Genomic DNA, 144179 nt, shown 5'->3' with positions numbered 1-144179 from the left:
TTTGTATCTGCGTTCTAGGTGCACGCATGAGCAAAGCTTCTTTTATATGTGAATCATTTCATAGTCACAACTACTTGCAAATCGGGCATCAGTGGTGTTGTCTACACCCCTATTGCGCATGCTCGCGTCTCGTGCCAACTGTCGCTCTCCCCACTTTCTTGCCTCGCAAGGCCGACACAGGCAGCGCCTAGTGGTAAAAACCGACTGCTCACACTGCACAGCAGTTCACTGACCACCCCGTACATGTAGGCACTGGATCGGGCATTGGGATTTCAGTCAAGGGAGTTTTTATTTGGCTTTCACTTGACTTGATGCTTTTGTTGACTCAAGTTTATGCAATGAAAGCAACCAGTAGCGAGGAAGCAGTAGTGGGGTACAATTAGTAGTGGGGCTTCTTCCTTTTCTTTTTTTTCTTTATTAGCTTATTAAGAACAATCACAAAATTGTCCAAGAAGACACGGCTACAGGCAAACAGTGCCTGACTGGGCCGTGCCACCTACACGGCAACAGCAGGAAAAGATAATTACAAATATCAAACCATACATAAAATTCAAATACTACACCTCAGATCAATATTACACAATCGTACAGCACTAAAAAAGAAAAAAAAACGTAAGTACAGTTTCAAAAAAAAATATGAACAATTCATACTTAAGTCGCGACTGAACCGACGCCACTTGGGGCACGTCACCGCATCAAACATGGTCATGCCAACACCGCTCTTTGTGCAGGCTGCTCTGATATGGACAGTCTCGGCGCTGCTGAATTGCTTCGACGACATCCAGCTGTCCGAGGAATACCGCCCCTTCAAGCCGCTTCGCCACCTGCCCGAGATTCGGGCTGCCAGAAAAAAACGCCGAATTTCCACTGCTTACTGTGTGGAACGAGCCAGTCATCTGGCAACCTGGTGCTACAGTCAACCCGGGATCTTCGTCACTCATACTTAAGCCACTTTAGGCACGACAGTGCATCAAACATGCTCATGCCAACACCGCTCTTTGCGCAGGTTAGTTATTCACTGTGCGCTTGTTCTACTCGTACAAGCGAAACATTTAAACTTGCGATATCGTGCGCACTTGAATTCATTGATTCTTGCCGTAAATTTGCTAGACTTGCTAATAGCGTGTCAATACCTATGCTGTGCACCTACTGCTTGTCCATTCCGGTGACATTGAAATTAACCCCGGTCCCGGTAGTAAAGAGCGACAGCGACACTGCAATCAATTGCTGCAGCAACAGCGTGTCTTGAGCATTCTTAAAAAAAACTGTACTAGCTGAGCTTTCAAACATGTGTAGTGCACAAAGCAGCATTGAAAACCACATTATCACTCCTTCTGTGCTTGTTGATGCTTTAGAAAAAGTGGTACAAGCACATTCAACCAACGAGCAGGCTGTATCGCTTACCACAAACGACGAAATTTCCAGGCTTTCTTCTCAAATAAAAATAGTAACGGAAAAGTCCGAAAATGCCAAAAATCGCTTGCGCAGGTCGAACTTAATCTTCTTCGGTATCACGGATGCAAACGGTGAAACATAGGAGCAATCTGAGGTGCACGTTATCTCTATCTGTTAAGACTATTTTGAACTTTCTATACATAACGACGATATAGAACGTGCCCATCGCATGGCCCATTTTTAGGAACCTAAAAACCGTCCCATAATCGTAAAACTAGGGCACTTTAAAATTAGGTCAAAGATTCTTGCAACACTTCCGAACCTGAAGGGAAGAAAACATTCTATTCGAAAAGATTACTCAAAGTGTGTACGCTTGACCTGAAAAACAGCTGTACTTTTTAGCTAAAGAAAAGGACACCGCATGCAAAATAGCTTACGACAAGTTACTGATCGACAAAAAGCAGGCCACATATATTGCTGCCACAGATTTCTTATTCGAACTGCTTTCATCATAGCGATCACCGACCTCTTCCAGGCCTCACCATATACCTGCTCAGCCTCCGAAAATTTCACCTAGCACACCATTTTTTCAAAATATGGCTGTCACGTTAACGAACATTCACCGCTATTTACTAAAAAAAGATACTACAGATGCCATACATAAACATAAAAGCTCTGAAATTTTAATTTTCATCGAAAAATGGAGTACCGCAGATATCCAGGACAACAAACTCATCAAGAATACTGATTTTTATAGCGTCTATAGGTTTAGCAGAGTTAGCCGGAGATGCAGCGGTGTTCTCGTTTAGTCAAAGCAGTTATAGTCTAGCAATTATTACGCGTGAATTTTAACCTCGAACAAGTGTGCATTATTCTGTGCTTTCTTTTTGCAAAACCGTACTTGTCGCCTGCTATCATCTACCAGATGCCGACTGTTCTTTTGGTGATGAACAGCATTCCGTCCTGTTACACGTAGAGTCCCGCTATAGCCATGGTACGTTTAAGCTTTGGGGAGATTTTAATTATCCGGACATTAATTGGGAAGAGCTGACAGCATCTTCTAGTCAGTCACAAGAATTTATTTCATTATTTTTATATTTATTTCGATTCAGTGAGCTAAAACTCCAATGCTTGGTACCAATATTCTCGATCTTGTATTTGTCTAGGAACCAGAGTCGTGTCCGTCTTTATTGTGCACTACTGGCCTTAGAGATCACATTTTGTTTTTCTTCAATCTGGCTATTACAATTCCTACTCCTGCCATCATCAAAATATGTTTGTGATTACAACAAAGCAGACAATGAAAAAATTAACCTCGACCTCGAAGAATTTCTCCTTCAATTCCGACTAAGTGCTCATGCTTGAAAAGTTAACACTAAGTGGTTGCTTTACAAGGGAAAAATACTGTCACCCATAGATTCATATGTACAACTTATCTGCATGCATGGTGGTACTGATAAGCACTGATTTTCGAATGCCCTATGACGGCTAATAAATAAGAATAAGCGTCTTTTCTATGCCACGAGAAACTCAGATTGTCAATTCAAATGGATTATGTACTCTGGATTCCTAGACAAATCTTCTAAGGCACTCTAAGAAGCCATTCTTCCATATATACATGCAAAATACTATTAGAAATAACCCCCAAAAATTCTGAAAGATCATGTTACCGAGCAATAACTCTTAACAAAACATCAGTTCGCATTGACCAACATGGCCCAAACATTCCTCGTGATCGTTGTGCTGATGTCATGATTGACTTCTTATCTCTGTCTTTACTCGCAAGCCGGCGCATTACATACCCCATTTTCCCAACCTTAAGGTAAATCAGATGCCATCTATTGTCATATGAACTGAAGGCATAGCTATACTTATCAATGACTTGAAGCCATTTACTGCTCCCAGGTGTGACGACGTAACTACAAAGATTCTTAAAGGTACTAGGGAATTCTCAAGTCGAGTAATACAAATTATTTTAGTCATTTAGTATGTACTTCTTCAATTCCAGATCATTAGAAATTAAGCAAGGTTGTGCCAGTTTTTAAAGCCGGCGATTGTTCTGATCCATTGAACTACCGGCCAATCCTATTAACATGTATTGCCTGTAAAATCCTAGAACATATCAGTTGTTCTCGAGTCGCTTTTAAGCTGGACAAAAATGTTTTTATTCTTTTATAAGCAACATGGTTTCCGCTCTGAATTTTCTTGTGAGACGCAGCTTTATAACTTCATCACTGACCTTCGATATTATCTACTCAGGTTTTTCTAAAGCCTTTGACCATGTCCGCCATCAACGTATGATGACTACGCTTTCCTCTCTCTCCGTAGATCCTTTAATACTCTCCTGGATTTCTTCGTTCTTTTCAGACTGCCCTCAGTTTACTGTTATTAGCAGCCACCGCTCCTATTTATCTCAAGTTTTTAGAGGCGTCCTTTAAGGCTTTATTCTCAGACCACTTTCACTTTTAGCCTTCTATAACGACATTCCTATTGATATTTCATCCACGATTCGCCTATTTCCAGACAATTGTGTTCTTTATCGCAACAAAACCCTCGATTACTGACCAGAAGTTGCTGCAAAGAGACCTAGATAGACTAGAATCTTGGTGCATTCATTGGATTATGAAACTGAATGTATCAAAATACAAAAGCTTAAAGGTGGTGCGAAAGCATTCCACCCTAGATTTTTCATACACTTTATATTCTACTGCCCTTTCATGCACCAATTCGTACCGTTATTTAGCTGTCGTGATCACTGAGAAACTCAACTGATCCAAACACATCACGAAATTAGTAGCAGATACATCGAAAACACTACGTTTCATTACACGCTCTCTATCTTTATCTCCGAGTTTCATTAGAAAACTTGCTTATGAGGTATATGTTAGACCTAAACCTAAATATGCCAGCGCTAGATGGAGCCCACATCAAAATTACTTGATTCAATAATTATAAACCATACAGAATGGGGCTGCCTGCTTCATCAGTTCTGAATGTAGTAGCTGGGTCCGCGTTAGCGCCATCAAATCATCCTCTAGTCTCGATTCCTTAGCCCAACCAAGAAAAATGCTGCGTCTACCTCTGTTTCATAACCTCTGTCATAATCATCCAGACATTCGAACATTGATTTTGATAACACCTATGCGAACATCAATCACGTCGACTTTTTAATTCCATGAGTGTGCTGCGTATAACTGGCTCTACAACCGCATGAATTAAGTATTTCTTATACTTTGTCAAAGAAGAGTGCAACGCGCTTCTCGAATCAATAGTCCATCAGCATGACAGATCAAAATTTAGGCAGTTGGCATTAGCCTACTTGTCAAGATAACGCAGATGACTTCTTCACTAACTCAAACATGAAACTGGAACCTCTCTACGAGCTGATCCTCTTTCCTAGTGTACAACAACTTTGCCCTGTGCCTCTTCAATTTATTTTTTTTCTTTATGATTTGCCTGCAAAGTATTACGATTTCATGGTCTGAGGCTCCGTAAGAATGTATCAGGACTTTTCTTTCAAAACCAGTTCACGAATTATATTGTAAAAACCTAATATGATGTTCCTAAATTTTCAGTTGCTTTGTGCTTGTGAAACAACACTGCAAATACTTTTTGAACACATGCAACAACACTTAGCATGTATCTTTTTGTTTGTTTCAACTTCAGGTTTTGTAGCAGTGTACAAAGCTAACCTGCCTTATTTTTCATTGTAATTGTGACCTTGTATTTATAATTCGGTACTTTTCTCCCCTTATGTAACGCTCCATCAGGGGCCCTAAGAAATAATAATTAATGATGATGATAACTCTTGAGCAAAAAAATCGCACTTTACTTAAACACACAAAAGAAACTAGGAACAACATTTAGGTCTCGAAATCAACATGTGGAAAAAAAAAAGAAAATCAGAACAATAATTAAGATTGATATAGAGCCAAGTTATTCCTCTATTTGCTTTAGTCCTCTGAAACTGATAATTATTTTACTATTTATTGATAGGCTTGCTTTCTAAAGCCAGAATCAACCAGTAGTGGTGCACAACAGTATTCCACCACTCATTGAAAGCAAAGCTCCTCCTTCGTTCATTAACTATGAATAACAAAGACAAAATAACAATTAAGCATTGCGAAACCTTACCCGATTACCCAGCATGCACACAATACCCCCACCACTCTGCCGCGTTTACTCGAGTCGCCCTTCCCCTCCGTCCTCCTAAGATAAGGGGCACTTTTTTTTGTCCAAAACACGCGAGTTTTACAGATCCATTTGGTGGTCGGCAGATTTGGCCTATTTAGCGAGGGCAGTCGAAGCCACGCTTCATTTTTGGCGTCATATTTCTGTTGTTTAACTCCTTTCTTGAAGTCACCAGTTTTAACCGTGTACTGGTTGTCAAATTGTAGAAGCATCAACGACATTTGAGAGATTTGCGCTCAAGCGTTCTTTAGCTTCAATGTTAGTACATGCACTATATAGATGTTAGTTGCTTCTACATATCACATGGCACATTTGACTTCTAAACCGCTTTACCCACGTTTGTAAATTTAGGCATGTTTGTCTTCGCTATGACTCTGACTCGACTTGAAGGCTCTCTGGATTGTCTTGGCTAGAACTGCCATCAGAAGAAGTTGGTTTTGTGGGCTACTCATGTCTTTTAGTAGTAATGAAAATATTGTAATAACAATATTATTAATAATATTATTATTGGTGATACAACAGCAAACGTCCTCAGCTGCACATTTATTGCTGGTAGCTCGTGTTTCAAAGGTAGCTCTTGGGTAACCTCAGCTCTAATATTTTTATTTCAGTTTCGTGCGATTGTGTGAATAAATCTGCATTTATTTTTTACCGTCATGTTCACAGCAAAGTACGTAATTAAAGGTAACGTGCTGACATTCATGATTATATTTGAAATCAAAGAAGCTGTTGCACCTTGACAAATTCTTTCTTGCCCCCACATATTAAAACGTCGGCACTTTAAGCGCTATTTCCGGCTTTCATTGCAGCCGTCCCAGGACATTATTTGCACTTCAAATATCAGAGCCCCGAGACATAAAATAGAAACATGCATGTGCTCGTCGGAAAAAGAAAAAAAAGAGAATTTCGCAGTAGGTATGCCTCTGTTTTGCAGCGTTGTCGTTACTCGTTGTCAAGGCAAGGTACACAGAATACACGAGTAGTAGCGTTTTGTTGTTTTGTCTTTTTTGCGGAAAAGTATAGACTGAAGGTGTGAAATTTAGGTGGGGATCAAAATCACTAGTAATTTAAGCAATCCAGGTTGCATCAAATCCAATCAAATCTACAGTTTATACTGTAAATTCTGTAAATACAGGTCAATGTAATCTAATCCGCATCCTAAGCAGCCAGGGCTGTAACCATTACAGTGAACTACAATATATTCCATTGGTTAAAGCGGTCGCGCTCCGACATCCTACTTTTACACAGATGCTGCGAGCTGGTGCGACTTCTACAATTTCTTCTAGCTTCGGCTGCATTGTAAGACAGTCGTTGGCCCCTTCCAACTTTCATCTGTGCTTAAGGGGATATGCGGGTCGAAAAACGCGAGTTTTTTTTCTCTCAAAATTACCAATTTTACATGCGGAGCATGTTATACTAGGGGCTAGTCATGCGCCGTGGCCGTCCGCAGCCTTCTCTCCTTCTGTGCCAGGCATCTGTGCATTCCTTCCTCCTCTCAACACAGCGCGTGCTGCGCTCGCTTCTCCACTCCGCGCGCCGCGCGACCTTCAGTTTTACGTGCGCCAGCTGTATGCTAACGCGTGCATGCGCAGGCCGGGGCCGGCACTCACTATAAATAACCGAGTGTCGGGGCGCCCCGCCCTTCGTCGGTTGAATTGTGCGGTCGCTTGACGTCCGATGTCGCTGGTGCAAATGTATGCTAACGAATTCGCCAACACACTTACTGAAGTCCCTTCCAATAGTGTCAGTCAATGTGCTGGCGGAATTGGAAGCAATTCTGAAGACACTTCGTCTGTGGACAAGGCCACGCTGAGAAGAGTTAGCAATGCGGAATGCAAACGTCGGCGTTTGCGTTCCGTGAGCAAGGCTACGTACTCATACTCGTATACTCATAAACGGGAGTCGTCAGCGTTGAGCCCGGCGCTCAACAACGCGCCAACGGTGAGCACTGCGTCGCTAGCGTCTGCGGATTCGACGTCATGACGATGGACCTCGCGCCCAACCTATCGCGTGCCACCGTGGAGAAGTACGTCGAAGAAGTCCCGGAAGAATACCTGAAACAATGACCGCAACGACGACCCTTCGTGATAGTTGGCGACTTCAACGTCGACGTCATCAAAGACGGTTGGGTGGTCGAATACATGGAGTCGCGGCACTCGCTGAAACGAGCAACGCACGACGGCAAACATCATCCGACCACAGTACGCGGGACGTGCATCGACCCCGTCTTTGCAAATTTCGATCTTCGACCGCTGCATCCAGAACAACTCACCCTTCACTTTACGTACCAGAAAGCCATCTTGCTCAAATTACCCAAAGCGTCTCATCAATAAACATTGTCTCTCTATGCATACACGCGTGCGTGTTCACTCGTGTTCACTCATAACACACACGCATGTCGAAAATTACAAACCACATTAATCGCAGTTCAACATATATGCTCCACATGCTAACCAGTGTTCCCCCTCGGGAAACTGCGGTCATTTTATTTAATTTTCACCTCGTTTCATAATATTAGTACCTCTACTGTTGAGAAAAAAAACAATACAGGTCGAGACTTAACTGGAAATGGTTTAAAATTGCATCTAAAGAGCACATGGTGCCTGTTAAAAAGTCGAAAGTGTGGAGTATTTGAGCACCTTGCCGCTGATAATGCGCCGCCACTCGCCATTGTTGATCGCATGAGTCGAAGAGTCGAGCCTCACTCTTCATAAAACAATAAAAACAGTTTCTCTCGCTGATGCAGCGAAAGAAATTATAAACAGAAGCACTCTTCTGCGCGTTTTTTGAGCGCCGCGACTGGCTTATCACATGGTACGAATCAGGAACCGCCATTGGCCGCTGCGCGCCTGTATGTGCTGTGAAACCTTTTTGCGGGGTCCATGTCTTGTCGAGCAGTAAAGCTGAACAATGCTTTTTTCGAGTAATTGTCTCTGTTATGAATTAAAGAAAGGCAATGCTCGCAAGTCAAAGCCGTAGTGCGGCGTGCTCTGTATGAATAGGCTACGAGCAGCTGGTGCGATTTGCGCAGTTAATTTGTTGGCTTGCTAAAGCCAACAAATTATAAACTATTAATGGTAAAAAATTACAAAAGTTTAGGGACGAAAAGAGGGGGGGCAAAAGGGCTAAGGTATTTACTTTGTCATGTTGCAAAGCTAAAAGTGTGTAAGTTGCAAGAAAACTTATTATATATTTGAAATAAGCATAAATCGTTTCATAAACAGATCAAGTTTCATTGCTCTAGGGTGAATCATATAAAAAGTGTCTTCGAGTAGCATCTCCCCTTATTTTAACTCATGTGTTTGCCTTCTGGTTCTTCCAAGCAATTAACAGCCAACATGCTTAATCTCTGACTCAGAGGTTGCATTTCGGCCAGATATACATATTTTTTATATGTACTGCACACGTTTATAACATTCCGAGCACTTACATTTATTTACATAATTTATCGCAGCACCTGATTTTTCTTACCACTCGAGGCCCAGGGTCTCGAGAAAGCAGACGTAACGGTCATTGAAATTGCTTTCAGTCATCATAAAAAACCTAGAAACGTTACGGTATGTTGAAAAAGTGAATTGGTGGATACCCAGCTTAAGCTTCTGTCAATTCAACAATGTTTAGGTATATTGTCTAGTGCGTAAGTTTTATTTGTATCTTTGTATTCTCAGGTCTACGTTGGCTCTCGCTATTGGGTTAGCCAAGATGTCTGAGGTACTTTGTTTCGCGCTATGTCTAAATCAATGATTTGCCGTCTGGCTTCCACAATGTTTTGGACGCCAGACGAGCTGAACAATTGAGTTGTCACTCAACTTTGTAGAACAAGTTCAAGTCCAAAGGGGCAGACTGGGGCCAAAGAAGCCCCAGAAACTGTTGTCTCTAAAAGGTGTGCAAAGCTAAATATAATGCAATCTTCTAATGAAAAGTTCATTTTTGAAATATAGCAATACTCTACTTCATTTTATAGCCCCGGCCGCTCAATAAAAAAACTAGGTGGAGTCTGTTGCGCATACCCATCATGCTGAAACACGTGGGCACAAGTGCGAGTGCTGCTTTGACAGTTTCATCCTACTTTGAGATAATACACATACATCCATGACCATTTAGCTTGTTTTTTTTTCATTTTCCAAAGATTTCTCAACATTTTTTTTAAAACTGTCATAGTCAAATTGTATGCATATGAATAGGTACTATCAGTGTCCAACCCGAACAACGACCAGCATTCGCGATTTAATAGTGTGCACCGTCCAGTTATCATCATTGCTGGCGCGCATTGTGTTCGGCATCTCTGCGCATACATGTGGTCTTATCCATGGTGATATGTAAATGGCGTGCACTACACCATCGCTAAGGCCTGCTCCTGTTCGGGTCTCATTTGACACTGGTAGTAAACACTGTTGAGGCACCTAAAGGTAATTTCGTTACCGTCCATTTCAGCACTGTTTTTCCTCCTTATCTCATCAAATGAACAACTAAAACGTAGTCGGTGACAGCGGCACACTTGATGGGTTTGGCTGTCCTTCCCAGTGTGTGGCCTCTGAAATCTGCTCGAGCATATAACATGCTGACAGCGCATTGCCGAAGCAAACTGGACTGCATAGCCCCATACAAGTGCATGGTCAAGACCTGCTGTGCTAGCAACGACAGTCACACCAGCCATTACCTTAATCTCGAGTACCGCAATTACCAAGGTGTAGATTGATAAGCAAGACGGTGGGAGATGGAGTGGTGATTCGGTTACAGCTGCAGTCGTGCTGGATCCTGGTGTTGATTTATTAGAATGTTATGTTCACTGTGCCAGTGATGTGACAGTTCAGTGTCATGTCTGCTGTGTGTACTAGTAATAGGTCAGTGGTACTAGTAATGTACCAATCACCAGTTACTCTACATAATTTCCTACTGTGAAGTTGTATTAAAGTGCCTTGGCTAGATAAATTGTGTTTAACCTTGTACATAATATGAGAACTTACAGTAATATTAATGCCTTTAGTGGCTTTATTCTTCTGATTGTATTTTTTTTTCTTTTTAAGTGCAGGCCTTATTCACATATACATGCAGTATGCAGTGAACGATAGAAACAAGGAATCAAGGATGTTTGGTGGTCCAAAAATGGCAAATTGCCAGCGAAAGTAACTTCTCTGAACAAATAAATACCTGAAACACTGTGAAGATGCTCGTTTGTGTTAGGTGTCCACAGCATTGGTTTCATCATCAGCTCCTCGGCTATCACAATTTGTTCGTGGCCGGCATTTTCCACTTGCAATTCTATGACAGCTGTGATTGGCCGCACTCATCTTCTCGGGCAACAGCGAAACAGTGGATGTAGGTACAGACTGCTGAAACCTTGCTTTGCAGAAGAATTACTCAATATTAGCTAAGTGTTGCTTTGGAGCCTGCGACAACTTTTCCTAGGCTGACATGTACATGTAATCTGCTTGGGAACCTGCGTTTTCTTGCGAGTAGTAGGGAGTCCTTGAGCAAAGTGTCGGAGTTTCTGGTGTGCCGCGAAGTGTTTTTTAAACTTGCTGAGTAGTAAAACTCTGCCCATCGGAGGTTCTAATCCTACACATTCAGTCAATGGCTATGGTAAAATAAATGTGGCTCTTGGAGCTGACGAGTCATGGCAAGGTCTGATCAGTTTTTGATTGGAAACTCAACAAGCCCATTTCTCCAGCCGTTGCATTCAGGAATTGATTTCAGCTTCTACCGTAAATATTCTGGTGGTATATACTGCTGTACCACAGAGCATGCGTGCTTGCCCAATTCAATTTCTGGTGGTCGCAAAGCGGCAGCATAGGCTGTGAACTTGATACAATAACATATTAAGTGCACTTGAAAGCTATACATATATTTTGCCAAATAAGAGAGACTATAGGTTTATGTAGCCATATATGTAAAAAATTCAAGGTGAATTCTTGTAGTGGAACATTGCATGTGGTTTACTGCTTGCACATGCATATACTATACAGGGTGTTTTTAAGCAACACAAATTTTTACTTAAAAGCTACACAGCCTGTTTACAAACACACGTCATTGTTGACATCTGGTTTCGTTTAGCAATGTGCGATAATGGCATCGGTGGAGAGAAGAGCTTTAGAAAATAGCCTGCTGAATTTCTACACTTTTCTTTCTCTATTCAATACAATATACTCGAATAAATGTTTTTGAGCTACTTGAAAAATAAAAGAGGTTCCCCTAAAATTTATGCACATTCTTTTTTCTGAAAAACTAGAGAGAAATTGTTTTTAGTCTTGAAAAAAAAACCTAAAAACGTACTTTCTCTTTCGACGTTAGGAGGTGGTAAAGGTGCCCGGAAGTTTTTTGGGTGGCGCCCAACCGTCTCTGCCCTAATATTTTCATAATAAACTATCGCGGGTCTCTGTGCTCGATGAGCCTCCGGGACACCTATGTGCTACCTGAAGCGGACAATTTTATTTTTATCAATTGGCTTTTCTCCAGCTTTTGCGCTATGAGTATCCATTCGCAACCCCTTGTCATTTATTTCGATTGCCTTATTACCTTGTATGTGTTAGCATGCAGGAACAGGTTTTCCCTCAACTTTATTTTTTGGCTCTCTTTTTCTTAAGTTCGGGGGAATAAAGTTTCACAGGAGTACAATGCTTGTAATATTTAAATTGTCTGTTATAGGTAGCCACTTGTCTTTGGAGACCATTTTAAGACGAGGCGGATTTTGCCACTAATTAGATCATTCAAAAATCATAAGCAAACATAATTGAACTAACTTTTTTTATAAATTTTGGAGTGGTTGTTTATATGGTGAAGTTGTTCAGCGTCCCAAATTATGGAGAGCGTAGTTCTTAAAAATTGTAAATACCACGAGTGGTTTCAAAAATTTGTCGAATTTCCACACCGAGGTGTCAGAGAAACCAAAACTAAGACGCCGAGTGCGTTAGTTTCGGTTTTTCTGGTGCTTCAGTCAAAATTCGACGATAAATCTCTGCCAATTTTTAAAAAATCCTCCTTATGTGGACGCGTTCCAGGGGGAGGAGGAGGCCCTCCTCCTTGCAGGTGTCCACAGACCATCAGCGGTGACGAAAGACCGACAGTGATGCCGACAGACCGACAGTAATGTCGGCAGACCGAGAAACGTAATGATAGCAGACAGACTTGACGATGGCCGACAGGCAAAAATAGTATATAGCGACAGGCTAACAACCTGTAGGATTTTTTGACTGGGTATTGCGAGAAGGATTCAATTCACAATGTAAGCACAAACTGCCCAAGTATTTTTATATCACAATTTTAAAGCGGCTTCTAGGAGCCTAAGCGAAAACACTGCATGGTAAATTGTCCAGCGTGCTTGCATATGATAGCAACACTTCCTAGAATTTAACTATAGAATACAGTGCATCGACAGTTCCATAGTGCCACGGACTACCATTGTTTTTGTGGACATCAATCTTTCGCAAAAGTCTTATTTTTTGTTGCAATTTTTTGTCTGATTTTGTTTGCAGAGTGCAGTACCTTGCTAAGTGTGCGCTTTGCACAGCGCCGATCAATCTGATAAGTGCCATGTCTCACAATATCTCATTGGACAGAGGCACAGTTTCTCGTCTAACGAAATATATTTGTTTGTGCCATTGCGATTCGCATTGCCTGGTTGATATGTGGGGTTCCACGTCTCAAAAGCACGATATGATTATGAGAGACGCCATAGTGGAGAGCTCCAGGAACTTCGACAAACGGGTGTTCTTTAGCGTTATCCCCACGACGAACATATCCGCGCGAATCTCATCCGCGGATGATTGTTCCGCTGCCTATCCGGCTGCGAAGCTCATTCAGACGATGAACGAAGTGAGCACACGGAAGCACTGGCGAAAAAAAAAATAGCAGAACTCTCTGAAGTGAGAGTTGCCCCCTTTCGAATATTTAGGTTATTCGTCGTGCATTGCGTGGGCTGTTATTCCCAAGCTTATGGTTTTGTCAGCTTTAGGTTTGTGCGCCTTAGCTTCGGCGGCAACGTATACATGACAATCTGACACCGTTTCCGAGCTTCGCGGGTGCTCGTTTTCCACGAGGTGTAGCTGGCTGTAGGCTTAGAAAGTGGCGCTATTGTCCGAACACGATTTCAGTGATCAGCGATTGCGCGAGTGCTACCAAATCTCAAATTCATGATAATGTGCGAATACTTCCTTGTTCCTATTTTCTCTAGATGGCATGACCAGTCTTACAGCCGAAAACTCATAGCTCACCAGGAAATGTTTTGAAGCTTTATGTTTCCGTCTTGGGCTAAATTCCCGAAATCAAACGAGAAAAAATCTGCGCTTGTTGCCAGACCTGTAATGGCGCCCTCAGCTGAATCATTTGTGTCACTCCCCGCGAATGGAATTCGTTTGTGAAAAAGAGCTTGCCATTTTCCGTCCGCGACGTCCACGGACCCGGTACAGATGGCAAGAGTCCAGGGTATGGCGTCCGTCGCGGAAAATCCGTCCGTCGCGGAAAAGACGGATTTGGTTCGTCGTGTGGATACAAGCTTAACGTTTACCCAAGTCTGAACACCCGGGTGTACAGCATTTCAGCCTTCATCGGAAACGCAGCCGCCGCTGCCCAGTATCTTAGCTACTATACCACCTTGGCGGGGCCAATTCGTCTTGCAGTGTTTTGTCCACTCCGCGCCTATTTTTTTCTTTTCAGTGCGCATAGAGTCTGATTGCAATGTACTGCCATCGTTTACATCTTCCAACCTCAACAGGGTGTTTCAGCTAAAGCCACCAATTATCGAAAAATTATTATACATGAGCACTGCACGTCCTAGTTATTGCAGTGTGCTTCTGCTCCATATGAATCATGTCCGAATATTTTTTTCCAGTCTGTCAAGCTTGGCAATTCACAAAAATAGTTTGATAAACGTTGTATTATTGACTTTACAGAAAAACCTTCAATGCGCAATTTTTAGCGCTTAAACAGAAATAATGAAGTTTTCATTCTGTGGTATGAAAATTCCCTGCTCAACTTTCGCTAGTCTCGCTCGAAAATTTGTGAAATTGAAACATCATTACACCACTGCCCCACGCACTGCGTTCTTAGTGTCCTCAAGTTTAGGTTCAAGCAATTCTCAAATACTGTTCACGAAAGAAGGTCGCTTGAACAGGCTATTGGTGACTAAGATGGACGTGAATCGATGCCAGAATGGCACTGATATATAAAAGAAAAAAAAACATCGCAGAGAAAGCAGCCGCCACGTGCGAATGTGTTACGACACTACTGGCAAAGTTCGACGCAGCGCCAGCATTTGTTTTTCCTTTCCAGCGCTTAGCGAGAAGGGGAACGTTGTTTGCAAACTTGAGGCAAACAAGCAATGTGTCCTTGACATGTTCTTTAGTTCATGAATTATTATTGGGTTTAGCTCATGAACACTGTGCGCAGGGCAGTCTACACTGTAAGCAAAAACTATCCAAGTTTGAGGCTTTTGCGGTTCATGACCTCTGAAAACTCTCTCGCATTTAAAATACTACCTCGTGTAGGAATAAAAGGTGATACATAGCACAGTTTTACAACCACCTCTAGGGCACCTTGTAAAACGATGTCAAAATCCAGTTTTACCTTGTGGGTAGTTTCATGACACGTGGCTTTGAGATTTTATTGCAACGTGAATGCAAGCTGCAGCTGCTTCGGTGGCATTTGCCCCGCGCTCTTAGAAAAGAGAGGTTGGTATATTCATTAACTACTAGCCCGTTACTTGTCACAGAATCCCCTAACCAGCTAGTAAATGCAGTTGTAAAAGTAACTCAAGTGAAAGAGACTACCTCGCTGGGCTCGTAACTTACACTAGCCCAAATACCAGCAGGCTGGCTGAAAACAATACATTGTTGGGTAGTTAAAATTACTACCCCGTTAGTAAGTGAATAGTGTAGACTCGAGTGGTTAGTTCATTACTAAATTATTAGTAACCCCCACAAATTGAAGTTTACGCCTATTTTGTTAAATGTTCGTGTGCGTGGCCATATCGTTGTGGTTGTATCACAAAATTATAGGATAAAAAACGACTTGACATTAATCCGACTTGAATCGCTTCTCATAGGAGTACTATCGACATCAAATTAAACCCGAACAGCGGAGCGCGTGTTTGAAGCATTAAAAACAGTATAGTGTTGGCCGTCTAGTCATCACTATTGACAGGCGTGCACATTCGGTTGGCAGCACTGTGCGATCCACCTAGAGTGCGTTATCTCCGTTTCTGCTCTAGTTTTTGTATGGTGACAATGATAGAAATCGTGGGCGTGCCGAGCGCTTTTGATGGTATCACTCGCAATACCTTGCTTTTACTGCAGCGTAGCAGTGCAATCGGTGTCTTGACACGTTAAACAAAAAGATAAATATAAGTGGTCAGTGGTTCATTTTTCAAACGAGTGTCGTATCTCGTTCGCCAGCGCGGCTTCATTTGTACCCTTCTTTCAGACGACCCGAAAAGGCTTCATTTTAACTGGAAATGCCGAGTGTCTCGTCGGAAGAGAGCGCACAAATTATTTCGCTTTACCGGTACGAAGTGAAACAGAGTGAAATTGCCAGAAATGTGAACCGAGTTTTATCTACTATAAATATAATTTGCCAGGCATTCCGTGAGTATGGACTCCTAATGACCAACAGTGCTACAGTACTCGCCTTGAACTGCAGTAGTTTAACCTCTGTATTTGAAAGATTTTGTTCCTTTCTAATACCATACCTGGAACACAAGCAGAAATATTGCACTATAGAGGGGTTGTGCAGTGCTGCCACACCGGATGTGCGGGCCTGTCTGTGTCAATGACTGGTGGACGGCGCGCACTATGCCACTGATAAGGTTTGTGCCCCGTGCTCCACTGTTCGCGTTTGATTTGATGCCGATAGTACATATGTGATGTTCATAAAAGTGAATGGCCAACAACGCAACCACAGTTGCCGTTTCGCCAGCAATAGGGTGCTTTTCCAAAGCACTTTCGAGACCTAACGCGACACTGTGGTACTGTACTCTAGGGCCAGGCAGAATGCTTGGCTTCAATTCGTGCTGGGACCTTAATACTAATGCGAAGCATTTCTTAGCGATCTTCGGCGATGTTCAGCGTATCTATCTATCTATTCAGCGTATCTGTCTATCTTTCTACTTGAGTAGAAAAAACCATCGCCTAGTAGCTGGAAAATAGCTAACAGGTGGGCAGGAAGTATGAGGCTTCATAGGCGACAAACATAAATATTGAATGCGTGGTGCTGTCAAAGGTAATATTTTATTACACGCACTTTTAGTGAACTTTGGCAATTTGAGTCTATCTATCTATCTATCTATCTATCTATCTATCTATCTATCTATCTATCTATCTATCTATCTATCTATCTATCTATCTATCTATCTATCTACCTATCTGTCTATCTAGCCTCTTACGTTTGGGTGCTCTCGTGGTCACCCCCTTAACTTAGCGTGGACCAAATTTAGCATGAGACAGTAAGATAGTTTGACGAATATGACGCGCTGGGAAACAAGATAATGTGACAATGCCGTCGCGTACGTCGTAAAACACTTCCCAACAGACAGTGGCACATTCGCATGGGCGGGTATGTGCCGCTGTTGTGCGGGTATGTGACGCTGTTGTGGGGGTATGTGCCACAGGTAATTGACACAGTAACTAACCAGGAACGACCAGAATACACATGGGCAATTTTAACGCATGAGCGTTGAGCAATACTTGACACTGGTAGTGTCTATCCAACGAAGGCATAGAATAAAGTCAGTGTTAAGAAAAACCTCACAAGGGCAGGGCTGACCCCGGACAAATGCAAATAATGAATTTCAGGGTAACAGCAGAAATCATACCAAAGCATTTTTTGTGGCAGTCAAGTAATATACCACAGAGGATCGCCAGGTCTCTAAACTACTTTTCAAATAGACGCTAGTCTTCGTGAAACGTGAATAATGTTTGCTGCGCTACCTACCCAGTTTTATTAACATTGCATATGTACTCCTTCGATAAAGCTGGCACATCGGGTTAATGTCAATTGTGGTTAGTTGCCATGCACTGTAGTTCAAATATGTACCAGTATCCTGGGCCAGCACCTTCGCGAGCATCAGCGCTTCATATCAGCTTCTGGTGTTGCTAATACGCATGTTCCAGTTGTCATCATTCGGCAAGTGAAAACAACTGGTTATATGAAAGTCTGCAGCTATTCTACATATGTCTGTGTGTTCAACACTTGCACATATATTTAGCGTCATTTCATGCCATGTCGCTCAATAAAAAATTGCAATACGGTCACCACCTCTCCCCTTGCTTCGCATAACCTCGGTTCACCGGTACGTAGATTCTGCTGATTGTTTCAACTATTGTAATCATCGAGTCAACGCTGCCGGTTTCAGTTTATCTTGGCGCTCTCGCAATTAAATTAAAAATATCTGTTCTCACCGCTCGAAGGTCAACAAACTGTCATACACCTATGTCGTATACCAGCATACCACCGCACGAGGTATGTGGGTATGTGCCACAATTGTGTAGAAAATCACAGCATACTTGCGGAGTGAATGATGATGAGTGGGCCGAAGCGTCCATGAGTCCATCCGCGCTTCCGTCCATACATTCGTTCTTGCTTCTGTATATTCATCAGTCCGCCCGTGCGTTCATCCGTACGCTCATTCGCCCGTCTGTGCATCCATTCATCCGTCCATGCATCCGTCCATGCATTTGTACGCGCGTTCGGCTAATTATCCATCCGTCCATGGGCTTGGCTGTGAGTCCGTCCATCCAACCGCGTATCCTTTCATCTGCCAGCGCCACCTCTACTTTTTAAGTGCCCAAGAGAAGGAGCAGATTGCAATGGGAAGCGGCCGTTATTGCTAGTGCGGCGTTGCGCTGCCAGGCGCCGAAACTAGAGCGGAGATGCCGCCTATTCATCTCTCGCGCAAACGAATGCCGCGACTGCATTCGAAGCTGCTATGCGGCTCAGTTTTTAGTTGTATACGCAGTGTTTAGGATGCAATAAAAACTCAGAAACGAGAATTGTGAGGCGTTTGCTGTTATGGACACCCAGCTCATTTCAAAGGGATGTGTCCTTCGTGACTACTTAATCGAGGCACTCGCGTGTCGTCTGCTAGGCCGATGCTTGATAGCTGATGCCAGTAATTCGAGGAAGATGGTTGTTTTGTCAACGGGGCGTTCACTTGACTAAGAGTTGCTTTTCTGACAAACTTAAAGTAGATTTTCTAAAGAAACCTTTACCAAAACCTAATAACACAAGCCTGGGTGCCTAATGTTCCCCGATGCTTGCTGCTCTCTATCGGCGTAGCACATTGTGCTCAAGCCTGGAGTCCATGCACTAAATAGCACAAAATGCCACTAGACTGCTTTTAGGGATATAGGTCATCACTTGTTCTTTTCGTAAAGCAATACATGTGTTGCCACCTAGGAAAAAAAGTGCCAGAAAATCAGGAACTATGGCAGGTGTTTTTCTCGGGAAATGAACAAGGTCAGCCTCCTATGCGGCGCGATTTCTGCAATCATTGCCTTTGTTTCGAACATGCACTGCTAAAGTCTGAAGTCTAATGCCGACTCTCAACTTAAGCCAATCTGACAGGGATAAAAAATTCGGCATGTGGTCAGCTGTTTAAACTTGTCTGTGTATTCGCGGATGGATTGGTTGTAGCCTTAATATCCGGCTGCTCAGCTCTACTTCTTTTTTCTTCCCTCTGGCATCTTGATTCGGTAGCTAGCAGAGTAGAGGCCGAATGACTGTGTCGTGCCCATGGGCTACCATTCAGCTTTGGGGCGTAGTGTTAGCATGGCACACGGCAGTGATCGGGAGGCAGCGTCGTTACTGATATACTCATTTCTTGACTCTTCAGATGCAGCGTGCTCCCGTTTAGTGATACGAATTGCCATGTTGCTAAACGTGGCGCGCAGTCTTCAGCCACCACTACATATAATCTATAAATACTCCGGTTGTAAATGACAGCTACTTATTAGAGTGTAGCACGAAGATTTATTAGGAGACCGGTTGTTTCGCCTGAAATGCAAGCACGCTCCCCACGAACACCAGAAGCAGCTGCAATTTCAGGGAGCTAAATCCATACAGTGCATTAAAACGGTAGCTTTGAATATTGCATCAAAAGGTAAACTTGATCCTGGGCGGCGTCCAGCGTCTTCTCACGTCGGTGGCTTGAACATGAGTGATGCGAGGAATCACTATTACGTCAAGACTTGATCACACTACGTCACATATCATAAATGTTTGCAACGTATTGAAAGGTCACATAATTTGAAGGCATAATGTAACGTCTTTACTTGGTTAAAATAGGTCGATCATGAGGGCAGTGCATAACCAGCAAAGGGGCAGAAAGCTAGCTTTTTCTCCAATCCTCAAGGCAGTACAAAAACCATGTTGGGTGCAGAAATATCCTGAAGGAAAGTAAAAGAAAACATTCAGTGCATTGAATTAGAAGAAAACAATGATAGTTTTTGCCTTTCAGTCGTCTCAGGTTAATTCATAACGGGAGCGCCGAAGTAGTGAGAAATGAAAAAAAGACAATATGATTTTTTGTCAGATATGCAGAGTAGAGCATGCAGTATTTTATACTAAGGCATGTAAATAATGAGGGTGCAATACCTTGAAACTAAGAAAATAAAACGGGAACGTTATAAAACTCGGATGCATATATAAAACCGGTAGCACAGCCGAACCGGTAGCACGAACAGAGCCCGGTGAGAACAGCGCGCCACTATCTTCGTGTTCATCTTACCTGCATTCGTGAATGTCGTCAAGAACCACGACTGCGAATTAACTCGCCTGAAAAGACGAATTCGCGAGCTTCCCAATACGCGCGGGCAGTTCAGCGCCAGCATCCCGTAGTCTACTCGCGCACCACTACCCTGCGGCTGCGGCGAGCGGAGGAGGAGCGCGCGCTCGACAGCATGAAGCGAGCGTTTGCCCGGTCACTGAAAAGAATAGATGAGGTACTGCGTTTGTGCATTCGTCCATTTGTCCACCTGCTTATCTGTCTGTCCATTCGTGTGTCCATCCGTACGTACATCTAGTGAGCACTCGCATTACCGTCATATCGCATCTTATCAACGTGGTCGTAGCCGCACGCTCGTCTCTTTCCTTCCCTTGTGGCGCATACCCGTCTATCCCCTGGGCCGCATACCCGCTCTCTCGAGTATGTGCCACCGGTGGTTGCGCATAACGACAACGGGGGACGCACAAGTTACACCATAAGAAGCTTCGCCCCTAGAAGAGCCAGCCCTGCATATGGGCATTCTCGCTGTCTTTCTGCAGTAAAGTGCCGCCTTGCGACACCTGAAAATTTGCAGCCTTGTGGAGCTGTCAGTCGAAAAACGCCTCCTTCGCTTGCTATGGTATGGAAACTTCAAACCTCCCGCTGGAGGCACTGCTTTGCAGGGACAGCGTCCAAGGCAGTCTGTCATCCGCTACTTACTGGCGCTACCAGAACCATCCGAGGAGGGCGTTTATGCCTGCACGTAACATCTCAACCTCCCTCCCGGTACTGTGAGCGCCGTGTGGAGGAGCCATACAAGCCTCCTCCACGGCTCGATTTCCTTAAGCGGTGCCACAATACCACTAGAAGCGTTCACATGGTGAACGCTGCCGGAGGTATCGGCCGTGCCGCGGGACCAGGACATCAGTCGTCACAGCAGCCTCCCACAAAAGCCATCTACGCATTCTTGGCTATGAGTTTTGCCACCGCGAGTATTAAAACCTTCGCTATCTATGCAGATGCCGGTCCTCGTGTTTCCGTATTCGTGTCTCCCACTTCATGTCTCCCAAGAGATGTACGAGGAAAATACAGCGCCGCTTTTAGCTGATAGCAATCACAATATCTAAGCGCACTTCCGGTATTTTTGTTTAGTTTGTTTCTTTTTACGCAAGATTGCGGCGCCCATAGACGCTAGCATAACGCTAGATTTGCAATACGCTGGTGAAGCTTGTTGTAGCCGTACGCCATGGGAATTGCACCGAAACGTGTGGGATTTTCGCTGACGGTGTCGCTAAAACAAGTTGTTATGTTACGCAGCTGGTGTGCTCCAATTATTTGTTTATTACGCGTTCGCGTGGGCGGCTGGCCGGCGAAGAAGACGCGCCGCTTGAACTATCCGGACATCAGCAGTTTTAAGTTAGTGGTTGTATATGCTGCAGAATTGGCGCTGTGGTCTTCTGTGTTCCGCGCGTAAATTAAGACGAGACGAACTTGTTTCAATGTTAGTTTTTTTGACAGTGCGCTGTGCGCGATGGACCTCCCAAGGTCCTCCGAGCTCTGGTACAGTGGGCGCGGCTCGTCGCTGCAGTCTTCCTAGGGACACCGGACTAGGGGTTCCTCCCATGCCCTCCTTCTTCATGCTTTTGTGAATAAAGACGTTTCTCTCTCTCTCTCTCTCCTTATATCAAATGACACATTGTCAGCTTGTGCGCTGTTAACGTGCACAGTGCACATGAAGCTCATGCAGTAGAGTAGAGTAGTTGGAGCCTAGTTGTTTCCCAGATGCAACTCCGCATTTAAGAAGGACACTGAACGCATAACGTGGGCCTTACCACATTAAAAAAGTAGGTAGCGCAGTTGTCCCTACCAGACTGATGAGTAATCTAACGTTCAAACATTTTTGGCATTGTTTCGAAAAAAAGTTGAAAATATCAAAAAGGAAATGTTACATGTCACCTAATGCATATCTCTGTCATAATGAATAAAACATGCAGTGCATGTAGCAGCGTCCTTGCACTGTAGTCCATGCAAGCTGAATACTTTAAAAATGTATTGCAAAACAAAACATTTGCAGATCCCACGTACTGTGGGAATCGATGATATGCGAAGCACGAATGAGAAAGTTGATATGTCACTTTAAAATCAGTACAACGTTACGAGCTGGGGGTGAATGATGCCGTACATGACATCCATGTCATAATTATCATGCTTGTATGTGTCGTTTACCTTCATCATTTATTCACGTTGCGTGATACCAAATTTAGTATATGTGGAGCTATCGAAACGGCCGCGAGCACGCTATGAGCGTGGTATTGTTGTCATGTGCCTACATGACACGCGTGTCAGGATTACCATGTTTGCACCAGTCATATTTTTCGTCATTCATTGGGGTCACGTAACAGCGAATTTGTTATAAATGGAGCTAGCAAACCAGCCGCAAGCGCATCATGAAGGGCTCAATATACTCCATTGTAGCGTTGACGTGCGCGCACGCTGGACACAAGGATGCTACGTTACCAAAACGTGAGCACTTATAGTCTGACGCCCACCACGGCCAGCGTCCATCGGTGTGCCCCGAAGGCGACCGGCACGTAATGCGACATGCTGCTTTTTGCGCCGATGCGTTATGCAGACAACACTACGTCTCTCTGTTTTTGTGACCGAGGGACTGTGGATGCGCTGAAATGCGCATACGGCAAAGCAACGCAGAGCAGCGTGTGCCTGCGAGTATATGGCAGGACCGGCGCCTGGCCTAGCAACGCCGTCGTGACGCGAAGAAATGAACGCCGGCGAGTACGCGCACCGCGTCACGTCGAAATGTATTGGCGTCTCAACTGTGGCATGTAGTCATGTTCTCACAGTACGCGCATCGCATAATTATCGTGTCTGAACCAGTCACATACTTTCGCCATCCATTGGCATCGCGTAAGACCGAGTTTAGTACATGGGAAGCTAGCGAAACGGCCTCGAGCGCATCATTAGCCTCACATGTACTCTTGTTCCATGACACGCATATCATGTTTATCATGTTAGCACCAGTATCATAGCTTCGTCATCCGTTCACATCTTGTATTTCCCAATTTCGTATAAGTGAAGCCAGTGAAATGGCCGCTAGTGCATCGTTACCGTGGCATGCACTGATGCTATTACATGACACGCATCTCATGACTGTCATGTTTGCACCAGTCACATACCATTGTCATTCATTCACGTACCATAATACCAAATTCGGTATATGTGACGCCAGCGAAACGGCCGCGAGCGCATCATGAGTGTGAAGCATAGTCATGCTGTTACAGGGTACGCATGTCTTAATTTTCATGTTAGGGTTGGTCGCTTCTCTTCGGCATGCAATCATGTTGTACTACACCAGTTTTGCAACGTGCCATGTGAACGAAACTACCCCAAGGACTGCAGAACCATGAAATGTAAATCATGACATTCATGACATACATGTCAGGATTTTCAGGTAACGGCTAGTCAAGTATGTACTTCATACAGTCATGCTGTGCCATACCAAGTTTAGTATTATTACCGTTATGAAAACGGCCAGGAGACCTGAAAGTCGTAGGTGGCAAGGTAGATAGCTAGATAGATAGATAGATAGATAGATAGATAGATAGATAGATAGATAGATAGATAGATAGATAGATAGATAGATAGATAGATAGATAGATAGATAGATAGATAGACAGATAGATAGATAGATAGATAGACAGACAGATAGATGGATAGATAGATAGATAGATAGATAGATAGATAGATAGATAGATAGATAGATAGATAGATAGATAGATAGATACGAAACATATTTGTACAGTACGCACAGACGTGGTATTTGCAGACACACCTATTGAAAACAGTGTACCCATTTTTTATAACTTTCGCTGAACATACAATACACAAACGTGTTGTTGATACAAATATTGACAAATGAACTGCAAAAATTTTCTTTGTAAAGAAAAAGAACTAGCAGGAACTTATTGAAATGATACACAGTATGACAGTACAGAACAAACAAAAGGAGACAGATGTGTTCACTCGTTAAAAATAAGCTGCTTTATATTTTTTGCACTTCTGAAAATGAAATATTTTGTGAGTCACTGCGTGGGTGCGTCTTCTTTTGTGTATGTCTTTTCGTGCCATTCGTCACTGCACTGTGTTTTAAATCCTATTAGTTGATGATAATGATCGATTTTAGTGGCGCAAGGACAACTCAGGCCAAAGAGCGCCAAAAATCCAATTATTCCACAAACACATTAACTGCAAATAGGTTTCCTAGACTGTGACATGTTTTGAGTGAAATGATCTTGTAAACTATCCGTACTTCACATCGCATGTTATCTAAGGGAGACATAACGTCAAGATCCGAATAAAATGACACTACTGCTCTTAATTTCTCTTATTTGTCGAGGCGCCGTTGTGTCTTCTTTTGGTTGCGCTGGGCTGCTGAAAGATTGTATGTGGAGTTGGTTCGTCGGTATCTTCTTTCGGCACGACGGCGGATCACACGAAGTCTGTCAAGCTCGAGGTCATATTCAGAGTACCTTCGAGAGCTTATTAGTATGCGCATAGCCACATGTGCAGTTATCTTATCAGCTTGCTGAAGACCATGGGAGAGGCCTTCCTCACAAGCATCCTTAAGTTGAGTTTTGAGCATTGTCAAATTTATCCTTCGTATCTTGGTAGATGAGTACGTGTTCGAAATGCCTCTGATTTTCAGCTAAGTGGAGATGTGGTCGCTTCCGTGTGTTTTATTGCCCAAAAACCACTTTAGCAGTGTGGCGAATCGGCGTGATACAAAAGACAAATAAAGACAGCTGCTATGTGTGCTGCTTCGCAAAAACGTAGGACTTGCGTCATTTAGAAGGATGCGACTTTGGTTGGAAAAAAACGTCCTCTTGAGATAATCCTTGAGCTTCGCAGATGAAATAATGCGCATTGAAGTCCCCAGTGATAATCCACGAACGAGGATGTGCCCTTATTATGCCATCAAGTTTTTTGGCATCGAAGCAACTTGATGGGGTTATATACACACGCAGGAGTGCGAATCTCCCCTTACTATTTTCAACAGTCAAGTACACATGCTGATTGTGGTCGTGATGTGGCACTGCCGAGGCTACGTAGGTAAGCTTCCGGTGAATTATTACAACAAACGCGCTACTTTTGATGTCACTTGGTGAGAAAAAAGTCTCGAAGCTGGTAGTCTGTTCAGGTGCTACGATTTCGGTTCACATATAACCATAATAGGAAATTGATATATATGAACAAACTGACGGAAATCAGAGATGCGAGATTCAAGACCTCTTGCGTTCCAATGAAAAATCAAGTATTCTCTGACCTCTTGTTGAAATGACTTGTGATTTTCGGCCATAGTTTTACTGGAAGCTTGCAGGGATCGGGCTCAACACGTCCAGCACTTGTAGGACATTCCTAGCTATTGGCGTATCAATGCTTGTCAGAAGACCTCTGATGACACTCACAATAGATCCCTGTATAAGAATGATTTGACGATCTGCTGGCGGAGCCTCGTCAACGGTAGCATTAGCTATCACTGAGAGCATAGAGTGGTGAGGCTGCTTAGAAGGCCGTGCGTTCGCAAGTGCCAGACGTCGTCAGGGGAGAGAGCTTTCGCCTGTGGAGGTATTGTGCTCTCCGGCTTTCTGCTAGATGTTGATGGTGGTGCCGATTTAGGTGGTGCATGAACATCACCATGACTGGAGCGCTTCCGTCGGTGGCAACGTCGACGCCGGATTTCCTGTGAAGCTTCTCTATGAGTGGAGTTATTCAGGACCATTTGTTTTAAGATACCGAATTCTTTCTTGAGTCTTGGGCATTCCTTAAACGTGGCTTCATGGGTGCCTCGACAAGTGCCACACCTATAGGTTGTTCTACAAAGTGGGTCTACAATATGCGACTCTTCGCACCGGGGGCATATGGTAGTGTTCGCACAGATGTCCTTGACATGGCCAATCTTGTAACACTTAAGGTACCTAAGCGGCTTTGGGACAAAATGCCACACTACATGTCGGAAATGTCCCAACTTGACGTGCGTAGGGATCGAGTCACTCTTAAAGACTATCTTTCTACAGCGGCTGTTCCCGAGGCAGCTTCCATGCCTAATGACCACTCCTTCATAGGCCGGTTTTGTCAGGATGGGCAGATCCATGTTTGGGATTGCGAAGTCAATGTTGTAAATCACGCCATAAGTGCAGGTACCAGCCATCAGTACGACCACTCGTACTTTGACAACTTCAAACTCTGATAATTCGAAGATTTTCCAGCGTGTCTGCCTGCGTTGTGTCAAAGACTAAAACGTTCTTACGTGCGTTTGGCCGGACCTTTTTTATTTCATTCTGTTCTATTCCTTCAGAAAGAGTGGATATAGCTTGCCTGCTTAATATCCGAAGGCTAGCAGAAGGATCCACGGGCATGAAGTGGTTAATATGCGGCAAGCGTTCACTCCTTGCCTTCACGGTTGACGCGCTTGCGGGTGATGACGCTTTGATGAGCCTTCTTTTGGCCTTCCGACTCTTCACAGACACGAAGCTGTCATTCGATGAGTCGTGGCCGTCGGCTGAGTAAATGCCTGTGTCTTCGCTGGCGCTGCATCAAGAGTCTCGTTTCCTTGAGTAGCTTACAAATGTTGAGTTGTAGTCAGATGGGCCAGCAGTCGGCTCTCCGTCCACGGGACGAAAGAAGGAGTTTCTTTCAAGTAATCGCTGGTGTTCGACCTTGAGCTTTGGGCCACAGAAGAGCTTGAGGGCGCCGACATTTCACCACGTGGGCCTGTAGAAGTCGCCTCACGAAGTTTTTGAAACTGCAAGTTAAAAAGTGTGCCACTTTGCATGGAGGTTTTTACTTGTTAATAAAAATAGTTCAGAAAAACTTGTTTGCTTTGGCTTGGTAAGTGTGGAAGGTACTGCCAGCAATGACCATGATAAAGGAAATTTTCTTTTCTATAAAGATGCTCGAAGGGGAATATTTTACAAAGTTTTTGGTGTTTTAAAATCATGGAAAGATCCTGCGGTCTGCTGTTTTCTTTTAATTGCCTTTGTCTTTCTCCTGTTTTCATTTTCAGAAGAGAGCCAGGACACTCCGCTGGACATTTCAGTGAACATTAGATTGGAGAGCATACTATGATGTAACACGAAGCTCCCCCTTTCCCTGCCTCGACAATCTTTAGACGTTTTTCCCCTATTTCAATAAATGATGACCTCACACATAACAGTTTTCATTATATTAAAATAAATGTATTTTTATATACTTACTGCAAATTAATTAGTTCAAAATTTAGTTTGTTTCGGGACCTTACAGCCACCTTTATTTACAACAAGGATGCTACCAGATGGATCGGTCCTACACATAAAATTGTCTAAGGTATTTAGCAACCACATCCGATAAACTTTTGTTTTAAGAGCATTGGGTTTACAAAAAGACAAAGTACACAATTCTGCACGTGAAAATACGCTGGCTGACCTTAGATTCGCTGAAAAGAAAGTTTTGCTTTTGGAGACATAGTACAACTATTGACAATATCTAGTAAGACATAGCACAACTTAGAGACAGAATTTCTTCAGTGCATTTTTGTATTTATGTGAATTAGGCAGTATAAACGAGATCGATGAAATCTTTGTTTCTTCTTTAAAATGCGCTTAGCTTTACGCTTAACATTTTTACTTGGTAAGGGCTCTCAGGAAAGGTAGGAAGTCATGAATTACTTGCAGTTTATCTTTACACGTTTCATATTAAAAGTTTTTATACCTTATAGTTCTTAGGAAGAAAAGATTTGAGCAGCATTTTAGCAGTGAAGCAATAGAGATATGACTAAGTGCTTCAACTGAAATGATAATGCGTAGGTTAAAAGTTTTACCATTGGTTTACAGTCATCACATGCGCAAAGTTAAAATATGCTACATACAAACACGCACACATGAGATATGCGCAGGCAAGTTAAAATGTCTGCTTTCTTTACTGCTGCTGTGCATCTTTTCAGTTGTTAGTCGGCATTTGCGCACCTTTGTTTCTGGCTGGTGTCCATGTTTGCATACCCTTTCTTTTAACAGGAAGACAAACCAGCTAGCTCTGCTCTGTAATTGCACTGCTCATGTCTACTTGGCTCTCCTGAAATAATGTGGTGCAATTCATTACAGAGAACATAAATACATGAAATATAGAAGCATTCTTAATGCATACTGTTTTGATCATGCAATGATAATTATAGAGCACTTTGTTAACTGTGTGAGGTACAAATGCCTTTTAAAAAGCATGATATGAGTATTGCATAATTCGACCTCCACTTTTCATATACATAAGTCTCCTAAGACACTGGTTAGTGAAATGTAATGCCAAATATATCGTAAGGTAATAAATGGAGAGCTTACCTGACCCATCAATAATCCTGGCTCATTTTGTTCAAAAATTCTCAACATTTCTAGAAAAATACTATAGCATCTGTATAACTTATTACCTACTTTGAAAATGGGTGCCTATTTTGTAAAAAGAGATGTCAATAGCTTACTGAAGCAATTTCAATAATCTTTTGGCCTGCATCAAGATGCTGTTATACATTATACGTTAAACAGCACATCTTTATTAAGTATTGAGTTTTAAGTAACCAATATTGTACTAGATATTTACTTAGCGGTATATTAAGCTAGCCTGATGAAAAACTAGAAATAGTATGCAGTTGAATAGGAAATCTAGTATGAAGGAAAATAGCCGAAAGTTCACATCTCAAAGACGCTCTAGGTGCTTTTCGCTTCGCGTTAACGAATGCATGTGCTGCCATTGGTTTCTAGTTAAAAAATATGTCCTTTTGAGCAAGTAAGTAATTACATCTGAATAAACAGTGTACTTTTCTGTTAGAGGAGTGTAAAGAAAAAACAAACGCTTTTTATGAGGACATAAAATTTTGCATAGTTATAATATTATCATTAGTGAACCTTGCACATTGCAAATATTTAGAAGAGCATGTGCTCAAAAACTTGATATATGTCATTCCGTCGGCACTGTGAATCAACGTGGTTTGTGCATCATTCGTCTGGGTAATTCCTGGAGCATTGAGGGTAGTTGTGAAAGAGGTGCATATAAAGATATTTGTTACGGCAAACATGTTCCCACTATTGTGTATCACAATCGACATGGCAGGACTTCACAAAATATGGGCACCTTACCAGGCACATTTCGTGTATCGTCGTCTGCTAATTGTTTTCCAGGCACTAATGTTTTCTTTTATATTTTTCCTCCCAATGTTGCTAAGCTTGTTAGGTGTCCTTCGTTGCCCATTAAGCCCTCATTTGGTTTTGTAATATTATGTGAAGAAAGAGAATGGGATCAAAGGATAACTTGCCGTGGGCAGGGACCAAATTCGAAACCTTCGAAGAAGACGTCCGATACTCTACAAACTGAGCTACCACGGCGGCCATCTCCCCATCCACTTCATGGGGTATATGTAAATAAAATGTGGGAGCATTGTCAGTAGCCATGGCGATGAGTGTGGAACACTTTTTTGTATCTGTTTGGCGTCGTGTATTCTGTGAGCCTATTATGAGTTGGCAGCACACCAATATTTCCTGTACACTACCTGAAGGCACCAAGTTTATCAAAATGAGTTCCTCGCTATGAATGAAGGAAGGAAGTACATTTATGGGCTTGTTTTCTTTGTTAGACACAATAATATAGAGATCTAACCGACCACCATGCCGTTTGGCCTGATTGTCCATTATATCTCAATATATTCTGTCTAACAAAGAAAACAAGCCCTTAATTGTACTTTTTTCTTTGGCATGATTACCTGTTAATCTCATTATTATTCTGTGTAACAAAGAAAACAAGCTCGACATCTACTTTTCTTTTTTTTGGTTTCGACACTACAGTCCTGATAAGCAATCTATTGATGCTACTACACCGTTATGAATGCCTCATTTACTGTGACGAATGTATTGCACACGCACATGTAAGGTGTTTTCTAACACTCTAACTGTATAGCACTGACTAACATTAGATTAGCTCGCATCAAAGGCTGAGAGATGAGTGCTTCCTGCCTTTTGCGAAACGATGTACACTTACCAGAAGCAGCTTAGATGTTTATGTTGACGCTATTCCTGAAACATATTTCTTTTTTTACTTTTCTATAGTGTCAAGTTTAAATGAAATGACATTGAGCCGAGTTGTGACAAATGAACAAATATTCACAAATCACCTCAAGTCATTTTTTACACCATAGTCGAATAAGCTTGTGCCCCGCCGCGGTAGTCTAGTGGCTAAGGTACTCGGCTGCTGACCCGCAGGTCGCGGGATCGACTCCCGGCTGTGACGGCTGCATTTCCGATGGAGACGGAAATGTTGTAGGCCCGTATGCTCATATTTGGGTGCACGTTAAAGAACCCCAGGCGGTCGAAATTTCCGGAGCCCTCTACTCTGGCGTCTCTTATATTCATATGGTGGTTTTGGGACGTTAAACCGCACAAATCAAACAATTGAACAAGCTCGCACACATACGCGAGTAAAATCAAGCCCTACGGCTTCTTGCGTCATGTCAAACACACGATTTCAAGATAGATATTACCTCAAAAGGGCATGCACATGCTCCCGGGTTTCCGTTGTGCACCAATTCGCCCATCGTGACCCAATTCATGCATACACTATGTTTTCCATCGTACAACGATCCGCGTATACATTGCCAACAGTCGCGAAAACATTTGGCAAAAAAGCTCGAACATTTTGGCGTTTGTTGTGCCTGTGGCGCACGGGCAGCTCAATCAGTTTTGGAGCGGGGCTTCAGCGCGGCCGCGCCAACGAAAGTTTCTTGCGTCGTGTCAAACACGTGATCGCACGCTAAAGAGGCATGCACTACACACTCGCGGATAAATGTTAAACACCACTGTGTCCACCGTAAAACAATCTGCACTGCCGTACGTAACCCATGTCAGCGAAAAACCCAAATTTCTACGGCGCACGGCTTCAACCAGCTTCGCAAAAAGCACTCTATGAGCGCTGCCATCTTGCATAAAAAGAAACAAAAATAAAGACAATAAAATGAAATCTCGTGTAAATCACCTGACCTCCTTCAGCCGATTGCGGCGCCGCATTTTCCCCATACATCTCTTGCGATATGGTACGGAAACGTGCTGCCGAGCCTTGCTCGCCATGCGACTAACACTAGAACACTGTGGATCTTTCGCATGGAATTACGCAACTTTAGCAAAACCTTCACCATTTTCAGTCATTTCGTGGTGGGTCACAGCCGGCTTCATTAGAATATCTCACACCACCTGAAGTACTGGTTTTCCGCGGCTTCATAGATGACACTCTTGTATTAGGAACGACGATAAATTTTGCTCGGCTTGCTCCATGACATGCCCGAAAGTACAAAATAGATGGTAGTAATCAACCACCTGCGTGGTGCTGCAGAAACAAGGTACTGTTACGAAGCACACCATCAACGAGTTTACGAAGGGCACCATGAAACTTGCCGCTGACAAAACACCACCTGCGCCGACAGCGAAAGGGCTCGAAGCAACCACGACTGGGGCTCTTTGATTTTCCAATTCTGGCTACCCGCGGGCTGCCAGAGCCAGCCAGAGCGCGCTCGTTTTTCTCGGGCTGCTCTGTCCCCCCCCCCGCAGCGCACTTCTGGTTGGCGTTCATTTTTCTCGGGTTGGACGTTCTGGTGACCCGCGGGGAGCCAGACGCTTCCAGGACAATTTAGTCGTGGAAGCTTTCTGGAAGGTTTTGGGCAGGTTTCGGGCTGGCGGACGCAGAAAAGGTACTATGCGTGCCCGGGGCCATCTTTGTGAGGACTCGATGGATTGTAATGTGGGCGCTTGAGCAGTGCGCCTTCCATTGTCATTACGCATGGCATTATCTTCTAAAGCCTCTTCCGCCTTGCGAGATGAGGCGATTACAAGTGGCGGCGACTGTTTGAAGCTACTGTTAATTGCATTTGCTACGTTTCCCGTGAAGCTTCCTTCTGTGAACAACGTGGTGAACTATTGCTTGTTGACTGCGTCGTGCACATTCCTCAAAAGTTATGTACGTAGTACACGTTCGCACGCACGTATGGAGACAACTTTGAAGGTAAATTTTTTCGTAGTAGTCATTTGTGAAGCTGTGCCTGCTTTCTGTGCACTTAGCGAAGACGATTGTGATCGAACTAGCTCGCTCCGTCGTATGTTTGCGTACGTGAACCTCTCAGAACCTCTGTCCTGACTACTCGATTGATCTTGGATGGTGTTAGAAGGTCCTAGATCGCGACTGTTGATGATGCTCGCTGGTCGCGAACGGCGTGTGAACCCATTTCAATCTATGAGCCAACATATGTGGTATTATAATATACAATACGGCGCGAGAAAAAAAACGGAGAATGGATTCAGAAATGTATACATTCTTTCGTGGCTGATTCCATCGTTGGCTTTGTCTTTTTTCACCTCTTCGTAATAATGCTGTGCAGTACGTACTATGACCTAGTTAGTCGAATCAAAGCTGATATAGTGTCATTTAGCTCCGGAAAACAGGCCAAGGCAAGTTCTAAAAATGGATTGAGAACATGTCATGCAAATGTTTCTTTTATATACGACGCGCACTCGTCGTACCGATACCGTCGTGTATCATACACTTTAGACAAAAACGTAAGTTGGTCAACGTGTGTTTGCGACATATGATACGCGATAGCTGAGCAAGTATATATCTTCAAGCTCTTTTGGGGACACGATCACTTCCGTGTGACTTCGCGTCGTGTTTTGCAGTGACTGATACATGTACTAAACAGGCGTGAGCTTGTCAAGCCGTCACCGTCACGGCAGCTCACCTGGCATCGTTCTCAAGGCAGCGTGCGCCAGCTGGCTGTTTCGTTCGCTGACGCGGCGAGTGATTGTGAGAGCCCACGAAGTCGTACCCCAAATGCGTACGCTCTAGGATGTTATTTCAGCTTTTTGGCGAGCTTAGCTACGTATTTTCAAGCGGACAATGCAGAAAAAAAAACCAACATACACGCGGCGCATTGTTTTGTTTGCTGCCATGACGGTAGAGTTTGTTTACGTTTACGCTGGGTGTCCTGCGTTTGATTTTGTGACCTTTGGGCTGTCACTGGGCGTGCGCGTAGCCAGCCTACGGCAGTTCCCAACAGAACCGGATGCAGCGGTAGCTTTCGGGGAGTGAGCGGGCAGCCCGTGGGCCTCCAAAACCAACCAAAGAATCCGAAAATCGAAGAGCTCCACTTTTACGAAGGCGCGAGGCAAACATAGTCCCGAAGGCGCCACTGCTCTGAACTCCACCACCAAGGTAACCAGCCGTTTGATAGCATGTGTTACTGAGCTCGCGACTGCTTTTGCGCAGAGCTGATAGAGGAGCGGACAAGACGACGGTGAGTTAAGGCAAGGTTTATGTAGAGGCGTTACATATTCGTTACATATGAATATAGAGGTGTTAGATACTCGGCACTGGGGCCGACACCTTAGGGACTCGAAGAGCCAAGATGTCTTCTCTCACATGCATACGTCGGCTTCTCACTGACGCCTAGGTGAACGAGTGGTGACACGCCTCTTGGCTTTCTTATAGGCACCAGGCGGATCTTTGCGTCATCAATGTCCAACCAGAAGCGCCGCTGGCTGTGATGTCAGAATCCTCCAACGGGGACCCGCCGCTGCGCGTGGTTGCACCCAAACACGAGGAATGTTGCCACACCTTGCGTAAGACGCGGCAGACTGGAAGGCGCCGATTGCTTCTTCGGGCTCTTTGGGTGAGGCAGCTCGCTGTGAAAGACCGGCGCCGCCGATTGATGACGTCGTTGAGTTGATCGCGTCAGGTGGGCTAGGTCGTTGGCCTTCACACAGATTGCCTTTGCAGAGGCATGGACGTTCAGTGTGGACTCTCAGGCGTAACAGTACAAATATGAAGGTGTCGAACAACGTTCCTGCATGGCATGAAGTCACCAGCTCACTGCTGTTTTTGTCATATTAGCCAGAACACGTGCGTTTCAAACGAGACATACCAAGGATGGAGTTCAGAAGAACCTCTTCGAGGATGCAACTGCACAATACCGCTGGTCGACCAGCAACTTGGCTGATTTATCTTGAGCGAACAGCAGAAACAATCTGGATTTTTAGCTGTTGCGGAGGGGGACCTGCCCGTCGAGTTTCGGTGGTCGGGTCGGCTTTACACTACCATATTCCCGACGTTACGTTGCGTACCACCAAACGCAGTCACGTCTAACTTTCAGGTGAGTGCCGTCAGCCTTTGTGCGCTTACTGCTTCTGTGCAAATCAGAGCTGTGCACAACGCGCTGCATCGAAGCCAAGCCACAATCAATCTGCACCGGTGGTCTGAGGTACTCCTGCATGTCCTTGGTAGCTGCGTGTTGCCTGCCAATGTGATTGACTTGTACCTCCAAACGGTAGCTGGAAAAAAGTTTCTGGCTGGTGTTCTCGTCTTTGAGGGCCTACCGGCTGCTATAATCATAGGGGATGATTATCTGTTCTCGGGTGAAGTTCACCTAGTTGGATATTCTGCTGGAGTACACCTCAGCTGCTTTATGCCCAGTAAAACATCAGACCAAACATTCCAACTATATAGACCACAACCTTTATAATGTACTAATACCACGAGCACGTTCTGTGACCAAATAGACATAGACCAAGTTTACGCACCCAAGTGTTTAGTAGGCGAATGAGGTAGACAAAGAACTTCAAGCCACAGCCCCCAGTTGAAAAATCTACCAGGCCTCGTCTGGTGCGTTTTTCCCGTTCACACCAGAGTGGGAATTCAGGCACTGTTTCTGCGTATACGACCAGTCTGGTATACGGCGGTTTTCTGGTGTGACATGGGCTGGTGTGCTTTGAGAAAACCCGGACTGGTGTGGTTTGGTAAGAACCGGGCTGGTACGTTTCTGCATGGCGGGTCGTCATGTATTTCTTCTTTTTACGTGAATAAATACACTGTGGAATAAAACATGCACTTTTACGTGCAAATGGGCAAAAACAGCAGGCTTGCACAGTAGTGTAGAACTGAAAAAAACTTCTGTTTATTTTTTTCTTTTCTCGTCTCAGTTTAATTTTTAGGTTGACCCGCATTGCTTCCTTTTCTACGAGCATTCACGCAGCACTGCAGGGCATAGAAAAAACAATAAATTCATTACATTATTGCCCAATTCGTTACTTGAGGGTAAATATGTTTGTCGCAGATTCGTGCTCTGACTAAAAGAAATCAACAGTGTGAAAATACTCGAACATCCAAATATTTTCTAGCAGGGCTCGCTGTTCGAATACTTCCCACAGAAAATTTTATTATTAGAACTTGCCGAAAAACAAAGTAAATGCCCAATTAATGGCGGCCCCTTCAGATTATATTGCTTTACTAAGTGGAAAAGCTGCCTTTGAAGCTATGGTAGCAATTGAATTGACACGATAAAATGCTGGTCCGAACATGAAGAGGCATTGTGCCGTTCCAGTCACCCGTTCATTTTCTTTATTATGTTTCACCGCTTCATGGGCTACGTTAAGGGCATAATCCCAATGACTCACAAAAGTGCTGGTTCAAACCTGCTTGGTAGAGGTGGAAGCTTTATTTATAGTTTCAGAGAAAAAGATCGAAAAAAATTGAACGAGCCTTCTCACTATCTGAAAATTCAGGTGTTTCATACACAAACATCTGCAAGGCAGATAACCAACTCCAAATTCGAAAGGAGCACGCCCTGGTCCACTAAATCAGAAGAGCCTTCACAGAAAGTGATGGGGAGGGGAAGGAACTTTCACGTGTGATTGTGAATATATAATAAATAAACACAGTTTGGTCTGCCATGCCATATCCTTGATAAAACAAAAAAGCATCTTCCCCGCAGATCTTCACGAACCCAGCCAAAATAACACCATATTTCTATCCCGTCATAATGTGCTAAGAACCTTTTGCAACTTTCCTTCTGTAACTTCACTTGGAAGTATTTGGAAAATATTCAACAAATGTTCAAAATATTCGATTCAAACTCACATTAAATATTGGAATTCGTTTTGCACACACTTTTCTTTTTGCGCAGCTTTAAAAAACAAAGAAGACAGATTCATTTGTGTTCATTAAGAAATTATCATCGCTTAACTATGGCAGTTAATTATAGGCTCACTAAGGAAGCACTAGTAGTAAGTATACATTTGCAAAACATATTCTGTGCTTCTCATTAGGCCTGACTAACTGATGAACTTCTTTTTAAAAGTAGGGGTATTGTTCGAATAAACCATGCCCATGGGAAGGCTCGCACATCAAGAAACAGCAATGGCTAGAATGTCAGTACAATAATGAATCACAGTTTTGGTTTTACTTCCGCAGATCACTAGAGACAATAAAGAACATATAACAGGTAGATGCCACCTAAGATCCAAAAATACCAAATTATTTCTGCATTCAAACAGAGAAAAGCAAAGTAGCAATGCCTTTGAGCATTTCCCCCATCAGGCATGTCCAGCATCAGCTTTACTCCACTACAAAAGACCTGCTTCGACTGATGCTAAAGCAGCCAAGTGTTGGACACGAATTATTTGCTGCGAAATTTATTAGACAAAGCGCGGGTCAGTTTCTCCAGTAAATTTTCAGTTCACTTCTGCCTATTAGGCGGATCGAAAACACGCTGACAGGTCTGTTTTTGCAACAGTTTGCTCGTAGATAATTTTACGCAAGCCCATGAAATTTGCTGCTAACGACTATCTCAGCAATTAACCATTGTGTGAGGCAACTCAGGCACCTTTCTAGTTTTACACTGCACCTGCTGTCCAAAAATAAAGCATCGAAAAAAACAAAGAAACGCACAATTATAGTGCGTTTAAATATTCAGCAATTATTAAATCTGAAACGTGGTGAGCAATGAGTTGATTTTCTATACGAATGAATTGGTTAGTTCAAGAAGCAACTGCAATTTTAAAAATGAGTGGTGAGTTAGCTGTCACACACAGTGGTTAATTGCAGAAACAAGCATTCGGCAACGAATTTGATGAGGGTGCGTGGAACATAGCCAAGAGCGAAGCATGGAAAAAACGAACTTGCCAAGAGAGTGCATTAAACCCACCAGATATGAAACCAAAATTTACCACTAATATAAACCCCTCTCCATATATATTATAAGGTGCAGCAAACATGCAGAGCGCCACACTTGCAGCACTGCCATCAGTCAAAGCAAGTAAAGGCACTGCGCCGAAGCATTCATGTTAAGTGTGCCGATGGCTGGCAACTCTGTGGTGGAAATATCACTTGCAGCCGTGCTCATAGACAGGGCACTATAGTCGCCACACTGGAAGCAGGTTATAAAACGCATGCATGACAAAACATACTCACCACTGAAAGGGCCAAGCTTCGTCACTAAACTCTCTGTACTTCATCTTCTTGCGGAGGCAATTGCTGTTGTTCAGGCTTCTGGCCACCTTCTGCCACAAACCCATTCCAACAGTTTCAATGAAGCTCCAGTGCATGCAGTACCAGCCTCTGTCTACTTCATTGTGATGGTAGGCCCTTTGACCAAATGGAAGTCCTTGGAATGCCCATCAGTCAGCTTTAGGCGGCCCTTGAGGTCATTCCACCACTAGCTAGGTGAACCTGCGCTCACACAAAAAAAATATTTCATAATTAAACAGCGAACTGCCGGTGATTACATCAGCCCGATGCTGAAGCGATGTGCTCAGATTAATTCACTCTGAATTACACATTGAACTGGAACACGTGCAGTAAAACCGCAATGAATTATTCTTGAGGGGACATTAAAAAACGAACTCAACAGCTGTAAAATAGGCCAAGCAAAAAAATGCTGTGCTTAACCCCACAAAAGCGTGAAAAGTTTCCTTGAGAATTTATTTAGTTGAAATGAGCAGCAAAAACCTTTCGAGCACCTGTAGTGACACATCCACAAAATAAACATAGTGCTACTATGGCCAAGACTTGGCAAAAAAAGCCTCACTTATAGCAATAACTGTCCCCAGGTCCGCCAGTGTAGACGAGCGATAACACAGGCCGGTAAGCAAGCAGGACGAGTTTCGAACTTCAAGAAAGTTGTACAATTTTTTCAGCCATATTCGTGATGATCGAAAAAACGCTCGTTCATTTGGCATGGAATGCCATTATAAACGTGGCTGTGACCTCCATCAGTTATGTCTGAATGTGTGTAGCGAGAGGTACAGGTATTCTTATTGAAGAAATTTAGCTGGCATCCGCAGCAGCTTCACGGACAGAAGCTGCGGTAGGAAATGGCTCGCAGGCTGCAACCACAGAGCTGCTGCGTAAGCCCGCTAAATATGCTAGTGTTTTTAGATTGGTTCCCTGCATGGCTACGCTTTTCGAGGCATGTGGTTCATTCTTCCTCTGCGTCCTTAGCTTGCTGCCTCTTTTTGGTTTTGTTCTGACATCCATGGCTTCTTTAAGCCACGGCTCTGACACACTTTCTATATTTGCCAACTATTCCGACCAAGCCGCCATTTCTTTATTTACGATGCAATGCCAGGCCCTTTTTTGTTAAGTCTTAACAGCACAATAGAGTTGAACACGCACACAAAAAGTTGACATCCAATTGTAAATGCAGTTGCAATGGGTTTTGCTTCTCCTCTGTCGCTTGCCAGATGACGTGGTGAATAGTGCAATCACCAAATTCTGCAAAATGGCGATAATGTAGCCAACGTAGCTCCCACTACAAAACTCTGCAATTATTTTTCATAGTCAAATAGAAGTACTTTACGGTCTCACTAAGCATGGCATTAATCATAGCCTGTAAGTGGCATTGCAGTGACGGTGAGAGTCCTGATATCTTTTTTCTTTGCTGGCATGCATTGATCATATAATATAGGAAGATTAGGTAATGGTGGTAGCATCTAAAGATGAGGCGTCCACGATAAATGACACAAGGAGCATATATACCGGGGTGCTGTCGACACACAGGGTAGCTTGTGCATTCGAGCTGGAACAATTCACTAGCAGACAATAACTGCTAATGAACGAAAAATCCTGGTTTTTTCAAGTTTTCACCAATTTGCACACAGCGCAAAGCAAAGCATTCACTGACATGCCTCTCTCGCGTCGACGGCAGCTCGGCGTAAGCACATACTGCTGCATGTGGAGTTTTATAACAGCGCACGCAAAGCTTCGCGTTTGTGTTGCGCGTGCGTTTTCAGCCAGCCTCTTGTGGTCTCTCTTTACAAGACGCTCGCAAATATATACCTGCAGGCTTTGCTTACGGTATTCTATACACAGGTTACAATTAGCTAGCGGTCAGCAAGTGCTCTGGGACATGACATAGTTGGTTAAACACGGCGTCTTTGAGCACATCGCAAATACGGGGGGGGGGGATTTTTTCGCGGACAAGGCTAGCGAGAAAAGACGTTAAACATACGCAAACACTACGCATACCATGCAATAAGAAATTAGGAGTTTTACTTCACCTGTCGGGTGAAGAAGTACGGTGTCGTAGCGGCAGCCTTTGGTGTTCGCATCGGTTCTTCCTGTCAGCACTGTTTGCGTCCTCGGCGGTGAAGTCGTCAACGTTCTTGCGGCTCAGTTATCACCGCACCAAGGTGGCCACTACAACCACACGTTCTTTGCACTTATATTCTTATTGATCTTGTCAAACTCGTATAATATGTATAAGAACTGCGTCTAAGCAACAATTGTTATTTGAGCAATCGTTTAAGCGCACAAGATTTCTTGTGGAAGTCATTAAAAAAAGGTACGTTGGTGTTGCTAAGAGAGCTGTAAAAGTGAACGTTTCACCACTAAAAACAGGCATATTAGCAGTAAATATTCTTGGTCTATCAAATTTGCTGTTTTAATTAAAATAACCGGAACACTAAACCATAAATATAGTAGAAGAACGCATAAAAGCACTATCACTATTTTATAGTGTTGTCGCAAATTCTTGTATAATCACTTTCGGTTTCAAACAACACCATAGCTGGTTAGGTTTTTTATCAGAGCGCCAAGGATTGCCACTATTTTTTTGTTGGCCCAAGACTATTTCTCCTAGCAATAAGTTAAGCCGGTATGATCACGCTGGTGCCTCATTCAAGTGAGACACCAGCAGAAAAACAATAACAAAGTACGTGTCGGGTCTTTCAAATACAGTTTTCGCCTTTCTTCTAATTTTCTTCCAAGAAACAACAAATTATTCGAAGCAGTCAGTGTAATTCTCCCACAATGTGACATAATAAAACTTTAGAAAACTTACCACACCTGGGATTTAAACTTGCGACATGCGGAGTCGCGTACTTCGTTAGAGTGCACCATTAGACTGAGCTACTGCTGCGAGAAAGAGACCACGTGCAATAAGAGCATATGTGCGATCGTACGACAAAAAAAATGACCGCAGTTTTCCGAGTGTGAACACTGGTTAACATGTAGAGCAGATATGTTGAACTGCGATAAATGTGGTTTGTAATTTGCGACATGCTGGTGTGTTATGAGTGAACACGAGTGAACACGAGTGAACACGCACGCTCGTACGCTTTGGGGATTTCGAGCAAGATGGCTCTATGGTTCGTAAAGTGAAGGGTGAGTGGGTCAGGTTGCAACGGTCGAAGGTCGAAATCTGTAAAGACGTGGTCGATGCACGTGCCGCGAACCGGGTCGGATGATGTTTGCCGTAGCGCATTGCTCGTTTCAGCAAGTGCCACGACTCCATGTAGTCGAACACCAAATCATCCTTGTTGACGTCGACGTTGAAGTCGCCAATTATCATAAAGGGTCGTCGTTGCGTACGTTGTTTCAGGTCTTCTTCCACCGCTTCGTTGACGTACTTCTCCACGGCGCCACGTGATAGATTGGGCGCGCAGTACATCGTCATGACGTTGACTCCGCAACGCTAGCGACGCAGTGCTCACCATTGGTGCATTGTTTAGCGCCGGGCCGCAGTTGGAGGTCTTCGACGGATTCGACGTCGTCACGCTTGGCGTAAATTCCCACGCCACTCGCAGGTCGTTGGAACCAGTGCGCGCACGTGGCCGGAGCATATCCCGCAACGTCGACGTCATCGATGGCGTTCAACGTCTCGGTGAAGCAAGTGACATCGGGCATGAAGCGACCGCACAAATTAACCGAAGAAGGGCAGCGCGCCCCGACGCTTTGTTATTTATAGCAAGGTCCGGCCCCGGCCTGCGCATGCGCGCGTTAGCATACAGCTGGCGCACGTAAAACTGAAGGTCGCGCGGCGCGCGGAGGGGAGAAGCGAGCGCAGCACGCGCTGTGTTGAGAGAAGGAAGGAATGCACAGATGTCTGGCAAAGGAGGAGAGGAGGCTGTGGACGGCCACGGCGCATGACTAGCCCCTAGTATAACATGCTCCACATGTAAAACTGATATTTGACTGATATACCATGGCGTGCTAGCGTGCGCGCGTGCGTTCATATGTGCGTGCGCAGGTGTTATTTGTTGTTGTGTCAGTACCGTGCACTTGTTCAAATGATGGGCGCGAGGAGGTGTTGGCCAGTCACAACAGTCGGCGCTAGCGACTGATCGAAATTCCGCGGCGGAGAGAGTGGATTCAGAAAAAGGATCTTCAGCTACCTGAGATGCCGCTTCGGTAAGTTGTAGTTTGAAATAACTATTGTCTTCTGTCAATGTCGATTCGCACATAGAGCTGTTACGTTCACGCTCATGTGAAGCAATTGCTTTTTTTGCTTTGACAACTTTCATCCGAGGGCCGATGCGGTCAGCTGTTTAACATTTATGCATCAGCTGGGCACCCAGCTCGAGGAGCAGAGGGCGGAGGAGGAGGTGTTGTAGTAGTGTAATAATGAGAATAACCCGTAATTCTTGAGCCCATTCCTATTGAAAAACGTCCACCATAAGAATAGAGGATTCTACTATCCACCATTTCGGTGGATTATGGTGCTCAAAAGGTTGGTGGCACATGGTGCACGGGGGCGTATGGTGGAGCGGATGGTGGATGGGTTGCTGGAGCCAGCATTGCTGGAGTGCGAATCAGCGTCAGAACCACCGTGACGAGCTGCCACTGAAGAAATACTAAAATATTTGTATAAAACGATGTAGAAGGCACCAGTAAAAGAAAAAAAATATGCAAAAGCGCGGAATAGAGTCTGCCACCGTGGGATTCTCAACTGAGCACACTAACCACTGTGCCACGCTAACAGATGGCAACTTTGGTGTTAGAGAAGTAGTCAACTGACAAACTCAATGTTTAACTCCAGTTCTGTTGGTCGTTTCTTCGAGATGGACGGGATCTGCACCTTGATTGATTGATTGATTGTTTTGTGGGTTTTAACGTCGGAAAACCACTATATGTATATGAATGGCGCTGTAGTGGACCCCTCTAGACGTTTCGACCAGCTGGGATTCTTTAACGTGCGCTCAAATCTGAACACACGTGCCTACAACATTTCCGCCGCCATCGAAAATGCTGCCGCTGCCGCCAGAATTTGATCCCACGATCTGCGGCTCAGCAGCCTAGTACCTTAGCCACTAGATCACCATATCTGCCCCTGCTTTTCTAATTTGCACATTTGATAAACACGAACAATTGCTGCCTGTAACGACTGCCACTGCGATAATGGCAACAGTTCTTGCTAGTATTGGCAACCTTAATAAAAAAAATTAACTCAGTAAACTGAAGAGGTGGTAGAGTTTATCGGTGATAACTGCCAAGTTTATTATCCGTTTCTCGCTCCTTCCAAAGGGCAATATCTGTTCCGGCTTTATGACGCTTCCATGCTCATTCGATAGATAGGCCCACACAATTGATTGTGATGTGTTTCGCGCAACGCACAGTGCAGTCGTGCCAGCACACCACTCTTGCTCTCTCGTTATGAAGAGCTACATAACGGCTTGACCAAAACCAATGCAGTGTGTCAGAAACATTATGCTATCATAATAGTTTGATAAGCATACGAATTAACGAGTGTATGTTCTCGCACAAGAGCCAATGAAGTGCCGGCGAGTGCGACCAGCGGCTTACGATGTAGGTCGGCGTACATTTAGTGGAAGTGCTGCAAGCGCGTCGCATCGGTGTTGGTCGCTACTTGCGAGGACACTGTACGCAATAAAAAGGCTTCTTAAAGTTGAATGATGCTACAGATGTGCTGTATTGCTTTTTTTTACTCGTCAAAATTGTGTATTTTTAAACGCGGAAGCACGGATAACACTTTTACTGGATCGGTCGGTAGGACTAACCTTTGGTGGAAATCATGGTGATAGAACAAAAGGGGAAAGTAAAATTCGCTGGGGCACGTCGGAACGCATGATGAAACTGAGAGTTTGTGCATATTCGCGCGCACTTTCTTAATTTGAAAGTATGGCTCAAGCAATAGAGTATGCAAGATTTGCCACAGTTGCGTTTCTAGCGCGGTGACATCAAGTGACCGCTGTGTTCTGATCTAGCAATAAAAGGAGAAATTGCGAAATGGAGCTCACTTATGTCTCGACAACTGCGCACCGATGTAAGGCATTTATTGTAACTGTTCACAGTGACAATACTAGTCTTATAAACATCACAAAAAGAAACACATCGCGGTTGTCAAACTGATGTATGTACGTGCGCGAAATGTAAACATATTTACGGCGGCATATTCTACGCTTCACAAAAATTGAAGCATTTTTGACACCACAGGAATAAAAAAATAATTGTGCTAGAAAGCGTAAGGAGCAGCGTTGGTTGCTTTTGACTGTCAACATATATCTCTGCGCATACAAGAATGAAAGGAGGAGGTTTTCAGAAACCTAGAATGGGAACAGTTAGGGACAAGAGTTAATGGAGAATATCTTAGTAACCTGCGCTTCGCCGATGACATTGCATTGCTGAGTAACTCAGGGGACGAATTGCAACTCATGATTACGGAGTTGGACAGGGAGAGCAGGAAGGTGGGTCTTAAAATTATTCTGCAGAAAACGAAAGTAATGTACAACGACCTCGGAAAGGAGCAGCACTTCGAGATAGGTAATAGTGCACTTGAAGTTGTAAAAGACAATGTCTACTTAGGGCAGGTAATAACCGCAGAGCCTGACCACGAGAATGAAGTAACTAGAAGAATAAGAATGGGGTGGAGTACATTCGGCAAGCACTCTCAAATTATGACAGGTAGATTGCCACTATCCCTCAAGAGGAACGTATATAACAGCTGTATCTTGTCGGTACTTAGCTACGGAGCAGAAACCTGGAGACTTACAAAGAGGGTTCAGCTTAAATTGAGGACGACGCAGCGAACAATGGAAAGAAAAATGGTAGGTGTAACCTTAAGAGACAAGAAGAGAGCAGAGTGGATTAGGGGACAAATGGGGGTTAAGGATATCATAGTTGAAATAAAGAAGAAGAAATGGACATGGGCCGGGCATGTAGCGCGTAGACAGGATAACCGCTGGTCATTAAGGGTAACTAACTGGATTCCCAGAGAAGGGAAGCGGGTTAGGGGGAGACAGAAGTTTAGGTGGGCAGACGAGATTAAGAAGTTTGCGGGTATAAATTGGCAGCAGCAAGCACAGGACCGGGTTAACTGGCGGAACATGGGAGAGGCCTTTGTCCTGCAGCGGACGTTGTCAGGCTGATGATGATGATGATGATGATGATAAGAATGAAACTACAAATAAGTGATTTCACATACTTCAATGTTCTTTTTCATCATGCTACCATCATCGATCGAGCTTTAATTGCGCCACCGTCCTCCACCTTGCTCACCAAGCCTTGCACCAAACACGCTTTGCCTCACCACACCAGCTGGCAATTTTCACCGCCACCACCTTTGGCTCGCCATCACCACCATCTGCCACCAATTATCACACTCTAGCCGTTGTCAGCCGGCAGTTTCACTGTCACCACAATTGGCTAGCAGCCACCATCACCATCTGTCATCATTTTTTCCACTCTCGCCATTATCAACTATTATGCCCACTACACTTCCCAGCATATCCACTAATTTTGACCATATTCACCATTATTTTCAGCATATCTGCCAACAATTGCAGCATCCACCAACCCAGAATTTTCAAAAGTGATATATGGAGCTTTTATTAAAATTTTATTTTATGAAATGAATGAAGTGACTAATGCTCAGTAGTGAAAGCTGACATAAGAAGAATTTCTGTCATGAAATATTACTGTTTGAGCTACTTTGTACTTTTCATAAAAAAACTAACCTAATAAAAATCCTTTTGAAGAACAATAAATCGGATGGGCTGTGGTGTTATCCTTTCATTCGGTGTTGCTAGTCATTGAAAATGCTTAGCAATTTGCGAAAAGACAGGGATAGAGTAAATTGTGTCAATAAGACTTATGAATACTCTTGCCTGAACCATGAATAGTAAGTATGTTGTCATGACTTTTCCGGTATCACAGTTGCTGTTATCTCTTTATGATCGCATCAATTTGCTGTCCTTATTTTTAGTTTCACATCTGCTGTCATGTTGTGAGTGCAATTGAAGCACATATATCATTAGAGCTGTTGTGCAAGCAACAGTGACATGCAACGAAATGGACTGTTACATGACCAGATCCCTACCTCGTTCCCCTTGCTATATTGCTTAGTTGCAGAAATCAAGAGAACTTACCTGTTGTCTAGGATTGCAATAAGGAACCAGTTAGTAGCACGAAGCTTGTACAGTGTGTACCTAATAACAACATGCTTTACTGGTTGTCACATGGAAGGAGCAAAAAAAAAAACAAACATATGGATAACTTGTTAGAGCATGTATCATGCAATCCTCAGGGTGAACTGCTGCCTTCATACCAACACCATTCGAAAGCTGCCGTTGTCGTGGGTTTCAGCTTCTATAGGCGACAGCTAATTGTGTCATGTCTTTTTCACGTCATTTGTTGATTCGTCTACAAATTCGCCAATATGCTTATACTTCATGATCAAACATTTGAATGAAAAAACCCTAATATTGTCGTACTGCTGCTTTGTTTCTTTTTTCTATGCAGGTAAGTTCAAATGTGCTAGCTGAGGACAACGTTAGGCTTGAAGATAAACTAAGTCTATGGGATGATTTTTTAAAGGCAGGCGAAGCTTACGGTGATTCAGAAAGTTGTCGAAACTCTCCTGAAGATGCTCAAGTCATAAACAGTGATAGTGATCTTTGATTTCATATGAGGAAATTCAGCAGTAATCCCTGCTGGCCTCTCTGTAAGGAGATTGGAAGCTATTTACTAGTTGTTTATTTTGATTTAGCAACAAGGCTGAAATAAACACAGGGGGATAGCTTACTGAAGCTGCATATAGCAGTGTCTTGAAAAAAACTCTTCTGCGCTTATTGAAATGGGTACGAACACCAATTTTAAAAGCTCACTCAACTCTGCCTTACAAATATCCTGTATATGGATTCGACTATGAGAAATTGTAAAACATGAGGAAGGCAGGGAATATAAACTTCGATTAGTGCACCTTTTGATGTTTACCCGATAGTGTGCTTCTGGTGGACCTGTGCACCAGTATGGGCAGTGTTGATGATGTCGAAGACGAAACAAACAAAATGACTGCTTGTACAACACCAACAGAGCCAACCGTGAAAATGTGTCAATAGCTTGAGCTTGGGTAAGGTTGTGATGACAGGCTTGTATTATGTCGTGGTGTCAGGAAACAGGTGGATCTTATATTAACGTGTACGTATTTTTCAAGCTGCACTGATACTTACTAGTGTACTATCTAGAGCCCTTAAAAGCATGGCCTTGCATCTCATGCTAAAAAAACAACTGGTAATTTTTTTATTGGTATAACTTTGAATACGAATTTCACAAAGTCTGAGTCACCTCATTTTGCAACATTTAGAGTTTTGGCAAGCCTTCAAAGCCCCGTATAGGTAAATAAAATAAAAAAAAATCGGCAGATTCCACTTACAGTCGGAATCGATGATCTGCGAAGCACGAATAAAAAATATTGATATGTCACTTTAAACTCAGCACAACGTAGCAAAGTAAAGGTAAATGATGCCGTACATGACTTCTGTGTCATTATTACTACGTTTGGAGGTGACGTTTACCTTGTTCATCTATTCACGTCATGTGATACCAAATTTAGTATATGTGAAGCTAGCGAAACGGCCACGAGCACGCTATGAGTGTGGTATGTTGTCATGTTCTTACTTGACACGCGTTTCAGGAATAACATGATTGCACCATTTATAAATTTCGTCATCTCTTGACGTCACGTAACACCAAATTTGGTATATGTGGAGCTAGCAAAACAGCCGCAAGCGCATCATGAAAGGCCCAATATATTCTAATGTAGCATTGACGCGCGCACACGCTGGGCACAGCCACGCTACGTAAGCAAAGCGCGAGCACTCTAATCTGACGCCAGGCGCGACCAGCGTCCATCGGCGCGGCCCGACGGCAACCGGCCCCAAACTTGAAATGCTGCATTTCACGTCGATGCGTTATCCAGACAACATTCCGTCTCCCTCTTTTCGTGACGGAGAGATGCTGGACACGCTGCAACGCGCATTCGTCAAAGGAACGCAGCGCAGCGCCCCAGCGAGTATATGGCAGGGCCGGCGCCCATGGCGGGGCAACGCCGGCGCGACGCAGCGAAATGAACGCCGGTGAGCACGTGCACCGCGTCACGTCGAAATGTATTCGCGCCTTGACTGTGACATGTAGTCATGTTCTCACATGACACGCATCTCATGACTATTATGTTTGGCCACTCATATACATTCTTCATCCATTAGCGTGACGTAATACCAAATTTGGCATATATCAGTGAAACGGCCACAAGCGCATCATGAGTGTGGCATGTAGTCATATTGTTACATGACACGCATGTCGTGATTATCATGTTTGGATGTGTTATTTACCTATGTCGTCCGTTCGTGTCACGTAATACCGAGTTTGGTACATGTTAAGCTAGCGAAACGGCCACGAGCGCATCATAGAGATAGCATGTAGTCATGTTACATTACACGCATTTTATGTTTATCATGTTTGCACCAGTATCATACCTTCGTCCTCCATGCACGTTCCGTAATACAAATATTGTATAGGTGAAGCTAGTGAAACGGCCGCCGGGGCATCAAGATCGTGGCATGTAGTCATGTTGTTACATGACAAGCAACTAATAGTTGTCATGTTTGCACCACTCACACACCTTTGTCGTTCACTCACGTACCGTAATACCAAATTTGGTATATGTCACACTAGTAAAACAGCAGCGAGCACATCATGAGTGCGGAACGCAGTGATGTTACATGACACACTTGTCATGATTTTTATGTTAGGGTCTGTCGCTTGTAATCGCCATGCAATCATGCCATACCATACCAGTTTAGCAACATGCCATGTGAACGATACCACCACAAGAGCTGCAGGACCGTGACATGTATATCATAACATTTGTGGCATACATGTCAAGATTTTCATGCCTTAACTAGTCAAATGTGTTCCTCATACAGTCATGATATGCCATACCAAGTTTGTTATTGATATCATTATCGAAACAACTAGGAGAGTTAAAAGTCCTAGAGAGCTAGATAGATAGATAGATAGATAGATAGATAGATAGATAGATAGATAGATACCAAGTTTGTTATTGATATCATTATCGAAACAACTAGGAGAGTTAAAAGTTCTAGGCGTTTAGATAGATAGATAGATAGATAGATAGATAGATAGATAGATAGATAGATAGATAGATAGATAGATAGATAGATAGATACGTTAAAAGTCGCTGTAGTTCGCTAAGAAATTTTTCACATTTCCAATAATTCAATGTGTTATCTGTATCACCACTCAAGTATGCAGTCAGTAGGACCTTGTGCTAACGGACGTCAAATTTTCACGTACAGAAATAAACTAATGGATCTTTACAATAATTGTGTGGCTCTTCGCTTTATGGAACGTGCTGCAGTTATGAACATCGTATAAAATGCAGTCATTGGACGTAGGATGCTATGTCAAATTGTCGCCCACCCTTATATGCAGATATGTGATTGTTGTGCACCAGACATACACACGAGCTTGGTACTAAAGACCACTTTAACTGTAGCTTTGTATTTATTGGTATGTGAAGGCTACGAAAGAATACAATACAGAATTGGGGGGCTCCCTTATTCAAGTACGCAATGCGCACAGTTTTCTGTTGAATGTTTGAATTATTTTATTACTATTATTATCTGTTAGGCAAGTGTAATACGGCATAATATGTATTATCTTGTACATATCAAAGGCCATACAAAAGCTTTCTCCTGGTGTAATTAAAATTGTATGCTGAAATAAAGTATGCACAGTGCTACGTGGCTTCAGTTTCTGTGCCTTTTGTCGGTCATAAGTTCCACAATGTGTAAGGATTTCGTTTTCCCAGTAAATTGTAGGACTGCCTTGTGTTCTTTCATAATCTGGAAATCCCCTGGCTAGGCTAGCTGTGTTGTGCCTCATGAAAATGTGCATTGTTCAAAAGAATATGACATACCAGAGAGGGGTATACATAGGTCAGCAAACTTACGCATAAATCTACCAACTCTTATTCAGATCAAGCAGCAAGTCTGACTTGAAGTAAGTTTGGGTGAGTAACATTTTGGAAAGCTTTAGTGCAAGAGTCTGGTTCAGAAAACTTTAAATTTGGAAGATGAGTTCTAGTCAGTCATAAGCACAAAACTTATTTCTCGAGTGAGCATGCATGAGCTTCACTTTTCTGCCAACTCATGGTCCTTTCTACTCAACTTCATTACATTCAGTTTCATATCGGCCTATGTTGATGCTTATGCCTACCCACATGCTTCAGTGCATGGCGGTTTATACTTTATCTAAATAGTTGTTGATAAGAAACAAGGTAGGGTAGCGGGCCTTTGGCCTTAGCCCACAATCTCTTTCAAAAAAAATGTCCTTCAAAAAATATCTCTTGTGAGTTGCCTTTCAAGAAAAATGTGCTTCCCGAATTGCCTCTGATTACTCATATTCGAAAAAACGAGGTCAAAATGAACTGTCGAGGGCACCAATTATGGTAAATATTAGCGTTGCAGGAGTACTACCAATTTCAACAGTTCTTGCATTGTTCCTTCTAAAAAAGTTGAGGTGCCGAAAATTTATAGTTCTTTATAGTGCAGGGTAATAATTTTAATACCACTTCCTAAAAAATTGTTTAGTCTTTATATTGAGGAGGCGTTATTATAGATATACGTAAACAGTATGACATATGTATAAGTCACAATTGGATAGTAACAAGCACTGAGTATATTGCTGTAGCTTGCACGTGTTGCATGTAAACAGTGAAAGGTGAATGGGCATGCAGGTGCGCCGAGAGCAATTCTGGTTGCACACGGACATAGAGTTTGTTAACGAAGTAAGCTGTTCTATCTCGGCGTGATAAACTCTATTACGGGGGTTATATTACGGATTCGGGCAATTTGACAAAGCTTGGCAAACAATGCAGGTATGTCAAAGTTCATTGTGGTAGTACTGCAAGAAGCATGACGATTGGTTTTCAAACCGCGATGGTGCTTCAATAAGCTGCATGGGCAAAGATGACTTTGGTATTTGTTTGTCGAGGGCCTAGCGTACTCTAGGGCCTAGCCTATCTTAGCAAGGGCCTAGCGTACCTTAGCCACTAGACTACCACGACGGGGCGAAAGTAGTGAAGATGCCATGCCCTACTCTCAAAGGACCTCAGATATATAGTATGCCAAATTTGATAATATTGCATGAAACTAATGTCACCAAGTTATAATTAAAAATAGGTTAAAATCCCAGACCATCACATTCTGAGGTTTCAGCACCAAAACTAAAACTGAGTCATTCACTCTAATTTTCTCGTACAATAACTAAATTAGTCGTGGTGAAAGAGACGCTAATTTAGTTTGCAAAGCATAATTTATTGCTCAGAACATTCCGATCGGTTATTTTTTTGTACCTTTATTATGTGTCAATCGGTAACCAGAGCCTATATGATTGGAAACAATGGTGTGCAGCCAGATGACTGCCACTAGGCAACCTAGCGTGGGCACTCTGGATTCCAGAAAGCGAAGTCGTGCGATTTATGCCTGTAGTTGACGCAACGTCAAGACGGCCCAGTGTAAAGTCAGGCATTTAAAAGTAAGCTACTACACAGCTACTAGTTTTCACGATTGGTAACTTTACCTGTGCTTTATCTAGTACCTATATCCGCAGGGCGTACTAGAGGTTTCCTCTGTCTTTCCAATACTGATCACCATTAGGCAAGCTAATTAGATGCTCATAATCTACCAGAGACAGCACACCTTGAGACTACGATGAGCCATCGGATAGATTCTAAACCTACAAAATAAGTTTGGGCCTTTCTTCCCTGCGTTTCACCACAGGAATGATTTAACTGCTAGCAGCCGCAAATGCGTTTTTAACAGTTTCTCGATTTTCAAAGCTCGTAGGGGGCTTTTTGTTTCTTTACTAATTTATTATAGAAACATTACTGACGGTACAGAAATTTAGTTCGCGTGAAGTGGTGATTCCCATTTACAATGCTTGAGTTTATTGTAAAATACGTATAACAAAAAAATACCCTGAACTCAGTTCGTTGTTATTGGCGTTTTGTTTTTGTACCTGTTACACATTCACGTGCGATATTCATTGATTTGATAGTTACTTCGAACGAATATATGTGGTAGTGCCATATAAGAAGAAGCAGTAGGCTTTTCATTCTGTTCCCAGTAGCCCACCCAACAACTTGCGTATATTAAAATCTTGAAGTTTTAGCCGAGAATACATGTGAGCTGCTCCATAACGCAGCATCAAAAAAGCGCTCGTTTTCGCAGAAATCTTGATTGTACACATAATGCTCATGATTACTTGTGGTACTATGATTATTGTGGCATTTTTTGGGGTATATAGATAGCTTCCGTTCACATTTACGTCTACTTTATGAATTAGTGCTTGTCAGTGACGCTCAGTTTGGTTCATATGCGTATGAAGTTGACCATATTGACATATAAGGGGCAGGACAGCATCGTGATACAAGAAAATTTTGTAGTACGTTTGAGATGCCTTTCTGATGTGTCTGTGTTTTTGTATCGAGATACAGTTGATTAATGTTTCTGTATCTCAGTAGTGAAAGAACTTTGCAATGTATTACTGTATCGCGATGCTGCCCATGACATGGTTATTTTGTTATTTCAGTGTCAGGATTGAGGTGACGTGTTTTGGCGATGAAAAGGAAGATAATAATGCAAAAAAGCTGGAGATGCCCAGATTACATGTGGCGAAAAAGCATCAGATACCACGTACCCATAAATCGACGTTATGCGAAGCATGCGGGTGGAATATTACCGGGTTACGTTTTTTTATTGAGCGACAAGTCATTAAACGACGCTAAATAATAGTACGATTGTTGCCCGCACAGACATATGTTGAATAGTTGCAAATGTTTATATAACCAGTTGTTTTCACTTGCGCAACGTTGTTAACTGGAACATGCGTATTTGCAACAGCAGAAGCATAAGAAGCGCTAATGCTCGCAAGAATACTAGCCCTGGACACTGCTACAATATTCACCTTCGTCGCGAGGCAACTAACGACAATTGACGTTAACCCGAGATGATGGCTGTATCAAAGAAGTACATATGTAATGTTTTTAAAATTGGGTAGGCAGCACTGCAACCACTCTGCCCCACCGCGGTTGACTAGTGGCTAAGGTACACTGCTACCGACCCGCAGGTCGCGGCATCGAACTCCGGCTGCTGCAGCTGCATTTCCGTTGGAGGCGGAAATATTGTAGGCCCGTGTGCTCAAATTTGGGTGCACGTTAAAGAACCCCAGTTAGTTGAATTTTCCAGAGCCCTCCACTACGAGGTTTCTGATAATCTGGCGTCACTGTGCAAGTACGCGTCGGCGCTTTCGTCGAAATTTTTCAGTACACGCGGAACCTGGAGTAGGTTTCAGAGGGTGTCCAACGCGTGGCACTGATCCAAACAAATGAGACGCCGTCTTTTGTAAGCGTGTTGAGGCGCTCAGCAATCTTCGAAAAGTTTTTGACAAAGCGCCTGTAATACGCACAGAGCTCCAGAAATTTGTGTAGGTCACGCTTATTTGTGCGCATGGGAAAGGCGGCCATTGCACGGGTTTTCTACGGATCTGGATAGATGCCAGCATGGCTCACAACATGACCAAGAAACTTCAGTTTTCCGTATTCAAAATGACTTTTCTCGGGATTGAGAGAAAGCCCCGCTGTTCTGATTGCCTGAAGAACTGCCTGAAAGCGCTGGACGTGTTGTTCAAATGCGTCTGCAAAGACCACGACGTCATCGAGGTAAACAAGACATGATTGCCATTTGAGCCCCATGAGAACTGTATCCATCATTCGTTGTAAAGTAACTGGCGCTTGGTAGAGACCGAAAGGCAACACTTTAAACTCGTACAGATCGTAGGGAGTAACACAAGCCGTCTTTTCGCGATCTTGCTCATCTACTGCGATTTGCCAGTAGCCGCTACACAAATCCATGAAGGAAAATATTTAGCGTTGCGTATACGGTCCGACAAGTCATCTATCCGGGGTAGAGAGTAAACGTCCTTTTTGGCGACCTTGTTCAGTTTACGGTAATCAACACAAAAGCGCAACGTACCATTCTCCTTCTCTACTAGCACAACTGGCGAAGCCAAAGGGCTGGTCAATGGCTGGTTGACGTCATCCTTAAGCATCTGCTGAACTTGGTTACGTATAGCGTCTTGCTCCTTTTGAGGCCTCTATAGGCATGTTTTCGGATGGGTCTCTCGGTGGGTTCCGTGATGATACGATGCTGAGCAAGCGGTGTCTGTTTAACCTTTGACGTAGTCGCAAAGCAGTCTTGAAATGAGCCGAATACACGCGAAAAACTCTCTCGTTGAGTCGAAGGTAGTCTCTCGTTTACGCCGAGAGTGCTCGTGAAGGCCTCATCAGGGTGGCAATTTGATGAAAATGAAGCTAATGTGGACGAATATTTCGTATCGGCAAGTTCTTCAAAACATGCAATGGCAGTGTATCTCGCTAGGTGGTGATATTCGTCATCGAAGTTCATAACCAGCAGGTGAACATGCCTGGTTCTAGGCTAAATGAATTCCTCTGGTAACACAGATTTGTCACGAAATAAGCAGAGACAAATTGGCCTCTGCAGTTACCGCGTCAGACATGCCCTGTCCCAATTCTACTTTCACAAAGAGGCTGCTTCGCGGTGGGAGAGTCAGAGAATCATCGGTAACCCGGAGCGCTCTTTTTCGGAATTGCGTACTGTCAGTTGCAGCGCAAAAAGGATCCTCGAACAACACAAGTAAGTCGCGAAGGTCGATGATGGCGCCACATTAACGAAGAAAGTCTATTTCTAGAATGAGCGGCCGAAAGCACACGTTCAATACAAGGAAAGAGGCCGCAAATGTCGACGTACGTATTCGAATGCATGCCGTGCACATACCAGTAGGCATCACCGGATGACCACATGCCGTGTGCAACTGGGGTGCTTGCCACGGTGTGGTAACCTTCCTCAGTTCAGATGCCAGTGTGGCGCTCATTACCGAATAGTCGGCGCCGGTGTCGACGATGGCGTTGACAGCGTGATTGTCGACAAAGACGGCGATTCTGGCAAAAACGATCTTTCTACTGTCGGAGAACACTGTAAAACCGGAATGGTCCTCGTCAGGTCGTTGCGTCGAAGAAGGGTCTTTTACAGTTCGCCGGATCGTGACTTCACCCCCAGAAGTCGCTGTTTTTAGTTTAATCTGCGGAGACTTGGTAACCGGCTCCGGAAAAGAGTAGAAGCCGACGAGGGCCAACTGGGTGACGTAGACCGGCGAGGCGATGTTGATCTCGACTTGTGGTGCTGAATAGTTGGAGTTTGCTGGCCCGTGAGATAGGCTTCGATTTAGCGGGGGCGCTCCCCGTAGCGTGGGCATCGAGCATCAGGATGGAAGCCGCGGAGACCTAGTTGCCGGTATTGACAGTTCCGGTATACATGACACGCTTTGCCGCAGTGATATCAGAGCGTGCGGTTATGCGAGGTGCGCCACGTGCTTGCTTTGCTGCCACTTTATATTGAGGCAGATGGCAGATAGGAAGGTGTGCTCGGAAACCTTGAACCGAGAAGCGGGCTTCCTTAAAGCAGGGTCCTGGATTGGTTCCATAGCCTGGTACCTTGGCCGCTTAGAAGGATCTGTAGCCGGTGGCGCAGGCGATCACAATGCCGCTGCATATGTCAGGACGGGGACCTCAAGAATTGGTGGTGCGAATTGGTGGTGCGAAACGCCGCACCTTCTTTTCCTCCGGCATGGCAGGGTTCGCGTGCCTGAAGAGCCGAAGCATGTCCTCGACAAACATAGATACTCGTTCGTTGGGCCGCTGGTTTCTGCAGAATATGGCTCCTTCTTCTCGGTGTTGCGATAGGCGTAACGGAGCTGTCGGGTAAACTCTTGCCAGGTTGTAAAGGAGCCCTAGTGGTTCTCGTATCACGTCTTTGCAGAATCTTTCAAGTAGAAGTAAACTCGGCGCAGCTTGCGAACATCGTCCCATTCGTTGATACCGGCCACCCGATCAAAGTGGTCGAGGCAGTCATACATCCTTGAAGATGTCTCAATGGAACGGCTTTGGCGTATGTGGTGCATGAAAAATATGCGCGAGAAGAGAACTACGGGAATCGCTGGTTCGGACCGCTTGCCTTGTCATCGGAGTCGCCATCATTCTGGTTGTCGATGCCAAGGTACCAAATTCAGGGGGTAACCAACGCAGGCGGCGGATGCTTCTTGCTCTGGGAGATGTTGCTGTCTCCGAGATGGCCAGCACAGCCGAAGTACACGTACGCAGCACCTTCACCAGTAATGTCATGAGCAAAACAAGACCTACAGTCACAAGTTCACCTGAACCAGAGCAGCGATAATATTCTCTTCTACTTCTCGGACCAAAACGAGTATGAGCCGCAGTGGCTCATTCATCAATGGTGGAATTATGGTGGTCTTGGAACGGTAAACCTTTACATATCAATCAATCAATCAATCGAACACTGCAACCATAATAGACGTTTCAAGAAGATTAGCGTCTATTTGAAAAGTTGTTCCAAGATCTGGCGTAGCTCTGCTGTAGAATGCTTCATTGCCACGCATAATGGTTGGGTTCGATTCCAGATAGAACCTTGACATTTCTTTTTAGCGTTTGTTGGGCCGAGGCAGCCGATGTCGGGTAATTCTTAACGTTCGCGCGTTGAAATTGCCCATGTGTGTTCTTGTCGTTCTGGGTAGATACTAAATGTCCATCACCTGCGGCTTGTACCCGCATACTACCGGTACATAACCGCACATGGGTATGTGCCACTCTGGCGTGAAATGTTTGACGACGTACGCGAAGGGATTGTAGCATTATTAATGTCTCGAGAAGCGCGTCATATTCCTCCAAACATCTTAGTCTCCCATGCTAATTTTGATCACGCTAAGTTGACGGGGTGACCACGAAAGCACCAAAACGCAATCAGCTGATAGATAGATAGATAGATAGATAGATAGATAGATAGATAGATAGATAGATAGATACGCTCAAAGTCGCCGAAGTTTGGTAAGAAATGCATCGCATTTAAAACCAACACCGTCAACGGCAAAATTGAGAAGACAGCGTTGTTGGCGACGCTCTGGCACTCTGTCTCTCACGGCTCGTTTACTATAATATTTCATCACAAAAGTGTTTTATGTCGGTCTCTACTACGGCTCCCCTGGCGTATGTCTGTCACGGATATGATGCATTAAATGTCACACGCTAAGAATTGCAAAAAAGCTGTAAGAAAAAGCTGCGTCACCTGAAGTCGAAGCTACGACCCTCTGCTGAACAGCACGTAGTGCAAACTGGCTCCGCCATAAAGCGTATGTTCTTTTGCTTGCTGAAGGTGAGCTATGGTGAGATGTGGTGAAGGCTCGAGGGTGTTCTTTAAAACACAGCACCTGGTAGGTTGTGATGTGCGTGCGGCTCCACAGGGCGTGATCAATCGCGCACGTAAGTTTATCTACAGATCAGGGTGTTTTTACGTCCAGTGCCTCCTCTCTTGGGCTCTCGAAGAAAGTGTGTGTTGAAGCTACAGTGCGCACGATGCCCACTTCACTCTTTATTGTTTATTCTTGAATATCTCCGCTTTTCCTCGCGGCATTACAGCAGGGGGGTTACAGAGTGACACTGAACACTTGAACAGATGTCAAACTATTCTATCGGTTGATAGTTTTTACAAAAAAAAACGAATTTGCATACAGGTTCATCCTGGCCTGGCATGACCTTATTTTGTGTTCATGGTGTGTGCGTTGAGAAATATAATCTGTTTTTTTTTAAGTAAATGTAGCCGTCGATTCCCGTTTTTATGAAATAGCTGGTATAAAAGCTTCAGACGCAATGTTTACGACGGGACGGCAGCAATTCCCAGTTTAACTCCTTTTTCAATTTGGTGCAACTGTGCTTTTTTGCATACCGACCCAAGACAAACCGCTTCAGCGGCTGCGCTTGCAAGAGAGCGCGCGGCTCCTACATAAGTAATCATTCTGATATACATTTGTTTGCGCTCATCCTGCACGTACCAGCGTGTGTTTCGTGCCTTCTTCCTAATGTTTCATCAGTACGCTTTAACTACCCAGCTGGCAGGTCTGTTAGTTTGTGCTCGTCATTTTTAGGTTCTTTTCATGTGTTGTTTCAGGAACGTGCTGCGAGTTTAGAACCGCTTCTCATTCTTTGCAGCGCCTTACTATTTGTTGCTATAGCATTCATTCATTTTACTTTCTGGTGAATCAATGCGCTCTAAACTCTTAACTCTTTCTACAAAAACACGCAAAAACTTTTGTGCTATGCCTATTTGTATGACAGAGATTAGTGTGGTCTTTCGCTACCTAGTTAAACGTAAGAAAATATGCTGAAGGTCATTCCCCCATGAAGATGTTATTTATTCTTTTCAACGAGAAGTTGTGCTCTTTACCGTAGAGAGGCTTTTCTTTTGCTTGCCCTGGACTCACTCTGAAGTAACGCAGTCAAGAAAATTGCCCATTTGAGAAACTGCTAGCTGCAACTTTCTTCCCAAAACACTTCTCACGCTAACTCATTTGTTTATTAGTGGTGAAAAGATTTGAACGATATGCATTATGTGCAAGTACCAATGCGCCTAAAATTTTTAGGAATATCAGGCTTTAATTATTTACCTCCTTTACGCAGCATCAAATTCACCAAAAAATATAGTTTCCAAACCTTTATACGGAATATCAATGGGGATTTCTTAAAAATATCATCGGATATTCCGTAACACCGGGAAGAAATGTACGTACTATCTGTATTTTATACTTTCAGCAAGCGTATTTTAATATACCTGTTCGGAATACTTTTATGAGTATTTCTGCCCAGCGTTGTAACATATACCTAAACCACAAGGCCAAATAATTACATTACTAAATATGTACATGCATAGAGTGAAATCACAATGCATTTTGCCATAAATAAGTTTTTCTCTTATACCTCTGAACATTGGACAGTGATAGAATATCTCACCTTCCTTGGCTCTTTAGACAACACAACATCCCTCATGAAGGCTTCACCGTATGTCATCGGTGTAATGGCCGTCAACATTCGGAACGTTGTCGTCTTCCCGGCTCCATTAACACCGAGCAGGCCGAAGCATTCAGCTGGTCGTAAAGCGAGAGAGAGTTCTTTGACGGCTTGTAGCGTGCCGTAGCTTTTGTGCAGCCTTTGTGCTACCAAGGTTTTGTTCGCAAAGTTTATTTCCATGCGATTGCACATTTTCTCCACGGCTTTCCATTCGGCGGCCACGTCTTCGTCCTTGGGTATCGCAGTTTTCATTCTAAAAAAATCACTTTTCCCTGAACGGCTTGGGGACAGGCGGTAGAGCAGATAGAGAAATATGAGGAGGCCGTAAAGGAGCATTAAAGACATGTCGTAAAATATTCCGTCTTTAAAAGGGACGATAATATGACCGTCGTGCCAATATTCCGTTGTTTTGCTTCGGAGTGCTGCAAATGCAAGAGTGAAGAACAGAATTACTGGCCTTTCATAATCGTTAGTGACAGTGTTACTTCAGGAGCAAAAAACTCACAGAACAGTGCGACATTCATTTAAACTGATGCGTTTTATATCACATCTTAAGAAACACATAAAGCGAACTTGCCCTGAAATGAACATTATCTTCATTTCATCACAATGAACACACTGTTAAGAAGTTATATTGTAAAAAAAGTTAGTACAGTTATCCAATAAGCTAGCACTGTTATATATTTATTGAACAAGCAGAAAAACACGAAGTAGCATGCAGGCGAAAGAAGTAAAATACACGAAAGCACCATTTATTTGCCAATTGTTTATTATTTGCTTAGTTCTTCATTTATTTGTCTACATCTTGCGTGGATATAGTTTTGAAAACTCATTACTCTCTTTCTCGTAAATATTAAGTATTTTACTTTTTTCAAGCTTTCGTAAGCGTTGTGATGCCAGAATAGTTTGTTATTTGTAATGATTGCAATCACCGAACATACAACTTTGGTAACGCTATGCCTGAATACATTTACGAGTTTGTTAGTTTTTAAGTGTAGGCTTGGAGTTTCGGATGTTTTCGCTCATGGAGTAATAAAGAATAAATTTCTGGTGTTCACCATTGCTTCTTTTGGAAGGGATTACACGATGCGCCTACAACGCTAGAGGTGCGCTAAGTTAAGCAGTTGCGCCGTCGAAGTGCGCGTGTTGAAACATCGGCACCAGTGACACGCTGCGTTCGAAGAAAATTTTATTGCTGTTAGTAACATATATCCACTTCAAATTTTGCTATGCCTGAATTTGTTTCCGCAAAGGTGCCTGGCTTTTCTGGTGAATGTTGTTAGGAATTTTCTTTTTTGTCGACCTATTTCACAGGAATGAGGGTAAATAGATAAACAACATGGGGTACATGGTGCAGCTGTCAACATGGAAATATGTCAATTTGAAGCCTCACGTTAAAAAGGCCGCACTTTCGATTACCACGCATGCGCACATGGAATGTCATTAATAAAGTCCGAAGAAGATATACTGATATTTCAAATGAACATGTCACATATTTGTTAGGGATGCTGAATATACCTTGTAGTAACCATGCAGTCCCATCATCACCATTATTTGAGACGGTATGTTATTCCACATAGCAAAGACGTAATCGCAACAATAGAGAACTTTCTTGCTAAAATATATCAGTGTAATAAAGAGTGGTGACAGACATTAGCCAAATATCAGTGCATCAGTCACAATTATCAGAATGACTACGCCGATTACGGCAGAACGGCATTTCCCACGTTTCCATGAACCGAGTGCTGGGCTAGCCATGGAATCGTTTACCTGTGGACTTCTGAATGTGACCTGCCAGATTAACTATCTGCTTTCACCGAGCACGCCACCCATATCATGGATTGCCGTCGTTACTGTAAATGGTGAGTATCTATACCCCATTCTCCATACACGGTCTGCGCATGCTCGTTTAACTAAATTTATTTCAGCTTAGATAATGTCACAGGGCCGTAATCTCAACAAAAAGATCTACGGCAGCCCCGAGGCATTTTCATCACCGTAGGCCCGGTTTTCGCAGAGAGTTGCGTAAAGCGTAACGGGTGATAAGAAAATCTGAGGAATCACCACCATGTCCTTGCCCCTTTCTGAAAAAGACATTGTCCTAATGCCTTGACAGCAGATGAAAGTGCAATAATAATGTAGGAAATTACGATAATAAAGTAGAGTACAACACTTATAACAACCACAAAATACACTTTTTCAGCTCGTTAACGTTCATTAGGCGGCTTCAGGCGGGTGACGTGGACGACTTCAGGTCGTGATCGGCGCCGTTGGGAGATCGTAAAGGTGTCGGGGACGACCTTGTAGTCGAATGGGCCGAGACATTGCACTACCCTGTATGGTCCGAATTACCATCGCAGAAGTTTTTCACTGAGTCCACGTCTGCGTATCGGTGTCTATACCCGAACGCGTTCAGCGGCCTGGTATTCCACGAAGCGTCGCCAAAGATTGCAACAGCGGCGGGCGATCGTCTGCGGATTCGTGATACGCAGGTGGGTGAGTTGACGACATTCTTCACCACGCTGAAGATACAGGGTGACGTTGACGTTCTCTTTGTCAGTGACGTTAGGCAGCACTGCGTCGACAATCGTTGCCAGGTTGAATCCGTAGACCAACTTGTACGGTTGCATCTGAGTTGTCTCCTGCAAGGCCATGTTGTATGCGAAGGTCACGTACGGTAGGATGGTGTCCCGCGTCTTGTGTTCGACGTCGACGTGCATGGGCAGCATGAGGCCGATTGTCTTGCTTAGCTGCTAGGAGAGACCATGTGTCTCGTGGGTGGTAGGCGGTGGTGCGGCGGTAGCTTATCTGGCTATGTCTCGGGATCGCTTGAGTGAAATAAGCAGTAAAGGCCGTACCTCTATCGGTGCTGACAAACTTTGGGGCGCCATGACGAAGGACGATGTTCTCAACGAAGAACTTGACTACCTCTTCGGCCTTACTTTTGGGTAGGGCCTTTGTTTCGGCGTAGCGGGTGAGGTAGTAAGTAGCTACAATGATCCATTTGTTTCGCGAATTCGACGTCGAAAACGGCTCTGGTAGGCCGATCCCAATTTGTTGGAATGGTCGGCGCGATAGTTCAATAGGCTGAAGAAAGCCTGTTGGCTTTATCGGCGGTGTCTTGCGGCGCTGACAGTCTCGACATGTCCTTACGTAACGAGCGGCGTCTGTGCTAAGGAGCAACCAGTAGTACCTTTATTGTATCCTCGCGAGCGCGTGGGATACACCAAAGTGTCCTGCCGTTGGATCAATATGCAGGGCCTGGAGGGGTTCTGGTCCCAGAGCAGAAGGCACCACAACAAGGTACTTGACTCGCAAGGTGAGAAATTCTTTTGAAAAAAAACCGTTTCGCAGTAAAAACGACGTAAGTGCCCGGTTGAATCCTTCGGAACCATGGAGGTTCTGCCCTCGAGGTATTCAATCAGGCTCCTAAGTTGCGGGTCAGCCCACTGGTGTTCAGCGAAGTTATTGGCATTTATCGTTCCGAAGATAGAAAGAGAGAGAGAGAAATAACATTTATTGAACCCGTATAGAATGACGGGGGAGCAGGCTTCGGCTTTAGCCCATAATCATCCCCCTGGCCATCGGCCGGAATCCCTTGGGACTCGGCGGCGGTCAGGGCGAAACTGATGACTTGACACTGTTCTTCGGCGTCACGGCTGTGTAATAAGGCCTCCCAGGATTCTACGTTTCTACCTGGATTATTGTAATATGGGCCGGTTCATACCTTGTGCACTAAATCCGCAGTGCTGTTGCAGTGCGCACATCTGGAGTTGAACACTTCCGGGTGCCATTTACTGTACAGGTGACAGTTTTGAGACACCCCGGTTTGCAATTTTCGCCACAAAATTTCCTCGTTTTTCTCAGCTGTTTAGCTGCCTCTGGATAAATCTTGCGATGGAGTTTATAGTGTGCGGTAATTTCCTGAAACGTTCGTCGTTTGTCTCTTGTGGAGAGGGGCTGCTCGCGTGAAGGCGGCGGGTCAGCGTCGATCAACCGGAAAGTGAGCCCTCGGGCGATCGCGTGCGCCTTCTCATTCCTCTTCAGACCTTGATGGGCCGGGCACCCTACTAGTGAGATTAGCTCTGCAGGTACTGGTCCTTGTCTTAGAATTTTGGCGGCTGTAGCAGAGATCCTGCCCATATCGTAGTTTTTAATGGCTGACTTAGAGTCGCTAACAATCACTCGTGTGCCTTTTTGAGCTATTGCCAAAGCAATAGCAAGTTCTTCTGGCCCTGTGGTGGTTGTGTTCTTAGAGGAGCAGCACGAGACCAGGCAGGTCCCCGTTCACGCGAACCACAACCGCTGTGTGTGCTCCCTTTTTTTCGTATTCTGCAGCGTCCGTGTAAAGCACGCCAAATCGACCTTCAAGTTTCGCCTGCAGGGCTACAGCTCTAGCTTTGCGTCTGCCTTTATGAAACGCCGGATGCATGTTTTGCGGCAGCGGTATAATTTTCAGTCTTGCCCTAAATGATTTAGGTATGCAAGCGGTCTGCGTGGAACACTCCGTGGGCTCGAACCCCAAGCGCTCCATGATTTTCCTCCTGGTTCTAATTCTCAGATGTCTTTGGTGCGGTGACTTCATGGCGGCTTCTATTAGTTTATCTAAAGTGTTCGAGACACCCAGCCCAAGAGGTTTAACCGTAGAGGTGTTCGGGGGAAGCCCTAGCGCAGTCTTGATGCCTTTCCTTATAATGGCTTCAATTTTATCTTTTTCTGCTCTACTTAAATTAAGATAAAAGGCAACGTATAGTACACGGCTTATCACGAAAGCTTGAACTAATCTTAAAAGATTGGCTTTCTTCATCGCCGCATTCTTGTTAGAAATGCGCTTAAGCATGCGGAAAGTCTGGTTCACACTAGCTTCGAGTATCCGGATAGTTTCAGTGTTTTTTCCATTTGCTTGTATGCACATTCCTGGAATTCCAATACTGTCTACGGTTGTAATAGCGTTACCATTCAATCGCAAAGCGATGTCACAACCCTTTCCGAGGAGATTGTTTGTTTTCCTTTTTTGCGATGGTACAAAAAGAGCCTCTGATTTTTCTACCAAGCATTTTAACCCTGGTGGTTCGAGATATTTTTTGATGGTATCTATAGCCGCCTGAAGTGCGCTTTCAATATGTCCCTCACTACCCCTGTTTATCCACAGCGTCACATCATCTGCGTATATTGTGTGATGCAGATTTTCGATTCCTTCCAACTTCTCAGGAAGTCCAATCGTTGCTATATTAAAAAGAGTCGGAGAGAGTACAGACCCTTGTCGCGTGCTTTTATTCCCCAATTTAATGTTTTCGAGCGACTGCCCTCCCATGCTGATAGTGGCTGTACGATTTGAGAGAAAGCGCCTCACGTAGTTGTATGTATTGACGCCTACGTTTAGCGCACTTAGGTTCTTAAGTAAGGCTTCATGTTTGACATTGTCAAACACCTTGGAGACGTAAAGACCCATGATTACTTTGGTGTCAACAGTCGTTTTGTCTATTATCTCCTTCTTTAGCTGTAGCATATTATCACACGCCGATAGGTGGGATCTGAAGCCTATCATAGTATCAGGGTACAGGTTTTCATCTTCCATGAACCTAGTCAGTGTTGTTTGGATGACGTGCTCCATCAATTTTCCTACGCAATTTTCCTAACTTGGAAAACGGCCAATGTAGTCTTCATTCCTAAGTTGAACATCTCAGACCGAATTCTATCGTTCCAAAGAAACAGTCGTCAATCAGGTCATTGGGATGGGGTGGATCGACGGGGGCTCCCGACAGGTAGATTGATGATTGATGTGTGGGATTTAACGTACCAAAACCACCATATAATTATGAGAGACGCCGTAGTGGAGGGCTCCGGAAATTTAGACCACCTGGGGTTCATTAACGTGCACCCAAATCTGAGCACACGGGCCTACATCCCGACAGGTATTCTGCGTCAGAGTATCTTCTGCCGGACTCCCAAATGACGGTAATGCCGTATACTTGATGTTTCAGGCTCTATCGTGCAAGGTGATCTGGAGGGTCCTTCAAGTTAGCTAGCCAACACAAGGCATGGTGGTCATGGACGACTTTGAAGGGCCTGCCGCAGAGGAAAAGACGAAACTTTGACGTCACTCAGATGATGGTAAGGCACTTCTTTATGTTGCGGAATAATTGCTTTTTGCCTTGGATAGCAACCGGCTAGCATAACTAATAACCCTTTCTAGTTCATCAGTTCTCTGCATAAGGATGGCACCGAGTGCTACGCTGCTTTCGTCAGTGTCTACTTCTGTTTCGGCGTTTTTGTCGAAATGCGCGAATATAGAAGGCTTCTTCAGGTGTCATTTTAGTTGTCCAAATGATTTTTCCTGTAGTGGTGCCCACTTGAACTTGACATCAGTTCTCGTAAGGTTACTCAAATTTTTTGTGCGTGAAGCAGCACTTTTCTGGCTTCAGGGTGAGTCCGGAAGTCATGATGACCTAAGCTACACCTTTAAGTTGCTGAAGATGCTTGTGGAAGCTTGAGGAAAACACGACAACATCGTCCAAATAAACGAGACAATTCTGCCACTTTGAACCTGCCATAACTGTGTATAAAACACGTTGAAAAGGCGCAGGTGCCGAGCAAAGACCGAAGCGCAAGAAATTGCACTTGATAAGGCCGTCTGGTGTTATAAACGCAGTCTTTTTTTGGTCATGTTTGTCTAATATGATCTGCCAATAGCAATAGGTCTATCGATGAAAAGCATTTGGTACTGTGGAGTCACTCAAGGGCGTCATCTATGCGGATAAGAGGGTATACGTCCTTCTTCTTTGTGTTGAGTCGTCGTAGAGCCGGCGATAGTCAGCGCAGAAGCGTAGTGTTTCATCCTTTTTCTTCATTAACACCTCCGGTAACGCCCTTGGACTCTTTGAAGGTTGAATAATGTCATCACGGAGCATTTCGTCAACATGTTTGTTCATGGCCTCGCTTTCTGGCGTCGAAACTCTGTACGAACTGTGTCGAACTGGCCTGTAATTTTCTTCAATTACGATTCGATGTTTCCCGACAGGGGTCTGTCAAATTCTCGATGACGACGAAAAGCAGTTCTTGTATTTCAAGAGCAGCTTTTTGAGCTGCTCTTCTTTATGCGTCGGAAGGCCCGAATTAACGTCGAATGCTGGTTGAAGGATTTCAGTCGTCGGAATAGGTTCGGTGGAACCGGTGAGGACTAAAGTGTTGCTGGCTCTTCAAAGTAGGCAACCGTCGTGCCTTAGCTCACGTGCTTGTACTCGTTGCTGAAGTTTGTGAACATCATTCTTGCGTTCCCTCCTCACAGCTCGGCTATTTCTCTGGCGACGCAAATTTTGCAGTTGATCAAGAAGTGTCGGTTGCCTTCAACTACGCCTCGCATGCCTCTTGATTCTTCAGTGCCGATAAAAATACGGACTCTGGAGCAAGGAAGAATGCTGACTTGGTCTTCCAGAACATTTAGGGTGTGCCATTCTGATGACGTGTGCGGTGGCAGTATATTTCTGCGAATAGTGTTACGTACTCAGTTAACCTTCTAAATGCCGCACTATGAAGCAATAGGAAAAAAACTAATATTTATGTTGATAATTTGCATTGGCCTTCTAAATTACCTATGATCAAAAATACAGCCACATTCACAATGACTAAGCATGTTTTTTTGCATGTTCCATTTTTGGAACATTGGCATTTCTCATATGCAAAACACACAGTTTCTCTGGAACAACTTTTATTGACTTTTCAGCCGGGTTTCCTTATTCAGCATAACTGAAGAATAATATTTAGCATCATACAATGTCTCTGAAAAGTATATATATTTATAACAAGACTTTATGAAAATTTCTTCTTTCATACTAGTAGCTGTACTACAGTGAGCAAATCACAAACCATGGTAAGTGGCAAAGCATTTCTTGTGCAGCCGCTTTTTGCACTGCTGGCACTGATTCGTTGTATTCTTTTTGCATTCCGCGCACCTTCCCTGAGTCGTTGAGATGATGTAGTGGCCATCAGTTTTTCTGTCCTCATGTCTCAAATGAACCCGGGGTCCAGGTCTTACAGTGAGTTTCTGCTTGAGCTGCAGCAAGGACATGGTGACGTCCCGCCGAAAGGCGATGTGCGTCATGGCGGCATCACTACTCTTGTGAAGCTCGCAGTAGAGGAGCCATCCTGTGAAGACAGCCATGTTCAAACCATTTCTGGCTCCTCAGTCTCGGTCGATAGCTTCCGAGGAGGCGGTCCATCACATCTACTCCGCCCCTGCCCTCATTGTATTTTCTGATCAATTATGGTTGAGGAATGTCCATCTTTTTGTTTGAGCGTCGTGAGGAGTGTTTCGCACTTCCAACAGGCTCGTGGCTGAGGTGGTTAGAAGAAACTGTGACGACTGCATTGTCATTCCACCTGCATGCGCAGACTGCCCCGTCACACTTCTAGTGAAAAGATGCTCTTTCTTCCTTTTCGATGTTTTTCAAGCTCTTCAGTGGACAACCACCGGTTCTTGTATCTCGCACAGTCCCTGTCGCTTGAATCCCCTGGTCAGCCAGTTTCGTCAAGAGGCCGTGCGAAGTGAAAAAGTTGTCAAAGTAGACTTCGTGATGTTCAGGCGCTCCCAGGACAGATACTATATTGCTAAAAACCCTGATCCCGAGAGGTGTCTTGTCGTCCTTCTCGTTCCTCCCAAAATATATTTCCATCGCATAGGGGTACCCATTCGAAGAGCACATCATCCATATGTTGTACCCAAATCGAATTGGTTTACCGCAAATAAACATTTTGCACGAGTGGTGCTCATAATAGGGCACCATTGACTCGTCGATGCTGAGGCTTTCATTGAACACTCCCAACTGGCGGAAACATTTGGAGATTTCGTTGTAAAACGGCTGAAGTTTGCCCATTTTTTCGCCTGCTTTCAACTGAGTGTTGTCAAGAACATGAAAGAACCTTTTCAGCTGCCGGAACCTATTGCGGGCCATCACTGTCGCGACTGTAGGCACACAAAGATCTTCTGCAGTGCTCCAATACGAGTCCTCAGACGGAACGGAGTGGTACCCGCTGAAAAGTAAGAGGCCTAAAAACTGACCTATGTCCGCTCCTGTGACGTCCACCTCCTCCCCCTTTTGGAGTGCGTATCTTGCAGTTAGTTCAGCCAGTGAACCAAGATACTCTGGAGAAATAAATTTGCTGAACAACATAAATGGGTTCATGTTTGCAAGATCAGAAAATGCCTCTAGCAACAACAGAGGACTCTCGCTGGAACTGTTTTGTCAAACGTGGCATGTCCACCCCATACTGGTGTATGGGAACGCTTCGGAGCATTTGTTTTCCGAGCGTTCGTTGAAGCTTTGCGTCCTTTTTCCAGCAGCGAATTGCCGCCCCGATGGTTTCTTTCGTCGTGGCTCAGGACTCGAACATGCAGAAAGCGAATCAACGTCTTCATCGCTGCACTGCATAACTTCAACGTGGCCACAAACATCATCGGGAACAACTTCAGAAAAGTCGTTTTCGTTCACGTGCTCCTCGTCAGTTATATTGCCATCTCCAACCAACGGCAATTGGCATACAGACGCACCTTCGCGTTCGTCATCAGGAAGGCTGAACAAAAGGTCAATTGCTGCCTCTAAAGTGAGGAAGCGTTGTGCCATGACCCACAACGAAAGTTATTGCGGTGTATAGCACAGTACTACAAAAATAAAACCAGCTGCAAGGTAGGTTTCTACTTACATTCACAGGGATTGATGCAGCTAGGCACTGTAGTTCAATGCTGCTATTTCCACGTGTCTGGCAAACTCAAAATGACGACCAGGAAAGCTTATGTTCATGTGTCTGCCAAGCGCCGTACAGCGGGCGCCATCGAAAAGGCAAAAAAAGGAAAAGAAGGAGGCGAAACACTCGTGCGCGTCTACGTGCGTTCGACACTGTGAAACGCCAATGTTCCAAAAAAGGAACATCCGCACAAAACTTTCAAGCTGAAAGCTAGTTTGTCTTTGTTATTATTTTTATTGTATTGCCGCGTAACCCCGAGCTATTTGCCGATATTTTAGTTCTATTTTGCTCACTGCAACGTTACGTTTTCCTGCGGAATAATGCAACAAACATCTGGTGGTCAAGGAGCGCAAAATATGCCTGTTTTTAAAAATTTATCTAATGATTCTTCATAGGTTCATAATAGAAATTAAAACTGCTACGTTTTTCACAAGCATCAATGAGTATGCGTAAACATAAAATTTTCATATGCAATATATTGGAGAGGAAATAAAAAATTAGGTTTCGTATGTTCCAATTTTGGAACATTGGCAAGTAAAAGGTTAAGAAGTACATACTGAGGATTACATCTCTCGAGAAATGCTGCAGTACGATGGAGCTTGCAGGATAAATCTTACAGTTAATGGTGGCTCTGACTGTGCTAGTTCCTACCAGCGTAACTCGGTGGCTTCTCGACGTGGGCGTGAAATGGGAGTGTAGCGGCGGGTTGCAGTCGCGTAGATCATCGCTTCTGACTGAGGCGGCGGAGCTTCAGCCAATTTATGCATTTGCCGAGCTTGTTCACGGACGGTGTGGGCAATCGAGGCCACTTGGGGCTGCGATGAAGGCGACAGGTTACGTAGCTCCTCCCGCACGAATTCTGGGAAGGCGTCATGCAGATCTTCCGTGCTTGGGGCATGAGCATCGGCATAGTTGGCAGTTGAACAGCGACGGTCATATTGCCTTGTTCGCATATCAAATGCCTTCTCGATTGTACAGGCCTCGGAGAGAAATTCTTCAACCGTCTTGAGTAAGCTGCGAACAATTCTCGCAAGGAACTTTCGCTTCACGCCCCACGTGAAGATGCGGAGCTTTTTGTCCTTTGCCATGTTAGTGTCGGTGTGCTGAAACAGTTTCGTGATCTCTTCTGCGAAGATGGTGAGGCTTTCGTTCGGTAGCTGCACCTGGGTCTCAAGAAAGCAGCGGTTCTTTCTTTGCAAGTGACGCTCGTGAACGTTTTGAGGAATGTGCCACAAAAATTAGAAAAATCCCAGCACTACAGTGCAGGCTCCCGATTCTCATACCAGGTCCTCGCCCCGTCTTCCAGACAGAAGTAAACGCAGCGCCATATTTCCTCGGAGTCCCACTGATTCAAGGCGGCCACTTGGTCACACGTTTTCAGCCAGGTGTCTGGTTCTTCAAATAAGGATCCCTGGAAGATTCGTGGCTATTTTGGCTTCTGCATTGTGACCCTGGTGTGCGTCAATACAGGGGCAATCATAGTGATTGTAGTAATGGTGGTGGCCTTCGGCTTGGGAGTAGTATCGAGTAGAGCTCCATACTCCGGAGGTAGCTGCCGTTGTCGGCGGGTTGCTCGCAGGTCCAGGTTGGCGGGGATGTTTGCTTTACGGTTGGGCTTGGCTCTCTACTCGAGGGGGGGGGGGTCCACTATATAGGCGGGAAGCACCTCCACCAGAAGTCACGGGGTCGTAACGTGGACGAAGGGAGCAGACTGCGGGCGGAATAATAAACTGTTTATTTGGGCTGACCTTGTGGCCACGTAAAAAGGAAGTCAGCTTGCACCCGAGACACTGGCACTGAAAGCGGGGAGCAGAGTGTCAGCCATCGATCAACTGACAAGTAGCGGAGCATGTCGGTATTCGTCCACTCGCCATCGAACATTCTAGTGTTGTCGCTAGTGGCGACGTAGATCCAGAATAATCTGAAATGCTGACGACGTGGGCATAATCCCAACGAAGTTATCTACGGCAGCCGTGGAGCTTCTTGAATACTGGAGGCGCGGTTTGCGTTCAAAATCACGTACAAAGTATCGGGGTGACAAGGCAACTTGATGAAGAATTGTCGCAATATCTTAGCCCAGCGCTTGTGCCCTAAACCAACACACTCCTCTCTTGAATTATAAGGGGCTCTCGAAGGATTTTTAGGGGCTAGCTTATTATGCTCGAGTCTTGTGCATTCATAATGCCGTAGTAGCCACGCTCTCTCAAAATCAAATGACAAGGCCAGAATGAAACAAGATGCATGCGTCTCTCTTTTTGCATGAGATGGCACATGGGCAAGCGAGGCTACGCTAACAAAACGCCAGTTTCCACGCGAGGTGCAACCGATGCGACCGGCGTCCATGGGTGCGTCCGTAGTCGGCACCGTTTCAAGGCATGGGCGCTTGCGACTTCCGGTTGAATTCACGAATTTTTGCACGCAAGTAGTGGGGGGAGGGGAGCGTCAAACACCCGACAGTAGACCAGAAGGCACGACGAAGCGCTTTGGGCCGCCTCAGCATTGTTGGTACCGACCGCAAAGAGTACTAAGAAAATGGAACGCTTGCTGAACACAGTGACACGCTGAAGTATCAGGGCCCTTTTTGGCACGTTTTCAAAGAACGCGTCCTAGGCGCTTACATAATCAGCCGTGACCCCCTTGCTCACAACTAAAAAAGAAAATGATATGCACGTGCAAGTTCGGTTTTGATGCGTGTAATCGCTAGGCTACGCATGAGAAGACTCGGTTTTGATGCGCCTACTCGCTAGGCTGTTTGTTCTGGCGCTACCATCAGATCTCGTAAACTGCACTGCCGGGTTCCTATATTAATAATAATAATGAATTATCATAGTTGGGGTCATTCTCGTAAAGTGTTCATTGCCCTCAATCGGCCACGTCTTCGTATGATGGTGTAGTGGGTGAACTAAGGCTTCACAGTTTGCCAACATCCGGAACAAGCTTTTTCATCATCATTCACTTCATATATATGGCATTATTATGACATCATTTTTGTCAGCTTTCTGCGGCACTGAAATGTGAGTTTTGTTGAATAATGAGATGTACAGAAAATAATTATTGAATTTGGTGCATGCGAAAAGAAGTTATCAAAACCGACAGGAGGGAACAGAACAAAAGACACATAGCGTGAAACTTCCCGCAATTTTCTTCTGCTGAACGCTTTCGAATTTGTACTGTCAGACACTGTTACAACTGCCATGCATGGGGGACAAATATGTAACAGTAATTCATAACGAGGAAGAATCTGAGAGTTGCAAGGTAGCTCTCTGTGTCCTGTTTTCTGCACCCTCCTGTCAGTTGCGCTGATTGGCACTCGTGATGTACCAACCAGCCCAATCGTTCTCAGAAATTCCTAATTTTAAAACATCAAAGACCCAGATGAGGACGAGAGAAAAATTTATTTTTGCATTTTATGCTACCAGTACCTGTCACAGTGTTTTAGCAGCTTTGGTGTTCGACTGCCGAACTGAAGGTTTCGAGGTTCGAATGTTAATTGTGGAGACCACAATTTTGATGCAGGCGTAGATGCTTCACGCTGGTGTACTTAGATTTGGGTTCACGTTATTAAAACCTCATTATGTCGTTGGTAGTGGCCAAGCACTGCACCAGAGTGGCCAGTTCTGATTAGTTGAGGAAGCGATTTGCCGGCCTTGATCGTTAGAAAGGTCACACTCAAGGCGATGTTACGCAACTCCATCATCACGCAGATTTTTAAAGAACCAGGTCGGGAATTGTCCGGCATCGTAATTCGAATCTTCGATCTCTTGCATGCGAGTTTGATGCTGTATGCCTGTACGCCGCCTCTGTAAAAAAATAACTCGTAATAGAAATACCACGACATTTTAATTCAATCAAACATTAGACTATATAGGACAAGGTACAGGCTACACACATATGCACTCTCTTTAAGCTCTCAATAGTGATAGATAAGTGCGCGGAATGCAGGCAACGCCTCTAAATGGCCTACACGCATTCTAAGACAGTATTTGATTCGGCGATGATATCAGCAGGCGTGTAGGCACTAGGAACCAGGCATCGATGAAGCCTCTGTAAACATACTGGAAGAAATATACAGTTAATCCACAGACCCCATAACGCTGCACAAAAAAGTCAAATAATCCCATTAAAAAGGCGTAAGGCTGGTAGTCTGCCTAACGGTATTCTCCGCGTGTTTACAGGGCGTTTTCAGGACTCTATAGCTGGAACTGCTAAAAATATGAGGTAATGCATAATGTGAATAAGCCTTGGTAACTTTTCATTCGCTAACGACATTGAATGGAATAGTAACTGAGGCGATGAACTACCACCACGATTACTGAACTGGACATGAAAATTAGAAGGGTAGGTTTGAAGCCACTTAGGCAGAGAACACCATTTTGTGGTTGGTGGCGGCCCACTCACAAATGTAAAAAAATAACTCTACTTGGAACGCGTAAAAACCGTGTTGCTGAAGCATGAGAGCAAAGTAACTAGAAAGTAATTGTGGGGTGGAGCGCATTCGTGAAGTATTTTAAAACTATAGATGACACTCTAGCGAAATTTCTCAAGAAGGAAATATAAACAGCTCCATGTTACCGGTACATGCATGTACAGCAGATTCTGCAAAAAACAGGGAGAGTTCAGCTTATATTGACGACGACGCATAAAGCGATGGAAAAGAAATTGTTAGGCGTAATTTTAAAGCACAGAAGAGCAAATGAGAGCAGTGTGGGTCAGAAAACACGCGGGAGGTAACGACATGATTGTTGAAAACAAGAACTGATGGGCAGGGGCCGCACATGTAGTACGTAGGCAGCCCAACCGAAGGTCAATAAAAATAACTGAATGAATTCCAAAAGAAAGCAGACGTGAGAGGGAGAGACAGAACAATAGGTGGGCAGATAAGACCGAATGTAAAAAGTGGCAGTAGAAAGCGCAGGGTCAGGTTGATTGGCAGGAAATGGAAGAGTCATTTGCTCTGCAGTGGGCGTAGTCAGGCCTGTGATGACGTTTAGGTTGATGATGAATAAACTCCTGCTGGTCAAAGTTTGTGGAGCTATTCTCTACGGCAACTCTCATAATATTATTGTGGTTATGAGACGTCACATACAAGCAATCTTCATTACACTCAGCACTGAAGCCTGAGGCAGGCTCTAATTATGTTGCGCTACCTATAGAGACATACGAGAAGTCTTAACTCAAATCGCCAGCGCACAACACCCCTAGTTATGCAATTGCTGTGAATTTGTTATATAAAATACAGGTTTTATTATGATTGAAGAAGTGAAGGCTGCATTCATATTTTTATTGCAGAGCAGTGAGGCTTAGCAAGTCACTTGTGAATATTTTGTGCGATCTCTTGTGTCAAATTGACCAAAACACCAATCCATTGTCACCAGGGCCACATAATGAAGCGTCACTTGCGATCACGAAGACAAAGCCACCATATGTATACAGCTGTCATAAGACAAAACAGTGGTTTCTTCGTAGAAATAAATATAAAGTGGCCTTGTTTTTTCGCCGTGACTTGAACATCAATGTTGATATATTTCACATTTTCTGAAGAAGCGACTAAAATTTGAAATATTCATTATTGTCACTTCTTGCATGTCTGAAATCTTTTCACCGAATGTTAACAAAACGTGGTCAAGCTGGACTTCGCTGGCAGTCCTGCCGAGAGGCGATGCCACCAGCCAAAATAGCAGTGCCACAAACAATTATAGATGGTCATACACTGACTGGAGCTGCTTGCGATCTGAATAGTTGCAAAGCCGCCCCAATACGGCATGCTGGGCGCGTACGTTTGCTTGCGTATACACATAATGTGAGCCCCATGTGCAGCAAAAAATTACTAACGAAGTGGCCAAGCTCATAACGTGCACGAATAAACACATGCGGTTTATTAGCAGTTTGTCATTCCGTCTCTTTTTTGGCTATTATTCGTTTATTCGTTTATTAGTACCTCAAGAGTCACGAGGGACACCGCATGAAGGGACAACGCAGCGAGTGATTTAAAGCTTTCAGCGCAATCACTATTAGGAAAAAAGAGCTAGCATCTAACGTGTGCGAGAAATTGACGTTACTCCGCATGTTTTTGACAAATTGTAAATATTTATATGACAGCGTAATCGTCAATCAATAAACTCTTATAATGAAGCTAAATAACTAAAGCTTGAAAGAACGTTACAAGCTTCTGTTACTATTACACCGTTGTTTTTACATGCGAAGCAGCTCTTTTACTAGCCTGCGTAACGCTGTCCCTTCGTTCGCATCACATTTCTCTGGCAGCAAGCGTTGGGGCGGTGCCAAGTAGGTCATGCCCTCTCTCGCGGTACGCAAGGGTTTACGTCACTCCCTAGCCTGTTGCCACTCGCCACGTGTCATCTCGCTCGCTTTACTCTCTCCACCACTCATAACATTCGATCGACTAACCCTGACCACCCCTCACAACGCTCGAGCCCACTCCTCACATAGGCGTCATTTCACTAATTCTACATCTCTCTTTATTTCAGAGAGAAGAAGCCGCGAGCCGGCGGGTGCGCGCGCAGCACGCGCCTCAAAAATTTACCGGCACCGATAATGTGGACAGCATGCCACTGCTTGGTGCGTGATCACGTCGACAGGCTGTGTACAATCGCTGAATGCTTACCGCTTGTGTGCGCGTACCTTTCCCGGCTGTCGCCACCGTTGTGAGGGTTAGTAAAAGCGATAGCGTTCTTAAATGGCGACGTCAACACCAACGAGGCATGAGCCAGGGAAGCTGAACACAAGACCGGCAACATCAACGAGGTGCGAGGCTAGAACACCAATCCTGTTTGAAAATACAGATGGCGTGCGAGACAAAAAAGCCGAGCACAGGCGTCTTCAACGCGTCGTGCCTCCCGCATTTTTTAGTTCAAAACAAACGTATACTCGAATGAACGGTACGCTCAGTTTCGCTTCAAACTGTTTTTTAAGGACCCGCGTCGACGCCCGTTTATACCGGGTCAACGCCGTGCGCACTGCTGCTTTCTCGCCTACCATCAAGGTTCCTTTCCAAGAAATGGTCCATTTTTTAGGGGCAAAGCTCCTTAATGCATGGGTCATACGTCTCTTGTATGTACTAGCCACTTCTCGTTTTATTCCTTAGAATATCCGCTGGATGCCGGTATTGTTGATTATGAAAACAGCTACTGTTTATGCTACCTTTAGGTAGCATATACCTAAGAGTAGCATATACAGTAACTGTAATAATGAATAGAGAGCCTGAATGTATGATTAAAAGATGCAAGATCGCGGTTCCTAAAGCGTTCGCTAGATTGACGAATGGACTCACAGACAGGCAGGCAGGCAGGCAGGCAGGCAGGCAGGCAGATAGACGGACATCTATTCGTCCATGAATGCATCCATTCATCCATCCATCCATCCGTCCATACATACATACATACATACATACATACATACATACATACATACATACATACATACATACATACATACATACATACACACATACGTAAAGCAGGAGACGTCATGTCCATGTGATGAACCATGTTAGTCTTCGTCTTCCTTCTCTACTACTCCACCACACGGTTCTCGTGTGGTTCGTCACACGTTTTCTTCTCCCCCCTAGAGAGACGTAGATGCAAGGGCGGGTGATATTGTCTAACTCTCTTGATATGAACAATGTCAGTCTGGCGACCGAGTGGAGCCACGCTGCAGTCGATCTCGTAGTTAACAGCCGAAATTATACCAGAGTGTTTAAGCCGAGTTACCTTAAGATATCTTGCCAGGGTGTTTCATATAGAACAAAGTCTTCAACTTCAATCTCTGATGAAAGGAACTTCTTGTCATATGTAATCTTGTTTTTCTCGGGATATGCCACGTAATTGTGGACTGCGTTTGCACGAGCTTCCTGTACATTTTCAGCAACGTTAGAAAGGATATAGGGATACGATAGTGGACCATACGTAAGAACACAGGGTGAGTAGCCTGTGGCTTTGTGGAGTGTTTTATTATACTCGTTGACAACGTCCGAGAGGAGATGGGGCCATGGTTTCGGGGCTCGTCGTGGATCTTGCACTTGCATCGGAGCAAGATCAACGACAATCAACAACATGGTACTTTGGGAAGATTGGTTTCGGTGTATTGAGTATCAACGTGTCTCCAGTGCGCCCTCTTTGCAGAAAGTGATCAGGGAGGGGGGGGGGACATTTGCATGGTGTACCATTGGTGTACTTCGTACTTGGTTGTCGTTCAAATAACTATGTATGATTGTTCAGTGATTATGTGTTCTTTATTATTCTGCTTTTTCTTTTTTCAAAGGTCGAAAGTTGTGGCAGTGATGCTCACCCCTGTAATAATCCCCATGGGGTATTGACAGTGTTCGGTAAATAAATAAAAATAAAACTTGCCAGTCGTGCCAGTCGCCCACCACCGAGTGCAACCAGGAGACGTGACAGGAGATGCTGGGCAAGTCCTGTCGATGCCATCTGCACAGCGCTGCTATAACCTAATATGGAATATGCAAGACTGGGCATCCACACAAGGTTAACTCTTGCCGCCAAGAAATTCGGAAGTAAATGAAAGAGAGTAGAACACAGGACAGATTGAAAGTGGGAGATAAAGATGAAGATGTAGGGAGAGAGATATAGGAAAAGGCGACTGCCGATTACCCCTGGGTGGGTCAGCCCCGGGGTGCCATCTACGTGAAGCCGGGGCCAAAGGGGAGTGTTACCTTTGCTGGGTGGCCTTGAAGGTCAAATCACCCGACGTCGGCATAACCCTCCGGATCCCCTTCTCCCCAGACGCAACAGATCCACGCACAGCTAGGCGTGAGAGGCAGTCAAAACTCCCCCGTTAACTTAGGTCCATGGTATTGCTGCGCACCAAACGCCTACTTACGCAGACGCCCCAGCGGGGTGTACTTCCCACCTTTAACCACCTCGAGTTCATGGTATATACTAGTTCACTGTTCTCTTGGCACTGCGGCCCAACGCTCGCTAAACCTTTATAAAACCAAGGAGGTTACTTCCAGCTAGTATAACGTGGCAACTTTTTCTTTGTCAGATAGTACTCAATGTACATGCCAATGGCTGCTAATGGGGAATGGGAGACAGGAGAATTTGGCTTTTAGTTAACGCGCACGCTACGAATTTCTATTGTTCAACAACACACAATAGAAATCTCCCACCAGCACCACCTTGCAGGTCAAAGCGTAAGACATGTTACGAACTACTACGAGGGACGAACGGGTGCCACTTCAAGAAGCTTCGACCCTAATATTGATATTGTGACGACGCGGGATTGACGAGCACACAAAGGGCCTCAAACAAATACGCTTTATCGATCGCAGGAAACAGACTGCAACGACTTCTTTGTCTTTTGCCCTCGGCCAAAGACACTCGCGCTGCTTCGTTGTCCTCACCACTGGCTCGTACGCGCGGCAATATTACCCCTATAAAAACATCATTCCAATGGTAAACGTTCGAGAAGCAAGGCGAAACCAAAACTGCACAGTTAGACACTGAAAGTAAGGCTTCATCCGAAGCACGTGGACAATTTCTGGCGATTGTCTGCGCCGCTTCGAACACTGCACGCCGTCCGGAACAACCTTGGAGTTGACGCCACTGATGCGTCGCAGAAACTTGTAGGGTCGGAAGTATCTTCGCAATAGCTTTTCGGAGAGCCCACGCTGACGAATAGGAGTCCAGACCCATACCTTGTCGTCCACGTTGTATATGATGGGTCTGTGCCAGAGGTTGTAATGTTTGGCATCTTCGTCTTGTTGCTTGGTGATTCGCAACCTGGCAAGATGTATGGCTTCTTCTGCTAGCGGGGTAAACTCTTCGGCGTCCGTCTCATTGCCATGATTTTCATGAGGGAGCATTGCGTCTAACGTTGTCGTAACCTTACGTCCGTAATGGAGACTGAAGGGTGTCTTCTGAGTGGTCTCCTGACGAGCCGTGTTGTACGCGAACGTGACGTAGGGCAAAATGACGTCCCAGTTATTGTGATCAACATCTACGTACATGCTTATCATGTCTGCCAGGGTCTTGTATAGGCGTTCGGTGGGCCCGATGGTCTGGGGATGATATGCCGTTGTCTTCCTGTAAGCTGTGCCACTTAGTCGGAAATTGGTGTCCAAAAACTCGGCCATGAACGCAGTACCTTTGTCGGTGATGACTATAGCGGGAGCACGGTGTCTTAAGACGATGGCTTCGATAAAAATTTGCGCTGCTTCCACTGCCATTGCCCGTGGCAGAGCGCCTGTATCCGCGTTTCGGGTCAGGTAATCCATGGCGACGATTATCCACCTGTTTCCAGTATCAGACTTTAGGAAGGGGCCCAGAAAATTCATGCCAATTTGTGTGAATGGTGTGGCCGGCACTCGAACAGGGTGCAGCAGGCCAGCTGGTTTGATGGATGGTGGCTTGAGGTGCTGGCAATCTAAACATGTCTGCACGCAAGTTTTGACAACTTCGGCAAGTCTTGGTCAGTAATAGTTCTGCCCTATCCTCGCCGATGTTCTTGCGTAACTCAAGTGACCAGCGGTAGGTTCGTCCTGGCAGGCTTGCAGTTGTTCACGGCGAAGTGAAGAAGGAACGACGAGCAAGCAGCTGCTGTCGGTGGGGAAAACGTTCCTCTTATAAAGAACGTCGTTTCACAAGCAGTACGATGGCAGCCCTCTCGCAAATATTATCGGCACGCTATTCGTTCGCTCTTGTAGGTAATTTATGAGAGGTAGCAGTTCAGCATCGTCACGCTGCTGTTGAGAAAAAGCGGCAGTGTCCAATTTTCTCAGAAAAGCCGTGTCGTCATCGTCGTTGTCCTGGGACGCCGTCTCAACAGGAGACCGAGAAAGGCAGTCGGCATCGGTGTGTCGTGTTCCCGACTTGTAGGCAACAGTGAAGTCAAATTCTTAGAGCCGAAGACTGCATCGTGCAAGACGGCCAGGCGGATCTTCCAAGCTGACTAACCAACACAGCGAGTGGTGATTGCTGATAACGGTGAATGGGCGGCCGTACAAATAAGGACGAAACTTCAGGACTGCCCATACCATTGCAAGACATTCTGTTTCCGTCGTAGCGTAATTAGCTTCCGCTCGGGACAGCGCCAAGCTGGCGTAGGCGATCACGTTTTTGTTGTTGTCCTTCGACTCTACGAGCACTGCTCGAAGACCCAAATTACTAGCGTCTGTATGAAGTATCCTTGGCGCGTCTTCATCGAAGTGGGCCAGCACGGGGGTTGTTTGCATGAACTGACGAAGGTCGTGAAACGCCTGCTGTTGGTCTTCACCCCATCTGAAGGGGGTATTTTTCCGAGTAACGTTGTCAGTGGCCATGCGATGCGCGAAAAATTAGCAATAGGCACAGAGTCCTAAAAAACGTCGCACTGATTTTTGTCTGATGGCGTCGGGAAGTTCGCAACGGCGGCAATTTTATCCGGGTCGGATCGGATCCCTTGGCTGCTCACGACGTGATGGAGGAATTGAAGTTTATGGAAGCCAAAGTGTCACTTTTCAGGTTTTAGAGTAAGACCAGCCAAGCGTATTGCTTCAAAAACTGCTTCGAGCCTTCGTAAGTGTTCCTCGAAAGTCGCTGAAAAGCCAATCACGTCGTCGAGGTACACCAAGCAGGTTTGCCGGTTAAGTGCCGACAGGACCGTGTCCATGACACGCTGGAATGTTGCTGACGCCGAACAAAAACCGAAAAAAAGTACCTGAAATTCATAAAGTCCATCGGGCGTTACAAAAGCGGTCTTCTCACGATCTCTATCATTCACTTCAATTCACCAGTAGCCGCTTTTAGAGTCCATAGACGAAAAGTAGCGTGCGTTTCGTAGTCTAACCAATGAATCATCAATACGCTGCAGAGAGTAGACGTCCTTCTTTGTGATCTGATTGAGCTTACTGTAGTCGACACAGAAACGCAAGCTGCCGTCCTTTTTTTGGCGACTACTACAGGTGATGCTCAAGGACTGTTGGATGGCTCAATAACACCATCTTGTAGCATCGTTTTCACTTGTTTTTGAATTGCCTCACGCTCCTTTAGGGCGACTCGATAAGGATTTTGCCGGATGGGTCTGGCGTCGGAATCCGTGATGAGGCGGTGTTTCGTCAATGCCGTTTGACCAACTCTTGATGTGGATGAGACCCAGCCGTGTAACTTGATCAGCGTGAGAAGGTGGTCTCGCTCAATGGGAGATAACATTGAACCAACGTCGACAGGTGTTGGTGTAGTGAAAGTAGACGCTGCTGCTTCCTCCACTGCTGCTTCCTCCACAATCTTCTGTTTGCGAGAGTTCGTCGTAATAGGCAATAGCCGTGCCTTTAACTATGTTTTGGCGTTCTCTGCTGAAATTTGTCAATAGGAGTTTGTCACAGAACGAGCGCTCAAAAAGGGCGTGCCGACAACTCCTCGCGAGGAAACACCGAAGTGACGCCGCGAAGTCAACAATAAAAAAAGGAAAGAAAACAAACACCTAAAGGCTCCCCGGGCGCGCGACTCTCTCCCTCGGAAGCGTGGGTCTACCGACGAACCTCCTCACCCCACATCGGCGGCCGAGCAAGCACTCGAAATTTCTAGATGGAAAGAGGCGTGGTGACACCGGGTTGAGTCATCCGTCATGGACGGCCCTCGTCTCCTCTCGACCTTTCCCCCAGTCTTCGCTGCGCATCGCGCCGACGAAATGACGAGAACTTTCTGGAATCTCGCGCGGAAGGTATTTAATGAAGCAGCCGAGGTGAGAGATCAGGAGAAGACGGAAGTTAGCGCCAGAGCGCGTAGAGGTTCCACCGTGTAGTCGGCAAAGGTTTTGTCCGTAGAGACAAAGCAGGAGAAGAAGAGGATTTTCATCTGAGGGGTGATGACTCGAGCTACAGGCAAGAGTGTGTGTTTACCACTATCGAGCGAAGACGCGTGGCAACAGCTGCGTGTGTGAAGCCGACGTGTTTCCGGCGAATAAGTTTGAAGCTTGGAGAGTGGCCTATTGAAGACGTGAGGTTTCCTGGAAGAGAAACTTCGAGGGCAGTGGAACGACAACAACGCTGGACTTTGAGTGAGTGATTCTCGGAAGAGTATCAACCAGACTTTTGTTCCAAGAACTTTGGACTGAATGGGTTTCCTATCTCTTTAGTCTTTAAGTGTCCTGGTTGTTCAATGCATGCGACTGCATTGTAGTGCGTATTGTTGTCTGTGTCCGTTGTTTCGAGTGTGGCTCATTGTAGTGTGTAGTACGTTGTTTGTTTGGTAACATATTGTACTCAACTATTGTGGTGTGTGACTACTTTTGTATTTTTTTCATCTGCCATTATTGAGAATATAATTCTGTTTCGTTTATCAACTCTCGGCTCTGACTTGTTCTTTGGGGCCACAGCCAGCGTCCGCTGGTATGCCAAAGAGGACCACTTCTAAATTTTCCACGCTTTCGTGGTGCGGTTCGGGGGGCCAATACTTCGGCCCTTGGAATTAGCCCGGCGATCGCCTCCCAAATTAACGGGACCTGTGGGGCAGAGTTCAGCACATCTATCAATAACAGTGATGACAGCGCTGGCAACAGAATTGCCACTAGTGAATGCGCACTCCTTAATGTAATCAGCTATGCCAGTACTGTTTCGTAACTTGTCACAGTGCACGTATACGAGGGAACAACTTCTTAGCGGCAGTATGACGTCGTCATGGGCATTACGGAAGCGAGGTGGCTGGTGTTCCTCATCTGTAGCAGTCTCTGAGCTTATAGTGAACGTTACGCTTCTGTCATGGATGTCAATCACAGCCCCTATTCGCGCAAGAAACCCATTCCCAATATGAGCTGTTTACAGCACTCATGAAGAAAGACGAGGGTGGCGACAAAGGTGGAACCAGCGATGAAGAGTCGGGCCGTGCACTTTCCAATCGGTGTCATCAACTGATTTCCTGGAGTACTTATATTGGGTCCCCACCATGGCATTTTGACCTTCTTTAGTCTGTCGGCTAGCTGCAGGCTTATTATAGAAAAGTGGCAGCCGGTGTCCACAAGAAGCGTCACTTGGTGGCCGTCAATGTGAATGACAAGGTAAGCGCTGATAACGTCGCTTACGTCGGCAGTTGTTCCATTCGTCGGATTAGTCGTTGCTGTCATCGTATTCGGCATCAGTGGCTTCGAGCTGTCATATGTCTGCTGTGGCGGCTGTTCGGAAGTTTGATTAGGTGCAACCCCATCTCCCGAAGTCGCTGCGTCTAGTTTCCCCATCGTGGGCTAGGGGACCTGCCCCTGGTGACGTCGGAAAAAATGCGACAATTAGGTGAAGTGCCCCCCGCAGGAGATGGAGAACATGACCCGGGCCTTATTGGATTCGGCGGCGGTGTGTTCATAGGAGTGTCGTGGTTCGTGCGTCGATCGTCGTACGTAGCGTAATCATGGTAGCAAGAAAATATGGATTACTGAGAGTCGCGATAACGGCAAACTTTGTAAACGTGCCCGGCTTCACCACATGAAAGCACACCGGTCGACGGTCAGCGGTACGCCAACAAATTGGTTTTCTGATGCTGGTAGGTAAACGGGGACTCACTATTCAACCGCATTGTGGGCTTCACATTTTGGCTAAACGGTATTCGTCTCGTCGGCGAGATCGGTGCGGTTGGGAAAGTCGTCGGCGCTGAGAGCAGCTGTGTTTGCAGGGTTGGTGGTGGTCCAGTTATTGGAGTCCGCTGTGCCGAAGGCACGACGATGGGGTGTCGGACTGCATTAGCATAACTAAAATGTCGTCGCACATATAGTCGGATGAAGAGAGAACCTGACGGACCTCATCTCAGACCATAGGTCGGCACTTTGAGAGACTACTCACTCATACTCACTCACCACAATTTTTTGAGCCTTCACCCTCACTTACGTTCATACTCACGCCTACTCGCACTCATGAGTACTCACTAACGTTCATACTCCCTCCTTGTCACACTCAGAGTACTCACTCACGTTCACACTCACTCCTTCTCACACTCAAAGTACTCACTCACGTTCATACTCACGCCTACTTACACTCACCCCTACTCACTCACGTTCATACTCACTCTTTCTGACACTCAAAGTACTCACTCACGTTCATACTCGCTCCTTGTCACACTCAAAGTACTCACTCACGTTCATACTCACTCCTACTCACACTCATGAGTACTCACTCACGCTCAAACTCACTTCTACTCACACTGAAAGTACTCAATCACGTTCATACTCACTTTTACGCATACTCATGAGTACTCACTCACGTTCATACTCACATATAATCATACTCAGAGTACTTACTCATGTTCATACTCACTCGTACTCACACTCATGAGTACTCACTCACGTTCAAACTTGCGCCAACTCACCCTCTAGGCCCTCACTCACGTTCATACTCACGACTACTCACACTGTTGAGTACTCACTCATTTCATACTCATCACTACTCACACTTGTGAGTACTCACTCACGTTCATACTCACGCCAACTAGCACTCATAGGCCCACACTCACGTTCATACTCACGACTGCTCACACTAATGAGTACTCACTCATGTTCTTACTCGCGCCTACTCACTGTCACTCACGTTCATACTCACGCCTACTCACACTCATTGTTCATGGCTCACGTTCATACTCACGGCTACTCACACTCTTAAAGAAACACGGAGTGCTGGGCGAGTTGGTAATTCATTTTAACTGAGGTGCGCGAAAAACTGAAGTACAAAAGGAAGGCCCCTCGAGACAGCGCGCCGCGTTCAGGTGTCTCCTTTTTGTACTTCAATATTTCGTGCACCTCAATTAGGACTCATAGTTACTCACTCACCTTCATACTCACGCCTTCTCAAGATCATAGGCCCTCACTCACCTCCGCACTCACACAGGAATTCACCTTCATATTTACGCCTACCCATACTCAGGCGCACTCACCCACGTACTTTTACATTCACATAATCATCATCATCACAGCAGGAAAAAGGCCTCTCCCCTGTTCCGCCAGTCAACTCGGTCCTTTTCTTGCGGTTGCCACTTCAAACCCGCAAACTTTCTAATCTCATCTGCCCACCAAACTTTGTCTCCCCTTTTTCCGCTTTCCTTCTCTTGAAATCTACAAAATAACCGGCAGAAAACGAAAGTAATGAACAACTACCTCGAAAGAAAACAGTGCTTCGAGATGGGTAGCAGTGCACTTGAAGTTGGAAAAGGTATATACGTCTACTTAGGACAGGTAGTACCTACGGAGCCGAGCCACGAGACTGAAGTATCTAGAAGAATAAGAGTGGGGTGGAGAAGATTTGGCAAGCATTCTCAGCTCATGGCTGGTAGGTTGTCACTATCTCCTTAAGACGAAGGTATATAACAGCTGCATCTTGCCGGTACTTACCTACTTAGCAGAAACGAAGCGAAGCTAAGGCATGATACTTCAACCACTCGCTTCCTAACTTTTTGAAAACTAACCCGGATAGATTCTGGCGGTACTTGAGCGATGCGCACAAAACACCAACCGAGATATCAGTAAATGGTTGTATTGTTAACGATCCAGTCAAAATTGCAAACCAATTCAATCAGTATTTTCACTCAGTATTCACTCAGGGAGATCATGCTGACACAAACATTATTTCTCTGTCTACTATATCTGCCGATTTCATAACTGTCGAAGGTGTCCTTTCACTGTTACTGAATGTTAAGACTAAATCTTCCGATGGTCCCGACGGCATACCTAATGCATTTTTGCAACGTTACGCCGAACCTATCGCGCATGTCTTCACCCATATTTTTCGTCTTTCGCTTCATAATTCAATTCTTCCCGATGATTGGCGAACGGCACGTGTTATTCCCGTATTTGAAAAAGGTGATCGCCTAAATGTTGAAAACTACCGGCCAATTTCATTAACTTCCTGTCCTTGTAAACTTCTTGAGCATATCATCGCGCATTACATAATGTCATTTCTTGAAGAAAACAGTATTTTGACTCCTTTCCAGCATGGTTTTAGGAAGGGCCTCTCGACTAACACTCAACTTGTCACCACAATTCACGACTTCGCTATGGCAATTGATAAGGGCGACCAAATAGACGCCATCTTCTTAGATTTTAGAAAAGCTTTCGACTGTGTTTGCCACAGTAAATTACTCACCAAACTTTCAAACATTGGCCTACCCATTACTGTAATTAATTGGATCCGCTCCTACCTTACCAGCCGCAAACAGTTTGTCCAGGTCGAGGGCTGCTGCTCTGGGGTTCTACCTGTAACCTCGGGAGTTCCACAAGGCAGTGTCCTTGGCCCTGTCTTGTTTCTCATCTTTATCAATGACATCGTTTCATCAGTTGACACCTCCGCCATAAGCTTAAAGCTTTTTGCAGATGACTGCATTCTTTACAAGCCAATTAAAAGTGGAAGAGACCAAGAGTGCTTGCAGAACAACCTAAATTCTCTCTCCGATTGGTGCCATGCCTGGTCGATGGAGTTAAACATTAGTAAGTTGGTCTATATGCGTATCTCAAGTAAAATTACCCCTTTTGCATCACGCTACACCTTAAATAATAATTCGTTGATCGAAGTGAGCAATTTTAAATACTTGGGAGTCACTATTACCAATCGACTGTCGTGGAGTAACCACATTGACGACGCTTGTTCCTCCGCCTCTAGAAAACTAGGGTTTCTTAGACCCAAACTAAAAAACGCGCCAACTCAGATCAAACTTCTTGCATATAATACATTTATTCGACCCCGTCTAGAGTACGCATGCGTAGCCTGGGACCCGTACTTTAAAAAGGACGTTTATGAACTTGAAATGGTCCAGAGGAGAGCGGTAAGATTCATCTATAATGCCTATCACAATCTTGATTCTCCTTCATCACTTATGGCTACTAACAACATTCCGCTCTTGAAACAGCGTAGAACTATCGCCAGACTCAAGTTTCTTTTCCTGCTTCGTAATCATCAGTTTAATATTGATCCCAGTAAATACATCTCTCCCTCTTCTTCCAGGAAAACCAGACATGCTCACGATCATGATCTGACACCTTACTTTGCACGTACTAACCTTTTCAAACATTCCTTCTTTCCTAGAACCATTAGCGAATGGAATGCACTGCCTTCAAATGTTTTTCCTGAACGTGGCATTCCCGACTTTGAAAACTACATGCATCTTTTGTGTAATCAACACTGTTGATATTTCAATGCTTGATTAGCTCATCTTAATATTTCAACTGTGTAGCTTTACTTTTTGCGCTTGAAACTGTTTCTAGAAGTTTGTTCGCTCTTTTTCTAGATATGTATAACTAAGCATCCTATTTAGTATGACTTGTTTTTCAGTAGCTTTGTGTATTCTAACTTGCTGTATAACTTGTTCGCTTTTTTCGCTATGCTCCCTTTTTGTGCCCCTCCTGCTTGGTCTACGGACTGCAGTATGTAATAAATAAATAAAATAAAAATAAATAAACCTGCAGGCTTACAAAAAGGGTTCAGCTTAAATTGAGGATGGGTCATGTCCTCGGCGAACATAGCGAGACCATCATTTGGTTTTTGAATTTGAGCTTCCAAGAGACGTTGCGCAATCTCCTTTCTGTCAAAACTTGTAAAGGTGTCAATCAGCTGGTTGCGGAAGTCGTCCCACGTAGCCATGCTTCTTTCCCTGTTGATGTACGACGTCTGGGCGTTGTCTTTCAGGTAGAAGTACACATTCGCGAGCTTGTCTTCTGGGGTGGCCCACCGGTTGCACTTCGCACAGCATTCGAACTGATCTAGCCACTCTTGTGCGTCTTCATAGGTCTCACCATGAAAGCAGTCAGTATTCATGGGATTCTGAAGTGTCATGTGTAATGAAGCTGCAGTAGCCATGGTGGCGGAAGGAGGTAAGCGACTGCTCACAGTTTCTGGCAAGAGATTGAGCTGGGGAGCCAGGCCTCGCAGACGGCGGCTGAAACGGTGGACTGGTGTGTCGGCGGGTGGTAGCAATTCCTGGCTCGAATGTCATGTCCGCGAAGGAGTGCCAAGCATGAAGACATACACAGCACCTCCGCCAGTGTGACGACACGTGATTGACGCACACACAAAGTGCCTCAAACAAATATGCTTTATCGATTGCAGGAAACAGACTGCAACGACTTGTTCGTCTTTTGCCCTCGGCCAAGGACACCCGCGCGTCTTGGTTGTCCTCACCACTGGCACATATTCACGGCAACATATGAATGAGAACATTGTTAAGAATGTTGTTATGAGCAGTAGGTGCAGTCTTTAGGTCTCGTAAATGATCCAATGATATTATTTGCATTTTATGAAGCAGCGAAGAGACCTTTCTTTAATTCCAACTAGACGCCTTCGCTTTTGAAAGCTTTTAAAACGTCCTCTATATTTCTCAGATGGTCTGAAAACGAGTTAAAATAGACAAAAATGTCATCGAAGTAATTCATGAGGTGCTGCAAACAGTGTTTTGTCAATATTTTTACGTTTAGTAATGTGTTTATTATGCTGTGGCCTACTGGTAGACTTGAAGGGGTCGTGCACCGGAGGCCTATCTCGCTAGCCAAACGTCCTCTTCTCTAATCTGCCTGTTCCCCACTACCCACAGGCTCATACCCAAATCACATATACAGTAACATTTCCCTCCGCGCAGACGAAGCCCACCGGACGAGTTAAAGAGTCTCTCTGGGAATATAGCGCTTCAAACGTGCTATGTGGACAAGTTCAGTCTTTGCTGATCGTCCGCCATTTGAGTGAAGACGTGCTACGCAGTAAGTTACATCGCGTATGCGGTCTAGAACAACATTGGGGCCCGCATAGTGTGCCAGCAATTTTTCACACAACCCACGTTTCCTATTTGGCATCCACAGCAACACGTGGTCTCCGCGATTATACGTCACGTGCCAACGTTGACTGTCACTAACATGTCTTCGAGCGATCTTGCGAAGCGAGGGTGCGCGGGTAAGCAAGACGTTGGGCTTCTTCTGCACGACAGACGTTCTCGAATATACTGGAATTTTAATGGTGCATGAACGGGAAGACGGCATCTAGATTATGACAAGGTGGCCGAGCATACAGAAGAAAAAACGGACTGTAGCTGGTAGTCTCATGCTGTGCGGTGTTGAATGTGTATGTGATAAAGGTAGCACTGCATCTCAGTTCTTGTGATCTGCTGCGACATACATAGAAAGCATGTTCATGAGAGTCCTGTTAGTTCGTTCCGTCAGGCCGTTTGTTTGAGGATGATATGGCGTAGAGTGCCAAAAGCTTGAAGCGCATAGACGAAGCATTTGTTCCACGACGTCTGCAGTGAATTGTCGCCCACAATCACTGATAACAATTTTAGGAGGTCCAAGTCGTAGAACCACAAAACGCCGCATAAATAAACACGTCAGCTGCAGTTGCCAATGGTATAGTAGCCGTCTCGCAGCACCGTGTTAAGTGATCGGCACATACGACCATTTAGCGATTGCCATTAGAAGACCTCAGAAAGGGTCCTAGAAGGTCAATCCCAACTTGCTCGAACGGAGTTTTAGAGGGTGAAATAGGATGTAGTCGCCCTGGCGGAGCACTGGTAGGGCGCTTCCGGTGTCGGGACTCGTTGCAACTAAAGACGTACTGTTCCGTCGTCTGGCACATTTTCGGCCAGTAAAATTTTTCTTTAAGCCGGCAAAGCGTTTTCACTGTGCCTAGATGGGTGGACGTTGGGTCATCATGCATAGCCTGCGAGACGGAAACGCGAAGGTTCTTCGCAACCACGACAAGATATCGAATGCCAGTCGTAGCATAGTTCTTTTTGTACACAAGTCCATCGCGCATGCAGAAGCGAGTCGCCGATTGTCTTGACTTGGTAGAAAGGAGCTCCTGAGTGGTGCGGTTCCTTTGCTGCTCAATCTTAAAGGCGTTGGTACCAGGAAATGGTAGGTCCAATTGAGCGATGTAGGTGTCGAAGTTGCCCGCGTCGCAGTCCGTCGATGAAAGCGGTGGTCGCGAAAGACAGTCTGCATCAGCGTGACGACGGCCGCTTTTATAGAAAACTGTAAAGTTGTATTCCTGCCGACGGAGTGTCCAGCGCACTAGTCGACCAGATGGGTCACGCGGATAGACCTGTAGAGCGAATGATCATCTCTCATGATAGTAAAAAGGTGTCCGTACAGGCAGGACTAGAAGCGCTGCACTGTGAAGACTACGGCGAGACATTCTTGCTCTGTGACGGTATAGTTACGCTCGGACTTGCTTAGAGAGCGACTTGCATACGAAACGACATGTTCTCTGGTATCCAAGCATTGAACCAACACAGCGCCTACACCGACACCGCTAGCGTCTGTGTGAAGTTCTGTGGGAGCCAGAGGATCGAAGTGCCGAAGAATCGGATGGGATGTTAAAAGAAACTTAAACTCAGAAAAAGCGGACGTACAGTCCGGAGTCCAGTCAAATGGCACGCCTTTCTGAAGCAGGCACAAGAGTGGTTGCGTGATAGTGGCAAATCCAGGGATGAATCGATGGAAGTACGAGCAGAGGCCCAAAAAGCTGCGTAGTTCTTTCATTGATTGAGGTTGCTTAAACGCCTCCACTGCAGCCGTTTTCGCGGGATCCAGCCGTATGCCTTTTTGTTCACCAAGCGTCCAAGAATGAGTGTTTGGCGCTCTCCGAAACGACATTTCTTGGAGTTGAGCACCAAGCGTGCTTCGCCTTAGGCAGTTGAGCACGAGGTCGAGGCGTGTGTTGTACTCACAGAAAGTGCGCCCAAAAATCTCAACATCATCTAGATAACACATGCATACTTCCCACTGCAAACCACACAGAATGTTGTCCATGAAGCGCTCGAAAGTTGCAGGCGCATTGCATAGTTCGTATGGCATCACATTGAATCCAAAAATTCCATCTGGTGTAACGAATGCCGTTTTCTCTTTATCTTCCTCCTGCATTGGAATCTGCCAACACCCTGACCTCAAATCAACAGACGAAAAGTATGAGGATGATGAAAGACAGTCTACAGCATCGTCAATACGTGGTAGTGGGTACACGTCTTTCTTTGTAAAGGCGTTGAGATGGCGGTAGTCAACGCAAAATCGCCATGTTCCATCTTTATTCTTGACCAATATTACGGGAACGGCTCACGAACTGCATGATTCCTGAATCACATTCTTCTTTAGCATCTCGCCAACCTGTTCATTTATCACTGGGCGTTCCGAAGGCGATACCCGGTATGGCTTTTGTCGAAAAGGTCTATGGTATGCCGTATCTATGCGGTGCTTTACACGAGGAGCAGGGAATGACAGTGGAGCCTGTAGCTGTGCGAAATCGTTAAGACCAGCATGTTTGCGCAAAATACTCGCCAGGTCATTACGCTCGTTGGTGCTAAGAGACTTGTCAATAATTGCCATTATGGAGGTGTCCCTGGCGTGCAAATTATTGGAATCGGGCTTATCCGGAGAATCACTGCTCTCTGCAATGATGGAAAGGGAGAACACCTGATGTTGACGGATCTTAGCATGTTGTAGACCCTCTGGCAGTACCGAAGGTTCAATGAAGCAGTTGATCACCCACAAACCAGTATGCCCTTGCACAAACGTTAACGTACATTAGGGTATTAGAACGATTTTGTTTATGCAGCTGGGGTGAATGTGCTGTTCGGTGGCAGGAAATGTCGTCTCGGTTGCAGGGGAACTGATGACAGGAACACACTTGGCTGACAAGGGTGGTACAGTTGTGTCCATGGACACGCAAAGGGTGCTTTCCATACAGGGTGGGCTTCCCATAAGCGCTACTGGAACACTTGAATCTACTGTAATCTGTCCTATGCGGCAATCAACAGTGGCACAACAAAGATTCATGAAATCGAGTCCTAGAATTACATCATGCGTTGAACGAAAGAGAACAGCAAAATCAGCGATAAAATTCTGGCTACCCAAAGTAACAGTCACTGTGCAGATACCAACAGGTTGTAAGACATCTCCGCTCACTCCACGAAATGTATCAGCACAGTCCCAATGGAATTTAACCTTTCTTTCAAGGAGTTTGAATTCTAGACTCATAACTGATATGGTTGCACCTGTGTCAACTAAGGCCATTGTTGAGACACCGTCGATTAGCACACGAACCTTATTTCGGAACATGCAAGTTAAAGGAGGCATTTTTGTGGAAATTGAAGACTGTCCAGCGACCTCACCTCCAACGGTCGCGCTGCTGCTGAAAAACATTTATTTACAGATGTTATTTACAGGGAGGGTGGGAACGGTCCTTAAAGGGCCGCCCCGTACAAACACTAAGTGAGCTCCCTCTTATGGGAGCCCATTGGCGTTGGCCACGGCCCGGTCACGCTCGACCAGGGCCCGTTGGGCCGTCAGGTCAGAGCAGCCGAGCAGGGCTGCCTCCCAGTCCTCCCGCGAAGGGTTGGGTAGTGGGGAAAGGTTTGGGGTTTTTCGGCATGCCCACACCATGTCGAAAATGTTAGAGGAGTTTTCCTCACAATGCGGGCACTTCCCTGGACAAGCGGGGTCAAAGTGTTTTATGATTGCCGGGCAAAATACAGTTTTAGTATAAAGGCGAAGGAGAATTCACTCCTCCGCCTTCGTGAGGCCCTTACAAGGTTTCGAATAGACGTTATGGCCGGATTGATAAAATTGTGTGACTTCCTTAAAGGTGTAGGTGGGATTGGGTTCGAGTTCCGGATCGGTAGGGGACGAGGAAGGTGCCCGGAGAGTGAGCACGCGGGCGGCGGCATCGGCCGTCTCATTACCATCGAGGCCCGTGTGAGCCGGAGCCCATATGATCGTTCGGTGCGCGGAGGCACCTAGGTAGCTGCTGTTCTGCAAAATTTTATAAGCTCGGTACGGAATGTATCCCTGTTCAATAATGCGACAGGCACCCCTTGAGTCGGTGATGATGACCCTCGAGTCCTGATCTGTGGCGGCTAGTGCGATGGTGATCTCCTCCGCGTGCGTAATGTTATGCGCACGGAATGTGAGTCCGTTTACAACGGTGTTTTGGTGGACGACCGCAGCCGTATACCAACCACCGCGGTGCGGGCCGGAGCGTAGTTTCGAGCCAAGGCTTCCGCCCGCGCGAGGCGTCGGCCACTGTAGTCGTCTCGGGTCATGTTAGCCGGAAGAGGGCGCAGGTGCAAGGAGTATCGCCAAACTTCTGGAATCCGTACGCGCTCTTCCGTGTGTATTGAATGATTGATGTGTAGCCGGGCAAGGAGGCGGCGACCCGACGGTGTTTTAGTGAGTCTAGTATATTGGTTTGTCAAGTGCGCCTCTCTCAGCTTCTTGAAGGTGTTCACCATTCCCAAGCCCAAAAGGCGCTGGTTAGAGGTGCTGAGAGGAAGGTCGCGGGTGCGCTTGTAGATTTTGCGGAGAATGACTTCGAGTGCATTCTCGCTAGATTTGCGTAGGTGGAGGTATGGAGCCGAGTACAGGACTCGGCTGGTTACGATGCTTGCGCCAGCCGCAAGGCATCTTTGCATCGTAACCCCCCGCGCTTGTTGGAAACCCGGCGGACCATCCGGCCCACCTGGTCCCCCACCTTACGCAATTCGGCCAATGTTGTGTCTGCTCTGCGATTTTTGAGTATAAAAAGCCCCAGTACTCTAATCTCCTCGCGTTCGGGTATTGGTCCGCTGTGAAGGGAGAGGTCGATTTTTGTGGTGCACTTTGGTGAGGGGCGTATGTGCACGAATTCCGATTTGGACGGGGAGCACTGAAGGCCACAGCGACGGGCATAGTCATCCACGATGTCCACCGCTTGCTGCAGGCTTGCCTCCATGTCTCCTGCCGAGCCGTGTGACGCCCATATGGTGATGTCGTCGGCGTACATCGCATGCTGTATGCCTTCGACTTTTGCCGGCTGAGCGGGGAGTCTCATCATTGCCACGTTGAATAGGAGGGGTGAGAGGACCGCTCCCTGCGGAGTCCCTCTCGTGCATAATCGGTAAGAGCCGTGTTTAATGTCCTGAATCCGTATATATGATTGTCGGTCAGTGAGGAATTGTTTAATAAAGTTGAAAGTGTTTTGGCTGCAATCCACCTGTGAGAGATGTGTTAGAATAATTTCGTGGGTCACATTATCAAAGGCCCCCTTCAGATCCAAAGCGAGCACAACTTTGTCATTCAGGGGATACTCGACTGGATCGAGGATCTCATGGTAGAGCTGCAGCAAGACATCTTGTGCGGACCGGTGTGGGCGGAACCCGAACATGGTGTCTGCAAATGCATTTTTGGTCTCCAGGAATGCGGACAACCTGTCGCGCACCATCGTCTCCATTATTTTCCCACACAAGAAGTAAGGGAGGTGGGGCGGAGGTTGTCCGTGGTAATGGCTTTGCCCGCTTTGGGTATGAAGGTGACCAGGGCGGTCTTCCACTCAATTGGTAGGCTTGTTTTCCTGATCCAAATGAAATTGATGTGAGCAAAGAGCATGGTGTAGGCCGAGTCAGGAAGATTGGGAAGTAATTTCACGGTAATTTTATCCCTTCCCGGCGCCGTTCCTCGCCTCATTTTTGCTAGGGCTGCCTTCAGGTCATGTAACTGGAACAGTTGATCCAGCTCCGCGTCCTCGGTACCTGCATACGAGTACGCCGGCCCTCGGGAGTCCTGCTTTGTGCATAGATATTGGTCTCGGAGTTTACATGCCAATTTGGCTGTGTCTCCGTTGAAGCTGTGAAATGCTCGTTGCACATGCTTTTGTGTCTCTGTTCGAGTTTGGGTCGGATCAATCAAGGCGCGGAAGAGGCACCAGGTACTCCGGCTGGACATTTGTCGAGCGGCCGTGTTGCAACGGTCCACCCAGTTAGAGTCAGCGAGCTGGGCCGCGTACCCTGCTGCTCGCTGGGTGAGCTCAGCGATGCGAATTTTGAGCTTTCGGTCGTGTTTTTGCCGGCACCTTCGGCGGACAAGGCTGCGCCGGGCCTCCCAAAAATGAAGGAGATGGTTATCCACCGCCGGAGTCGCCTCGGAGAGTTTAATTTGTGTTTCTGTGGAGCGTAATGAGGAAACCAGTTGCTGCGACCAAGCATGGTATCCTTGCTCCTCAATGGGTGTCGAATTGGCGTATATTTGCCGAAACTTCGTGTAATCGGGTAAGTTTGCCTCTCCGTAGGGTTTTGCCAAAAGATAGGTGCGAAAGGTAGTGTTGAGTATGCAGTGGTCGCTGCCGAGGGTCTCTTCAGTGTTGACCCAATCCGCATACTGAATGTTTTTTGTGAGGGTAAGGTCCGGACATGTGTCCCGGGTCACGGAGTTACCCACGCGAGTTTTGTAGGCAGGGTCGGTGTGAAGAGTTAGGCCCAGCGTGGACATAGGTTCCGCCAATTTACGCCCACGTTGATCTTCACGTGCATACCCCCAGAGTGTGCTGGGGGCATTAAAATCACCCACGATTAGCAGAGGGTCCCTGCCTGCAGCCTTTAAGGCGCGGCAATGTCAGCGAATGTAATGTTGCTTAGTTTCGGTGAGCAATAAATGTTTAGCACGTGCAGTGGCGGGTCCTGTTTACGCAGTGGAAGGAGTGTCACCATCACGTACGAGAAAGCTGGCTTAAGGTCGAGATCAACTCGGTTGGCCGTATAATTTTTGTGCACGCAGATGCAAGATAAAGGGTTCTGCTGAAACTTGGTATAGTTTGTGAGTGTGGCAGCACTCCCTGGCTCCTGGAGGGCTACCACAGCAGGAAGGTTTTGAAATGCTGCGAGGAAAAGCCGGAGGTTGGCGCGCTTAGTGTGAGCCTCAAAGCCCCGACGATTCCACTGGGTGATTTGGATGGGAGTGGCCGTATTGGGTCGTGGGTACTTCCGAATTTTATGGGTGCCCGCCATGGTCAGTGGAGTTAACGAGCGATTGCGGTGGCGGTGCTCCCGAGCCAGCACTCGCGGGGAGGGGGGTGTCCTCAATTCCGGAGGTGGAGCAGCTGTAATCATCTTCAAATTCGATCTGTCGTCGAAGCGTTTTAAGGCACCGGCCAGACAATTCCTTAATTGGGCCGGCTCGTTTGGTGAAACGCGCAACATGTTGGGCTATCAGGGTAGGGATGGTTTCTGTCATTTTAGCAATGGCGGCATTTACAGCCACTGAGATTTGGGTTTCGAGGACAGTTATACGGCTGTCCATACGGACCTCAAGGGTGTTCACACGAGCCTCGAGTGCAACAACCACGTCTGCCGCCCCCGCCCCGGTCTCACTCTTCATTACCTCTACTGCGGGAGGAGGAGGAGGGGAGACTAGTTGGGTCTGTTTGGCCTCGGCTGCCGCTAGTCTTTTCTGTAACGCTTCGATTTGTGCATGAAGTTTGGCAATAATATTTTGGTCGGCGTTACGCGATGAAGAGGGGATGACAGGGAGGGATGAGGAGGCAGCTATACCCGTACCACCCACCCGCTTTCCGTTTTTGACGGCGTTGGCCCATGGCTCGGCTACGCCGCATGGTTGCGTGTCGGCTGCTTTTCGGTTCCTCCAGTAGGGGAAGCGGCCTTGTCTGTCTTGGCGACTTCCCGGCATGCTGGCTCACTGGGAGTCTGATCTTTGCGTCGTTTCTTGGACGCCCTTTTGGACTTTCCGCCCTGTTGTGAGGCCACCTTGGAATTACGGTACTTGGCCGTACATGCTCGAGAGTGTGTAGCGTGTGCTCCACTGCACACAGAACATACGGGTACACATTCATGAGAGGCCCGCACCCCCTCCTCCACAAGCGGAACCTGCTGTCCACACAGGCCACACGTATTCGGTCGTGGGTTGGGACAAGTGTCCATCCGATGGCCGATGACACCGCACTTGCCGCGGGCCGGGATCATCCGGTAGTAGTGTTTGACGGGGATCAGCATTGTGTCGTAGTGAACAAAGCGTGGCTTCTCCTTGCCGGCGAAGGTTACACGCGCCTTGTTTGATGTGCGAAATTTACGCACCTCGACGATGGTGCCTGACCTCCAGCGTACGCTCTCTCGGAGCGTCTCCGTCGTATCTGTGTTGCGGACTACGATGACTCCGTGGCAGACATTGCTACCATCTTGTCGCAGGTACCCGTTGAGCCGAACCTGCCTCGGCTCGATGTTTACCGCGAAGTCCCCGATGATTTTGTGCGCCGTGTCAGGGTCTGGGGTGTAAATCACGATCAAATTTTCCTCTCTCGATGGAATAACTGTCAGCGTCTAAGCTCGCTTGGGCCCGAGGAATGCCTTAAACGCAGTCCCGTACCAGTTCTCTGAGAAAGCATTGATTGATATGTGGGGTTTAACGTCCCAAAACCACTATATGATTATGAGAGACGCCATAGTGGAGGGCTCCGGAAATTTAGACCACCTGGGGTTCTTTAACGTGCACCCAAATCTGAGTACACGGGCCTACAACATTTCCGCCTCCATCGGAAATGCAGCCGCCGCAGCCGGGATTCGAACTCTGAGAAAGCATCATGCAATGAGATGCACTCTCGTGGCTTTACGACCATTACATAGTCGTCCAAACTCTGTTTCAGAAACGGGCGAGGCTTCCATTCGGTTAGAAACTTGTCTTTGCGTCCCACAGCGCGCGAAGTGGGAGGCTGCGTCTTGTCAGCTGGCGTGCCGGATGCCGAAGCAGCGGCGGACGCCGCCTTCTTGGCGTTGGCTTGCGAGAGGTGTTCCACCGCGTCGTTGAGAGCTTGGCTCCGAAACCTCGGTGAAGAAGCAGAGTTTGAAGTTTCGGAAATCGAAATCGTCTCCCACGTCATGGCATGCGGGTCGTATCCAGCTGCATGAAAGTAGCGTCCATGTTGCCTCGGAAAGCCGGTCCCCAGCCACCGGGCGTCGGCGTCGTCGTTTGGCTTAACGGCGACGCCAACGTGGTCGGGTGATGATCAGCCGTAAAGTTGTCAAAAACCAGCCTACCTGGATGACACTGGTATCCACGTGTTGCCTTTGAGTTGCCAAAACGATTGATGCTGGTCTTGACGGAGTACTGTGAAGTCTCCCGTGGTTTCAGCCGAAAATCAGCGGAGCCGAAGTGTAGCACGTCCTACATCATCGCGCGCTTGCCGCGCCCCCCACGGTCGCGCCGACTAGTTTTCCGGCTGCGGCGAAGGGTAGCGGTGCCTAGGAGACGGCGACCGATTGGAGGGAGGGGCTGGCGGGGGTGTCAGACTGCTGTTAGAGGCCGGAGAATGGTGTCGCGGCGGCCTTGGTATCTCGTGGGATCCGCTTCCAGAGAACGTTGGTGCTCGTGCAAAGCCAGACAGGTTGGATCTCGGTGAGCGATCATACCTTGGCGGCTGCCGGTAGTTGCAGTACCTGGCAATGTGGCCTTTGACGCCACGGTTGTAGCAGACGGGTAGGGGTCGTTCACCGAACCACTGCTGAGGGCGCTCCGCTCTGTAAGGTCGCCTAGCCGAACGGAGTGGAGCAGCTTGCTAAACGGGAACTGCCCGCCTTTCTGGAGCGGGGCCCGTACGAAGGCGTCGGTCATACCACTGGTCAGGCGCGAATGAGTCTCGGCGTGGTCAGGAATTTCCAGCTTCGCTAAAGTCCATCGCACATACCGATGGTGGCAGAAGAGCGAACGGCGTCGGGTAGTAGGATGAACAGGTAGGCGGATGATGGATGGGTTTTTCGGCCAGTGTGTCATGTCGCTGTAGCTCTTCGTGCTTTACTGTCCGTATAGTAGCGGCAAGGTCAGCAGGCAGGCTTACGTCGACGTTGGCGACCGTTGTGACATTCGCCAGCCTGCGAAATTTCGGGGCAATACAACGGGTCTTCTGCTTCTCGAAAGTACGGCAGTGACGTTGGACGGCGGAGACGGAAGTGAGGTCTTTCCTGCCTATCAAAAATTGTAGACGTCCTCTGCTATACTCTTCAGAAGGTGACCAACCATGTCCTCTTCAGACATATACGGGTCTATGATCTTCCAGAGCATCAGAACCTCTTCTATGTAGGTGGTACACGTTTCTCCAGGAGTCTGGGCTCTTTGAGCTAACGTGCGCTCCACGCTTTTCTTTTTCGAATCAAAGTCGTCGAAGCATTTTTTGAGTTTTCGGTGAAACAATCCCTTGTTGTTAAGGAATCTTCGTGGTTTTCGTACCACATCAAGACGGTTTCCGTGAGAAACAGCGCGACATTTTCCAGTTGGTCGGTGGAATCCCAGCCATTGTACCGGCTCAACCTTTTGTAATGTGTCAGCCACGCATCCACATCTTCCCCTGCTCTTCCCACGAAGGGGCGGGGTTCCATATAGCGATACCGAGGTGCAGCCGGCACTGAACTTTGCGTGGTCGAGAAGCCGTGACCTTTGCTCTCGGTCATGACGGTTGTTGCTGGTGGCAGACCAGCAAGGCGACGGCTCCGGCGAAGTTCAAACAGCTGTGGCTCCATGGTTCGTTGACGTGTTGTACCCAGCGCCTCCGCCACTCTGTTACGTTTATTAATGTGTTTATTACGCTGGTGCGTACTGGTAGACTTGAACGGGTCATGCACCGGAGGCCTATCTCGCTAGCCGAACGTCCTCTTATCTAATTTGCCTGTTCCCCGCTACCCACAGGCTCATACCCAAATCACATATACAGTAACAATATAAATTTGACAGCACGTTCGAAGGTAGCCCGAGAATTCCAAAGACCAAAAGGCAAAACGAGCCACTCGTTGTGACCGGTACGGGTGACAAACGCCGTTTTCTATATATCATCAGGGTGAATGTTCACGTCTCCGTAACTTGACGTTAAATCTAACATCGAGAAATACGTAGATTTCCACAGCGAATCGAGAACGTCGTCGATGCGAGGGATGGGGTGATAGTCGGCCACCATCAGTTGGTTCGCGTTGCGGTATTTGATGCAGAAGCACGTGTGAGCTTTCCCTTTTTTGTCTGCCAGAAGTGCCGGTGCACCGTATGGGGACGTAGATAGTTGTATATAACCTAGCTTGAGAAGGTCCTTGATCCTAATGTTCATTTCAGCGCTGTAGGGTTTTCAGCATCGAAAAAAGCTCTACGGATGGAAAAATTGTTGGTGAGATGAATGCAATGCATTTCGTCATTTATGTACCAATTTCTGTCTGTGACTTGGAAAAAAATGTCATCATACTTGTAGATAAACTGCTTCAATGCCAACTGTCAAGATACAGTTAGATGTAGTAAATCACAAACTTCAACACCCTCCAAATATACGGTCATGTTAGCCGTGGCATGGTTTTGTGTACGAGAATGGCAGATGACATTCTCTGGGCATAGAGGGATGGTGTCAAGGCCAAGCAAAAAGGGAGACAGGCACTACCCAAGCCAAGAAGTAAGTTTCTCTCATGTTTTGTAGAATATGTGCAGAAATTTCTCTTGTAACTTTTTCTATCTATATCTTTCAAATAACGCGACCCAAAACTTCAGTAGATGATGTGAATTGAACTCAGATGGATCAATTCTTCATTATTCCCAGGTGAAGCGCCTTCAGCACTGCTGCGGTTATGCAGGTAATCATAGCGCTGCTATGGAGAGTTGAATTCCGTAATGAAGACATCAAACGGAACTACAAGTTCTTTGGGTCACCCTTTTTGTTTTCGTGGTCGTTGCAGAATGCGGAAATGCTTGCGCATCATGGGCATTGAATGTGCCACTGCAACTGCTGGGGTAAGCCATTCATCGCGCAGTGTTTGCACTAGGACGCGGGTGTTCGTACCGGGTCTATACGTGGACGCTGAGGAGGACTGTCGCTTTTTTACGTTATTCTGTGCATTCCGAGCTTATGGAAGGCGCTGCAACTTCACTCCTTGCATAGTTTACTCCACACGAAGTGAAGCTGTAACCCATGCCACTGGTGTAGACGGGGTAAACCCAGCAAGTGCCATTTCCTTATGCGCATAAAGGCCGTCGATGAGCTCTCACATAGGAGGCGCGGCCTTTACGGCAGCGAGGCGTCCAAGAGACATTTTTGAATATAGTATTTCTTCAGGTACTTGCCTGATTTCAACCAGCAAAGAACGAATGAAAGGATTTGTGACGCCGCTCGCAAATAGTTCTTCCATGCGTTCAGATAAGCTCTCCCAAGACGCGTCAGTTTAGAAAACCTTGATGAGAAACCGTCGGAAATACTCACCTTCGAGATAACACAGTTTGTGTCGCTCCGTTCATGCAGCGGCCGCAGTCCTCACCTCGAAAAGCCGGGGCCACTTGTCAAAGGCGCGTCTTCAAATGTGCCCGAGAACTTCGGGATGTTGATGACATTCTTCGATGTAACCATGACGAAGGGCATGGTAGATACCATCAACTAGTGTGACGCAAGAGACGTGATGGCTATACGATGAACTATGTTTATTAGTCTTCGTTTTCCTCCTTCTCTACTACTCCACCCCACTATTGTCTGGTTCGTCACCTATACATACATACATACATACATACATACATACATACATACATACATACATACATACATACATACATACATACATACATACATACATACATACATACATACATACATACATACATACATACATACATACATACATACATACATACATACATACTATGAGAAAGAGCTTTATTCGAGGCGAGCTCGAGCTGGCACACACTGATGATGATATCTACAGATGAGGAAATTATACAAATGATGATGACACGTCCATTTGATAAAGAAGAGTCGGTGACTGCGCTCACACTAATTCCCCGTCACGCTGGAAGCGGCCTTCTGGCCGCGCGAGAGACAATATTAGGAATTGCGTCGGGTGTACTGTTTCAGCCGAGAAACGTGCACAATTTCTGTCCCATGGCAACGGTGGTCGGATGGAGCGTTAAGTGGAGAGATACGGTAATTAACGGGGGACGTTTTTTTCAATCACCGTATAAGGCCTTATAAAACGACTGAGGAATTTTTCACATAAGCCGGGCACACGCACGGGAGTCCACAGAAGAACTTCGTCTCCTGGGGAAAAAGTGACAGCACAGTGTGTTGAGTCGTAGCGAGACTTGCGAGCTTCCTGATAGATGCCGGTGTTGATTCGGGCCAGATGACGGCAGTGCTCGAGGCGAGACAAAAATTGTGTGGATAAAGGGATTGTTGAGGTAGCAGGAGCCGAAAGGAAGGAGACGTCCAGGGTTACACTTGGAAAAGGCCATGGACCAGAAAATAGGGAGAAAAGCCGGTGGTGCGTTGCGTAGCTGTATTGTAGGCGAACGTTACAAATGGCAAAATTGCGTCCCAGTTCGTGGGGTCAGGGTTAATGTACATGGCAATCATGTCCGAGAGGGTACGATGAAAGCGTTCTTCAAGCCATTTGTTTGAGGATGATAAGTAGAAGTTGTTTTGTGGATGGTGTTGGCAGTGCGTAGAACCTCAGCAACAATAGAGAAAAGAAAGACCTTGCCACGGTCACTGAGCAAAACACTTGGAGCTGCATGGCGTAAAAATATGTTATGCAGAAAAAAATCAGCTACTTCAGTGGCTGTACCAGCGTGCAGTGAGGTGGTTTCCGCGTAACGAGTGAGGTGGTCAACAGCCATTACAATCCAACAATTTCCATTGGAGGTCACGGGAAGCGGGCCATACAAGTCTATCCCGACGACTTCAAATGGCAAAGCGGGACAAGGAAGAAGTTGGAGAAAGCCAGAAGGAGCAGTAGTGGGTCGTTTCCGCCGGTGACATAAGGCACACGAAGAAACATATTTGGCAATCGCGGATGAGAGGCCAGGCCAGGTGAACCGACTGCGTATGTTGTCGTACGTTTTGTGATAGCCGAGATGCCCAACAGCAGGATCATCGTGGAATGTCTCATGAACCTGACGTTGTAGACAACGTGGTATAACGGGGACCCATTTGTCTCCTTCAACGTAGTAAATATAGCGATGTAAAACACCATCGAGAAGCTTGAATTCTTTCAGTTGTCGGCTTAGTCGGGCGTACGGAGGAGTGAATGTACCTTCTTAAAGCGTGCTATTATGGAGCGGCAGTAAGGGTCAACGCGTTGATGCGACACAAGGGTAGAAGGGCGGCCGGATTTTTGCCAACTGAGACCTGCAATGGGTAATGCTGCGGTGGAAATATGTGACGGTGGGCTATTATGGCTGGGTAGAGGGCTGCGAGAGAGAGCATCAGCATTTTGGTGCTTCTTAGCAGACCTGTAGATGAAATCAAAGTTGTGCTCTTGTAAACGAAGCACCCAGCGGCCAAGACGACCCGATAAGTTCTTTAGCGACGAAAGCGAGCACAATGCGTTGTGGTTGGTGACGATTGTGAAGTGGCAGCCGTGGAGGTATGGGCGAAATTTTTGTACGGCCCATACAACAGCAAGGCACTCTTGTTCGGTTATTGTATAATTTTTCTCGGCAGCAGTCAATGCACGACCAGCGTAAGCGATGACACGTTCGCCTGTGGTGTTGTCACGCTGCAGTAGAACGGCGCCGAGACCATGACCGCTGGCGTCAGTGTGAAGAATTGTGGGTGCACCTGGATCGAAATGACATAGTACCGGGTCGGATATCAGGGCTTGCTTTAACGCCAGGAAAGCCTTTTCACAGTCTTCAGACCAGACGAATGCAGTGTTACTTGCGAGCAGTTGATGGAGCAGAGAGGCAAGCCTTGCGAAATCGCGTATGAAGTGCCGAAAGTAGGATGCCAAGCCGAGAAAACTGCGCAGGTCTTTTTGACGCAACGGACGGGGAAACTCGAGGACCGCGGCAAGCTTTTCAGGTTTCGGTCGAATACCGTCTTCGCTGACTAAGTGCCCTGGAACCTTGATCGTCTTGCTTGCGAAGGTGCATTTTTTCGTTTTCAGTTGTTAACCAGCTTTTGCAAGGCAACCTAGGACTTCTTCGAGACGTTGTATTGTTGCGAAAAGGTAGACGAAAACACTATGATGTCGTCTAAGTAGCATAAGCAGGTTTTCCACTTCAGGCCACGCAGTACGCTGTCGATCATACGTTCGAAGGTAGCAGGCGCATTACAAAGTCCGAAAGGCATTACGTTAAATTCATATAGCCCATCTGGGGTGGTAAAAGCAGTCTTCTCTTTGTCAGATTCGGGCACTGGTATTTGCCAGTAGCCCGATCGCAAGTCAAGGGCCAAAAAATACTCTGTGCCATGCAACGAATCTAGTGTGTCACTAATTAGTGGGAGAGGGTAAACATCTTTGCGAGTTATTTTGTTCAGTGCCCGGTAATCAACGCAAAAACATATCGTTCCGTTTTTTTTTTTGCACCAACACAACCGGCGAAGACCACGGACTTGAAGAAGGACGTATGATATTTCGTCGAAGGCTGTCTGATACGTTTTCCTCGATTATCTTCCTTTCTGCGAGAGACACGTGGTATGGGCGCCAGTGAATTATTCGAGAGCCGTCAGTCTGAATTTGGTGAGTGCCAGCAGTTGTCATACGAAGGACAGCGGAATAAACGTCAAACAAAGGGCTATGTCTGTTCAATAAATTCAGCAATCCTTGACTCTGGGCTGCTGTCAAATCAGGGCTTATCGTCACCCTTATAGGAGTGGGAGAGTTGAGTGGCGGTGTGCTTGGCTCTGGTAGGTCTTCTTGACTTGGAAGGGCAACAATTGCAATGGGATGCGGGTCAATAGCGCATGTGACTGTTGATCCACAGGACAACAATAGGGGTTCGGGGGTCTGGTTTAACGCAGTAATAAAAGCAGACCCTTCAGAAAAACGAATAAGGTCTGGAATGATCAGAATGCCTCGATGTACCGTGTGGCAATAAGGTAGTAGAAGCATGTCGCCATCCACAATGTTGCTGCAATCAACGCTAATGACTTCTCGGGATGGCCAAAGAACATAATCTGAAGTGGTGACGAGACGAATGCGCAGTTCGGGTTCCGATATAGAAGACTCGGTGGGATTGAGGTGAATGAGGCGCTGACGACAAGATATTGAAGTGCGTGCAGACGACAGAAAATCTCACCCGAAAATGAGTTCGTGGGTGCACTCACGGAGAACTGCAACAGCAATATGATGACGAATACCGTCTATGAAAACGCGAACTGTACACTGGGCAAGTGGACGACAAATGGCGTTCGTCGCAGCGCGGAGAGACGGGCCAGATTAAGGTGTTGTTATATTGCGGAGACGGGAGCAAAGGTCAGAGCGAATAATGAAAATAGCAGCGCCGGTATCCACTACAGCTTCGACGCGTATACCTTTGACTAACACTGTTTACAAGTTTGATGGTCTGTCTGGAGGAATTGCTGGCTGTCAAGTAGATGCAGTTTCCCCTCCTAAAGCTGCATTGGGGAGTTTTCCGAGTGGGCATTCAGGACATTGGAGGCGGGTCGCAGAGGCGACACGGAACGGCGATTGGGAGATGGTGAGCGGCGGCGAGACTCGCGGGAGTTGACAGGCAGACCACTACTATAAGATGGAGAGAGCGAACGCTGGAAAGAATACCGGTAAGGCGTGCGCCGGTAGTTCGTGAGTGGACTGAAGCGTCCGTGTTCCTCTGGAGCGTAGCCACGTTGCTCGACCTGTTGACGCCTTCGGCAAAAGCGAGATATACGACCTCTACAGCCGCAATAATAACAGATTGGGCGTTGAGGACGCGGCATGGCGTAATACGGCTGTGCGCGCATCGGTGTTCACACTGACGCCACTGGTACATGGCCACCTGGTGTAGCCGCTGGTATAGTGTTGGGTGCTGAGAGCGCCGCGACTTCTGCGTAAGTTGGTACCTGACGAGGTCTGGATTCGGCGGAACAAGGTGAATGTGACGCAGATGCAATCTCTTGCCTAATGATGTCCGGCAAGTTGGTTGAAGCTGAGGCTAAAGTAGACGGTGGGGCGCAGGAAGAGCAGCGCCCATGAAGCTCATCACGAACAATGTCGCGGACCAGGGCACGGATGTTGAGGGCCACAGAAAGACGAATGTCTGAGGCACCATGGCAAAGACGTAGAGACTGAGGTTCTTCCAGTCTCTGGCAAATGGTGATGACATTTTTAGTCGTGGTAGGGTTTTGCGACGCAAGGGCGTTGAATGCGATGGTATTTATGCCTCTGATAATATAGCGTATTTGTTCGCTTTGAGAAATAGCTGAATTTACACGCTTGCACAAGGCAATAACATCCTAAATGTATGAGGTGTATGATTCACCCGCTAGCTGAATGCGTTCAGCAAGCTTCTTTGTTGCTGTTTCGGCGCGAACAGTGGGGAAACCGAAAATTTGACAAAGCTGCCGTGCGAATGTTTCCCAGTCGGGAAGACCTTGGAGGTGGTTCCAAAACCAGGTTTTGGCAACATCAGTTAGGTAGAAAGGGACCGTACGCAACTTATGTAGAGTATCCCACTTGTTCAACTCGCTGACGAGGTCGTAGGTGTGTAGCCATTTTTCAACGTCATCCCCTTTGAGACCCGAGAATACTGGCGGATCACGCTGGTGGCTGTGGATGGCCAGGGTCGACGGTGGAGGCTGCACTGGGCTGGTGGTGTTGGATGGACCAGGATTGTCTTGCACTGCCATGGCAGGTGATAGTAGACGACGACCCGAGTGGAGCTCCAGTGGTAACGTGCGAGAGGACTTGGGGATCGAGAAGCACCGTCCACCACTTATGAGGAAGAACTTTATTCGAGGCGAGCTCGAGCGGGCACACACTAATGATGATATCTACAGATGAGGAAATTATACAAATGATGATGACACGTCCAATTGATAAAGAAGAGTCGGTGACTGCGCTCACAATACATACATACATACATACATACATACATACATACATACATACATACATACATACATACATACATACATACATACATACATACATACAAACATACATACATACATACATACATACATACATACATACAGCAAGACAGACAGACAGACAAGTGGACGGATGGATAGACGCGGGCAGTGGTTGATTCATGGTTTACCAATAAAACACTTAGAATCTTCGCCCCGCTCATCATCAATCTATCAGTGGATATGCTGTGATTTTCTTTTCATAGCTATGTGAAAAGAACAGTGCAAAATGCAATACAAAATTCTAAACGTGTGAAAATTATGAAATACCATACAGTGAATGAGGAAAAGAAAAACAACGACGGTTGCACTTTGTAATATACATCTAAAGGGGCATCGAAGACTTATAGAAATAATGCGCAATAATACCTGTGCTTCAAAAGACCCGACACAGTATTGTAAAAATCAAGGTATATTTCACGAGAAGCAATAATAAAAATGTATATACATACCAGTGCAGCAAAATTTTGTTGCAGAGCTTGCCTTCAAAAAATATTTACAGTCGTCGCTATCAGTCAAGTCAGTATTTCGCAAGTAGTTGCATGCTGCAATTTCTTTCTCTAAACTTGCGGCACGCACGGAAGCCGCTGGTAGTTGGAACGGAGGAAAAAAGAAAAGCAACATCCTCAAATCGGTCTCTTCATCATATCTGGTTGCCAATAAATAGGCGAGGACGAAAGCTGGACCTGCGCGAAAAAGGACACTTTATGGATGAATAGTGCATGAACTGTGTGAATGAAGCTATTATTGAAGGAATCGTCTTAAACAGAATAAAAGTGGAAGCAAGTGTTACGGCATCATCCAAGGTAATTATAATATAAGCCATTTAGATTATCAATGGTGAGAAATGTGTAAAAAAGACACAAGTTGGAAGGTTTTGTTTGCCAGTTTCTTAGAACACTTTATGCAGATATGAAAACAACTGAGAATAATTGAAACTGGAGCTTGGTGGGTCACAGGCCCTGGCCCCGTCTTTAGTGTGCACTAATAGCAGCCCCAACGCGCCCACTGACTCATCAGTACATCTATCGATTCATGCATACTTTCATTCACCCATCTATATGTGCCCAGTCAGATAGAATTGCTGCCAAGTAGGAAATTTCCGAACACACTCACTTGAGTAGAAAAAAACCATCGCCTAGTAGCTGAAAAATAGCTAACAGGTGGGCAGGATGCATGAGGCTCAAAAGGCGACAAACATAATAATTGAATGCGTGGTGCTACATAGCGTAGTGATATGTATTTGATAAGTCAAAGGTAATGGTTTAATACACAAATCTTTAGCGAACTTCGGCGATTTGAGTCCTATCTATCTATCTATCTATCTATCTATCTATCTATCTACCTATCTATCTATCTATCTATCTATCTATATATCTATCTATCTATCTATCAATCCATCGATCAACCAATCAGTCTATCTATCTATCTATCTATCTATCTATCTATCTATCTATCTATCTATCTATCTATCTTTCTGTCTATCTATCTATCTATCTATCTATCTATCTATTTGGCAGCCAATGACTTTTAGCTCTCCTCTCCGTTTCGATAAAGGGATCTATACCGAAATGGGTATGGCAAAACATGACTGTACAAGGAGCGTAAATGACTCGACATAAGAAGAAAATCATCATATTTATGTCATGAATGTCAGCGTTAACATTTCATGGTCTTGCTGATCTTCCGGTGGTTTTGTTCACATGACCATTGCAAAACTTGTATGATGTGCCATGAATGCATTGCCAACATAAGTGACAGACGCTAACGTGGAAATCATGACATGCATGTCATGTAAGAACGTGACTCTATGCCACGCTGATGATGTGCTCATGATGGTTTCGCTAGCACCCCAAATACCAAATTTGGTAATACGGGTATATTACGAAGGTATATTACTTGTGCAAACACGATAATCATGAGATGCGTGTCATGAAAGAACATGAATACAAGCCACGCTCATGATGCTCTCACGGCCGTTTCGCTGGCTTCACATATATACCAACATTGGCGTGACATGAAGCGAATGAGAAACAACGGTAAATGACAAGTCAAAACACGATAATCATGACAAGTGTGTTATGTTAAACAAGACTACATGCTACGCCTACGGTGCGCTCGCGGTGATTTCGCTAGCTCAACATATACATAATTTGGTGTTACGTGACATGATTACACGACTAATATAAATGACACGTCCAATCATGATGACCAGGATATGCGTGTCTTGGAAAACGTGACTACATGCTACGCTCATAGCGTCCTAGCGGCCCTTTCACTGGCTTCAGATAAACCAAATTTATAATTGTGTGACGTGAATAGACGAAGAAGGTAAACGACGCATCCGAAAATGATGATGATGAAATGCGTGTCATGTAAAACATGACTACATGTTACGCTTTTATAGTATACGCGGCCGTTTCGCCAGCTCCACATATACCAAATTTTGTGTGATATGACGTGAGCATAAGACATATTATATATATATATATATATATATATATATATATTATGAGACCACGTCCGGTACGGCAGCAACCAGGTTATCCTTCTTTAATCCAGGCGCACGAGCCAGAGAGCCAGCCCGCGTGACCTACGATGATGATCACTACAATGGTTTGGTCATGCAGATGAAGATGAAGTACATAGTCAGCGCTCACACTATTTTCCCCCCTTCGCGAAAGAGGGCAGCAAGTTAGAAAGGGTTGGGACGCCGAATATATCGTTTCAGTCGAGAGACGTGGGCGATCTCGGTGTGGCGGCGACGACGATCAGAAGCCGCGTTGACAGGAGCAATGCGATAGTTGACTTCAGATGTTCGTTCCAGGACGGTGTATGGACCGAGATACCGGTGAAGGAATTTTTCGCAGAGCCCAGGTACACGAACAGGTGTCCACAAAAGGACTTCGTCGCCTGGGCGGAACACAACAACTCGGCGCTTCGCATCAATGTCGCTTTTCTCTTGTCCTGAATGGTAGCAGTGTTGGCGCGGGCGATTTCACGGCAGCGGGCGACGCGAGCGGCGAACTCTTCCGGGAGAGATGAAGATGGATTGGAAGATGTGGACAAAAAGGTGGTGTCCAGAACAAAAGTCGGTACACGGCCATACACGAGAAAAAAAGGGCTAAAATTCGTTGTACGCTGTATGGCAGTGTTATATGCGAACGTGACAAAAGGAAGTATTGTGTCCCAGTTTTTGTGATCTGGTTGCACGTACATAGAGATCATGTCGGACAAAGTTCGGTGAAAACGCTCAGTCAGACCATTAGTTTCTGGGTGATACGCTGATGTGGTCTTGTGGATGGTGTTAGAGGCCTTTAAGACTTCAGCAAGGACATGTGAAAGAAATGTCTTGCCACGGTCACTAAGAAGCACACGCGGTGCGCCATGTCGTAAAATAATGGCGCGAAGGAAAAAATCGGCTACTTCAGAGGTAGCACCAGATGAAAGAGCTGCCGTCTCCGCGTAGCGAGTAAGGTGGTCTACGGCAGTAACAATCCAGCGGTGACCGGCTGGCGTAAGCGGAAGAGGTCTGTATAAGTCTATGCCCACAAATTCAAAGGGAGTGGACGGGCACGGCAGTGGTTGCAGTGGCCCCGCGGGAAGAGACGTGGTACGTTTTCGGTGCTGGCATGACGCGCAGGAAGCGACGTACTTGGCGACAGAAGTGGAGAGGCCAGGCCAAAAACAGCGAGTCCTGAGGCGGTCGTAGGTCTTGTGGAACCCTAAGTGGCCAGCTGTCGCATCGTCATGAAACGCTTGTAGAACTTCCAGACGAAGTGAGCGGGGAATGACGGGAACCCATTGGCTACCGAGAGGATGGTAAATTTGCCGACATAATGTTCCCTCTTGAAGCTTGAAACGGGCAAGTTGTCGTCTTAGGCGGCTGTTTGGAGCACGCGATAAGCCAGTGAGCCGATCGATGATTGTGCGGCAGTAGGTATCGGCATGTTGGAGCGAGGCGAGATCTGTGGACGAAAGAAGGTCCGCCGAGGCAACTAACTGTTTTGAAGGAGCAGCCGTCTGTTTGGTCACTTTGGCAGGCGGAGACGAACAGATGGAAGGTGACACTTCGGCGCTTTGCGAGAGCGGGCAACGGGGCAAAGCGTCAGCATCTTGGTGCTCTCGGCCCGACCTATATGTGACGCTGTAGTCATACTCTTGCAATCGTAGTACCCAACGGCCAAGGCGTCCCGACAAATTTTTGAGAGACGATAACCAACACAGAGCATGATGGTCAGTCACTATTGTGAAATGCCGGCCGTATAAGTAAGGACGAAATTTTTGGATGGACCACACGATGGCGAGACATTCTTGCTCAGTGATGCTGTAGTTTCGCTCAGCATGTGACAGAGTACGGCTCGCGTAGGCCACGACTTGTTCTTCGGAAGCTTGGTTCCGCTGAAGAAGGACAGCACCGATGCCAAGTCCACTTGCGTCAGTGTGTAGCACAGTAGGTGCTGCAGGGTCGAAATGGCGAAGCACTGGCCGTGATGTGAGGCATCGCTTGAGGGTGTGAAAAGCGGCTTCGCAGTCATCTGACCAGACAAAGGGTGCGCTCGTGGTCAGAAGTTTGTGTAGAGGAGCCGCAATAGTAGCGAAATCACGTACAAAGCGGCGGAAATACGACGCTAAGCCAAGGAAGCTGCGGAGGTCTTTCTGTGTGGTTGGTGTAGGAAAGTGCAGTACCGCGGCAACCTTGTCGGGATCGGGCTCAACGCCATGTTTACTGACGACATGACCTAATACCTTGATGCTGTGACTGGCAAACCGACACTTCTTAGTGTTGAGCTGGAGACCGGCCTTAGCTAAACACGTGAGGACTTCGTCTAGCCGTTCCAGGTGCTGTGAGAAGCTCGACGAAAAAATGACAATGTCGTCCAGGTAGCAAAGGCAGGTCTTCCATTTTAATCCCCGCAGTACCGTGTCTATCATCCGTTCGAATGTGGCTGGGGCATTGCACAGGCCGAAAGGCATTACATTGAATTCAAAGAGCCCATCTGGCGTAGCAAACGCAGTCTTCTCTTTATCAGACTCGTGCATTGGAATCTGCCAATAACCGGAGCGCAAGTCGAGACTTGAAAAGTACTCGGCACCTTGTAAAGTATCAAGAGCGTCGTCAATGCGAGGCATTGGGTAGACGTCCTTACGAGTGATTTTGTTGAGTGATCTGTAATCAATGCAAAACCGTACCGTGCCATCCTTTTTTTTTCACTAGTCCGACAGGAGAAGACCATGCGCTTGTCGAAGGCCTGATGACGTTGCGCGCGAGCATGTCGTTGACTTGTTCTTCTATAAGCTTGCGCTCAGAAGCCGACACACGGTAAGGGCGGCGGCGAATCACACGGGATCCGTCGGTGTCGATACGATGGGCGGTCACTGTTGTTTGACCCAGACCTTCGGAACAAACGTCAAAGCAAGTTTTGTGCTTCATTAATAACGCTAGCAAGGCATCCGTTTGCGTTGGGTTGAGATGTTCACACAAAGTGGCCTTGAGAGCAGGAAATGCATCTTCCGCTGGCATACACTTTGAGAATGACGAAGCCGATGAACCAGTGACGACACAAAGCGGTGCTTCTTTGGTAATGCTGGCAACAGTGGTCCCCTCAGGCAAAAGAACTGGTTCTGGCGTCGTGTTGCAGGCCGTGATGCTTGCATACCCACGGGAGAACCGCACTAAACAAGATGCGATGGTGATCCCTCGAAAAATGCAGCGCTGGCAAGGAGCAACCAGAGCGTCACCATCTAGAATGTCACGTGACTTGATCGTAAGGACACGTTCTCGTCCGGGAGGCAGGAGGAAATCCGCAGCTGTCACAAGGTTGGGCGACGAAAGGTCGGCAGCAGAAGAAAGCTCAGTGTCCGTAATGCGAATGAGGGGTTGACCACACGAAATTACAGCAGACGCCGCTGACAAGAAGTCCCAGCCTAAGATTATCTGATGAGCGCACGAAGACAGCACAGCCAATTGTATGTGATGACGGATTCCATTGATGAGAATACGAGCAGTGCACAACCCGGTCGGGCGAATTGGACTGTCATTACCACCGCATAACATGGGACCGGCATAAGGAGTTTGCACTTTACGCAGGCGAAAACACAATTCACGATCAATTACCGAAATTGCGGCTCCAGTGTCTATAAGGGCGTCAACAAAAACACCTTCCACAGAAACAGGCAGTAAATTAGCTGGACGAGACGGAGGAGTTGTAGCGTTCCGACGACAAGCAGTTTCCCCTCCGAAAACTGCACCTTCTAGTTTTCCGAGTCCCGAGAGATCGGAGCGGGACGCAAGGGTGATGACGTACGCCGAAACGGTGACGGAGAACGGCGGCGAGATGAACGAGAAGGATGAGGCCCAGCATGAGACCGTGGAGGGGAGGGCGACTGACGGAAGGTGGATGGATACGGTGCGGGATCGTATTCATCGGGTCTCGGGGAAAAGTCTCTCTCGTAAGCTGAGTAACCACGTCGTTCATCCTGCTGACGGCGGCGGCAAAAACGGGATATATGACCCCTTATGCCACAGTAGAAGCAGATGGGGCGGGGAGGACGCCATGTAGAATAGTGGCGTAGCCTTGGCGCTTGCATTGTCATCGCAGCCACATGGTCGCATCCGACGTCCGCAGGCACGGTTGGAACTGGTGCAGGGACCCGCGATACAACTTCTGCGTACGAAGGCACTGGGAAGCGCACAGGAGACGGGGCATGTGCAGCGCTTGTCATTGATGCCAGTTCGTCCTTGATTATCTCTCGCAGGTTGGGAGGAGGTGTGTGGACAGACGCAACGGTAGGGTTGCCTGGAATAAGGCCGTGAAGTTCTTTTCTGACAATTGTGCGGATAAGGGCCCGCAATTCATGCTCTTTGGTAAAGCGAGCGTCGCAGGAGGCGTGTGGAAGGCGCATGGAATGAAGCGCGTCCAGGCGTTGGCATGTAGTGATGACGTCCCGGACGGTAGTCGGGTTCTGAATCACGAGAGCATTGAAGGCCACAGAGTTGATGCCTTTCAGTAGATGTCGGACGCGATCGGCCTCCGTCATGTCATTTTGTGCTCGGCGACAGAGAGCCAGAATATCTTCAATGTAGGACGTATACGATTCGTCGTCCCCTTGAATGCGGGTTGCGAGCTTCTGTTTCGCTACTACATAACATCCTGCAGATGTGCCAAATACCTGACGGAGATGCCCCGTGAAGGCCGACCAATTGGAGAAGTCGCTCTCGTGGTTGTAATACCAGGTTTTAGCGACGCCATCGAGGTAAAAAGGAACGTAGCGCAGTTTGTGCGCCTCGTCCCAGTAATTACAAACGCTGGTTCGATCATAACTGTCGAGCCATTCTTCGACGTCTTCGTTGCGAAGGCCGGAAAATACCGGAGGGTCTCGATGAGAGGTACTCACGGTGTAGTGAAGCCTAAGTGGCTGAGAAGGAGCGGTTGCAGCAGTGGGCGGGTTGGGTTCTGCCATTGCTGTTGCTTGAGGGCACAACCGTCGACCAGACCGGAGCTCCAGGGGTGACGGGTAGAGCAGGAGGACGTGGGAACCAAAGCACGCTCCACCACTTATGAGACCACGTCCGGTACGGCAGCAACCAGGTTATCCTTCTTTAATCCAGGCGCACGAGCCAGAGAGCCAGCCCGCGTGACCTACGATGATGATCACTACAATGGTTTGGTCATGCAGATGAAGATGAAGTACATAGTCAGCGCTCACAATATATATATATATATATATATATATGAAATAAATGCGCTTTTACATAAAAACTATTCTGCCGGCGTTCCACCGGGAGCCCCGTCTCTCTCAAGGCATAATAAATTTTACACGTGTTCGGTGTCTTCAGGAGGAAAGGGGTCAAAAGAAAAATAAAAAAAGAAACAGTGAAACCGCAGGAGAATTGTTAAATAATTTAGAAAATCTAGGAGAAGAAGCAAGACCGACACGGCGTAATTAGAAAGGGGCAGCATCTCAACAGAGTAGGGCAGAGGTAGATGAGCAATGCCATCAAAGTCAACAATACCTCCCCCGCACCCACTCTTCCCCAAGTAGACAATGTGCTGCCGTTCTTGTATTTCACTTTTCCGTGTAATCCGCTGGCGGCTCGATCCTCAGTGAAGTTTAAGACAAGTTAATGGGGAGACCTTAAGCGCTTCTAGTGCGTGCTGGTGGCGTCGAGAGAAATTAAAAGCCGGTGATTGAGGCGCCGCCATCGATATTCATTATATGCAATGGCTCCTTTTCAGTGAAGGAACAGAATGTGCGTAAAAAATAAAGAAGAAAAAAAAGAGAAGAAAAGGGGGGTTGGCTGTACGACATCCGGGACAGTCACCACACAATTGGGGCTCACTGGGAAGACATGCACGCATGTATGAAAGAGTTAACGAAGCCACCTAGCTGTCAGCTCCTTGTCAGTGAAGAAACAGAATGTGCGTTAAAAGTTAAAAAAGAAAAAAAGGAAAAGAAAACGGGGGGGGGGGACTGTACGACATCGGGGACCACTTATCAGTTCGTTCCGGCTGTGCTTGATGAGAGAAGCCATTTCTATGTTGTCAGATACATAGGCTAAAAGCTTTGTTAGCGGGTAATAGTATTGTCGTAATGAGGACGGACTGATTAGCGAGAAGCGTTTGCGTCTTTTAGCGGTCGTAACGCAGACAGAGTTCCTCATTGTTCACTTATTCCGTATTTTATTGTGTTAAATTTGTGGATAAAATAAGATTCCCGCTGTTCCCGTTCTCTGATTGTTCGAAAGTTGTTTTCTAATAGTGTAACCCTGATGTCATCAAAGCTGTGGTCTTTTAATGTGCTGTGTTTTGAAAGTGGAAGGCCTGGTAGGGATCGTACTTGTGCCCGATGGTTGTTGAATCTAATTTAAAACGGAGTGTCTGTCTGACCCACGTATTGCTTGTTACATGTCCCACATTCCAGGAGGTATATGACGTTGTCTGAGTCACAGTCTAGCGCACCTCTTATCCTGTGCTTAAAATCCGAGTGGGTGCTTTTTGCCACTGTCATTGTCTGCATGTGTTTGCATACCTTGCATCTGCTTTTTCAGCAAGGGTGACACCCAATTTGAGATTTCACGCCAATCTTTGAATTTATAATGATCCTTTATATTTTTCGGCCTTCTGTATACCACACAAGGAGGAGAACTGAAAATTTTGGATAGTTGCAAGCCCTGTCCCAATATGTTAAAGTGTTTTCTTAGGACCTTTTTTATGTTCGATGGGTTGCTCGTGAAAGTTAGTAGCAAGTTTTTGTCGAGGTGATGGTCGGCGTTTTTCTGGTGGTTGAGAAGAGTCTGGCGGTCCAGATTTTCAGCTTTTTTGATGGCGTTATCGATGATAGCGGGCGGGTATTTTTGATTAAGGAGTACTTCGCGCATATGTGTGCTGTTTTTGTGGAAGTCCTCGGTGCGGGAGCAGATTCGTTGGAATGTGTGTGCTTGGGAATAGGGAATGCTGGTCTTGCAATGTCGCGGGTGGTGCCTTTTGAAGTGCAGGTATTGTTGCCTGTCCGTAGGTTTTCTGTATACGCTAGTTACCAACGAACCATCGTCACCTCGAGTGAGTACATCAAGAAAGTTTATTTCAATGTTAGCGAAGGAGTGTGTGAAATAAAAGCTGGGGTGTACATGGTTGAATGCCTGTATGAATTTGAGGAGCTCGTTTTCCGAATGTGTCCAAATTATGAATATATCATCTAAGTACCGTTTATAAAATAGTGGTTTGATACCACAAGGTAACAAAAAACTGGACTCTATGTGGTGCATGAATATATTAGCGTAGTTTGGGGCCATTGTTGTACCCATTGCCATGCCGCTGATTTGACGGTAGTACTGGTTGGTAAATTCAAAGCTGTTCAATTCGAGTACAAGTCTTGTGAAGATTTCAACTACTTTTTTTCTTGGATATGCGACAGGGTTGTGTGTGCCATACAATTCAACAAGCACCATTACACCATCGTCATGTGGGATATTTGTGTAGAGTGAGCTAACATCCAATGTTACGAGAAATGCACCATCTGGAATTTTTACGTCTGCTATTTCCCGAAGGAAATGGTTTGTGTCACGCAAGAAGGACTCATGTGTGGGTGGTATGTCTTTGAATAAAGAATCAATATAACTGGAAATAGGTTTTGTTAACGTTCCCGTGCCTGATATAAAGGGTCTACCATGGTTACTCTCTTTAGGAATCTTCGGCAGCATGTAAAAACGACCAGGCGCCGATTGTACCGTAATAAGTGCCTTTTTAAGCTTTGAATCAATGGCACCTTCCCGTGTGAGATCCTCTAGGGTTGTTACAATGATCTTTTTGTGCTCGGTGGTGGGGTCAAAGTTGAGATGTTTGTAGAATTGTTTGTTATTTAGTTGTCGCTTGCCTTCCTCATTGTAGTTCGATCTATTCAGAAGAACAATCGCGCCTCGTTTGTCTGCAGGTTTAATGACGAGATCTTCGCAGTTGCTAAACGTGAGTAGTGCCTCTCTTTCTCTTTTTGATATGTTATTCATGCTTGGTTTGTGCACCTTGTACGCATGTATAACATCTTTCTGAACCGTGTCTATATAGAGATCAAGATGTCGATCTCTGTTGGCGTCAGGAGTCCATTGCCGTCCGATTACTCCCCGAAAAACCACGTTATCTTTGTGGGATGTACAGAAGAAATATTCCTCCTATCGTAAATTTCGTGCGAAGTCGTCTTGGTCTTTTAGGAGCGTGAAGTCATCGTACCTTCCGTTGTCAGGGCAGAATGTAAGTCCGCGTGATAGTATACTCAATTCTTTTTTGCTAAGTTTTTTTTGGAAAGGTTAATAACGTTTGGCACTTCGGGGTGTTGTGGCAAATTTTTTTCAACGTGAGGTGGTTTGGTATTTTCTCTGTAAGCACCAGTGGGTACAGCTTGTGACACATTATCCCGTGCAAATTTCTTCCTCTTAAGACGCCCTCCCACTGTAGACCGTGCTCGCTGCCGATGGTCTACCCCTGAGCTTCACTGGAGTGTCTCTCCTGGCCTGGAACATCTACAACCTGCTCCTCGACTCACGGCGGTTATAAATCACCAACTTGCTGGAACACGCGCTAAAACCGGAGGCGGGGGCGTACGAGTTGCGGGAGACGCCATCGTACTACCAAGCACTGCGGTGTGACCCTCCCGTTGCCACTTGTCGGGGCGGCAAAAGGAAGAAAGTGAACCAAGCAGCCCCAGTAACAGCCGCTACCCCTTCTACAGGCTAGCATACCCCGTCGGGACCCCCCTCACCGAGTGCACAACCGCCATCACGTTTGCCACGGCTGTTGACGACGCCCACGAGACACACCCCGGAAATGGCGACAAAGGTTAATCCAGGCCAACAACGACGGCCAGCTGTAACACAATCAACAGCAACCAGTGGCCAGAATCAACCACCCGCAAGAAAAAAATCAGCAGCCAACATTATTAAAGAGCAACCAGCAACCAGCAGCAGCATACAGCGGCCGCCTACAGGCCAGCTCGTCACGAGAGGCACAGCGAGATGGAGCTCCAACACGAACCAGGTACGACCTCCGGGTACCTGGCGGCTCTGTTCGCCGCGTCTGTGCAAAGTGACATACTGGCTGGGCAAGTTGGCAAACACCCTCCGTTTCAGTAGAGCTAGGCCATAGAACGGGTCCAAATTTTTTTAAACTTGGAAAAGGTATTGATAAAAAAATACGGCACGAGCTTTTGAAATGAACAGATTTATTTCTGTAGAGAATACAGAAAAAACTAAGCGAAGCTAAAGGCCATTCGGCCTGACGTGGCTTCGCTACGCGAAAAACGTTCAGCAAACAGTGCTACATTGAATATTAATTACCACAATACAAGGAGCAGCATAATAACAGAAACACAGAAATAGCATAATAGCAGAAATATGTGACATGTAAGTACAAAAAATAGGCTGCATAGACACACAAAATCAGACATCGAGGCTCTATTGATTACATATCCAAAAAACACATACATATTGATATATTCATATATAACACATATTAATACATACATCTGCCCATATGTACGTACATGCTACTGTATATACACGCGTTTTGTACCTAAAGGTGAGAGCATATGTGGAACCTAGCCAGAAGTTTATTGGAAACATGTTTACTATACTCAATTTTTCAGGAGATGTTTTATGTGATATTTAAATGGTGTTAATGAGAGGTTAAAATTTAATTGTTCACCTAAATGATTTATAAGCTGTGGGGCGCGGTATGCAATTAGGGCTCTACCATATCCAGTCCTAGTAGCAGGAACGCGAAATTGTTGCCTACGGAGTGAGTATTTGAGTGCGCCTTCCAATGCCGTAATAGTATGGAGTTTATTATTATAATTGTAGAGTAATAGCTTATATTCATACACCTGTCTTGCTTTGAGTATACCATATTTTATGAATAATGAACCACTAGGAATCTCCCTTGGGTTGCCATAATAATCATCAAATAGGCGGAGAACGTTTTTCTGTAAGATTTCTAGTTTATTTAAATTCTCACTTGTAGTGCCCCATACTAGCATACTATAATTTAAACGGGAGTTAAAAAGAGCGTAGTATATCTTTTTTTAGCCAAATTGGTATAAGTGAATGTATTTTAAATATACACCCAACTGTCTTACTTAGTTCGGATGCGAGACTGTCAACATGAGTATTGCAAGACAAATTTTCTTGGAACCACACTCCGAGGAATTTTTGCGATTTAACCGGCTCCAGCCCTTGCTTTTTGAAAAAGATCTTGATGTCGTCCTCGTAGGGCTTGTTAATAGGCTGGAATACTATGTACTTACTTTTAGATATATTTGACATGAGCTTATTTTGATGAAGCCATTTTTCTCATTCGAGTAAGTATTCATTTACTTCAGTTACAAGGTGCATGAGTATTCTACCTGTGAAAAATATGTTGGTGTCGTCAGCGTAAATAAGTAATTTTGGGGATCTTGGAATGTCACAGAGATCATTAATATATGTTATAAATAGTAACGGTCCAAGGATTGAACCCTGCGGTACACCATTTGTAACAGTTTTCATTGGGGAAATAAGGTTACCCACCTTAACATATTGTTTTCTTTCGGTAAGATAACTTTGTAATAATTTAGCTGCCACGCCCCTTACACCATAATGATGCAACTTATATATCAAAATATCATGTTTGACTGTGTCAAAGGCCTTCTTCAAGTCAATTAGAAGACCTATGGTGTAGGTTCTGTTTTCCATGTTTTTTAATATCTCCTCTTTCGTATCTAATAGCGCCGACTCCGTAGACTTACCCTTTCGAAACCCATACTGTGCTTTATTGATTATCAGGTGCTTAGTGAAAAAGCATTGCAGTCTGGAGTGTAATATTTCTCGAAAAACTTTGGACAGTACCGGTAGAATGGATATCGGGCGGTAATTCGATAATACAATTTCGGCACTCCCTTTCTGAATAGCAGAAACGCGGGCTATTTTTAGTTCTGAAGAAAAAATGCCGGTTTTCAACATAGTGTTCATCATGTATGAATGAGGTCGTGAAATTAGTGACGCTACATATTTGATCGGGCTGGCTGCTATTTCGTCAACACCTGCAGCAACATTGTCACGTATTTTACAGATTAATTTTTCAACTTCATAAGGTGTAACTGGAGTAAGGAAGAGTGAGTGTGATAGACGCTTTCTATCTGCCACAGGCGGATCTGTTACTCCACATGGTGAGTCTGTGTAGTCGCCAGCATTAACAAAATACTCATTCATGTCTGATAGTGCTTCGACATCTGCCTTATCGTCTGCAAAATCAGCGATATTAACCTAACCTTTTTTGTTACGTTCAGTTAACTTATTTACCTCATTCCACATTTTCCTGGGATTATCGTAGATTTTTTCAAATGTGTATTGATAATATGATATCCTGGCTCATTTGATGTCAGCATTTAGCTTATTGTGAAACTTTTTGTAGCCTTCAAGAAGTGATAAATCGCGCCATATCACAAACATGTGATACATTTTGTTTTTTTTCTTGTATTTGGTCGTACAGTGCGTTGTTAATCCACGGCTTGCGTATCTTCTTCCTCGAAGGCTTTTTCGTTAAAGGAAAGGCGTGGTCATATATGCTCCTAAGTTGCTCAAGAAAAAGACTGAAAGCCCGGTTTGTATCTCTTTCTGTGCACACTATATTCCAGTTCGTCGAAGCAACTTCAGCTCGGAATCGGTTTAGTGCGCTATTATTTATTTTGCAATACTTTTCAACGATCTGCTTTTTATTTTGTGTTCAAGATGATAATAAAAGAGAAAATATGGGTAGGTGGTCACTTAAATCGTATGACAATAACCCTGAAATACATTTTCTGCTTGGAAGATTTGTGACACTCATATGAAGCAGCGTCCAAGACTTTCCCGATATGCGACTAGGTCTTGTTATTGTGTTTGCACTTGCGTATGATTTCAAAACCGACTGAAGTTCTTTAGAGTTAGGAGAATCGCCTAGCATACTAACGTTGACCTCACCAATAATTAAAAAATGCATGCGCATTGTGTGCAGCTTTTGTAAGAGAGTATCTATGTAGTCAAGGAATTCTCGCTTTTTATCAGCTGGTGGCCGATACACCACGACAACAATTTCGTTAATAACTTTGACTACAAGACATTCAATGCGCGCTGAAATGTACGAGAGATCATCAATTATTTCATGATTTAGTTGTTCTTTGACGTATACAGCGATGCCTCCACCTCGACCGGAATGACATACCAAGCCATTGTAAGTATAGCCAGCAAATCTTGGCGAGACATTATTTGGTGTTAACCAAGTTTCGGTAAATGTTAGAGCATCAAGTTTTATTGCCCAAGAGTCTAGAAACACATCAAGATTTTCTTTTTTGTTCTTGATGCTGCGAGCGTTTAGATGCAGAACACTGAAAGTGTGCGAGCTTTCATTAACCAGCTTCTTGAAACCGCTTATGTCATAGTACTGGCTATTGACAGGATCCATTTCAAAGTCTCGTTAGTATAAGGCTTGATTAGATAGTTTACATTGTCATTTGTGCAACATCTGCAGGCTCAACAATCTTAAGAGTCTCAGATGACTCTGTTTTGCGTGTAAACACCTTGCCACCGTTTGTCCACATGAACTTCCATTTTGTTTCTCGCCTCTTAGCAACTGCTAAGCCGAGCAGCTGCCTCGCGTGTTTGGTTAAGTTCTCATTCACATATATGGGCTCATTTGATTTGAAACCCATATCTTTGGCAGGCGGCCTTTTCTTTCGTGCTTTAGTTAAGACAGCGCTCCTTTTGTCACGTCGGACGAAACGAACGATTACACTCTTGTCTTCAGATCTGCCAACAGGTATTCTATGACACGTGTCTATGTCTGATGGTAAGATTTTTTTCCAATGGCATCGCCAAGCTTCTTTACAATTTCCATTGGGTCTTCATCACTAGGGACACCTTTAATTTTCAAGTTATTCACACGAGTGTACTGCTCGAGCTCATCAACCTTACGTTGCAATTTCTTGTTTTCTGTTTCAAGTTGGTAATTTTTGTGTGTAGCATGTTGCAGCTCTTCACGGAGCACCTTAATTTCATCTGACAGTTGCTTAACGTTGTCACAGACTTGGCGTGCAACTTCACGTGCAAAGCCTCTAACAATATGTACTGGCGGGTACGGCTCCGAAGTGGCTGTGCTTGTCGCTAACATCATCGATGCATAACTTTGCCGAAGGGGAAATGAAACAGTGGAACAAAATTCGCAATTGCGCGACACAGGAGCTAACTAAGGTCACCATCGAACACTGTAGAAAGACTCTAAACGCACTGACAGACAAGGAGCGGTATATAAGAAATAACTTTCCTCATTCGGAGTGGGAAGCTAAAGAACTCGACGTATTTAAGCACAAAAAAAAAAACGGAGGAAATAGAAAAACTTAAGAGGAAGAAATTCGCGCGGGACAATGTGTCACAAGCTACCCCCACTGCTGTTTACAGAAACAATACCAAACCACCTCACGTTCAAAAAAATTTGCCACCACAACCCAAAGAGCCCAACGTTATTAACCTTTCCGATAAAGGACTTAGCAAAGAAGAATTGAGTATACTATCACGCGGACTTACATTCTGTCCTGGAAACGGAAGGTACGATGAATTCACGATCCTAAGAGATCTAGACGACTTTGCACGAAATTTACGATTGGAGGAATATTTCTTCGATAAACCCCAAAAAGGTAACACACCTTTTCTTAGGGTAATCGGACGGCAATGGCCCCAGACTCCAACAGAGATCGACATCTGGATCTCTATATAGACACGGTTCAGAAAGATGTTATACATGCGTACAAGGTGCACAAACCAAGCATGAATAACATATCAAAAAGAGAAAGAGAGGCACTACTCACGTTGAGCAACTGCGAAGATCTCGTCATTAAACCAGCAGACAAAGGAGGCGCGATTGTTGTTCTGAATAGATCGAACTACAATGAGTAAGGCAAGCGACAACTAAATAACAAGCAATTCTACAAACATCTCAACTTTGACCCCACCACCGAGCACAAAAAGATCATTGTAACAACCCTAGAGAATCTCACACGGGAAGGCGCCATTGATTCAAAGCTTAAAAAGGCACTTATTACGGTACAATCGGCGCCTGGTCGTTTTTACATGCTGCCGAAGATTCATAAAAAGAGTAACCCTGGTAGACCCTTTATATCAGGCACGGGAACGTTAACGAAACATATTTCCAGTTATATTGATTCTTTATTCAAAGACATACTACCCACCCATGAGTCCTTCTTGCGTGACACAAACCATTTCCTTCGGAAAATAGCAGACGTAAAAATTCCAGATGGTGCATTTCTCGTAACATTGGATGTTAGCTCAATGACGATGGTGTATTGGTGCTTGTTGAATCGTATAGCACCCGCAACCCTGTCGCATATCCAAGAAAAACAGTAGTTGAAATCTACACAAGACTTGTACTCGAATTGAACAGCTTTGAATTTACCAACCAGTACTACCGTCAAATCAGCGGCATGGCAAAGGATTCAAGAATGGCCCCAAACTACGCTAATATGCTCATGCACCACATAGAGTCGAATTTTTTTTTATCTTGTGATATCAAACCACTATTTTATAAACGGTACCTAGATGATATATTCATAATTTGGACACATTCGGAAAACGAGCTGCTCAAAATCATACAGGCATTCAACCATGTACACCCCAGATTTTATTTTACACACTCTTCCGCTAACACTGAAATAAACTTTCTTGATGTACTCATTAGAGAAGACGATGGTTCGTTGGTAACTAGCGTATACAGAAAACCTACGGACAGGCAACAATACCTGCACTTCAAAAGGCACCACCCGCGACATTGCAAGACCAGCATTCCCTATTCCCAAGCACACAGATTCCAACGAATCTGCTTTCGCACCGAGAACTTCCACAAAAACAGCACACATATGCGCGAAGTACTCCTTAATCAAAAATACCCGCCAGCTATCATCGATGACGCCATTAAAAAAGCTGAAAATCTGGACCGCCAGACTTTTCTCAACCACCAGAAAAACGCCGACCATCACCGCGACAAAAACTTGCTACTAACTTTCACGAGAAACCCACCGAACATAAACAAGGTCCTAAGAAAACACTTTAACATGTTGGGACAGTGCGTGCAACTATCCAAAATTTTCACTTCTCCTCCTTTAGTGGTATACGGAAGGCCGAAAAATATAAAGGATCATTTAATAAATTCAAAGATAGGCGCGAAATCTCAAATTTGGTGTCACCTTTGCGGAAAAAGCAGATGCAAGCTATGCAAACACATGCAGACAACGACAGTGGCGAAAAGCACCCACTCGGATTTTAAGCACAGGATAAGAGGTGCACTAGACTGTGACTCAGACAACGTCATATACCTCCTTGAATGTGGGCTATGTATCCAGCAATACGTCGGTCAGACAGACACTCCATTTAAAATTAGATTCAACAACCATCGGGCACATGTACGATCCCTGCCAGGCCTTCCACTTTCAAAACACAGCGCATTAAAAGACCACAGCTTTGGTGACACATCAGGGTTACACTATTAGGAAACAACTTTCGAACAATCAGAGAACGGGAACAACGGGAATCGTATTTTATCTACAAATTTACCACTATAAAATACGGAATAAGTGAACACCCAGGCATTCTGTCAGCGTTACGACCGCTAAAAGACGCAAACGCTTCTCTCTAATCAGTGCGTTCTCATTACGACGATACTATTACCCGCTAACAAAAGTTTTAGCCTATGCATTTGACAACTTAGAATCGGTTTGCCTCATCAAGCACAGCTGAAACGCACAGATAAGTGGTCCCAGATGTAGTAGAGTCCCACCTCCCCTTTTCTTTTCTTTTTTTTCTACTTTATTTTTAACATACATTCTGTTTTTTCACTGACAAGGAGCCGAGAGCTAGGTGGTTTCATTAACTCTTTCATACATGCGCGCATGTCTTCCCAGTGAGCCGGAACTGTGTGGTGACTGTCCCGGATGTCGTACAGTCCCCCCTTTTTTGTTTTTTTCTTTTTTAATTTTTAACGCAAATTTTGTTACTTCCCTGACAAGGAGCCATTGCGTATAATTAATATCGATAGCGGCGCCTCAATCACCGGCTTTTTCATTTCTCCCGACGCCACCAGCACGCCCTCGAAGCACTTGAGGTCTCCCCATTAACTTGTCTTAAACTTCATTGAGCATTTAGCCGCCAGCGGATTACACGGAAAGGTAAAATACAAGAACGGCGGCACATTGCCCACTTGGGGAAGAGTGGGTGCGGGGGAGGTATTGTTGACATTGATGGCATTGCTCATCTACCTCTGCCCTACTCTGTTGAGATGCTGCCCCTTTCTAATTACGCCGTGTCATTCTTGTTTCTTTTCCTAGATTTTCTATATTTATTTATCGTTTCTCCTCCCGTTCCGCTGTTTCTTTTTTACTTTTCTTTCTCTCGTCAGGCTATAAGAAGACACCGAACATGTGAATATTGTGGTGTACACGTATCCCAAAGGAGCACGGCCACCAGCATGAGTCCGGTCTTAGCGAGCCGCAGGGCGCGCGTTAACCATCGCCGCGGCGAGAACGCGATACTGCTCAAAGTCGCAACACTTTATTGTGGCAACACCAAACGCAGCACAGCCCGTTGCAAAAGGCGCGGCGGGAAAGCAAATAGGCTTATCCACGCCACGTGCACAAAAGTACTACACAGGGTGCCACGGGCACGTCTCCGCGGTAAAAGTGATCCACAGAGACCGCGGGACCCATGCCCCGTTGCTCTAGCGAGGGCAAAAGCGCTCGCGTTGGCTTCAGTGGGAGACGGGTCGGCGTAGCTAGGCCACGCACTTGGACACCGTAGCACCCTTCGTCCGTGCGTACGCAGTGGGGCAACAAAAGGCGAGCGTTCGCCTCGGGCGCGAGGCGCCTTCAGCGAAGTCCGACGAGCCCCCGAGCGACGAGAGTCGACGGACGGAAAAGATTGCGTGCCTCACCGTTAGCAGACCCGGAGAGCAGGGGTTTTAGTTTGACGTTTTTACTCTCCGCTTAGCAGCTAAGCGGAGCGGGAACGCAAGTGCGCATGCACCCTCCGCCAAGGCCTTAAGCGGGTTACCGGAGTGGGGAATACGGTCCGCTTACGAGCAGCCTAAGCGGAGCGCGGTGCGTCGCTGCCGTTTTTGCAAGCGGAAGGGCGACAACCCGCGCGCCCTCTCTCGTGCGTGCAGCAACTTTGCTCATTTCAAGATGGCTTCCTCCGGAGACGGCACGCTTTCCGCGAGTGCTGCAGCTTCGCCGTCACCTTCCCAGTGCAAGCCGCGAAAACACAGTTTCAACGGTGAAAAATAAAAACGCTGCCACCACACACGCGTAAAATGCGCAAACAACACACAGTGAATGCTTGCAATGAATCTGGAACGGAACCTTCTGGCTTTTGAGCGGCTACTATCAAGTCAGAGCTTGCGTCTTTGTCAAAAAAATAGGCGGTTAATACAGTGAAAGTGGATATCTAAATACTTCATGAAAATATGATTTTTACATTTTTGTTTTGCTTTCTATACGTGAAAAAAATGTTTTTTTATTTTGTTTACCGAAGATGAAAACGACCAGAGGGCGCTGCAACTGCGAAAGGTCCGCTTAGCTGCCGGCAACGAATAACTAAAAGAATAAATTGGCCGCCGCTCCGCTGTGGCTTCGCTGGTGCTCCCGGAGCGGAGCGGACCACAAAAACGTCAAACTAAAAACCTCTAGTATCTGTCTGCCCGCTCCCGACGCAGCGCGCGAAAACCTCTCGGGAGGCTTCGCGCGCAGCGCCACAGTCAACATCCGCTACCGGGTGAGAGAGTTAAACGTCACTCCTTACCCCTAGCGCGGCAGGGAGCAAAGGAGGGGAGACGACATGTCGGGACATGAGAACAGCAGAAAAGGCGGCAAAGCCCGCGCAAAGACAATGGGCTAGCCTCAATTCCCACATCCCCCTCTCCTAAATTTTCCCTTTACCGGTCTGCAAAAGGCAGCCGTACGTCACCCATGCAGTTAAAATGACACTGCTGTGAGCGACAGCTAACCTCAGTCCAGCCCTGCTACTGCTGCTAAAAATGATTACAAAGAAGAAACAAAAACATACATAACAATATAAACACATGACACTAAAAATAACTGTGGAAGGGAGCACAGAAAAGTGGGACTAGTGTTCGTGGTGCTGAAGGGGGATAGCGTCCACTGTGCGGAGAGGCGGAAGTGCGTGACAGTGTCCGCTGGGTGCGATACCCGAGTGCGAGGTCAAAGGTACCCGAGGGGCTCACTGATGGTTCGTTGCTGCTCTTGATAAGCTGCGAGTCCGATGAAAGGCGCTTGGGTTGTTGTTAGGAGGCCCCGCATTTCTGGCTCAATGACGAAGCTGGGACATTGCGGGAAGCCGGGCCTCTGCATTATCAGGGAGGCCAAACCAGAATTGGCTGCGAGGCACTCTGGCGTTGGCCGCATATATAGCTGCTTTCAGCTGGCCTCGCGCAGGAGCCATGGTGGGAAAGGCAGCAGGACTTCTTCGGCGACAGCCGAGAGCAGAGCACAGCCAGACGGTCTGACGTCAGTGGGTCAATGCCCCCCCTCCCAGCACCTCCAGTGTCCGCGTCGATGGGGGGAGGCCATGACGCACTCTTCGCGGGCTCGCACTGAAGCGTCACGCACTTACACACGCACAGAAGCACGCACGCACACACACCGCCGACAGCTGCGCGAGCGTAGGCGCAAAGCGTCCTTCGTCTCTCTCTCCCGGCAAGCACCGACACTCAAGGTCACACAGAGCTCCCTTCGCGGTAGACGAAATGAACACGAGAAAAAAAAGTAAAAACGGAGCAAAATGACACTCAACATCTGGCAAAAAACATAAAATACAAATAACACTTAATATTAGACAAAAGAAACAAAAAATACACATGAGCACTTAAAAAAAGAAACACGGCCAGCAGGCTGGGCGGTGTCAACTTCTTTTCTAGAAAAGGCCGTAAAGAAGCTAACCTATACTGAGGCTAGACAGTAAACTGAGGGCCTTCGGTTGCGGAGAAGTCCGCCGTCAGGCGCGAAATCACAAAGGTGACCGCTTCCTAAGATTATACCGGTGCGTGCGGGGTCTGAATGCGGTCCGCCGCTCCGGGTGTGCCTCGTTGCTGGGACGAAGTGCCGCAGGGCTCTGGCGCGAGCACGTCAGACCATCATACAAAGGGTTTCAGGTCTGGGATATGGGCACGGCTGAGTTTTACCGTATGGGGATCTTTCAGCAAGTACGCGAGTGGAGTGCAAGCTTTGTCCACTCGGTACGGACCAAGCCACTTAGGAGCGAGCGAGGTTGAGAACCCCTTACTGGCATCGCTAAGAGCGTGGTTACGCTTCAGGACAAGATCGGCCACCTCAAAAACTAGGTCGCGATGCTTGCGGTCATATTGGGCCTTCTGCTGAGCCCTGGCCGACGCCAAACTTTGCCTTGCTTTGCAGAAAGCTCGACAAAGCCTGTCCCGAAGTGCGGACGCCTAAGCAGAGCAGTCTGCCGGCGCCTCCTCATCCTCGAGCTGGCATTGAGTGACGCTGGTCACCGGATTTGCCAACTCCCTTCCAAAATTTAAGGCGGGCGAGAAACCAGTTGAGCGGCTCTCGGATGTTCGAATAGTGAACGCGAGCTGACTCGAATGGTCTGACCACTCCCTTTAACTTTCGGCAAAGGCCGCGAACCTCGGTTTGAGCGTACGAATGACGTGCTCCGTCAAATTGAACTGGGGATGGTAGGGTGAAGTGGTGCAGTGATCGATTCCGAGGGAACGGCTCGTGACACCAAACACCCGAGCGGTGAAATACGAAGCATTGTCAGTGATGAACCTTTCCGGGAAGCCGAACCGGCAAAATACTTCCTGCAGCTTCGCAAGCACCGCTCGCGCTGTCACCTTCCGAAGTGGGAAAAGTTCCACCCATTTCGAAAAGTGATCAACGACTACCATCAGGTGAATGAACCCCTGCTTACTTCTGGGAAGTGGTTCCATTAGATCGCAGGTGGCCACTTACCACGGACGCTCACTGACAATCGGTTTCATCAGACCGGGTTGTTTGCCACCCCTTGATTTCACCGTTTGACAGACGCGGAAGAACGGCAATAGCGAAAAATGTATCGCTTCATGCCGGGCCAGGTCACAACGCGGCTCAGTTTTGCAAAAACTTTCGAGCCACTCAGGTACCGGCCATAGGTTTGTCGTGAGAGGATCGCAACAGTGCGGCTCTCAGACTTTTAGGCATAACCACTTTACACGGGTCGATGAACTCGTCGTCAGTGGCTATATACTTCAGCAGGAGCCCGTCATGGTCCAGCAAATATGAAGCCGTCGGGGACTCAGGGACACACGCTGGTTCGAGCCTCCTATTCGCGCCCGCTGCAGGGCAAGCAGCGTCACGGCGCTCCGTCTCGTCGAGACAATCGTTATCGGCGCCCACTGCAGGACAAGCAGCGTCACGGCGCTCCATCTCTCTGAGACTGTCGCACAATTAGTGACAAAACGGGTCACTTTGCTGGGTCTTCAGGAGCTCTTCTCTGCTGAAAGCGATGCGCATTCTCCTAAAATGGGGGTGTCTGGTATCGCACCCACTCAGGACCGCAGCAACAACCGCTTGAGTCGGCGTTACGGGTTCGCTCTCGGCCTCATGGTCTTCGGAAAGCTCCCCCTCTCGGCCGCTTCGCGGTGCGCCGCTTACCTGGTTAGCAGCCAAGGTTTGTCCGCATGGGGACTCACCCTTCTCGCTGAGTGGCGGTGAAGCTGCTGTTTCACCCCCGACGCTTGCATGTGCTAAGACATCGCTAGCGGCTGTCGCACCGGGATCAAGGTCCTCGGCATACAATGGGGCACGAGATAGCGCGTCAGCTACCACGTTGATGCTCCCCTTTCGATACTGCACCAAAAAGTCATAGTGCTGTATCAGAAGAGCCCAGAGCGCCAGCCTGCAGGCAGGCTCACGGAGCCGCATCAGCCAGCTGAGCGCACTGTGATCCGTTTCCACTACGAATTTCGTCCCATCAAGATAGATGTCAAACTTCCGCCGTACAAACACGATGGCGAGGCACTCCTTCTCGGTCACGGAATAATTTTTCTCCGCAGAGATCAAAGAGCGGCTGGCAAAGCCAACGGCTGCAACACGCCATCGTATTCCTGTAGGAGAACAGCTCCTAAACCCAGATCGCTCGCATCAGTTTGTACAACAAACGGTCTGGTCAGGTCGGGGAGCTTGAGCTGCGCTGTCTCCGCTATGGCGTTAGACAGTCGGCAAAATACCTCCTGTTGCTCAAGTCCCCATTGCCACTCAGCAGACTTACCCAAAAGTTTGCTCAAGGGCACCTGCAGTCGGGCACAGGACGGAATGAAGGAAAGGTAAAATACCATTCCTAAAAAGCAGTGAAGGCCACGTACGTCCTTGGGCACGGGAAAATCGAGAATAGCTCGATGTTTCTCCCGATCCGGCTATATGGAGCCTTCGCCCAGCGTAAACCCGAACAACTGAACACGGGTCTGCGCTAATTGGACCTTAGCTGGGTTTAATGTCATCCTGGCGGTCCTCACCCTCTCGAGTACATCGGCAACATGGGCCAAGTGCTCTTCGAATGTTCGTTAATAAATGACGATGTCGTCGAGGTAGCACATGCAGTATGACCACTTTGCTTCCCCGAGGACGCGGTTCATGAGTCTTTGAAACGTCGCAGGAGCATTGCAAAGACCAAAGGACATACGAGTAAACTCGAACAACCCTCTGTGGGACGTGAACGCTGTTTTACACTGGTCACGGTTACCCATCCGGACCAGTAGGTAACCTTTAGAGGCGTCAAGCGTGGTAAAGTACCGTGCATCACCCAAGTTACCTACGATGGAGTTTATCGTGGGGAGCGGATAGGCATCCTTACGAGTCACTCCATTCAGACGGCGATAGTCGACGCACGGGCGATGACTGCCATCTTTCTTAAGCACCAGCTCAACTGGAGACGCCCAGGAGCTAGACGAGCGGTGAATAATGCCAGCCGCTAGCATGTCATCTAGCAACCCATCGATAATCTGCCTTTGGCGACTGACGGGCCTGGGGTTACATTTCAAAGGAAGCGCGTCACTAGTTTCGATTACATGGCTCACTAAATCGGTGCAGCCAGGTTGATCGGTGAAGAGCTCGTCGGGCTGACGTAACAGTGTCGACAGACGAGCCTTCTGTGCTTCATCCAACTGAGTCGCGCAAGCGACCAAAGGATGTAGTGCCTCTTCGTGTCGTGTCGGTCGATCCACATAGGGGTTTCGAGCCGACGAGCGCGGAACGCCAGGGTACAACCCCGGAGTTGGCGCACGACACGGTTCGTGCCACGCGTCTCGTTCCCGAAGGGGACTGTGAGAGGGCAAATGCGTTGAGCCGGGGCTTGGCCCCGAACTCTGCGCAGGGCACGTTTCCGGCGCTTCTGCCGCAAAGGCGACGGTAAGCGCCGGCGGGCTGATGAACGGCTTGAGTTGGCAAAATGGGCCATCACTTTAGCCGCCATTCGCAATGTCACAACGATACCGGTTTTAAGGAGAAAGTCCCGATCGAGAATCACTGGAACATTGAGCCCTGGAAGGTGAACAAGACGGCAGCGTCTCATTCGATCTCCCCATCGGACCGTCCACCTTGCAGCGCCTGCCGAATGGGCCACACCTTTCGCAAGGGTGAATGTCGTTCGGCTGTCCCGCAAGCGCACTGAGTGCTTTTCAAGTGGGAAAACGCCGATTTTCCGAACAACGAGGCGCTAGCGCCCGCGTCCAGCAAAGCCGAAAATTCACGGCCGGCAATGCTGACCGGAATGAACGGCGCGTGCGTATGAGAAAAAATAGTTGCCCGGCACGCAGAGAGAAGAGGCAAACGTTGGGTCGCTCGTGCATTCACGAACGACCCAGAAGCCCGTTTCCCTACCTCGCAGAAGGCCTGGATCCGGTGCATTCCCTTGCTATGTGCCCTCTTTCACGGCAGCGGTAACAGCGCACTTCATCACGGTCTGTGTTCTCAGATGTAGCAGCCTCGAGCTGTCTTGATCGGCTCACTACGTTATCGCAGGATACGTTTCTGCGAGCCACACCTCCCACAATACGTTGGGTCGGAAAGCGTCCCTGTGTGGAGGTTTCAGGTGGAGCAGCGCAGCCTGCCCGCCTTGCATGCGTAAAGGGGTCAAGAGTGCGATCACTCAACTCCAACGCACAGCTGGTTGTAGCCGCAAAGGCGGCGCCGAGACGCTGTTGCTGTTGGGGAGGGGTCTGTCTCCAATGGCCTCTCTCCAAGCACAGCGCGGCTCAAGGACATCGCTGGCTGGCGGCGGTGGGCGATAGGCACGCGCGGCGAGAATGTCGCCTTGGATGCGCTTCGCCTCAGCGGCCAACTCTTCCAAGTCACGAATCCGGCCGCCGCGCAGGTATGCCGAAAAAGTCGGACGTGCCTGCCGTATCACCCGTTCGACGCGTTCCTCGTTCGAGACTCGGGGCTTAGCGATAGAAATAAGTTTATCCATCGCACGTACATACTGCTGTGAAGACTTGTCAGGAGCTTGTGTACGAAGCTCGAGCTCTCGCCACATCCTATTTTCGTAGTAGGATGTGGCGCATATATATATATATATATATATATATATATATATATATATATATATATATATATATATATATATATATATATATATATATATATATATATATATATATATTGTAGTGAAGAAGAGGAGCTTCAGCGGCATTTCTCGGCGCATCAGGTAATCGCCATCAGCATAAGCTCGTGCTTGCTGCGCTTGGCCGGACGCTGCTGACTGCTTCACTTTCTGCGTTCTGCGCTGCAAATAAACCGCGTTACAAGTGGTGGATTCTGCTGGGTTTCGATCACCCTGGAGCTTCGGAATCGCATTTTACCATCCACTATGCCTACCGACGCAAGCGCCGCTCCAACTCCTCCATTGGCATCGCCTACCGTTCTCTGCGCCGGTTCTCTGCGTCTGCGAGATCCCCCTGTTTTCTCAGGCACAGAAGACAAGGACGTTGACAACTGGATTTCAATGTACGAGCGAGTGAGTACTCACAACAAATGGGATGACGCCGCCGAGTTGGCCTACGTCTCCTTCTACCTGTCGGACGTGGCCAAGCTGTGGTTTATAAACCACGAAACGGAACTCTCTACATGGTCGGTCTTCAAAACGAGCCTCACGCAAGTTTTCGGGCGGCCTGAGGTACGCAAACGCCGTGCCGAACAACGCTTACATACTCGGTCCCAGCAGCTTGGTGAGAATTTCACAAGCTATATTGAGGACGTTCTGGACCTTTGCAAGTGAGTCAACGAGTCCATGTCCGAAGAGCTTAAGATCAAGCATATCATGAAGGGCATTGAGGACGACGCTTTCCAAATGTTGCTTTCTAAGAGTCCTCGCACTGTCCTAGAACTGACCGAGTTATGCCAGAGTTTTGACAAGTTGCGCAGGCAACGTCTTTCCACCCGACGTCCCTCGGTGCTCGACAACTCTTTGTCCAGCCTGTCCACCCTTGGCACAGGAGAAGACCATGCCCCTCTTCTCTCCAAGATCCAAGAGTTCATCCGCGCTGAGGTCGCTCGTCAGCTCTCTTTGATGTCCTGCGTACCCGATCAACCACACAGATTGACGCCTACACTCCGCGACTTCATTCAAGACCAGGTCGCACAAGTTCTTCCTCCCGCTCGTGAACCGCCGCCAGTCGCCGCACCTCTCACGTACGCCGAGGCCGTTGCTCGACCTCAACAGCCTGCGTTCCAGCCAGCGCCTATGTATTCGTCGCCGCCCTTTTCGCCGCCGACCTATTCACCGCCGCCTATGCCGATACCACCTCGGCCGCAGTTTTCTGCCCCCCCCAGCCGCAAGTCGGAGTCTACTCCGACCAATGGCGGACCCACGACAACCGTCCCATATGTTTTGCTTGTGGTGGTGTTGGCCACGTGGCACGTTATTGTCGTCGTCACCAGGCTGCTCAGAACATTCGACGAATGCCCTCTTTCGACCCTCAGTTTTCTTCTACGCCTTCAAGCCCTCCTTCCTCTTCATTTCCTTCTGATCATCCACACGGCCCGACCCGCCGCTCCCCATCTCCTCGTCGACGTTCGCTTTCCCCTATGCGTCGCCGTTCCGGACCCACCGACCAGGAAAACTAACGGCCGCAGTTCCCGAGGCACGAACTGCGTCTCCGTCGCCATGCACAAGTCGTCGCTCCTGTCCAGCTAACGTCATTTAAGTGTCAGTCGATGGTATCGTCGTCATGGCGCTTGTCGACACCGGAGCCGCTCTATCTGTCGTTTCCATAAACCTTTGCCGCAAACTCCGCAAAGTTCTGACGCCATTATCCGGCCTCTCTCTTAGAACGGCTAACGCACAAAGTGTAACACCTCTCGCAGCCTGTACCACACGAGTCGTCATCCAAGGGATTGTGTATATCGTCGAATTCGTAGTGCTGCCCTCGTGTTCCCATGACATGATACTCGGCTGGGACTTCCTTGCGAATAAGAATGCCGTCATTGACTGCTGTCGCGCTGAACTTGAGCTATCTGCACTTCCTGATGTAGACGCTGTCGAAGCCTCCCTTCCGTGTTATAAACTGTTTGTTTCCGACGACACCACCGTACCACCGCGCTCTTCTCTGCTGGTGACTGTGTCGTGTGACGCTATTTGAGACGGTGATGTTTTATTTACGCCCTCTGCCCTGTTCATTCAACGCAAATGTTCTCCACAGCCCATTGCTCTCCTTACTCTCCACCATGGCGTCACGAAGACGCTCGTGTACAATACGCTAGAGGGGCCTTTACCTTTATTCTATGGTGAATGTCTCGGTCACGTGCATCCTATCGACGCCCGTTGCATTTTTGACGCTCCATCTAGTTTACTTTCTACGGACCTCAGCGCACTCATTTCTGACTCTGTTGTTGACCAGTCACTCCTTGACGCTTTCCACCGCTCCATCGATGTCGCAACGTCTTCTTCAGAACGAAGCCAGTTAGTGAACCTGCTGCAAAAGTTTCGTACTTCTTTTGACAGCCACGCTTCTGGCCTCAGTCGCACATCGAACATATCTCACAAGATTGACACAGGAAGCCATACGCCTCTACGGCAGCGCCCCTACCGAGTCTCAGCGTCGGAGCGCCGTATTATTGACGACCAGGTTGCTGACATGCTCCAGCGGGGTATTTTACAGCCTTCTAACAGCCCCTGGGCGTCACCGGTCGTTCTTGTTAAAAAGAAGGACGGCTCCATTCGGTTCTGTGTGGACTATCGACGTTTAAACAAGATCACCCGCAAGGACGTTTACCCGTTACCGCGAATAGACGACGCCCTTGACTGTTTGCAGGGAGCAGAATACTTCTCTTCGCTGGATTTACGGTCTGGATACTGGCAAGTTCCTATGGAAGCATCTGACCGACCGAAAACAGCATTTGTCACACCTGATGGGTTATACGAGTTTACCGTTATGCCTTTCAGCCTTTGTAACGCTCCAGCCACTTTTGAAAGAATGGTGGACACCATTTTACGAGGCCTCAAGTGGAACACACGTTTATGCTACCTCGATGACGTAGTTGTCTTTTCCACCGATTTCGACACCCATTTAAATCGTCTCGAGCACGTCCTCACACGTCTCACCGACGCCGGCCTTCAACTCAACCTCAAGAAGTGTCGTTTTGGTGCCCGGCAGCTCACCATTCTTGGCCACGTCGTATCGCGGGACGGCATACTTTCTGACCCCGCCAAGCTTCGAGCAGTTGCCGATTTTCCGAAGCCAAAGAACTTGAAGGAAGTTTTGTCGGCTTGTCGTCATACTTCCGACGCTTTATTAGAAATTTCGCTTCTGTATGTGCGCCCCTTACGGACCTTCTTAGCGGCGACAAGGACCTTTCCACCTGGTCACCAGCATGCGACGATGCACTCACCAAATTACGCCACCTGCTGACTTCACCACCCATCCTCCGCCACTACGATCCTGCCGCACCCACGGAGGTTCACACTGATGCCAGCGGTGTTGGACTTGGCGCTGTGCTCTCGCAAAGAATAGCAGGGTTCGATGAATATGTCGTCGCCTACGCAAGCCGAACTTTAACGAAAGCCGAGGCTAACTACTCCGTGACCGAGAAAGAGTGTTTAGCTATTATTTGGGCCCTTGTAAAATTTCGCCCCTACCTGTATGGTCACGCATTCGATGTCGTCACTGACCACCACGCCCTTTGTTGGCTATCCACACTTAAAGACCCTTCCGGACGACTTGCTCGCTGGGCGCTCAAACTTCAGGAATACGACATCCGCGTTATTTACAGATCTGGTCGTAAGCACACGGACGCCGACGCCCTTTCTCACTCACCCATATCGGATGAAGGCGTTTGCCTCTCTTCCCTCGAGCCTGCACTTGCGTCATCCCCCTTGCGCAACATGACGGTGGAACAACGAAAGGATCCCTGGATCAGTGGCCTCATAAGCATTCTTTCTGATCCTCTCACTCCTTCGCCGTCTCGCACTCTCCGCCGCCAGGCTAGCAACTTTTGCCTAAGGGATTATCTTCTTTATCGACGCAACTACCTTTCTGACGGTCGCAAGTGTCTCCTTGTGATACTCCGCCATCTTCGAGCTGCTATCTGCGAAGGTTTTCATGCGGACCCACAGTGCGCCCACGCAGGCCTCTTCAAGACATACGCTAGGCTTCGACTCAGATTTTATTGGCGTGGCATGTATAACTACGTGCGGAAATTCATTCGCTCGTGTGCTCAGTGCCAACGACAAAAGTTACCTCCCGGGCAAGTCTACCCGTCACAACCTCTTCCTTGTCCTAGTCGACCTTTTGATCGCGTCGGCATTGACATTTACGGACCACTACCATCAACTCTAGCTGGTAATTGCTGGATTATTGTTGCGATAGACCATCTGACACGCTATGCCGAAACAGCCGCGCTGCCGACTGCCACAGCCCGTGACGTTGGAACGTTTCTGTTGCAACGTTTCGTTCTGCGTCATGGTGCCCCTCGCGAGCTCTTAAGTGACAGAGGCCGTGCCTTCCTTTATGACGCCTTGAAGGCATTACTCAACGAATGCCGAATCGTGCACCGCACAAGTACAGCGTACCACCCTCAGACTAATGACATGACGGAGCGCTTCAACCGTACTCTTGGCAGTGTGCTGTCGATGTACGTCACCTCTGATCATTCAAATTGGGACCAAGTTCTCCCGTTCGTCACCTACGCGTATAATACCGCCGTACAAGCTACTACTGGGTTTTCGCCATACTTTCTTTTGTACGGACGAGAACCTTCAAATACAGTAGACACTATTCTTCCATATAAACCTTATGAGTCCGAAAGTACAACTCTGTCCGAAGCTGCCCGACATGCTGAAGAATGCCGCCAGCTTGCTCGCTCTTTTTCTACCGAGGGCCAGTGGCAGCAGCAATCCCGCCAGACTGGGGACCGTTCGGCTCCAAACTTTCCACCTGGTTCATTGGTATGGCTTCGGGCACCTGCTACCGCGCCTGGCCGCTCCGCAAAACTTCTTCCCAAACACATCGGGCCATACCGTGTTGTAGAGCAAACGTCACTCGTCAACTATATCGTGGAGCCCATCCACAGACCTACGCTACCGCAGCCGCGACACTGTCCACGTCTCTCGTCTCAAGCCATATTACGACCCACTAGTCGTTTGTTCTCCCTAATTCGCCAGGATGGCGTCTTTTTGTGCGGAGAGCGATTGTAGTGAAGAAGAGGAGCTTCAGCAGCATTTCTCGGCGCATCAGGAGCATCGCCATCAGCATAAGCTCGTGCTTGCTGCGCTTGGCCGGATGCTGCTGACTGCTTCGCTTTCTGCGTTCTGCGCTGCAAATAAACCCCGTTTCAATATATATATATATATATATATATATATATATATATATATTGTAGCGATGCTGAGGCAGACAGGTTAAAAAGCAAGCGTATTTATAAGGGCGAACTTGTGCCCACAATTCTAAAGACTGGGGTGTTCAAGTCCGAGTAGCCGAGTGGCACAGATACAACTATCTTCCTCTTTCTCGTTGCCGGAGCGCACGAACGCGTGGCGCATGCCAGCCGGGTCTTGCTTGTGCTCTTGCCACGATGATTGCGGCGGGCTACTTGAACGTGGCCAACCTGTCGCGGCATTATCCCCATCCTCAGACGCATCGTCCCGATGCTTAAGACAGTGAAAAGATACATGCGCACTCTCACTCGTTTTTCGACGATCTGTCATGATAGGGTTTCATGCGGACTACGTGTACCACTTCCGTGGGATTGCGGCGTCTTGAAGTTACGTGTCCAGTGGTTCTGACTTCATAAGTGACGTTGCTGATATGGTTGAGTACTTCATAAGGGCCGAAGTATCGGCAAAGAAGCTTTTCAGAGAGTCCGCGGTGGCGCACTAGTATCCATATCCACACTTTGTCACCGGGATGATAAAGTGCGTCACTGCGTCACTTGTTGTACCGACTAGAATCGACGTGCTGTTGGTGGCGTATTCGGTATCTTGCCATTTGCCGTGCTTCTTCGGCTCTTTGCAAGAAGTCATCTAAGTCAGGTGGATAGCTGCTTTCGTCCTGTAGTGGTAACATGGCATCCAGCGGGGTGGTCACTCTTCGGCCGAATACTAGTTCGAAAGGAGCAACGTGGGTTGTTTCTTGAACGGCTGTATTATATGCGAATGTTACGTAGGGTAATATTTCATCCCACTGTTTATTTTCAACATCGACATACATTGATAGCATGTCGGTCAGAGTTCAGTTGAGGCGTTCGGTTAAGCCATTTGACTGAGGGTGACACGCCGTTGTTCTTCTATGATCGGTATTTGTCATGCGCATCAGGCATTGCATTAGGTCTGTAGTAAATGCGGTGCCCCGATCCGTAATAACGACGATGGGCGCACCTTGTCTGTGCACTATGTTCTTCACAAAGAACTTGGCGACTTCGGCAGCTGTCGCACTGTACAGAGAGTCAGTCTCAGCATAACGGGTCAGATAGTCTGTGGCTACGACTATCCATTTCTTTCCTGCACATGATGTCGGAAAAGGTCCTAGGAAGTCTATGCCGACTTGTTGGAAGGGGGCATCTGGAGGGTCTATTGGCTGGAGAAGGCCGGCTGGCTTAACGGGTGGAGTTTTGCGCTGTTGACATTGACGACAAGTTTTCACGTAGTGCTGCACTGATGCGAGCAACTTAGGCCAATAGTATTTCAGGCGAATCCTGGCGAATGTTCGGCTCACACCCATGTGTCCAGATGTTGGCTCGTCGTGGCATGCGTGAAGAATTTCCTCTCGCATGGCTGTGGGCACGACTAGTAGAAACGTTTCACCATTAGGTTCGAAGTTCCTCCTGTAAAGGACACTTCCTCGAAGGCAGAACGCGGAGAGCCCTCTGGAGAATATGCGAGGGACTTGAACGTCGAGACCTGCAGGTGTTGTATAAGCGTCAGAAATCCGGGTCATCTCGTTGTAGTTGAGCGATTTCGGATGCGTCGACAACGCCTAGAAACGGGAAGTCTTCCTCTTCAGCTACACTTGGTTCGACGGGAGAGCTTGACAGGCAGTCGGCATCACTGTGTTTCCTTCCAGATTTGTACACCAGCGTAATGTCATAACCCCACAGCCTGAGGCTCCATCTTGCTAGTCGACCTGACGGGTCCTTGAGATTTGCCAGCCAGCATAGAGCATGGTGGTAACTGACAGCTCTGAACGGTCTACCATAAAGGTATGGTCGAAACTTGTTTATTGCCCAGATGACTGCGAGGCACTCTTTTTCAGTTGCAGAGTAGTTAGCCTCAGCTTTTGATAGTTTGCGGCTGGCATAGGCTAACACTTTCTCTTGACCATTTTGCTATTGAACAAGGATGGCACCGAGGTCGATATTGCTGGCATCGGTATGGACTTCAGTGTCGGCTGTCTCATCAAAATGGGCAAATATTGGTGAACACTGTAGTCGTTATCTTAATTCGTCAAAAGCTTTCTGTTGTTCGCTTTCCCATGTGAAGGGCACGTCGTCTTTCGTCAGTTTTGTAAGAGGATCCGCAATCTTTGAGAAATTTTCAACAAATCGCCTATAGTAGGCACATAAACCCAAAAATCGACGCACTGACTTTTTGTCTCTGGGTGTGGGAACCTCTGAACAGCGGCTGTCTTTTCGGGATCAGGACGCACACCATCGGAACTAATGACATGTCCAAGGAATCGCAGCTCTTCGAAGCCGAAGTGGCATTTTTCGGGTTTGATTGTCAATTTTGCTGACCGGATGGCTTCCAATACTGTGCGTAAACGCTCTAGATGTTTGTCAAACCTTGCAGAGAATACCACCACGTCATCCAAATACACTAGGCATGATTGCCATTTCAATCCGGCAAGGACAGTGTCCATCATTCACTGGAACGTTGCTGGTACGGAACAGAGGCCGAATGAAAGCGCTTTAAATTCGAAGAGGCCATCTGGTGTTACGAATGCCGTTTTTTCACGGTCCCGCTTGTCGACCTCAATTTGTCAATATCCGCTTTTCAGATCTAAGGAGGAGAAAAACTTTGCGGATCGCAACCGATCTAATGTATCGTCGATACGTGGCAAGGGGTAGACATCTCGTTTAGTTACACTGTTCAGTTTTATGTAGTCGACACAGAATCAAAGTGTGTTGTTTTTCTTCTTAACGAGCACTACGGGGGACGCCCATGGACTATTCGAAGGCTGCATGACATCATCCGAAACCATCTCCTCCACTTGCTTCTTGATATTTTCCCGTTATTTCTGTGACACCCGATATGGATGCTGGCATATAGGCCACGTGTCGTCTTGCGTTATAATTATGTGTTTCGCGATTGACGTGCGCTGGACCTTTGAGGCACTTGAAAAGCAATCAGAAGATTCTTTTACCAAGGCGTAAGTCTGTTTCTTTTGACTGCCCGGAAGGCTCTGGTTGATGGTCACGGATGTGTCGATGTTGCAGGCCACTGGTCGAGTGGTTGATGTCGTTAAGCTGCATAGTTCAGTCGCCATACAGAAGTTGCGTAAATAGGCAATAGCCGTGCCTTGAGCGATGTGTTGAAGTTCATTGGAGAAATTTGTGAGTAGGACATCTGCACGGTCTTTCGTCAAGTGAACAAGACCCCTAGCTACGCAGACACCTTTGTTCAAAAACAGCCCTACATTTGTATCCGCTATGCCTTCGTGGTTGTACAATGCGTCATTTTCTACGAGCACCATTTTACTGCAGCGTGGCGGCACAGTTACGGCGTCATGAACAACGCGTAGAGCAGTTAGGCGTCGTTCCTCAGATTCCTCCACAGGTATAGCTCGTTCAGTCGAAAACGACACGCTGGATATACGCAGGTTAATTACGGCGCCATTAGCTCGCAAAAAATCCATTCCTTTAATGAGTTCCCTTGAACATTCTGGCAGCACATTGAAATCGGCCACGTAAATAAAGCCCCGTATTTCGAGTCTTGCAGTGCATCTGCCAAAGGGCGTAATAATGTGACCGCCTGCCGTGCGTATCTGCGATCCACTCCACTGTGTCACAACTTTGTTTAGCTTTTTCACCATCTTGTGACTTATCATTGAATAATCAGCACCAGTGTCGACTAAGGCATTCAACTCCCATCCTTCCATTCTCAACCGCAAATCTGAAGTAACGTTTTCGTTGCTGCACCCATCTACCGGAAATACACCGTCATCACCCTCAAACCATATTGGAGGATCTTCGTAACTGACGTTATCAGCGGCCTCACCTCCACAGGTCGCCTGCTTCAGTTTTCCGGGAGTGGACTTGGAGAGCGATGACCAGGCTGCCTTGAAGGTCTACGTGGGCTGGAGGAACGGTAGCGCATAGGCGATGGTGACCGTGACCGGTGTTGGCGTAGAGTTGGCGAGTTCTGGCGCGTGGACAAGTACTCCTCAATCTCCGCTGGTCGTTCGCCGTTTCGGGGGCACGGTGCATACGACGGGAAGCCTCTTAATCCAGCCTGTCGGTAAGGACAGAATCTGTACAGATGACCCGCTTCCCCACAATGAAAACACAGAGGCCTGCGCTCGTGATCACGCCAGACGTCACTTTTCCTGGGCCTACGCTCCACATAGTGATGTGTGCTACGTGCTCCTGGGGGCAGATAGGTAGCTGTTGGTACCCGCGGACAAGGTGCGCTGCGTGCCGCAGGTGGGAGAGGAGTCGTCGCCATCGCAACTGCTGCATTGCTGTGTACGGTCGGTTGTCTGACAACCTCAGAGTATGTTCGAATAGGTCAGACCGGCTGCAGCTCACCCTCTGGCTTTCGTATCACCTGCCTCAGTTCGTCACGAACAACGTCCGTAACGGATAGTGCAGTTGGAGTCTGGAGCCTTTGCAGTCGGCTCAGTTCTTCTCTAACAACTGATCCAATGAGCTCTCGCAGGGCTTCAACGTCGTTTCGCACGCCTCCGGAGAATACCTGTGCAGATGCGCAGGTAAGATTCCGGTTGTACTGCCAAGCCCGCTGTTCCAGTGTTTTATCGATGGCTGTCGCTTCCGAGTAAAACTCAGCAACTGTGCTTGGAGGGTTGCGGACGAGAACGGCGAACAGCTCTTGCTTCACTCCGCGCATTAGATGGCGCACCTTTTTATCCTCAGCCATGTTGTAATCCGCCCGCTTGAACAGACGGACCATGTCCTCAATGTACATAGCAGCACTCTCGTTCGTGAGCTGGTTCCTCGATTGAAGAGCAGCCTCCGCCTTTTCTTTCCGGTCTATGTTCGCGAACGTAGCCACCGCTTGTCGACGAAATACCTCCCAGGTAGACAACGAGGTTTCATGGTTATCAAACCGTGTCTTTGCGAAGTCTTCCAGGGCGAAGTATACGCGACGGAGCTTCTTTCTTTTGTCCCATTCATTCAAGCTCGCCACTCTCTCGAACAGGTCCAACCAATCTTCAACATCCTCGTACGAGTCGCCGTGGAATACTGGCGGCTGGTGCGGTTGGCTAATGAACACTTGTGCCGGTGTTACCTGGGTAGTCATAGTGGTGGCATCCATGGTTTGAATTCCCCTTGCTGTGAAGTGAAGAGGACCGAACTCGGGTGAGTCACCTCGAAGACGGCGACTTGCCCTCTGGTGTACAAGAGTCACTTCCACGGGGTTGATACGCTGGTCGTCGGGGCTATGCTGTTTTGAGCTCGCGGGGCTTCGATTCATAACCCAGCACTTCCACCAGAAATGTAGCGATGCTGACGCCGACAGGTTAAAAAACAAGCGTCTTTATTAGGGCGAACTTGTGCCCACGATTCTAAAAACAATGGTCGTCAAGTTCGAGTAGCCGAGTGGCACAGATCCGACTATCTTCCTCTTTCTCGTTGTTGGAGCGTAGGAACGCGTGGCGCATGCCAGCCGAGCCGGGTCTTGCTGGTGCCACGATGATTGTGGCGGGCTACTTGAATGTGGCGAACCTGTCGCGGCAATATATATATGTATATATATATATATATATATATATATATATATATATATATATTATGAAGTCTTGGTAGTCTGGGTTGCGACAGCGTTTAATTGAGGAAAGACCTCGCAAAACGAACGGGCAGAGCCAGTACACAGACGATGACGATGATGATGAACCAGAGTGGCAATGAGGACAAAGAGACAAGCGGATGATGGTGATTGTGATCATGCAGGGATGAGGACGATGCAAGTAACAAATGCCCACACTAATTCCCCCCACTTGGAAGCGGACACCCTGGCCGCCGTAAGTCAAAGTGACGGGGAACGTCGCGTGAAAGGTTTCATGCGACAAACGTGGACAATCTCTGTGCTGCGGTAGCGGCGGTCTGTTGGGGCGACGAGTGGTGTCACACGATAATTAACCGGCGAAGTCTGTTCTAAAACAATGTATGGCCCGATGAAGCGTGGTTGGAATTTGTCACAGAGACCAGGAGTGCGAATAGGTGTCAAAAGCAGCACCTCGTCACCAGGTTAGAAAGACACAACGCGGTGGGATTCGTCATAGGTGATCTTCCGCTCGTGCTGTCTCGCTTCAGTATTGATGCGAGCCTGATGGCGAGACTGAGCCAGGCGGGAAATGTATTCTTCGCTAGAAGACTGACACGAATCCCCATGGCTGCTAAAGAAGGAGACGTCGAGGAAGGTAGTCGGGGTGCGTCCGTACACGAGATAAAACGGTGAGTAGCAAGTTGTTCGCTGAACGGCGGTGTTGTAAGCGAATGTCAGGAATGGTAAAAGAGTATCCCAGTTTTTGTGGTCGGGTTGGACGTAAACGGCTATCATGTCTGCAAGGGTTCGGTGAAATCTTTCTGTGAGACCATTTGTCTGAGGGTGGTAGCTTGAAGCAGTCTTGTGAGTAGTTCCAGAAGCGCGGAGTACTTCATTTACCATTTGTGACAGGAACACTTTGCCGCGATCACTAAGCAGTACACGAGGAGCCCCATGACGCAGTATTATTGCGTGAAGAATAAAGTCTGCAACTTCCACAGCTGAGCCTGTAATAACAGAGGAAGTCTCAGCGTATCGTGTCAGGTGGTCCACGGCGGTGACTATCCATCGTTTGCCAGCAGATGTGACGGGGAGAGGCCCGTAAAGGTCAACACCTACAACC

The sequence above is a fragment of the Rhipicephalus microplus genome, chromosome 4, assembly GCF_043290135.1.
Source record: "Rhipicephalus microplus isolate Deutch F79 chromosome 4, USDA_Rmic, whole genome shotgun sequence".
Lineage (NCBI taxonomy): Eukaryota > Metazoa > Arthropoda > Arachnida > Ixodida > Ixodidae > Rhipicephalus > Rhipicephalus microplus.
Note: the sequence above shows the minus strand (reverse complement) of the source record.